The 144,179-nt window shown below is 42.9% G+C and overlaps 1 protein-coding gene across 3 annotated transcripts; it reads left to right on the forward strand.

Moving 5' to 3' along the window:
• Positions 1–12,410: 12,410 nt before the first annotated feature.
• Positions 12,411–108,112, forward strand: CLYBL (citramalyl-CoA lyase). 3 transcript variants are annotated; one of them, XM_007671996.3, is made up of 9 exons: positions 12,411–12,439; positions 33,798–33,984; positions 79,736–79,924; positions 83,543–83,644; positions 85,163–85,256; positions 86,646–86,813; positions 91,580–91,704; positions 106,237–106,356; positions 107,611–108,112. In XM_007671996.3, the coding sequence occupies exons 1-8, from the start codon at positions 12,426–12,428 to the stop codon at positions 106,330–106,332; spliced, it is 975 nt and encodes a 324-aa protein (XP_007670186.1). In that variant the 5' UTR covers positions 12,411–12,425; the 3' UTR covers positions 106,333–106,356; positions 107,611–108,112. The 3 variants fall into 3 exon arrangements, with proteins under 3 accessions (XP_007670186.1, XP_007670180.1, XP_007670171.1); XM_007671990.2 differs by lacking the exon at positions 107,611–108,112 and adding an exon at positions 107,033–107,428; XM_007671981.2 differs by lacking the exon at positions 107,611–108,112 and having other exon boundaries at positions 106,237–106,836.
• Positions 108,113–144,179: the final 36,067 nt, after the last annotated feature.

Here is a 144,179-nt window from a genome sequence, read left to right on the forward strand (position 1 = left end):
GTTCTTTCCACCGCAGCACGCGGGTGCCTTCTTTACCTGGGCGAGGCAGGACTTACTTTTTTTTCCCTCCTTGTATGCAGTGCTGTCCCGTTTGGTTCTGTAATTAGTTTAAGAGCACAATCTAAATTGAAAATTGCTTTCTGAGATGTACATGCCCCTGTTTCATGCTGTGAGGAGCTCCCTGTAATTAAACACATTTTAAGAGTTGTTCTCTTCTGTACATGCACTGAACATCATTACCTTTTCCGATAATCAGTACAACTGGGGATTGCTGTTTCAGGTTTTAGGCTCGCTTATTAATTAATGAGGAATAGTTAATTAAAAGCAAACTTTCGGACCCATTTATCGAGAAAATGATATGGGATTTTTTTCCTTCAGAAATTAGAACTCAGCTAAATAACGTTGGACACCTCGGCGCCTCGATTTTGAGAAGGGATGGCAACTTTTAATATTCTATGAAGGAAGCAAATGGTTACAAAATTCCTGGTGATTTCTTTCATCTAGATCTTCTTCCTTCCTCTCCCCTACCCCCAACTGCTGCTCTCAAAATTGTCAATCATGAAAACTTTTTTGTTTCATCTTTTTTAAACATCCCGGCTAGACTCCATTTGCATGTTTTGCCCAGTTGAGTAGATGAGGCACATGGAGCTTGTCAAAGCCATTCCCTGAGCGAAAAGATAAATTAAAAAGGAAAAATACCATTTAGGATGTCTGATCAAATTAGCCTTACTCCACCTAATTTAGGTTTAAGGGGCTCAAAGCGATTGGACTGACCAGGCTGTCAGGTATGCGAAGTATATTAAATGGTCTATCGAAAACTGTTGCAAATTCAGACTCAGATTCGGTCTTCAGGGCTTGTCAATCAAATATTTTCAGTCAATCACAACTTAAATTAATAGGCATATCAAGAGGAATAGACACATGCAGAGATAGGGATACAGAGGTAGGAGCAGAGAGGCACAGAGAGATAGGGATACGGCGGCAGGAGGAGAGACACATGTGGGCAGAGATACAGAGTCGGTAATAGAGAGACATTCACAGAGCTATAGATACAAAGGCGGGAGCAGAGCACCAACCAGAGATAGGAATACAGAGGCAGGCACAGAGACACAGCAGGAGCAGAAAGACACACAGAGATAGAGATACAGAGGCAGGAGCAGAGACACAGAGGCAGAAGCAGAGAGACAGAGATAGCAAAACAGAGACAGGAGCAAAGAGACACACACACAGCTATGAAGACGCTGGGGCAGAGAGACCTACACAGAGAAAATGATAGAGAGAGGCAGGAGCAGAGAGAGATACACAGAGACAGAGATTCAGAGGCAGGAAGAGGCCTTAGAGAAGCCATCACGCAATCACTCTTCCCTACATTTTTGTTATTCTCCCACACACATTCTTTCTCTTTCTCTGTGGGGGCAACTGTTGCTCCTTCTGCTGCACATCAGTGGCCCTCAGACAGCTGAAAGAGTGGGAGTGGTAACCAATCAATCAGTGGTATTTATTGAGCGCTTACTGTGTGCAGGTAACAGGAACAGTACCGTGTACTGGCAACAGGAAGATTCTCTGCCCCTTCTCTGCCTACTTCCCATCAGGAAGAATGAGTGAGAGGGAAGCCCACAAGAAGTCAGTAGCAGTTTCTTAAGTAGCCACAGGACCACATGGCTAGCTTAGCCCTTGGACTCTAGAGGAGCACCACACTGAGGCATAAAGAAGTGTTCTTTTTTCAACTTCTCGTTTGGGTGCCCATGTGACTCTTGGAATAGAAGGGAGAAAGCTGGAGATCCCACCCTGGCAAGAATATCCTGGCAAGGCAAATGGCTTTTTCCCAGTGCCTCAGTCAAGCAATCAGTGGTATTTATTGAGTGCTTACTTTGTGCAGAGCACTGTACTAAGCACTTGGGAGAGTACAGTACGAGTTGGTAAACCCAATTCCTGTCCACAAGGTGCTTACAGCCCCTCCTGTTGGGAGGCCAAAAATCAATCTTTGCTTGGGTCAGAGAGAAGGGCAAACAGACAGAAATGTCTTTAGGGTCTAGATGGCCCCTAAGAACTGCCAGAAGTCAATTCGGTTTGGGCCCAGCCCATAGGTTTAGATTCTCTCTAGTGGGCCATGGAATTGGCTCTGGGTATCACAGCTGCATTGTATTCTCAAGCCACTCTTCAGTCTCTGGTTCAGGTTGAGAATAATCTTTTTGGTTTTTTAATGCTTTTTGCTAAGTGCTACTATGTGCCAGGCACTATACTAAGAGCTGTTGTAGATAGAAGCTAATCAGGTTGGACACGGTGCATGTCCCACATGGACTTACAGTCTTAATCCCCATTTTACAGATGAGGTAACGAGCACAGAGAAGCAAATTGACTTGCCCCAGATCACTCAGCAAGTGTCGGAGCAGCGGTTAGAAATCCAGGTCCTTTGGATTCTCAGGCCCGTGCTCTCTCCATTAGGTCACACTGCTCTATGGTCCATCAGTCCCCATTTCCTTTCCCCACCTTCTCCTGTCCCAAATTGCTTTCGTGCACCCTGACTCGCCTCCAGCAAAACAGATTGAGAATCGATCGGTTTTGTTTATGAAGCACCTATTGGTGCAGGATACTCTCTACCAAGCATTTGGGAGATTGTAATACAGTTAAAACAATAACCGTAATAATTGTGGTGTTAAATACCTACCGGGTGCCAAGCACCCTGCTAAGTGCTGGGGTAGATATAAGATAAACAGGTCAGACACTGTCCCGGGACCTCATGGGGCTCATAGGTCAAGTAGAAGGGAGAATGGGTATTGAGTCCTCATTTTGCAGGTGAGGAAACTGAGGCACAGAGAAGTTAAGTGACATGCCCCGGGTCACATCGCAGGCAGGTGGCGGAGCCAGGATTAGCACCCAGATCCCCGATGTTCTTTCCACTAGGCCACGCTGCGTCTCGAGATCGCTGTCATGACATGATCCCTGGCCTCAAGGATTTTACAAGCTCTCAACTGGAAACTGTCACAACATATTTCAATATCTCAAACGTTTTAGTAAGGCCCATATTGCCCTGAGCATCTCTTAGGCGAAACTTAATGAAACTGGAGACCTTCAGAAGAAGTGAAATAGCTTCTTCCTGGACAGGTGGAAAAGAAACAGTCAAGCTGAAATTTGGGGGATAACGAAACTTGACTTCAACTACACCTGGTACTTTCATTCCCCCCTTTTTGTAAGAAAACCAACACTACCCCTTTTGATTTAATTGTGTCTGCAAACTTGATTAGCCTATGATTAGTCCTTTTGTCCTGGCAGTGGCTCCTGCTGTACTCCCCCTGCTGCCCTAGGAATGGTTTTTCTTATGGAAAATGAGATTTTTTCAAACCCCTGGATCCACAACGCAGGTATATTTGGCAGCCATCCTCAATGGATGGGGCAGCAAAGAAGAGGTTAATTAAAGGTGGCAAAAACAGGGTTTAATACCAACTCCGATGAGGTCTAACTGCACATATTAAACAGAGTTGTGCACACGCATACACACACACACACAAACACCCTCCCCCGCCCCCCCACTACTCTGTAGAGAAATTTATTTGGGGGAATTAAGTTTCCTAATGGCTTTATTTTCACTTAGAGGTACGTGATTATAGCCTCTCTTCAGGCAGCTTCTGGTTCCGAGCCCCTCAGAGTGGTGTCATTTATCGGTCTCCTGGTAGAATTCAGTTTAAGGTACAAGTAGTTATGTAAAAGTCATAGGTTAAATGATTTGGGACTCAAATGTCATTTGACGTGACAGAAATGAACCTTCTGAAGCTCACTCATCCCTTGGGATTTGCTTCCACTTATGGGTTTAGTGTTAAGTAATTTTATTAACTGAGGCAGGAAGGGGAGGGGGTGGCAAGGGACACTTTTTTTGTTAGCATTTTAATCCTAATCACAAAATTTATATTGTGTGTGGCTGCGTGAGCATTTTAAGCTATAAAGACCTGGAAAGCGAATAAAGTAAAAATTAGAACATGTTGTTTTTCTTCCTAGGTGTTATCGAAAACATTGTATGAATCGTCACAAAGATTCATTGTTGTGGCTTGCCGCTAAACAGATGATAAATTTTAAAATTATATTATTACAGTGTGTCAGCATAAAAGCTCCGTGTCCCAAGTGTGTCACCTTTTTATGTTGCTGTTGACAAGGTTCACATTTTATAGCACACCACCAGAAGGTGTTGACATATATTCAGATCACTGATTAAATGTTTTTAAAACGTGCCACTCAGAAAATAACCCTGATATTCTTTGAAATAGTCACTTTAAGAGTACGAACGTGTTTTCCTTCGTCGTTCACGAGGTAGGGATTGCATGTATTGCTTTTTTTAAAAGCTGTGACTGCCATGCTTTTTCAACTAGAGCCCGGCAAAGAAAATGCTCTCAATGGCGCCCTTCTTTCTGTTTTCCTTCAGACGAATAGCAATATGGTGTAAAAATATCCAGCAGGAAGGTGCTAAATGGCTACTTGTAAACACCCCTTGTTAGCCACTAAAACTATGATGTAGGAAAACTGATGTCCTGACCCTTGTGTTTTGTTATTGTTTGGCATTTTGATTTCATGCTCCAGTCCCTATGACCCGTATTCTGTTCCCAAGGATAATTAAGGACACGACTTTAACAGCAGCTGCTGGGGGCCAAAGTCTCGTCTTCGTAACTAAATAATTAAAGGAAGTGGCCAGGCAAGCCTTAACTTTATATATAAGATGTTCTGGACTTTGTTTCTCAGGTTGCAGGAGAGTAGCAGATGTAGACTTTTTTAAAGAATAGAAAACCTTTCTATTTCTGGACTCAGACATTTGGGAGCAGAAAGATCTATTCTGCCTCTCAGAACCCAGCAGGAAAGAGCTTTTAACAAATATTTTAAATTGATTGTGTGCCACTAGCATTTCTGGTGGAGGAAGTTGCTGAGTGCCCATAAACATTTTGTTACATTTCTTTTTTGACAGTAATTTTAAAATAATCTTTCTAAGGTAAGTGTCGTGGCATTTATTCAGGAAAGTTGAAGACATAAGGCATTGTCTTCTCCTGTCCTCCCCAGAATGATTTTCCAAACCTACTAGTTTTATCACCTCTCAAGGGCAGAGATTTGGCAGTGTAGAGAGCATGTAGTTTTGGGAGCCCCGAGAGTCCCATATTGGATGGGGACCGTGTCCAACCTGACTATTTGGTATCTACCCCAGTGTTTAGAGCAGTGCTTTCCCCAAAACCCTCTCCCTTCTGCATCGCCCTTACTCTTGCATTTGTTCCCTTTAAGCATTTGAAATCCACTCCACCCTCAGCCCTACAGCACTTATGTACCTAACCTTAGTATATTTTAATATCTGTCTCTCTCTCTGGACTGTAAGTTCCTTGTGGGCAGGGAATATGTCTACCAACTCTGTTGTACTCTCCCAAGTGCTCCGTACAGTGCTCTGCACACAATAAGGGCTCAATAAATATCATTGATAGATTGATCAGTTGCTTAGGTAGTTTCGCAAGCTGGCTCAGCCCCACACTAAGGAGACTGACGAACTCTGTCTTCACCAAACTGGAGGTGAAGGAGATAAATTCTGTCATTGTATGCCTTGTGTGAATATTGTTTGGTATTGGTTGCAAGAGGTAGAGAAGTACTAATAATACTAATATTGGTATTTGTTAAGTGCTTACTATGTGCAAAGCACTGTTCTAAGCGCTGGGATAGATAAAGGGCAATCAGGTTGTCCCACGTGAGGCTCACAGTCTTAATCCCCATTTTACAGATGAGGTAACTGAGGCACAGAGAAGTGAAGTGACTTGCCCACAGACAGCTGACAAGTGGCAGATCTGGGATTCGAACCCATGACCTCTGACTCCCAAGCCCAGGCTCTTTCCACTGAGCCACACTGAGAGGAGGTATCAAGGTTCTGAGATTATCTGAGGTTTTCCTCTTTGAGAAGACAAGATGAGCAGACACGGAGAAGGAACATGAAATAAAATGATCCATTAGAAAAGGCTTTTGCTTGCATTCATTATGCAAATATATTTTAACAGCTAAACCCAGAGCAGGCAGACTTGGATGCTGTGAGACAGTGGTAAGAAGATTTGAGTTCTTTGGAAAAAAATTTCTACCTTCACTGACTTCAAATTGAATTTAAGAATTGGATTATTTGTTGTTAGCATGCTATCAAGTGCTTTTATCATGAATTACTCTCCCAGGTTCAGTTTGGAGACCCATATTGGACTTCCATTTTTCGACTCGGTAGCATACAGAAATCTAAATTTGTCTTTTCAGAAATAGAAGGATTTTTTTCAAGTGAACTAGGTTTACACTGTTTCCTGGGTTCAAATTAGCACTAAATTAACCTTAAAACCCAAGAGATGCAACATGAAATTTTGGAAAGAGAGAGGGTTCAAGATTCAGGAGACCTAGGCTGTGGCCCCTGCTTTGCCATTGGCCTGCTAAGTGACAACGGGCACATCATTTCACCTCTGTGTCTCGGTTTTCTCATCTGTAAAATGGGGATAATAACACTTTCACTCATACACTCATACATACCTCATACAGATCCCTACAGATATGATATAGGGACTGTGTCTGACCTGATTATTTTGTATCTACACCAAGGTTTAGGACAGTGCTTTCCCCTACTCCCTCTCCCTTCTGCGTCGCCCTCACTCTTGGATTTGCTCCCTTTAAGCGTTTGATATCCACACCACCCTCAGCTCTACAGCACTTACATACCTATCCTTAATTTATGTTAATATCTGATTCCCTCTCTAGACTGTAAGATCTTTCTGGGCAGGGAATATGTGTACCAACTCTATATAAAATCATATAGATTTTATGGTGAAAATCTGAGATGCATGTGAAAGGACTCTATAAATTCAAGGTAAGGGTATCATTTTTTAAGAGCTGGCCCTAAGCTCATTGGGGACTGAGAATGCGTCTTCTAACTCTGTTATATTGATATATTGTGCTCTCCCAAGCACTTAGTACAGGGCTTTGCACACAGTAAGTATTCAATAAATACGATTGTTTGGTTGAATCATTTCCCGTAATGTATACTTTCCTTTATTTACTTTTGCAGAAAATAGCTTACCCATATACTGCAGTAGCATGCATAAAGGAATATGTCAGGAATGCTAAAGTTAAAGAGAGGATATACGTGTTCATAAACTTTAAAAGATTTAGAATTTATGCATGTGAAAATATTTCTGAGTATGCAGTTAAGAAAAAAATCTGGAGAAAGCAGTTTCCTTAAATAATAGAAAAACATTGTTGGAAATTACTTATGTAAATGCTACATATATCAGTGGAGAATAAACTCTTTATACTGTTAATAACATTCAGATCTTTCCATGTCCTTTCTCTACAAGTTTTGTCATTCCTTCTCACATGGATTCAGATGTGTTTTTCATTTATCTGAGGCATTTCTAGAAGGACTGGAGGGAATATGATTTCCTTATTGCATTAGCGATTTTCTTCCTCTCTGGATGAACTGTAAATTGGAAACTGAGGACTGAGTTTCAGTTTGAGTTTCAGACATATCCAGCTTCAGAATATATGCCGTCGCCAACTGGAATCATAATTTTAAGACAGGGAATTGATCAAACTTTTTTGTCTTGCAGATATCTAGTGGTAAGAGAAAAGAAATGTCATTACTAGCTCAGAGCAATGGCCTAACCAGCTAAGTACTGCAGGGTGATGTTGGCCTCCAAGGTGACCATTGCAATGGCTCAGAGTGGGCCATCCAGCCCTATCTTATGCTGCAGTAACACATTATTTCTTCTTGTCAAGGAATGTGTCCCAAAACCTCTTGAACCTGTTGATATCTGGCAACTTCCTGCCATAATAAATTCCATATGCTTCCCGTAGAAGAAGTGTTCCTTCTTTTTAGAATTCTGAACGACACCTGTCAAGCTTCAAGGGGTGGTCCCCACTGGGCTCTGTCCTGGTGCGGGGGAATTTGGTGAACAACAATTGTGTATTCACCGTAATCACACCCTTCATAATTTTGTAAACTTCAGTCATGTCCCATCTCAGCTTGTGGCTCTTCAGACTGAAGAACTCCTGTCTTTTCAGCCCTACCTCATTCAGGATTGTCCATCCCTCTGATCATTAAAGAAAAACATGGCATTGTGCAAGGACATTCTACTATATTAAAATGGTTTATAGAGTGTCTTTTTCTTCTACAGGAATATGGTGTCTGGTGCAAAAAGGGTCAGCTAACAGTAGCCAAATCTTAATGGGCAAGCCTTTTTACAGCCTTTATTTGTTTTCTCCTCCTGTAGAGTCCAAACTCCTTGTGGGCAGGAAATATGTCTACCTACTATGATATTGAACCCTCAAGCACTTAATACAGTGCTCAGTACACTGTAAACACTCAATAAATACGACTGACTGATTGTTTTCACCATAATGAGACCTGACTCATTTGGTCAGATGCCAGTGGGGATTTATACTAGTCTTTTTTGTCACATTTAACACAGAAGGTCTAAGAACGATTGTGGTTTTACAAAATGATCACATCTTCATGAATGAGTTGACCTGGAAGCTGTTAATTCAGTTGTATTGTACTCTCCCAAGCACTTAGGACAGTGCTTTGCGCACAGTAAGCGCTTAGTAAACATGACCGAGTGATTGACTGATTGATTGGTAAGTGTGGCCTAGTGGATAAAGCATGGGCCTGGGAGTCAGAAGTACCTGGATTCTAATCCCAGCTCTGCCACTTGTCTGCTGTGTGACCTTGGGCAAGTCACTTCACTTCTCTGTGCCTCAGTTACCTCAGCTGTAAAATGGGGATTTAGACTTTAAGCCCCATGTAGGAAGTGGTCCGTATCCAACCTGATTAACTTGTACCTACCCCAGCATTTAGTACAGTGCTTGGCACATAGTAAATACTTAACAAATGTCATTAAAAAAAAGACACCAGGAGCACAGCCACCTTATTTTTGAGACCTGAGAGTGGGCTTCTGATGTCTTATTTTTATTCCTATGAATCTTCCTTATTGCTCTGCAGTCCCCTGGCGGGTCAGCTGAAGCCATGAAACCCAAGACTTCCCCCCACCTCGCAGGTATCGTCTCAGCCCCTGCCCTGCAATCCCTCTGTCAGTTTATGCACCCAAACAGGCTGCTTGTTGGACTCTCAGAGATTCATTGGCGTGCTTACTTGTTTTGGGTCACTTTAACTTTGGCAGAGAAAACTAATAGTCTCAGAAGCACCGTAACTAATTGTCTTCAGCTTTTCAGACCATTATAGTTTCTGGGTTTATTATTCTTTTTGAAGATTTTTGTACAATTAAGACAGCTGATAAACTTCAGATCCACCCTCAAGTTTGGCACAAGTAAATAGTGCATTACCAGTCAGGAGAACTAACTTGGGGTGGAGCTTTGTGGGGTGGGGAGGTCGAAATAGAATGCGCGACTTCAAGACGTTGGGGTGTCCGGTGGAGTGAATTCTAAAGGGAGGGCTTTCTAGGAATCAGAGCCCCTATCCAACTTTCAGTGGAGGTGAAAGAAGCCCACAACTGGCCTGGAACATGGGCGGGGAGAAAGGAGCCCGGCCTAATCCTGTAGCCCAGCTGAGTTACTAAAATGTCCAGCCAGTACCAGGGTCTGCTGGGTAGAAGGTTTCAGCAGGCCCCAGGGTTTACTGGAGGGAAAGGAGCTCCTGGCTCATCCTTTCTGCCCCTTCTTGCCTGGGATGGGGGAGAGAGGAGCCTCCGGCCCAACCTCAGAGCCTGGCATGAGTGACTGGAACTCCTAGCATGAGCATAATGAAGCTGCCATCTTGGAAGAAGAGAAGCCACCATCTTGGCTCCATTTCCAGACCCCAGCCAGACCCAGCCTCATCTCGCCTTTTGGGTAGCTGGCACCCCTGCCGCAAAAAGGAGCAGGGTTAGCATGTGTTCTCTTCTCTCTTTCCCTTTCCCCTCTTCCCCCAACATGAGGCCACGGGGTACACGTGGAATTTACCTTTCTCTGAGAACAAAACTACTGAAAATTCAGAGTGATGAAATGGGGAGCCCAGGCCTCTTCAGTGATTATTAAAAAGTGTGAGGATAATGGTACATTTAGCTGTCTCGCATTGCTTGATGTATGAAGGTGGATTGATGAGTCGGTTCCCATAACGTTTGCTGGTGGTTTAATACACACCGTCATTACCAAGAGAAAAGACTAAAGAATTGCAGAGGATAGGACACTGAGTTGTTGTTTTTTTCCTCTGCTGTTTTTAAGAAAAGCGTGTCTTTGATGAGATATAGCTGCAGGCTATCCTTTTACATTTTATGTCAGCTACCTTTGTCAGAGACTCATTATTGATGCTGTGCTCTGTTTTAATTCACACTTCTCTGCTAATCAATTACAGCGTTTATCCATTAATCAGGTATTCTGACAGGGTCAATAACTGCATTTGGGGTTTTTGTGAACAGCAGGCCTGGTATCAGGCAAAGGATAAGAGTTTGGAGCTGAGCTGAGAACTGCACTATTTTCCCGGTCTGTGGGAGTTCTGGATGGGCATGAACATGCCTTGGGTGACGGGTCCTATCACTGAAACCTTTAATTGCACCCCCCAGCCCAACTTCAGCCAAGTGGGTCCGTGACTGCGTGAACACCTGTGGGCTGGTGGAAGTACAGCAGTCCGGGCGGAACGTGCGCACATACATTTCGCACCTACGTATGCATCTAAGCACCCACTAGTCCGTACAATTTGTTATACCAGATTCGGCTGTGGTAAACTGTCACAGGAATTAAAAGCTTTTCATTTTAGCAAGTGGTGTAGATAACAGATCAGGCCACATTTAATTGGGCGGTGATAGTTTTGGTAGTTAAGTTACCATGTATAGTGCCGGTAACAGGTTTCAATTATCTTTTTTTATGACAGATGTACCAACATTTAATTGTTTTCCATCAAGTGTGGAAAGAAAGGACACTTCTGTAGATTTTTCGATTCTTCTACATGTCACTTAGCTGTCTGCACCATTGTTTGAGCTCCTTTCTCTCATCCTTTTTGCAGCAATGAGTTGTGTCATTCCCTCATGATCAGCACTTTTGTTGTCTTTGTTTTTTGCTGTACCTCAGAAGTCCATCTTTTCTTTCATCTCCTTCCCATTCATGCATGAGGGAACAGTTGTGCCCTGTTGTGGGGATGTTCCGCTGGATTTCAAACAGTAGGGTTTCTTTTTATTCTCTTCTAAGTAGTACAATGGGGCTGAATGTCTGTTGCAGAATGCACACACTAATATGCCAGGTTATTTGGTTTCTAAGAAGTCAATAAAAATGCTACATTTAGGCTCAGGACTTGGCTTGCTTTTTTGCTGTTTGCATTTCAGTCATCGGTTATAAATCTGTTTGTTTGTTTCCTTTTGTAAAATATAATCCTCCATATTAAATCCAAGCGTGGAATCAACAAACATTAGGGAAAAATGTTACTGGCGGTGGCGTATTTTCACACTAGCAGATTTGGCAGTCTGCGCCATCGCTGATAAGAGGCTGAAATCTGCCGCCAGAGCTAATTAATGGGGCTATAACTGGGAGAAAGGGGGGGAAAGAGAAAGATGTGATCCTGAGTTGGTTTTGGCAAAACTTAACAGTTTGGGGAGGCTGGCACATCTCTGCGTTTAGAACTGTGCTTCTCAGATCTCTTTAAACCAATTCGATGTGCATGAATCTTTGGGTTTTGTTTGTTGGGAGGGGACGTTGGCGGGGGAGGGTGTGCTTGATTATTAATACAGATCCAAGAGCCATTTCAGCAGTGAAAGGCTAAAGATGTAAAAAGCTTGAGGTATCTTGAGACACTCGATCCTCATGTTCGGGGACAATCTTCAAAATCCTTCCTAATGAGGCTATAAAAGAAAAAAAATCGAACAAGTGGTACTTGTGTACTTCACTCGTGTGTGTCATCAAGGTCACTGGCCACTGAGTTATCCTATTTAAAAAGGGATTGGGTCGTTCAATCAAGCATTGCATTAAGTGAGAGACTTTGATTAATTCCTTCTCTTTGCCATTGTGCCACAGATAATTTCAGTAAATTTGTGATACTTTCTTCTTGGGCATTGCGGAGGCTTAAACTTCTTGATGCGTCATGCTGAGTATTAGCATTTATCGGCCCCGTTTGGCTCTGGTAAAGAGGAGAGCGTGCTGCAGACGGCCCTCTAATCTCTGACAAGCAAGGCCGCTCTTTAAACATTACCGTTATCTCAGGGCTCTTCCTAGGAAAGAGGCCCTTACAGGTCTGTGGAAGGTGGCAGAGGAAGGGGAGATCCAGCTGTAAGTAAGAGCACGATTCATCCCAGTTTACCCTTTTGAAAAGTGCGGGACCTGCCTCTTATTTAGCAGCGCACAGCTTGAATAACTTTTGTGGATGGAGTCCGGGGGTGGGGAAGCAAAGACGAGGAAGCGAAAAGTGGAAAGATAGCAGTGCCTTAGCTAGTGCTGCCGAGGGAGAGGGGAAGATTTGCACTGCGATGGTTAGGATCAGGTAGGAATGCGAATTGTGACTGTTGCTCTTCCTGTTCTTTTCCTCACCGTGTTCCTGCTTTCTTGTTTGTTTAGTGGCCAACCCAAGGAAATAAACAGCTGGGGGTGTTTTAATGCAGTGCCTTACAAAATGTATGCACTGAAGAGAATATGGGAAAAAACTCTTGGGTTTGCGTGCATTTAGGATCAAGAAAAATCTGTTTAAAGTATTTGGGAAAGTTTCCCTTGTGTCCATCCCGCACTTGTCCTACTCTTCCTGTTCATTTTAAAATGTGGATGATATTTACTTTATGGTCAGACTAAGGCCTATCGAGTGTACCCATGTTTAGGTGCCCTTTGAAACAGGGATTTTTTTTTTTTCTGATCGAGTGGAACGACTCCCAGGGAGGCACTAGGGCCATAGTGTAAATCTTCCTTAGTTTTGGGTTTACCTACTTGATACCTCATAACGGGTCTTAGGGTGGCCCCGGTACATAGTGTTAATCCGGGACTGCACATGCGCAGGAAATCCCGGGTTAAAAGCCCTAAGGAAGATTTCTTTGGGGCAAACTGAGAACCACTGTTTTTCCACATGAAACCTTTCATTTTTCAATTGAAACCAATACCTCTGAGTTGATTTTCAGCAGATCGAAACCTGGTATCACTGTGTCGGAGCCAAAAGAGTCCTTAAAAGTGGCTCGTGGCTCCTCGTTTGTTTCCTGTTAAAATGTAATAGCCAAACATGGCTTCTTTCTCTTTTCATGTCCTTAGGATGGGGAATATTAGATGTAGGCTTTATTTCTGATCTTCTGACAGTGAAATTTCGGGGCTTTGAGGAAAGAATACTCCTGACACAGAAATAACTCCCCAGAATTCTTTGATCAGTACTACTATCATCATAACAGGTCTCTTCTTGAACTTCTTAATTTCTCTTTTGAACTTCTAGGGAAAATTTACATCATTTCACTATGTAAATTCCCAGAAGCCTCATTCTGGTCATTTCACTAATCATGTCTTTGCTCAGAAAGACTACATTTTACCAGAATATGTTAAATGTCAACAGTGCTGTAAATTACTGGAGGGAAAAAATTGTTTCACATTATATTATATGTCATGTAGTTTTTAAATGTCCTTTAGATTTTCCCTTTGTAGTTCCAATGAGGTTTGGAATTCCTTATTTGTGGAGAAAAGTCCTATTGTGTTTATGAAGGATCTAATAGTTCTAGCATTTAGTAGGCACTTAGATGCTCATGTTTCAGCACCGTATTATTTTTGGTTTGTATTGACTTGGTCACATCGTCCCACAGAGTGTGTGTGTCTGTGTTTGTGTGTGTATATTTGTAGGTGTGTGTGTCTGTGTTTGTCGTGCGTTGTGCATCTTTGAAACTTGAGGCTTTGGAAAATATTACTAAGTCTTACCAACTCTCTTAATACTTTTTCTCCTAGCTAACTGGTTTCTTATTTAGCTTGAGGTGTCACGTGATTGTTTCTCACTGTTTTCCCTGGGATTTTTTTTTTCTTCAAAGTTCTTTCTGAGGTAAATTTTGTTGGAAAATGGGTGAATGCTTGGCCTCTTTATCCAGAAAGAGCTCTCTCCCCACTATTTGCTCACTATCATATAAAAGATGAAGTTGCTTTTGGAGTGGCCTACCTTTCAGCGGGAGATCGTTGTCTCTGGTGAAAGAAGCTGCATTTTGGTTCCGATCTTGGTCTCTATAGAGGGTAATTCTTTAGTTATGATCTCTTACCTCCACCAGTAAGCAGACGGACTTCCAGCCTGTGGATTCTCGTGCACCTTATCTTCTTGTGAAGTGGACTGAGTAGGAGTGCTTTCGTTAGGAACACAGCCATGTTTCCCAATTCAAAAATTACTCTTGTGACAGGCTCCATGTTTAGGAGGTAGATACTGACCCAACTTATTACAATGAAAATGACAAATAAAAATTAAGGCCATGAGCAATATATATTTACAGTATATATGCTTAGGGTTAGCCACCAGGTGGATTTTTAAGGAATACTGGTTAATAAAATTGAATTTGAAAGTATTTTTTTTGTTCTGCGTAGAAATTCCTTTCCTTTCAAAGTCTAACAGTCTTCTGAGTATAAGGACATTAATAATAATTTTTTGTTGTTTTTCTTAGAAACAGTTTTTCTTTCAAGGTCTGAGTCTTCTGCATATGAGGTCATTGATGGTGATATCTTTTTTATTTTTCTTAAAAACATTTTTTCTTTCAAGGCCTGAGTCTTCTGAGTATAAGGACATTAATAATATAGGTCTAATTATACTGTTTTTGATGGGTATTCCCCTGTGCCCATTCAATATAAATTGGGTCCTTCTTAATACTTAATTTAAACACAGCGGGTATTTGAGACCTACATGAATGACAGTTGTCCCCCTCCCTTCTGAAATTCTGAAACCGGATCTTTCTTCACATAATTGAGTACTGTAGGTCGGCGATGGGAGAGGCAGAAAAGGTTTCCAGTTAGCATCATCTAGCTCCTACTCCTTTAGGTCAGAGGAGAAACCTGCAGTGAAGGGGCACATCTTATATGAAAATGAAAGCCAGAGGCACATGAAAAGAGAACAATTTATGTTGGTCTTTTGGTCCTTAAAATCCAAGTTGCTAGAGGAGAAGCACTGTGCCCTAGATACTGCGTTGAATGGAAAACCTTTACATGTACCGTGCAAACAATGAATGGGGATGTGTGTGATGGCGATGAAGCTGCATGTCATCTTAATCGAAAGGCTCAGTCTGTTCCCAAACCCTTTCTTAGTCAGCTATTTGGATTATTTCTCATTGTCAGCCGTCTACTCGGATATCAAACGATGGTATTTATTGAAAGCTTACTATGTGCAGAGCACTGTACTAAGTGCTTATGAATCATTCTTAAGGAAAAGACACAGGGTAGGGTGGTATTTACCACCAGAAATCAAGCCTTATTTTTTTTAAGGTATTTGTTAAGCACTTACTATGTGCCAGGCACTGTATTAAGTGCTGGGGTGGATACAGGCTAATCAGGTTGGACACAGTCCCCTTTCCACATAAGGCTTAATCCCCATTTTTACAGATGAGGTAACTGAGGCACAGGGAAGTTAAATGACTTACCCAAAGTCACACTGCAGACACGTGGCAGATCTGGGATTAGAACCCAGGACCTTTTGACTCCCAAGCCCATGCCCTATCCATTCAGACTCCCATCTTACCCATAGGAATCTGCTGTCTGGCATCGAGTGTTCTGTCCCAAATTGCTTCAAAATGTTGGAAGGACCAGGTCTCTTGTCAGGAGGACTTGAGAAACATATTTAAACTTTATCACAAGGGAAAAGTTCCATTACCTCTTGTAAACAGATACGAAAAGTGCAAAAGATCCATTTGGGAAATTTATAATTTCCCCCAGTCTTCTACCATAGTAATGCAGAATTAAGGCAAATATCAGGATTTGATTTTTGTTCAGAAACACCTAAATAAAAAATGCAGCTACATGGAACAGGTCCGCCTCTGCTTTGCTTATAAATATATGTATATAGCACATCTGGTATATGCCATATATGTGGATAAACAAGCACACACATCATCGTCGGTGGTATTTATTGAACACTTACTATGTGCAGGGTATTGTACCAAGTTCTTGGTAGAGTGCAACAGACTCGATAGACGTGTTCCCTACTCACAATGAGTTTACAGTCTAGAGGGACTACACGTGTGTGCACACACGTGCGCGCATACACACACACGCGCAAACACATGCACATTCATGGATACATCTAAAACCCAAGCTCTCCAATTACATAATGGCCTGAGACCAATCTAGAACTAGATAAACTTGCCTGCAGCACTTTGTAGAAATAAAGCCAAATGAATCTGCCAACTTTGCATCACTTGACAAGCAACCTAAAGCGGGCTCGAGAGAAGTGATTGCTAGAAGCAAACGGTTGTTGGGGAAGGAGAGGTGAGTGGGCCTACACGTAATCACGGCAGCTTGTCCTAGTGGATAGAGCACAGGCCTGGGAGTCAGAAGGACCTGGGTTCTAATCCCGCTCTACCACTTGTCTGCTCTGTGACCTTGGGCGAGTCACTTCACCTCTCAGGTCCTCAGTTCCCTCACCTGGAAAATGGGGGTTAAGACTGTGAGCCCTATGTGGGACAGGGACTCTTTCCAACCTGGTTAACTTGTATCTATCCAGTGCTTAGAACAGTGCCTGGCCTATAGTAAGCACTTCACAATACCACAGTTATTATTATTCAAGGCGAAACCTCAGGAGCTCGGAAAACACGTTCTCTCGGAGGTGCAGCCTCGATCTGACTGAATTGCCTTGAGCATGTTCCATTCAGGTATCCATCTCAGGGGTTCGGCCTTTCAACTTTGAGGAGTGACACTTGTAAAACTGATGTCACAGTGGTCTGCCAGGGAACTAACAACCTGCCAGAGCATGGGGCATGGAGCCGCATTAAGTTACCCTTAATAGGGACAGGATCTAGCACCGTGCTGGAAAGCTGCAATAGTAGAGATTGGGAGAATTGGAGAGAGCAGCCTGAAGTATCGCCTCCTTCCTCATTAGGGGATTAGGCCAGCAGCACGAAGGACCTTTATTTCCAACTCTCTACTGCCACCTCTACTAGGCCAAATAGGGAAGGAAAAACCAGTTGCGCGACTTGAGCCTCTGGGCGTCGGGAGGAGAGAAGCAGGGAGGATGACGGGAAAGCCTTTGGAGCAGGAATCGGCATGGGGCCCGGGCACCCTGCTGGGTGCTAAAAGTCCAGTGAGCAGCAAAGCAAACCAAGAGGGTTCCCTTAAGGAAATTATTGCCACACTCAACAGTAAAGCAGGCTGCAGGCTGCAGACTTGAGTAGTCTCAGTAGGGAGGTGCATTGAAACTATGACTGAAAAGCTTCACGGCACTCTGGATGGAGGAATTTTCAGAGCAGAGAAACTCTGATTTCAAGTTGAATCTGCAGCCCAAGAACAACGTATAACCTTCTAAGAGATTCCCCCAAATAGCTCATGGGGTGGGGGTTGGTTGGAATCTGCAGAGAAGATAAGCACGGAGCGTGCTTTCTCCGATATTTCTCTAAAAATCGGAGTGGAGACTTTAAGATCTGCTACTGCTGGGGCGGGTTTGTCATGCGATGTGAATGCAGTTTGTTAAATAGGCATGGCACTCGGCAGTTATTGCAAACAAAGACATGAGATCTTAAGGAACAAGTAACGTGAATCGGTGTAGACAAAACGGGACAAACCCAGAGCAGGCAGAGATTACACTGGCAGCAGTGCTTTGTTGAATGTATTGAATTGGAAGGAAAAGAGAGATTTAATTCCTCTGCTTTTAAAATAAACACAGGAGAGGATCTTCTTCATAATGAGCTGGAACTACAGCGTGCCATGTTCAGAAATGAGCATTGCCTCAAGGCGATGAAAACAATTCTCTGCAATATTTCATTTCAGGGACAAAAAAAAATGCGACTCCCTAGTCTATGATAAATATTGCGAAAAGCTCCATGCTGGCTTTATAGTGTGCATCACCACTCAGGGTGCCAATGGAAAGCACAGAGGCAGAGGGGTGGGAGAATGTTTTCAACACAGTCGTTGCCGCACATGGTTTAATGAAAGGAGAAGGGGAAAGAGTACTGAAGGCAACAAAACCAGGTGGCATAAGAGATTTTTATAAATGCAAAGAAGATTTTTTTTTTTCCCCAGGAAATAAAATTTGGTTGCTAATGGTTTTGCCATCTAGATAAGTAGTGTACTCAATTAACAACGTGCTCCATAGTAAAACACTGTTTTACAAATACTGCTTGTTGTTTCAGTATCTCAGTAACTGGGGCACATAGTCCTCAGTGAGAACTGTCATTTCATTGCTTCTCAGCTGGAAGTCTAATCTGATGACATAATTTGAAACCAGAAAGGCTGGATGGATAGGTACAAAAGTCTGAGAAATATAGGGGCCTTAAAATAATTTTCAAGTGCTCCTATCCCCAAGTTTTCCTTTGTTTTTCATTTAGAGAAATAGTTCCCTATTTCTGGACAGAATATGGTTTCCTTAAAGGCCTTTTATTTTTATTTTTCTATTATGTCATGAGCAACACTTCCTGGATGTCTTAACCTGAGTCAACAAAATGACGAAGGTACCAATTTCCTGATCTGTTCGTTTTGCTCCCTTTTCATGTCTTTTACATTTTCTGAATGTGGAAACCTGATACTGAGACTGGGAACACCTGGAAGCAAATTCATATTTCTGAAATAAATATTCAAATTCTTTTGCAACTGAACCATGAAAACTCACAGATTTGGGGAAAACAATAGCTTTGCATTCGTTATGTCCCGCAGCCTTAAGGAGTAAATTTTGCACCTATGCAGTGTGAGGAATTTCAGAGTTAGGGGTTTTAGTTCTTATAAGCAGAAGTACTTTCAGTCAGCCACATTGCAAAGAACTCTGTCCTTTGACACTACATTATTTTCACTTTGAAAATTATTTACAAATGCTAATTCCATGCCAAGACTGTACTAAGCAAGGCGGGCAAATAAAATCCCATTTTATGGCCTAGGGATCCATACAGAGATCACAAAGTGAAGGCTGAGAAAGGAGTCAGAAGAAGAGAGAAGATATCCAAGTCAAAATGGGAATTTGGGGGATTGTATTTCCCATTTATAACCTCAGCTTACTGCCTACTCTTCCTTATCCTCCCATCCTCTCCCTCTCTTTCTCTCTCTCTATTTCTCAAAATCAGTATAATTTTTCTTAAAATTTACTTCAATTTTGAAAAAGTTTTCATTCCAGTTTTCTGAGCCCAATGGCCTGAGCTACTCTTTAAGTTCCTCCCTGGAGTCTGTAAGCTCCTTGTGGTCAGGGAATATGTCTACAAGTGGTGTTGCATTGTACTTACCCAAGTGCTGAGTAAGTTGCTCTGCCCATAGTTAAGTGCTCAGGAAGTACCACTGATTGATTGATAGCAAGTCAGAGCTAGTCGATTGGGGCTTTAGTGTAGAGGATGCCTCCAAAATAGTTTATTTTCAGTAAAATGAGAGAATAGAACTGATGAATCTCAAGGGACCTGAAACACAGGCTTGGGAGAAAAGAAAATGGAAGGAAAAATTCCAAGTGGAAATCTCAGTTCATCGTCTGAGAGCAGCAAAGATGCCGACACCAGCCACAGTGAAAAGAAAAATGACAGAGAATAACAGTTCCGAGACTATGACAAAATGTTGTTTCCATTCAAGCAGGTGTAACGTAAGGGGAATGTTGCTAAACTCAATCTGTAAAACCCGGTTGTCAAGTTCACATTTGAAGATTGATCCATTCTGTTGTGCTATCAAAAATACTGCTTCCGGTCTCTCCTTTCCGTTTTATTCTCATTTTCCTCATTTCTTTCCATTTCATTCTTGCTAGCTTAGGTGCTACCAGTGAGCAGTGTAAGAGTGCTTAAGTACTTCCTGATGGCATTGTTAATGATCCAGGAACACTATTTCATTCTATCTCTGGATCAGTGGGCCCCTGACCCCAACATGAAAAGTGGGCTCATGTGGAACAAGATAGTTTCTTCTCTTAGTAAGAGGAACAGCTGATATTTCTTTGGGCATTTTGCAAAATGACTGTTTACATTTCTTTGAAAACAGTCCAACTTGAGCAGCTCGCATCAGCGTGATCTGTTTGCCTGGCAGACTTGGGAGCTTAATGCACACCAACCAAGGAGCCTTACCTAGAATCTTGCTTGCAGGAAAACCAGGGCAAATTTCAAATGTAAGCCTCTCTTTCTTTTTGTATTTAGTGGACTTACTTTTTCCCTCCTTTGTTATGACTGGGAATGGAACAGTCCCTTGCCAAAAGCTTCTAAAGGCCAAAAGAAAATGAAAAATGAACATATTTTCAACCTTTTACTTTTACTTTGTGCAACAGCAAGCTGAGTAAGGCAAAGAGGACAAAATCTCTTCATTTTCCATCAGAGTAAGCGGGAAAAGTATGCTCCTTAATCTTTTCAAAGAAAAATAACCATCCTCTGGTTGTAGATTTCTGATTCTCTGCCTCTATCCCCCACCCCTCCACCACACACACACACATTTTTAAAAAATCAAAAATGGCCTGAGCTTTTGTGAAACAGGAACTTCTCTCCTTCTAATCTTGACCTCACAAAGAACAGGTAGTCCTTAAAAGAAGAAAGACAACGGGATAACTGTATTTCAGATGGCGAGGAAAGGGAATCATTCTAGGTTTAATAACTTGAACATAGAACATTAGCATATAAACCTAAAAAGAAATATTTTTTTCGAAATGGGTGTTGCACTCTGAGACCATTTGTGAAGAATAAAACTTAGCATTAGATTCAACAAATTTCAATTTCTTACAGAATGGTAGACAGAATTTTAATGACTGTATATTGTAGTATATATCACTGACATAAACTTCCATGTGAGCAGGGATCATGTCTACCAACTCTACTGTATTGTACTCTCCCAAGCGCTTAGTATAGTATTCTTGAATATAGTAAGCTCTCAACAAATATCAGTGATTGATTCCATGTAATGCACCAGAAGAAGTACTTGTTTATGATGTTTATGTTGCTTTAAACACTGAAATGTTGAGTATAATGTAACGCTGAACTATTATACTGCTAATACACTGGTGATTTCCCTAAATTCAGTGTAATGAATATTGCAATAATTGAGAATGAAGAAAAGGAAGGCATTTTATTGTTAATCAAGGGCTTTATTGTCTCCAGGACATCTTAAATAAATGTCATTCTGTACTTAAGGAGCAGTGTTCAGCAAATTAGATGGTCAAATTCCTTTAACTAAAACATTATGGATAATCCCCTGATTAAAATGTCTCATTTATCTTAATATTTAGGCCTTGTTGATTCTTATTACCACTCTTCACTGTAATGAAAAAGTTAAGGGCCATTTTAAAAGAATCAACAGTCTGCAGGAGAGTAATGTATTTTTTTTCTGAGATAGCTCTTATTTGAATCGGTCAGAGATTCCTGGATGAATCTTCTCCATTCAGCTAGGAAAATAAATTAATTTTCAGTCTAGAGGGAATGGGTCATGGCAATAATAATACAACAGACCTTGATTAGGAAGAAGTGCATAAGAGAAGATATGTATGCAGAGCACTCTTCCACTAGACTGTAAGTTCGTTAGGGACTGGGAATATGTCTAATTCTGCTTTATTATCCTCTCCCAAGCATTAAGTACAATGCTCTGCACCTAGTAAGCATTAAATAAATACTATCTGTTGATTTATTCCCAGCACTCAGGAGATAATACTTGATTAGGATGCAAGGATCCTGCTCTTGAGGAGCATTTAGTTTAATTGGGGGGAAAATCTAATAGGGGGAACATAGAGAAATAAGGCTTTGAGATACTCAACTAATGCCATCTACGAAAACTAGAATTTATGTCACTGATAAAATTTGTGAATCCTAGATAACTTTAATACTAAAGCTGAAAAGAAATGATTGAATGTGAAAACCAGTTTATGTTGGATGTTGGTTGTTTATTAGAAACTCCTGTGTATACGTTAGGAATTTTGGGCCAATCAGCATCTGGCAACAGGAGTTAAGAGGATTGCTGGCTGGAGAGCTGGAGAAATAACAATAATAATAATAATAGTAATTGTGGTATTTGGCAAGCACTTACTATGTGCCAAGCACTAGGACAGATACAATTAGAGGAGATTGGACAGAGTCCCTATCCACAAAGGGTAATCTGCAGTCTAAGAGGGAGGGAGAACGTGTATCGAATCCCCATTTTACTGATGTTTAAATAGAGACGCAGAGAAGTAAAGTGACTTGCCCAAAATCGCACAGCAGGTAGGTGGCAGAACCCAGGTCACCCGATGAAACCAAGAGAGCTGGAGAAGATGGAGGGAAAAGGAAGAGAGGTGGGGAAAAGGCAAGCCCTCCCATGGCTTTTCACTGTTAATAATCAGTGGTGCTTATTGAGAGCTTACTTTGTGCAGAACACTCTACTAAGCTATAGGGAGGGCACAGTAGATTTAATGGAACGGATCCCCGCTGTGTCTCTTTGCCTCACCTCTCTTGCCTCTTCAGTCCCCAGATCTCTCTCTCTCCAGCTATGTCACCTGCCATAACAGCTCCCACTCTGCACCACTGCTATCTCCTGTCATTTCATTAGGCTTTTGAAAAGAGTGTGAACATTGGGCATGTGGAAATCCTGGTCCCCATCAAGCCTCCATTCTATTACTTATGCTTAACTAGGAAATATTTCTGTTTGGGACCAGTAAATAGTAACATGTTCATCTTGCTGACAAAATCAATGACTCTCCTTGTTTTATTTCTAGTTTTCATTCTCATCCCTTGGGAAAGACATCGTAGGGTATACCTTCAAAACACCCAAGATAATCAATCAATAAAGAAAGAAACTGTAGATTAGAGAAGTGAGTATTATTATTCTTACTTTTCACATGAAGATGCAGTTGAAGGGAAGACAGCAATTCTAGGGCTGTTTCTCTACGTTAGACCTTGTAATATTCAGTATTGAGCCACGACGATCTGAGGATTCCAAGCAAGACAAGCATTAAATGTACCTGCTTTCTTGAGATCACAGTGACCATTGTGGAAAAGTAAAGGATTTTCTCCTTTATGAAAAACCCTGAAGCAGAAAAGTACCTTTGCCTCATTTGGAAGTCGCTGCGATACAGGGATATTTAAATGCCCTCAAGTAATCTAAATTAGCTTGGGGAAGGGCGCTGCCAAGACATAGTAAGTAGAGAAGCAATGTGGCCTAGTGGAAAAAGCATAGGCCTGGAAGTCAGAGGACCTGGGTTCTAATCGCTGATCTGCCACTTGTCTGCTCTGTGACCTTAGGTAATTCACTTAACTTTTCTGTGGCTCAGTGTCCTCATCTGTGAGATGGGGATAAAGTACCTGTTCTCCCTCTCTCCCTAGACTGTGTCCCTTGTAGGTCAGGGACTGTGTCTGATCTGCTTATCCTGTATCCACCCCAGTCGGCGCATGGTAAATACTCAATAAATACCATCATTATTAAATCACTTTGACGGGTCAGAAAATAAAAAGTCTTCCAAAAGACCAACGTTTTGAAAACAAAATCAATCTATCAATCAATTGTATTTATCGAGCGCTTGCTGTGTGCAGAGCACTGTACTAAACCCTTGGGAGAGTATAATGTAAAAGAGTTGGTAGACTCATTCCCTGCCCAAAGATGAAATTTCAAGCTTATTTTAAATTCTGCAGGTCAGCAATATTTTTGTGTATGCTCAGTGTCACGGACCCTCTATATTTCACTGCCTCGCACCCTTAGGCATTAGGGTTTTGAACACCATTGTTAGGGAAATCATGTCTGACCTATTTGCTGTGCCTGGAGCTCGTCTATAACGTTTTTTGCCTCCCTTCCCTGATAGAAAGAGTGTACTGATTATGCATGAGTTTCTTTGCATTGGGAAGGGCCATTAGCGACAGTTTGCCAACACCATGACTTGACTTCTACCGGGGAGGCAGTTTATAGATTTTACATCTCTCTAACTGAGATTTCTGATTCCTAGACAGGTCGCCTGGAGGCTCTTCCTGGAGGCTTTGGCTGCTTAGGACACAGATTGTAATCACAGTAATTAGCACTGAATTTTCAAGTTCTGCTCTCGATCTTGACCTCGTAGCATTTAGCCAGCGTGTACACAGCTGGATCAATGGCAGGAATTGAAAGGCTCGGTTTCCTGGCTGTTTGCTATAACCTGTTATGGACACCTGCTCTGAAGAAGCCGAGCGGTGTGGTAAGCAGAGAGAGGGAAGGGGAAAGGAATACATCGTGCGAACGATGCTGATGAGAACCGTGCCAACGAGAACTTGAAGAGAGAAGGAAACAGAAGGCAAATTGTAATGGAAAGTTTATGTTTCTATTTCTCTCTCTTTTTTTTTTTTGGAGCCAAAAGCTTTGATCAGGCTTGCATTGAACACCCTTTCTGAAATTTTCACATGCCCTTTTAAAGGTTTATATCGGTTCTCTGGGGGAGATCCTCCTGTGTATCTTAATCTGATAGCTGCCAGACTAGAGTTTTACCAACTCCAAGCAGGAACTTACTGTGACGAGTACTAATAATTTGGTATTTAAAGGCGTCCCTTCGAGTGGTTTATCCTAAATGAGGCAACCCGCAAAACGTAGTACCAAAAGACAGGTGCAGGTTTTTGAAATGAATTGCCTGGGAAGTTTGCTTTAATAGTTGATGAAACACAGAGTCAAAATTGCACCATCAATCGGGCATTAATGGAGTGGCCATTTCCTTCAGATAACAGTTCCTTTAAATTTATCGGTGTGCAAGTTAATAATGTTGGTATTTGTTAAGCGCTTACTATGTGCAGAGCACTGTTCTAAGCGCTGGGGTAGACACAGGGGAATCAGGTTGTCCCACGTGGGGCTCACAGTCTTAATCCCCATTTTACAAATGAGGGAACTGAGGCACAGAGAAGTGAAGTGACTTGCCCACAGTCACACAGCTGACAAGTGGCAGAGCTGGGATTCGAACTCATGAGCCCTGACTCCAAAGCCCGTGCTCTTTCCACTGCGCCACGCTGCTTCTCGAGTTCCACGGTGGACTTTCAACTAAATTGTTTTATCAGTCAATCATATTTCTTGGATATTTACTGTGTGCAGAGCACTTGGGAAAATACAAGAGTTGATGGACTTGTTCCCTGCCCACAAGGTACTTACAGGCTAGAGGAGGAGAAAGACATTACTACAAATAAATTTATAGATATGTACATAAGTGCTGTGGAGTTGGAGGGGAAATGAATAGCAAATGCCCAAAGCGCACAGATCCAATTGCATAGATGACACAGAAGAGAGGAGGGGTAGGGGAAATGAAATGTGGAGATTAATGATGCAGTAATGCTAAGGCAATAGCTGGGTATTTGTTGAACAAAATAGTTATGCCCAATAATGTCCAAAAGAGTGCTTTCTGGTATAAGGTAGCTTATGTTTTAGGTGGGGTTTTTTGTCACTCTCACCCACCAGAATTGAAGCAAGTCACCAACCCTTCATTCACCCACTGAAGGGATTGCCTTTGGGTGTATTTGAATAATGATCAAAAGCTAAGAGTTTCCTTCAACAGTAGAAGAATGCTTCTTTCCCATTTAATTGACTTGTACTTCTACAAAATACTCTCGACTTTACGAAGCCAGTGCGTATACGAAGGGGCATTTGTTTAAACCTAGACTCTTGTGATTTAGAGTTAAGTATTCCCCTCTATTATCATGCTAATTTATGACATTTCCTACAACTTGGACATTTTAATGCATGTATAGATGAGTGATAATTCAAATGTATAATTATAAGAAAAATAATCTGTGTTTGTGTTGCATAATTTTAATATAAATGGATCTTAATTTTCTCAGTGTTACAGCCTCACGGCTTTAAAAAGTTCTTGTGGTACGGATATTTTTGCACACCGCAAAACTCTCATCTTATTCTTGTTGCTTCCCTCTTAAATTCAGAGATGGTTTGATTTGCAGCTGACTCAACCCTAAAAATCGGCCAAAGTGGTGCTTTGAAATATTTGTATTCACTCATACAATAGATTATTTTGATAACCTTATGCGTAAAACTTTTACATCTGTAAAAGTTATGCTGTCAGAGTGTAAGTTTCCTGTGGGCAGGGAATGTGTCATCACTTGCTTGTTTGTACACCTCAAGCATTTAATACAGTGCATTGGACCCGGTGCTACTAGTACAAGTATTACTCACTACTACTGTTCCTACTTAGCCCAGTTTTCTAGGAGCATTAGTGCCCTTGCTATTTTTTATTTCGTTCGGTTTCCTTACACGTCGGGCAAGCTAATAATTGTGGTATTTGTTAAGTGCTTACTATGGGCCAGGCACTGTATTAAGTGCTGGGGAAGATAATAATAATCGGGTGGGATATAGTCCCTTTTCCACATAGGACTCCCAGTCTCAATCCCCATTTTACAGATGAGGAAACCGAGGCCCAGAGAAGTTAAGTGACTTGCCCAAGATCACACAGCAGACAAGTGGCAGGGCTGAGATTACAACCCAAGTCCTTCTGACTCCCCGGCCTATGCCCTATCCACTGATGCCTGGCTCAGCCCACAATGGGGTAACTTTATCACCTGCCTATTTTCCAAAAAACTCTTACTTTGGAATAAGTTTGGCCACTTGGCTGGTTATTTTGTTTAAGCGAAAGAAACCCTGTTGTAATTTAATCAGCAATCCGTCGTATTCATTGAGTCCTTACCGTGTGCAGCGAACTGTACTGAGCGCTTGGGAGAGTACAATAAAACAGAGTTGGATATATGTTGTTATTTCAGCTTTTAGTCACATGTCTGTCAAATATTTGTGTTTTTACTAAAATGAAGGATTTAGCCGAGAATGAAATTGACAGAATTTAGCTCCCTTCATTCAGTCCTGTTTATTGAGCGCTTACTGCGTGCAGAGCACCAACCATCTTTTATAAAAGACTTTTGCGGGGGCAGTAGGGATGGGCAGCTTCTTTTTAACATGCGTCATTATTTTCAAAAGCCACACAAGAAACCCAAGTGACCTAGGACTTGTTGGGTAAATTGGAGATTTTCTTTTTTAGTTATTAACATTAGCCTTTACAGATTGTTGTTAATTAAATGGAAGACTTTTTGAAAGTTTGGAATACATTTCTAAAGTAAATGTCACATATTTGGCTTTTTACTATCAATTACCATGGCATCAGACATGCCATAAATTTACTCCGCATTTTCGTGTGAGTTCAGATTTTTGTCTTTTGCACTTCTTGCAGTGCTTACATACCATTTTGCACTAAAGGGGCAATCCCGTTATTTGCACCCACTTTTTCTTATTTTTAAGAGTTTTCCCTTTTTCCTCTTTAAGACTTAAATTGTTTGTTTTCCTCTTCTTCTTTCCTCCCACCTCAATACGGTTAGGAGTTGTGGTGTTTTGTCACTTCAGACTTTAGCTGTTCCTCCTCTTTTCTTTTGCTTTACAATACCACAGAGAGAGGGGTTTTTTTTTTTGCATATTCCTCCCCTTCCTCTGTGAGATATTGTTGCTGACCAAATTTAAAACACTACAGTATTTAGGATCCCTGTGGTGCCATTTTAAGTATTTGAACCTGCAAAGTGCCCCAAGCAATAACTACCTGAATTGCTTTTAATTACACAATATAGCTGCATCATTTTACTTCAGATTCTTTTTGATTGATGCTGTAAAGCAATTGTAACCATGGATGATGGGATTAAGTGCCTCTTGAAGTGACTTTAGCTTCTTGTGGGAACAAAGGGAAAGAAGAGAACACTTATTCTCTCTTTGAGTGAGCAGCCTTTTTTTCACTTGCTATATAAAGAAATACAATTAACAAACATTATCCCCAGAGGTAAATTGAAATGTACATGCAGACAAGAACTGCTCTTGACTGCAATTAGACATATATGATCTGAGGTATTTTGGCCATTCATTAGAGCTAATTGTTAGAGAAACAAGACTACAGAACAAATGATTAAAATGTTAGTACCATAACTGGGATTATTAGCATGTGTGATAAAATGCTTGCTCTGCAGCTGTAACCAATAAAACTCTTCGGAAAGTAGCTCTGATTAGACAAACACTTAGTTTGACTCAGTTGTGAGCTATTAGTGTTTGCACAAGGCCTGCGGGTGTTTATTAAAACAACTTATATCTTAATTAGTGGTGATGATGATGCAAATGTTGACATTCTGTAATTTAATATCCTTCTCGTTTGGTCGGGCCTTTGGGTTGATTTTTCATGTCGACTCAGGCCAGATAAATCATGACAAATAGAACGCTTCTGGGTGAATATTTGGGTACTGTTTCTCTACTATGGCTTCCTTAGAAGGTTGAAGAGTGTGGAGCAAGTGTCAGAATCAATCAATCAATCGTATTTATTGAGTGCTTACCGTGTGCAGAGCACTGTACTGTGTACCTGGGTAAATAGTGTTGGTAGACAGGTTCCCTGCCCACAAGGAGCTTACAGTCTAGAGGGCTGTAAGTTAATTTCATTTTGTTGACCTCTGGTTTTCGATCGCCTTTCCCATCTTGACCAGTATTAAAAGAGAGATCCACTTTGACCTCACTTCAGCAGGACCAGAAAATTGTGTTAAGTTCACAGATCTTGCCCATTTTATTTTCCTAGCAGTGATACTAAATAAACTCTCCTGAGAGTTCTGGCTCGGAAAGACTTGGGTTAGACTGGAGTCAGTTCTGCACTTGGCCCCAGTGGCTCAAGGGATCTTAGCCTGCCACCTACCTACGCTTCTGCATTTCCTAAAATAAGTAATAATGAACTACGGAAAGGAAGGGAAGGCTGGGTATGCTTGGAAGGGGGTCGAGGTGTGGTTTCATGTTTTTATACTCAGAATTCGTGCAATTTCAATAAAATCATGTAATAATGATAATTATGATGTTTGTTAAGAGCTTACTATATGCCAGACACTGTACTAAACACTGGGGTGGATACAAGCAAATTGAGTTGGGCACACATTCATTCATTCAATCGTGTTTGTTGAGTGCTTACTCTGTGCAGAGCATTGTACTAAGCACTTGGAAAGAAACATTCATTCATTCATTCAGTCGTCTGAGTGCTTACTCTGTGCAGAGCACTGTACTAAGTGCTTGGAAAGTACAATTCACATTGGGCTCACAGTCTCAATCCCCATTTTACAGATGAGGTAACTGAGGCACAGAGAAGTGAAGTGACTTGTCCACCGCCACACAGCAGACAAGTGGCAAAACCAGGATTAGAACCCAGTACCTTCTGACTCCCAGGGCCATGCTCTATCCACTATGCCATGCTGCTTCTATAATAGTTGTGGTATTTAAGCGCTTACTATGCGCCAGGTATTGTATTAAGCGCTGGGGTGGATGCAAGCAAATCGGGTTGGACACAGTCCCTGTCCCTTGTGGGGCTCATAATCTCAATCCCCATTTTATAGGAGAGGTAACTGAGGCACAGAAAAGTGAAGTGACTTGTCACAATTGAAGTGACTTGCCAAGGCCACAAAGCAGACAAGTGGTGGAGCCGTGACTAGAACCCATGGCCTGCTGACTCCCAGCCCCGATCCACTATACTACGTATCCTTTGGGATGTGACATGTTGCTTCAACAGAATGTTAAGTAATATTTGCCAAGGAGATGAAAGCAAGAGGGGAAGGAGGATGGGGGATAAAAATAGAGAAGAAACAGTTCTCACTTCTGTGCTTTGTGTGTCATTAATTCAGTTTAGTACCTATTTAGTGAAGAAAGCAAACCCTTGGCTGCTTTACATTAGATGATAAATTTACCAAACTCCTCTAATTGAAACAAAACAATCCCTTAAATCAAAAATAGCCTGCTGTTTGGATTAAAAAGGTTTTATTGAGAACTAGTGCCTACAGTGTACTAAAACACACTTAAAAAAAACTATTCTTTTAGGAAAATATCACCCTGATTACATCCATATGTTTCACTTTAATTTTCATCACTTAGCTCTGAATAATTAAGAAAGAGGAAAAAACAATCTTAGTCGTATTGTAGGTCCCACACAATCAAAGCCACATACGCACACACGTGGTTCGTGATCACAGCTTGTGTTCACAGCTTTCGTGTGTGTGGTGAGGGCCTGGCAATTAAACTCAGACTGTGTTTTTTTAAAAAAATTATTCAGCGCTAAAGAGATCAATATTAAAACAAAAAAGTGAATTGGAATAATGAAGAGGACAGTTGTTAACCAATTAGCAGAATTTCAAACTATGTAACATTTTGGCCTAAACTGCTTGACTTTGTCACTTTACAGGAATTTGTAAGTGAATCCGGGAAAGAAGGGTGTTACATTAACACACATCACTGTTATCCCTTTCTGCCTCTTTCAAAGCAACAACAACATGTTGTCACCCTAGGAGAAATACTTAATAAAAGTTGCAAGACCACTTTTTAGATGGAATAATATTCACCCCTTATTTATTTTAATGCTTTGGGAGTTTTTATGGCCATACCCTTCCGTACCATAGCTGATATTTTTAAATCCTAATTGATACAGTTTGCACCTTTAGAATCAAAAATAATTTTAGAGAATTCAGGTCCCATCTGTGAGGATTGGGCTATCTTCTTGCAGAATTTTGGAAAACTCAAAGAGGTTGATTATTCTAGCTCAGAATTGCTCAGCCTATGCTCCAATTATGAACAATATGATCCACAATGAGCCCGAGGTAGAACTTTGTGCATTCGGAGAGAAGCGGTGTGGCCCAGTTGAATGACCACGGGCCTCGGAGTCAGTAGACCAGGGTTCTACTTCTGGCTCCACCGTGTATCTTTTGTGTGCCTTGAGCAAGTCACTTCACTTCTCTGTGCCTCAGTTACCTCATCTGTAAAATGGTATTAAGACTGTGAGCCCTATGGAGGACAGGGACTGTGTCCAACCAGATTAGCTTGTATCCACCCCAGTGTTTAGTACAGTGCCTGGCACATAGTAAGTGCTCAACAAATGCCATAATTATTATTATTATTATCTACCCTAGAATTTAGTACAGTGCCTGGAGCATAGTAAATTCCAAATACCATTAAAAACATGCAAAGGCTAATGGGATCACTAAAGGAACAGCTCCCCAACAGTTTCCAATGCTGTACACACTAAGGTGTTCGTTTATCTGTTGTTTGAATCACCAACAGTCACGCTAATTTAAAGTCAGGTGTTACCGTCCTGCTGATGACCTATGGAAATGAGAGTTTGCTGTCTGCATCCCAATTGATCACTCTTGATTTCTAAATCTGACTTGAAAGCCTCAGTCAATGGTTTCCTCCAGATATCACTGTTACCTGTTACAGGCTGAGGATAGGCATCCACTAATGTAAACAATGCCTGAAGAGGCAAAAGAAACTCAGTTTATCTTGTCATTTTTAAATTAATTATGGGTTTGCCCAAAGCCTTATGTAGTGGCTTGACAGGTGATCCATCTCTATGTCCTCTCCTCTGGGATTACACTTTAATTCTCATCTAACAAATCTCTGTAAGTAGATGATGTGCAATGACAGTCATCTCCTGTGCTTTAAACACCTTCTCGGCAACACTTCAGTTCACCTACTTTGCTTCTTCCATGTGCTTTAGAAAAGCCATCGGAGAAACAGAATAGAAGAAAGTAACATTATCAACTCCTATTTGTTTAGTGACAATCGATACCTATTCTCCCGCCTACTTAGACTGTGAGCCCCATGTGGGACAGGGGACTCTGTCCGACCTGATTAGTTTGTATTTACTCCAGTGCTTAGAACAGTGCTTGACACAGAAGAGGCGCTTAACAAATACCATAAAAAAGTGGCATGGGTTCCCATGTTGACCTCCACATCTCACCAGAAAAACCTCTCTTTCCACCTATTCCCCCCTTCCACTTTTGTTCTCCTCCTCATCCTTCTTTACTCCAGCTCTTCCTCCTCTCTTCTCTCTCTACCACACGCAGACCCAGAAATCAGAACTCAGCACAGCACAGTCTACCCAGATTACCATATGCACTCACCTAATCGCCACACATTTTTGCATAATTTTTGAAACCTTAAAACAGTGCAGGTGCAAATATACAGGGAATTAAGTCTAACAATATAGGGAGATAAAGAAAAAAGAGAAGAAAGAAAGGAAGAGGGAAGGAAGAAAGGAAAAGAAAGGAAAGAAGGCATTTGAGACTATACTTCTTATGCCTCCTGCACTCTTCCAAGTGCTGCATACAATCAGGACTCAATGAACCGTAGTAACCCCCATCTCCCTTCTCCTTTTCCGCCTCCAGAGTTCACTCACCTCTGTTAGCCTGGCTCCTTCTCTTCCTTCCCGAGAGTTTATATGTTTCTGTGAGCCCGTATCCACTGGTGTTCTAATCCTACTTATCTTCTTACCCCTGTGCACTACTATCATGGTTGTTGAGAGTAATGGTTTATTTCTTTCTCAATGATCAGAAAGGCAGTTAATCTGCCAACTATGTTGGACTGTACTGTCCCAAGCGCTTACCACAGGGCTCTGCACAAAGTAAGCACTCAATAAATACCACTGAGGAGGGGGAAGAAAATATGCAAGTGAATGTGGCATATTGTCTTTCCCACTTCAAACCCAAATAGGGAGCTTTACAGAAGAAAGAGAATCATTTCCTTTCCCAAGGTACTGCCTAAGATCCATTTACTAGTCGTCCCCCCCCCCCCCCCCCCCCCCCGGAACTATTACTAGAAGTGCATCTGCAATTCTAAATTCATAATGCCCGTTTTTGCTTTGTGAAAAAAATTTGGCCCCATTTCAACATCAGAACTACTCCACTTCAGACAGCAGTAGTGTCCCCTTTCTTTTCCTAAGGCTGAACTCATCTCACGTGACTCTAGAGGCAGTGTGCATTTGTTGGCCTTTTTGTCCACTTCATTAAGTTGAAATACATGGGGGAATATTTGTTAAATCTTCCTTTTAATTTTGAAGTGAAATGGTCACGGGGAAGAGCATTCATGTCTTGATAAGCTGTTTTTCCCTGTGTATCCTCCAGAGTCTGGGAGAGTCTCTGATCATCATCTTAGCAGTTTGCAGAGGCCCTCTTGCCTACACTTTTTTTTATGGTATTTGGTAAGCACTTACCAGGTGCCAGGCATTGTACTAAGTGCTGGGTAGTTACAAGCTAACAGTCCATGTCCCCAGGTGAGGCTCCCCATTTTTACAGATGAGGGAACTGAGGCACAGAGAAGTGAAGTGATTGCCCAGGTTCACTCAGCAGATGTGGTGAAGCCGAGATTAGAATCCAGGTCCTCTGACCCCCAGGCCTCTGCTCTTTTCACCAGGGCCACCTTGCTTCTCTAAGAATATCCGGTCACAACCCCGTTGAAGATGCTCTGAGGTGGAGGGGAATAACAAAAGTTCACTTGTCCCCAAAGTCATCCAAGCAGTGCTGGCAGCAGTGCAATAAAGATCCAGTTCAGAACTAAGATAATAATAATAATAATAATGGTAAGCGCTTACTAAGTGCCAAGCACTGTACAAGGTAATCAGGTTGTCCCACATGGGGCTCACAGTCTTAATCCCCATTTTACAGATGAGGTAACTGAGGCCTAGAGAAGTGAAGTGACTTGCCCAAGGTCACACAGCTGGCAAATGGCAGAGCTGGAATTAGAACCCACGACCTCTGACTCCCAAGCCAGTGCTGGTTCCACGAAGCCACATTGCTTCTTTACTTGGACAACAGTATTCCGATGAGTGGCCAAGTGGCTTTCTTCATTTTATTGTTTTTATTCTCGGATTTCCTTTGCCATTAGACTCTGCCCCATAAAAACAAGATGATCTCTCCTCAGCTGGCATTCTCTCTCTTATTTAGAGAAAGGTTTTCTTTTTTGGTTTGTTTTTTGCCACAAAGTAAAGCTTTTGTTCTCATCAAGCCTATCCCCATTCATGTCTTTTACAGGAAAGTCTCTTTGGCAACTGAAGTTTGCAGAACTGGAATTTGTTCCAAGGCTCCCCACAAGTATATTCCCAGGAGAGCTGTGCTGTACGTACCCGGAAATGATGAAAAGAAAATAAAGAAAATTCCATCGCTGAATGTAGATTGTGCAGTACTGGACTGTGAGGATGGTGTGGCGGTGAACAAAAAGGTAAAACCTGCAACGTCTTCTTTGGAGAAGGGAGGAATGGTGACATCTAAGGACCTTCCAATTAGTTGTCCTGGAAGGAACAGTATTCATCTGGGGGCAAGGAGGGATGAGAGGGAAAGGGAGGAGAGCCTTACTATTCGCTGCTGACTTCTGAGGTTGTTTTTCCCATCCAGACGAGATAAGGGGCTGTGTCTTTTTTTGGAAAGTGGGATGATTTCTCTGAGTTTGCTTGTTTGTTTGTGTAGGTGCCGGTGTGTACTTGTTTATATTCAGGTGCATTTCCCCATGATGTAAATTGTGTTTTAAAAGCAAGTCGAGCCCTTCAGGAACCGTACAGGAACTCTTTCAAGTCCGAAAGTTTCTGTTAGAAAATTACCACTTTAGGATCCGTAATTCTGATTTGACAATTTTCATAGCCTCCTCTCCCGTCTCCACATTTCATAGAAAAACATGGGCGCAATCACAAAGATAGAAAACATTCAGCTTCTGTAAAGATGTTTCTACTGTTGGATATTCAGAAATTGAGATTATTCTGTATCGTAGTTGTCTGTCTTAGACCCCATGAGGTTTCCATTGTGCAGAAGACACCAAATTTTCTCCATTTTACTTCTGGTACAGTATAGTTTTTAAAGTTGTTTTTCAAAGTTGTAAATCATCACTAATTGATTTCATCTTATCTGCCACAAAACTGGAGATCCTTGCTGTTTCAGCAGACCTGGTTTAATTTTTAAGCTGCAGTTGTGGGGAATCCCTCTGCTTGGGCCCAAATCTCTCCCTGTTTTGACAAAATTGATTTCTCTTCCAGTATTTGAAATTTATTAGAAAAATGCTCCTCTTTCTGCCCCATGGTTCACTTCAACCAGGTTCTCCTACAGCCTTGGAGTCTATAATGCTGATAATGTTTTAAGCATGTCTTTTTCTTCTCATTTTGGATTTAGAAAGGAAAATGAATCCACCCTTCTGGTTATTTTCTAACTTGTAGACACATCACCAATTTTGCTAATTCTTCCTTAGGTTTAGGGATGAGGGAACTAAGGAAGATGAAAGTGTGATGGGGTAATAGCAGTAATGTTTTTTGAGCACCCACTTGATGAAGTGCACTGTACAAGGTGCTTGGGAAGTGTGGAATAAAAAAGTGACTCGTTCCTTGCCTACAAGGAACTTGCATTATACATATAAACACATTTACAGGAGCAATTAAAATAAATAATTTATTGTACAGTTGAATAGACCTATATAAGCTTGTCATGGGCAGAGAATGGGTCTTTATTGTTGTATTGTACTCTCCCAAGCGCTTAGTACAGTGATCTGCATGCAGTAAGGGCTCAATCTATATGACTGAATGAAAAAAGTGCTACAGATGGGTATAAATAAGCTCAAAAGTGCTGGAGTTGGTTGGGTTTATATGGAACAATATGCCGGGAAATTAATCAGGGAAGGCTTGTTGGTGCAGGTGGTATTTTAAGAGGGCTTCAAATGTCAGGAGAGTTGTGGTCTGTCTGATTTGGAAAGAGAGGAAGTTCCAAGCAGAGGAATGAGGTATAGAAGTCAGGAGTTAAAAAGTGAGGAATGTACTTCTGATTTGGGGGTATAGACTGACCGGTTGCCAGCAGCTTGCTACCCTACATTGATTCCACACCAAGCAGAGGAACACCAGGCCAGCCAAGTCTGTTGACGGGGAGGTCAGGAGCGATAGAAACGGCAGCAGCTCTGCTTCCCACAAGTCTCTAAGGACTTAAAATCTGCAGTTCTACTTTTGATTTTCCAAGAATAATCTGTGAATTAAAAAGCCAGTTTGGTCAGGATTAACCAGTAGGTATGGCTGAGGAAAACCAACTAAGAATCTTAGCTACTGTCTTCTTTATTACCACCATTTTCTTCTGAGACACGTCACTCCTTGAAATATTTTTCAAGACCTTTGCTTGGTCTTGAATGACGATTCAGCTTTTCAGTGGATTAAAAGTTTTAAACGTCATCCAGAGTTGGTTGCAGGGTGGGGAGGAGTAAATGGAGATGCTAAGTTTGGCTTATCACTCGTGAGAGGATCATCATTCTTCTCACTCCAACATGCACACCTCACTTCACACTGAGATTGGACACTGTGAGGTGTTAATCAATCAGTCATATTTGTTGACTACTTTCTGTGTGCAGAGCACTGTAATAAGCACTCGCGAGAGTACAATATAACAGATTTGGTAGGCACGTTCCCTGCCCACAAGGAGCTCACAATCTAGTCAGGGAGACAGATATTAAAATAAATTCTGGTTATATACATAAGGGCTGTGGTGCTGAGGGTGGGGTAAATAAAGAGGCCAAATCCAAGTGCAAGGTAGAGGGTGTAGGGAAATGGGCTTAATCAGGAAAGGCCAAATGATTGTCATTTGGATATGAAGGAGGAGGAAGTTTCAAGCCAGATGCAAGATTTGGACTCTTTTCCCCGTCCTTTTCCATGATGAGTCAGGAGGAAAGTTGATCCTGCTGAGGCTGCTGGGAAATGTGACCTCCATTCAGGGTGGCAGGAGGACCAAGGGTCAGCAAGATTTTCATCCACTGTGGTACTTATTTATTTCCGGTTCATATTGGATATGTCCTTGCTGTTCTGCCACATGAAATAGGCACTGATGGGAGGCTCATTTGAATTTGGACCATTGCCCTGCCACTTGAAGTCCTTCTTTGGATTGAAGCAGGAATTGTCGGGCCCATGGGAAGCTGTATGGCCTTATAGAAAAAGCACAGGACTGGGAGTCTTGGCTCTGCCACTTGCCTGCTTAGTGACCTTGGGCAAGTCACTTACCTCCTCTGTGCCTCAGTTCTCTCATCTGTTAAATGGGGATCAAACACCGTACTCTCTCCCTCTTTGACAGTAAGTCCTATGTGGGATGGGGCTAGTGTCCGATCTGATTATCCAGTTTTTGGCACAATGCTTGGCACATAGTGAGCACTTAGAAGATGACACAGTTATGACTGTGGAGAGCCTAGCACAAGACAGATAAGAAGAGTTGAAACGAAGAGCAGAAATGATAGCTGTCTACCTATCTACAACCACCATCACTGACACTCTGCCTCTGGGGCCTTCCCTCCATGGTGCGTGCAGAGAAACCCTGGCGAAGACTCCAAAGAGTGGTCCCAGTCAATCAATCAATCCATGGTATTAGTTGGGCACTTGTGTAGAGCACTGTACTAAGCGCTTGGAAGAGTACAACATGATAGAGATGGTAGGGGTGTTCCCTGCCTACAGGAGCGTACGGCCAGGGAAATGGCATCAGGAGGGAATCTTGTTGGCTGCCATTTCTCTGCTCTTACTGGTTTATGTCTGCACTGAGTTGAGAACAGTGTTTCTGTGAATGTTTGAGAGAGACAGAGACAGAGTGTGTATATGTGTAATTGGGACTCTAGACTGTAAGCTCACTGTGGACAGGGAACATGTCTACTAACTCTGTTTTACGCTCCCAAATGCTTAGTACAGTGCTCTGCACACAGTAAGTATCCATCAAATATTGTGGATATATTTGTGTGTGTACGTGGGTGTGTACTCATTAAATGCCAATGATTGATTGTGTCTGTGTCTCTGTGTGCTTGTGTGCCTGCACATTTGCCAAGAGAGAGCTGGAATGTCAAGTGTTTGTTTAACCGCTTGTGTCGTTTGCACATGCTGCATACAGTAAGCACTTAATAAATACCACCGATGATGATGAAAGGGGTGGCTTTATCTCTTCACCACCTGTAGGCACACATTTATGCTACCCCTTAGGGGTTTTTTTAAATTTTTACAATTTAAACAACTGTAAGACTGTTATTCTTCCATAAAAAGTGTTCACTCTCGGTGGTACAAACCCTCTGCCGGCAGCAGCCCCACCCTGAGCTTAACAGTGATCTAAGAGCAGAACAGGTCTCTCGGTTGGTGCTCCGGTAGGCCAGCTCCCGGGGAATGTTCTCCTTCTCCGGCTGTCCACAAATTCCTTCCCTCACCTTTCTGCCTCTCCCTCTCACCCCCAACCTTGGAACAGTCCTGGACCATTCTGCAGATTTGTTGAAGGGGTTGGCATCCTGCTAGCCAAAGATTGTTTTTTTCAGTCATTATTACCATCTGCTCCTAGAGTTTTTCCAGCTTTTCTACTGGAAAAATTCCCATAGAATTTCACAGGATGCGAATGCAGCCCATTATTTTGGTGTTCAGTGGCCAGAACTTAACTACGTTTCCCTGTGATTGATTATACATTTGCATTATGTTTTCCATATTAAAAAAAGTTATATTGTGTAATAGAGGCCATTCGTGAGCTAGCCCACTTCCTAGCAGCTGTTACTTAACTTTCTGAAGTTCAAACAAGAGGAAATCAGTCGGGATCAGACGCTCAGGCCGGGCCACACACTTTATGAGGGGAGACCCCTTCAGGGTGGGCACGGGGGGATTTCACAAGAAGTCGGTCTGGGCCTCAAGTTGGCTTCACAGAGAACGTTGCATGTAGTTTCTGGAGGCAGGTGATGGTCTTATTCCCACCTTCCTGCCTTGTGATCAACTGCGTGGCGAGGTAGTGGGAGAGGTTGGGAGAGGTTGGGAGAGGTTGGCAGAGGAAAGTGTAGTGGCCTCCACCTCCTCTCTTCAGGGAAGAGGAATCCAGGTAGGAAGCTTCCACTTCTGAGAACACTGAGCTAAGCTTTTGGGAAGCAGCTTGACCTAGTGGACAGGGCTTAGTCCTGGGAGTCCGAGGACCTGCCTTCAAATCCTGGTTCTCACACTTTCCCCTGCTATGTGACCTTGGGCAAATCAGTTTGCTGCTCCGTGCCTCAGTTTCTGCATCTGTAAAATGGAGATTTAATACTTTTTCTCCATCCCCTTAGACTGTGAGCCCCATGTGGGACAGGGACAGTGTCCAATCTATCTGATTATCTTTATATCTATCCCAGCGCTAATTACAGGGCTTGGCAAATATTAAGAGCTTAACAAAGCAAGGTGGGCAAGACCAGAGCTTGTACCAGAGTGGTAGCTGCTTGAGTGGAGAGGAAAGGGTGAATCTGGGATATGTTGGGCTGGAAAACCCGACGGGATTTGGCAGTAGATCGAATGTGAGAGTTGAATGGAGAGTCAAGAATGACACTGAGGTTTCGGCTTCCATGATGGAGAGGAAGGCAGCATTGATGACTGAAGTGGAAGAGTTATGGGAGGAGTCGGTTTAGGTGGAAAGATGAAGAGTTATGCGAATTATGTTTTAGATATTACAGTGGCTGGCATGTAGTATCATAGAGAAGCTATGAGTGGCTTAGTGGATAGACCACGGGGCTGGGAGTCAGAGGACCTGGGCTCTAATCCCGACTCTGCCACATATCTTTTGTGTGACCTTGGGCAAGTTACTTTACTTCTCTGAGCCTCAAGTTACCTCATCTGTAAAATGGGGGTTAAGACTTTAAGACCATGTGGGACAGGGACTATGTCCAACCTGATTAACTTGTATCTACCCCAACACTTAAAACAGTGCTTGGCACAGTAAGCGCTTAACAAGTACAATTTAAAAAAAGTGCCGAACAAGTACCATAACCATCATCATATGTTGAGTTCGAGGTGCTGGCAGGACATCCAAGTGGAGATGTAGCCGAAGCAAGAGGAGATGTAGGATTTCGGATCAGGTAAGAGGTCGGGGCTAGAGAGAGAGATTTAGTCATCACCCGCAGAAAGGTAGCAGAAGCTATGTGAGCAGATGAGTTCTCCGAGACAGGGAGTATAAAGCGAGAATCCACCTATCAGTTGTATTTATTAAGCACTTACTGTGTGCAGAGCACTGTACTGAGTGCTTGTGAAGAGAAGAGGACCCAGTACAGAGCCTTGGGAGACACCCTTGTTAAGATATATATATATATAATAATGTGTATATATATGTACACATATCTGTAATTCATTTTTAATAATGTCTGTCTCCCTTTCTGGACTTTAACTTTGTTGTGGGCAGGAATCATGTCTGCCAACTCTGTTATTTCACACTCTCCCAAATGCTTAGTACAGTGCTCTACACACAGTAAATGCACAATAATACCATCGATCGATTGATTGAGGTTGTGACACGTAGGAGAAGCCACCAAACAAAACTAAGAAGGAGTGGTCAGAGATGTATGAGGAGAATCAGAATAGAACTGTGTCAACAAAATGGAGTCCTGTGAGCATTTCAAGAAGGAGGGAGGGAGTGACCCACGGTGTCCAGTCCGGCGTAGAGATGGAGGAGGCTCAGGACGTGGGACAGCCCCTTGGGCTGGGCAAGGTCACTGATGACCTTGGGAGAGAGCAATCTCAGGGGCCTGATGCAGTAGTCAAGGCCAGTACATGTCACACACTTGGACTACTGTGGTGTCCATTTGGATGGACAGCAAAGGACAGATTTGGGAACCGAAGCGATTTGGCAACAGTCTGACTGTGGTGTTTCAAAGAGAGGGAGAAAGTCAAAGATTAGCACATCTAGTCAGCCAGGGGTGCTTTGCTGTGTCCAAAGCAGCGTACTAAGTGTTTGGGCGAATGCAAATCAACAGAATTGGGGAGGCACTCCCTACCTACATGGAGCTTACATTCATTCATTCATTCAGTGGTATTTATTGAGCACTTATGTGTGCAGAGCACTGTACTAAGCGCTTGGAATGTACAATTCAGCAACAGATAGAGACACTCCCTGCCCAACAATGGGCTCACAGTCTAAAAGGGTTACAGACTAAGTCCTAGAGATAAGGGATCATCCAGATGGAGCCACTGATGATGTACCCAATTCTCAGTTTCTAACCCAAACTGGACAGCCCAAGCTGGAGCTAGTGAGTCCAAGGCAGCCCAGGATCCTGCCTAATTAACCTACTTAACTGTAGAGTTAGTCTGAAATGCCTCAGAAAATGGAGGATGCTTTCTAATAGATAGGTACACACATGCTCTCTGTCTCTCTCGCAAACACACACATTTGGCTAAATTTAACATTCTGTGGTGCTGTCACTTTTGTTGAAACAAATTAGTGGACTAGCGAGGTGTGTTCCGCCCCTAGGGAGGAAGTTAACCAATGCTCAAAGAATGATTAAATGTATATACAGGAGCCTGGGGAGCTGACTCCTCTTCAATAGGTGTGTGAAATTGGGATGGGAAGGCTCCTCTCCCCAGTGTCTTGCCTTTATTAAAAGACTTAGTCGCTTGGGAGATTTCTTCAATAGGAATTAGGGTGTCTCTGAGTCTTTTTGGTGCAGTGTGGGAAGCTGAACTGTCATTGGGTTCTCTGCAAGGTCTTTTTGATCCTGAAAGGTTCTGATACATATCTTTTTTTAAAAGTAGCAAAGTGTTTTCACTCCTTTATTAATCCTCCGTGGCCTCATACAACCTTTCCCTTCAGAAAGGTAATGGTGAAAAATAGAAGTTTTTTTTTGTTCACATTGTTTTATTCTTCAAACCAGCCGACTTCTACATGCAAGGATTCAAATATTTCTATTAAGGTCATAATAGTCAGCAATTTTCCATTTAATGAGCTCAACAAAGTCTCTTTACTAAAAGACACAGGCTTTAAATTGCCATTTTCTTTTCTGGCCCTGCCTAAGTATCCAATTAAGTGTGTCTTAAGTGTGATATGATACAGTATAAACCACTACTGTCAGAACTGAGCCTAAAAACTAAAATAGATCATTAAGCCTCTGCTCAAAGTAAAATAAAACAAGAAAGCAGATTTACAGGAAAAAGACCTAGTTAAAAATGAACACAGCCATGCAAACTGTAGCACTTTCCATTCAAGTCCTTGAAGATTTAGCTTGGGGAGATAGCCTTATTTTACTTACCTCCTCCAAATATAAATGCTAATAAAAGTGTTTCCTCAGTATTACAGATCACCTCCAAGTGACATAAATAGCTTTCCGCATGCTTTGGCTTAGCCCTATAATTCTAAAACAAAATACAGAGAAAACATAAGCAACGTAAGTGAAGAACAAAGTAACGGAATCTCTCAGGATTACATTTCCTTAAAACAAACCTCATTTTCTTTTTATCAGGTGGCAGTAATAAAATGAGTAATAGCTTCTTGTAAGTCATCTTTTAGCTTGTCAAAAATAATTTAGAAGTAATTGCACACGCATAAATGCTGATTAATCATTAGAACCAAGAGCCTCCACATTGGCTGAGGTGAGCTATCGCCCCGAAAAAATTGGAACTACAGGGTCTCAGCCCTGGCTTCCCCTCCAGAGCCTCAGATGAGGTGGATAATGGTAGTTAGCATCCCTCAGGGCTGCCATATCTCTGGCCCAGGCATAGCCGGCCCAGACCAGGCTTGTGAGCCCTATGTGATACATGTACTGTATCCAACCCGATTCGCTTTTATATACACCAGCGTTTGGTACAGTGTCTGGCACAAAGTCAGCGCTTAATAAATACTACAAAAAGAAAATAAAGTTGAAGAGTGTTTTAGTCCCTATAATTTCCCCCCAACAGGCGGCAAGAGGTCATCTCGCTTAGTTCTGGGGCTGTGACTGATCACCTGAACTGAACATAGCCCATCTGCTCCATTTTGCCATATCTGTTTTTCCAGGGGTGGAGAGTGGGGACTTGTAACCAAACCTAGTTTCCTTGAGTTAACTTTCTTTTTTTTTTTTTCCAATTTTTTTTCTCCTCTTTTTCTGAAGTAATCTTTTGGGGCAGGTGGTCTGCAGTGATTGGTACAGAGTAACTGCTTAACGACTACCACAGTAGTTATCATTATTAGTACTACATTGGTCTCATCTGACCATACTAAAGGAGCACAGTGCTCTGCATATAATAAGAGCTCAATAAATACAACTGAATGAATGAGTCTCCTCTCCCCATAGCACTTAACGCTACATATTTTTATACTCGGTTCATTTCCCTTCCTGGAATTTATTGTAGTGTTTCCCTCCCCTGCTAGAATTTATTGGAGCACATGCCTACTGGTACTCTTGTACTCCCCCATATGCTTAGTACAGTGCTCTGCACAGAGTAAGTACTCTGACCTCACATCCCCAGGTGGCCCTATTAAATGGACAGTAAGGCAGATAGTGGCATATAGTGAGTGGATGGTGTTCAGCCTAGCCCCTAGATGGTAGCAAAAACTCCTGGGCTAGGAAAGCCCTGTTATATTATCACTGCACTTAACTACTGCGCCAGAGAGCTAACAGATTGAGAATAAAAGTTTCACACTGAATGAAAGGTAACTGGTCGGTCTCCTTTCCAAACCCCTACAATCTATAATAAAGCTGAAGATTAGTGATTGGGTTAAAATGTCCCCAAGAGTGATTTACATGCATCCTCTGATGAGATTTTATACAGCCTGAAAAACATTTATGAAAATAAGAAGAAGAAAAAGAAGAAGAAGAAGACTTATTGTGCTTAAAAGGAATAAAATACTTTCAGGTGTTAAAGATATTTGTTCATTACTTTATTACATTTTATTATGCATCTGTCAGCGAGGGAGTCCTACCTATTAAGTATCTCCCTGGACTGTCACTTTTGGAAGCTCTGACTTATACAGATAATACTTGGGGGGGAGTCAATATGTTTTCTGTAAAGAGAAGTCTGCCTCACTGATATGCTGGAGTTCTTTGAATGGATAATAATAATAATTATTATGGTATTTGTTAAGCACTTATTATATGCCAGGCAGTGTACTAAGCGCTAGGGTGGATACAAGAAAATCAGTTGGACACAGTCCCTGTCCAGCATGGGGCTCACAGTCTTAATCCCCATTTTACAAAAGAGGTAACTGAGGCAAGACTTGTCCAAGGCCACACAGCAGACAAGTGGTGGAGGTGGGATTAGAGCCCATTACCTTCTTATTCCCAGGCCTGTACTTTATCCACTGTGCGATGGATAGACAGGTTTGACGGACTTCCCCTTAAAAGTTTTTAGAATATGGCATTCTCAAGGGATTGGAGGGAATGTCCTATCGTGGACCGATAAATGGATCATTCTTCCTTTGTCAAAGCAATAGTACAATAAAAACAGTAGGACACTGTGACTAAGCAAGCAGATTTTCAGGCTCCTCATGGTTCAGAGTCCAGCAGTTACAGGCCCAACTACAGCCTTCTCAAAATCGGGGACTGTGTCTATTATATTGTTATATTGTACTCTCCCAAGTGCTTAATACAGTGCTCTGAATACTGTAAGTGCTCAGTAAATACGATCGATTGATTGAAAATCATAAAAGTTGAGAAGGCCTCGGGCTGCTGCAGTTTCCTCACCTTCTCAGGCTGGAGCTGCAACTGATCGGCAGTCCCGATAGGTTGGCAGCGTAGTACCATGTTTTGCACTCAGTAGATACTTAATAATACCAATGATTGATCAACTGATTGACTGATTTATTTAATGGCAGGAAACAGGTGTAACAGGTATAAACAAACAGGGCCTCCTAGTGATAGAAACTAGGTCATGTTTTATTTATCATTTTCTTAAATCATCTGAAACAAGGAGTGAACAGTGAAAGCTCCAATTTTGCAGATGATTCAAGTTCTTCCAGGCGGTTAAATGCTGTGTTGATGGAGATAAACTGCCGGAAGATATCAGGAAGCTGAGAAAGAGAATAGAACATTGGCAGATGAGCTTCAGTGGGAGCCAATGTAAAGTAATGAAAGGAAAAATAATCCAAATGCCAACCACATGATGATAGACTCTGAGCTATCAGCTATGACTTAAGAAAGAGATCTTGGAATTACTGTTGACTACTTTTTAAAATTGTTATTTCGGTGTGTAACAGCAGCCAAAAGAGCCAGTAAAATTCTGGGCATCGCCAGGCAGTGCAGAAAAGGACAATTGAAATGATCAGAGGGCTGGAACAGTTTCTGAACAAGATTAGTATTTTTCAGTCTGGAAAGATGGAGACTGAGAGAGCATGTGATCGCAAAGCTCTCCCATGTTCTATTTTCTATGGTATCATGGAGGAAGTGGACAAGACAAACTGTTGTTCACCAATTCCCACAACATCAGGATGAGAGGCCACACTTTGAAGTCTGAAGTTGGTAGGTTGAAGACATGCATAAGGAAATACTTCCTCACACAATGAAAGGTGAACACCAGGAAGTTGTGCAGGCTGGAGACATTAGTAATCTAAAAAAAGGATTTGGATGAATTCATGAAGAACTCATGTTTATTATTCCAGTTGGCTTAATTTTCTAATTTTAGTTTTATCATTTTAACTTTTGCTCTCATTCTTTTACCAATAATCCTCTAGACTGTGAGCTTGTTATGGGCAGGTAACGTGCATGTTTGTTGTATTGTACTCTCCCAGGCGTTTAGTTCAGTGCTTTGCATGCAGTAAGCAATCAATACATATGATTTTATGCAGTTGTTCTAAGTGCATGCAGTCTATATGAGGTTCCAAGTACTCAGTAATAATAATAAATTCTTATTCCAGAGCACAGGCTTGGGCATCAGAAGGACCTGGGTTCTAATCCCAAATCTGCCCCTTGTCTGCTATGTGACCATGGGCAAGTCGCTTAACTTCTCTCTGCCTCAGTTACCTCATCTGTAAAATGGGGATTAAAACTGTGAACCCCATGTGGGACATGGACCATGTCCAACCTGATTAGCTTAAACCTACCCCAGTGCTTAGTACAGTGCCTGGCACAAAGTAAGCACTTAATAATAATAATAATGTTGGTATTTGTTAAGCACTTACTATGTGCAGAGCACTGTTCTAAGCACTGGGGAAGATACAGAGTTATCAGGTTGTCCCACGTGAGGCTCACAGTTAATCCCCATTTTACAGATGAGGTAACTGAGGCAGAGAGAAGTGAAGTGACTTGCCCACAGTCACACAGCTGACAAGTGGCAGAGCCGGTAGTCGAACCCATGACCTCTGACTCCCAAGCCTGGGCTCTTTCCACTGAGCCACACTGCTTCTCTAAGCAAATACCTTTGAAAATCCAATACTACTAATAATAGTAAGGTTAGTCTGGGGTGTAATAATAATAATAACGATAAAACCTGGTATTTGTAAGTGCTTATTATGTGTCAAGCCCTGTACTAAGCACTGGAGGAGATACAACATAATCAGGTCACACATGGGGCTCATGGTCTAAGTAGGAGGGAGAACAGATTTTAACCCCCATTTTGCAGATGAAAGAACTGAGGCAGGGAGAGGTTAAGTGACTTGTCTGGGTCATACAGCAGATAAATGTGGAGCCAGCATTAGAACTCAAGTCCTCTGACTCCCAGGCCTGGGCTCTTTCCACTAGGCCATGCTGCTTCAGCTGTCATCAGAGACTCCTCAGAAGACTGAGCAAAAGAGTTAGAGGACTTCAATTGCCTGTAGTTGAACTGTGCTCTTTAATTTTAACTTCAGTTTTGACCAGGGGCCTTTTTCATTCAATTCAATCATATTTATTGAGCGCTTACTGTGTGCAGAGTGTACTGTGTGCTACCCTTTCTCCACCTCAGCTACCCGGCCCACAATACCCACTGCCACGCTATGAAAGAGCGAAGGCCCAAGCTGTCAATTCCAAGGGATGCAAGCAGCGATAGAAATGTGCAAACCTATGTCATCTTAGGTACCCTGACATTTCCATATCAGCCGTGAAGCATCTTCTCTTGGCTGCAGCTGTCAATTGTGTGGAATCATAAACCAATCGGAACCCAGATCCGGGGAGACATCCAACCAGGTCTGATTCCAATCGTGAAGACTAGTTGCCAGAATCCCTTTCACATCTCAAAGGCACTACGACCCTTTGTGAACCTGCATCTGGCTAACCAACTAAGCAGCGTGCAATGTGAGAATTCTCCCCTACGGCCCCAGGCGGGGAAATAGACCCTTAGGTAGCTTTTAACCCAGTCTGTGAAGACTCACCCTTCACTTTCTCTCCACACTCCTCATATAATTTTCTCCCTTTGAAAATGAATTTTCCTAGGTCTCTGTCCACCATTTTAGTTCTCTAGTTTCAGTGACGGTCCCCGCCTGCTTGCAAGATGGGGTTCCCTGGCTTGTGTATGAGAGGAAGAATCCCAATCGATAATTTCACAGGCTAAAGATTTAGTTGGAATATAGCTCTACATTTGGGGTCCCCGTTGAGGTGATCCATTTCTGTATCAAAGTTGAATGAACAGTCTGTCAGCGTTCAGAGCCCCCTTGCTCTCTCTGCTGTCTGCCATACATCACTACTGGGATATTCTTTCACCTTCACACAAACCCAACTCTGTCCCCTGTAATTAGAACGGCAGTAATTTACATTAAGCCTCTCGAGAGGCTATCAAGCAAAGACCAACTGGAGTAGATGGATATAGGTGAGATGTTTACTCTGCCAGGGTCTTGCTTTGGCACTGGCCACATAACTGGTGGACCTTCATTGTGGAATTGAAACAGTATGGTTGTCCTAGTGGATATGAACAGGCCTGGTAATCAGTAGGATCTGGTTTCTAATCCCTGCTCCACTACTTGTCTGCTCTGTGACCTTGGACAAGTCACTTCACTTCTCTGTACCTCAGTTCTCTCATCTGTGAAATGGAGATTAAGACTATGAGTCCCACATGGGACATGGACAGGGTCCAGCCAGATTAGGTTGTATCTTCCCCAGTGCTTAGTACAGTGCCTGGCACATAGCAAGCATTTAACAAATCCTAGAGTGAGTTGTGGAACCCTGGAATGTGCCTGTGCACTTCCAAACATCTATACATCACTACAATAATAAGTGAGTTTTTATCCTCCTGGAATCCAGTACCCTAATACTGCCAGTGGTTCATTTGTCTATTATTACTATACAGGGAAATCATAGTCTGACTGTCGTGCCATTGATTGATAACCAAAGTGGCCAGCCAAGTGATGGAGCCCTATTTACAGTGTGCCCCCTCGGTGAAAGGGTAAACAGAACCCCGCTGCTTTCTTTGTTTGATTGCATTTGGCATCTTGAAAGAGGCTGACTACCCCAAATTTCATGTTTCACCTTCCAAATGCCCAGATAGTTCTAAAAATATATGCCACCAAATTCAGCTATACATCGCTCTCACTGGTGGTCCCCTGAATAAAATCAATCAATCATATTTGTTGAGCGCTTCCTCATTGCAGAGAATTGTACTAAACACTTGGGAGAGTACAATACAATGGAGTTGATAGACACATTCCCTGCCCACAACGAGCTTACAGTCTGAGGGGGAGACAGTCATTAATATGAATAAATAAATTACAGATACGTAAGTTCTGAGGAAAGTTCTGAGGAAATGGGCTGAGGAAAGGGCGAATAAAGTAAGCAAATCAGGGTGACGCAGAGAGAGTGGGAAAAGAGGAAATGAGAGCTTAGTCAGGGCAGGCCTCTTGGAGGAGTTGTGAGGAAAAGAAATACACCCGTGTTTTATTTCACACTCCATCACCTCATTTTCAGAAGGTCCTTTGGTAATGTTCTTTATCCATTATTCCGAGGGGAGCAGGGCAGGAATGGATTTTTGGAGAGTATCAGGGAGAATGAAAAAAATTGAGTTTGCTCTCATTTTTCTACCTTTTCCTAATCTTCCATATATTAATTCCCTCTCTCCTCGTCACTCTTGTTCCCTCCCTACACTCCTGTACCCATAAAAATGCCCATTCATCCCTTGGGCAAATAGAATAGGTAAATTCTAAAAGGTTTTTGGACTTAGTATATCACAAATAGTTTCACATATAGCACAACGGAGTATTAAAATCACATATGTTTCAAGGGCTCAGATTCTGTGGTGGCTGTTAGTAGTAATAGTAGTAGTAATTATTATTATTATTGTATTTGTTAAATGCTTACTTTGTGTCAAACACTGTTCTAAGCATGGGGTAGAATCAGGTCCCTGTCCCACCAGGGGCTCACAGTCTAAGTAAGAGGGAGTAGGATTTAATCCCCATTTTATAGTTGAGGAAACTGAAGTACAGGGAAGTGAAGTGACTTCACCGAAGTCAAACAGCAGATAAGTGGCAGAGGCGGGATTAGAACCCAGCTCCTCTGATTCCCAGGCCCATGCTATTTCCACTAGGCCATGCTGCTTCTACCTAATGCTGGCTCTACCTAATTGTATCAGACTAGATGGTAGAAAATAAACTACTTTAATAAACTGGATCGGTAATAAACCAATTTGCATGGAAGGTCCCTGCTGTAATTATTTTAACTTAAATTTGCATGATGTAAAAGGAAGAATTAATACATGTAAACACGGATTAACCTGCTTAAATAAACTTTCCACATAATCCTTACAGTATGTAAACAACATTTGTTCTGCTTTAGAGATATGGTCTGATTGGACTCCTGAGAGCCCATTTATCCAATGAACATTTTCTTTTTATAACTTCAAAGGGAATTTTATATATTTATAGAAGTAGCCGGGTGTTAAGTGTAGCTAGACAGAAATTGTACCTCAGCTATTTAGTTAGTGCCAATAGGGATTAAATTAGGTTTTATAGCTGCTAGTAGAAGTCTGTTTGGAGCTAACAAGTGGGATTTTAAAATCCTGGAAAGCGTAATCCTATTATAAAACTGGCAGCCGAATTAACATTATCTAGGAAGTGAGTCTTCATGGATTAGCATTTTTGCCATTAACAAAGAAAATCAAATGCTACAGGGATATTAGACTAATTTCCAGAACTAGGAAAAGGGGATTTTGAGATAGGACCAAATCGGTGGCAGAAAATAGTGGAGCATAGAAGCACCTAAGAAAAAAGGCGGGAAAGCATATGGAGATTAATCATCCATCTGCAATACAAGTCATATGCATTGATTTTGACAGTTTGGGGTGATTTTTAATGTAAATGGAAGCCTCATGAACTCCTTTGGTCATTGATCATTTCATTTTCCTAGTTCCTAATAGTATTATCAGCGAGCAGAATGAACAGTGGGGCAGAAATTTTGCATGCTAATGAGGAATGTAATGATAGGGAAAAAGTTATGCTATTTCTTGAAATAGGTTACTCCAGCATATCAGAATTAGAATATAGTAGGAAGCGTTGGTATTAATAAAGATATTTTGCTTTGATTGTATGCAGGCCTTGGCCTAATTTTTTTATAGAGAAATAAGTGAAGAATCGGAGTTCTGTAGGAACCACACAAACAAACCACCCCTCCCACCCACATGCACATGCATACCCCAACACCAAAATATGGCTAGTCTTTTATTTCTAATTAAATCCAAAAATTAGTTAGCTGATGAGGATTATTGTTAAAGCTGGGTCAAATTTGCTAGTGTTCATTTATTGTGGTATCACGGTAGCAAATAATTGTATGGCAGTCAATCACTTTGTGAATCACTGTGTTAGATAATTGTATGGGCATCAATCAAAGATGTATCATTCGGGTAAATAATCACATGGTCATCAATTCCATACGTTACGTGGTAGATCATTGCATTGATAGCAATCATGGATGTATCACTGTGGAAGATAATCCCATGATAGCAGTCATATAGGTATTGAAGTAGATAAATCAGGTGCATATTCATCGCAGGTAGTGATATGGGTGATTACTTAGCTATAAATTACAATGCTATCAAGCCCATCAATACATGAGTATTTGGGTGACAGTTTACAGGGGAAGCAGTTACATATGTTTCTCCGTGTTTGAGAAGCCCTTGCACCTGGTTTTATGCACATCTACATGTCATTTACATGCATGTTGGTTACTATAAAAATCATAATAGTAGGCTCTAAATTTAAGCCAAATCCATCAATCAATCAATCCATCAGTGGTCTTTGTTGAGGACTTACTATGTGCCAAGCACTGTACTAAGCGCTTGGAATGGTACACTACAACAGAGTTGGTAGACATGTTCCCTGCCCTCAGTGAGTTTATAGTCTAGAGAGAAGCTCTGTATCATTTCTTGACCGCTTTTTTTTAACATATATGGAGCATCTAGCTTGCTGTGGGCAGGGAATGCGCCTAGCAGCTCTATTGTATTGTACTCTCCCAAGTGCTTAATACAGTGCTTGCAGATGGTAAGTACTCAGCAAATTCCATTGATTGGTTGATTGTCCAAAATACAATAACTAATTCTAATCAAAAACTGAGAAGCAGCATGGCATAGCGGGTAGAGCACGAGCCCGGGAATCAGAAGGTCATGCCTTCTAATCCTGGCTCCACTACTTGTCTGCTGTTTGACCTGGGGCAATTCACTTCCCTTCTCTGCAATTCACTTCATTTCTCTGTGCCTCAGTTGCCTCATCTGTGAAATGGAGATTGAGAAAATGGAGATTGAGACTGTGTCCACCCCGATTTGCTTGTACCCACCCCATTGCTTAGTACAGTGCCTGGCACATTCAGTGATTGATAGATGTAAATATGCTTATATGTATTTATGGTTGGGTGGGTGTCAGGTGTAACTGTGAGTTTTCCTGTATATCTCTATACGTGTTCCTTGTGTGTGTGAATGTGTTCATGTGTGCATTGAGTTTCCATGTATACATTTAGAGTTGAGCCTTACCTTCCTAACCCTCTGCTTGTCTGTCTCTCTAAGCAAGAAAGTGCTCAGTTCTGCCTCCTATTGCTTCCGAGTTCCCTGATCTCTACTCAGAGGAAAAAATTCACTGTTGACAGATACTTGATAACCACAAGGTGAAGCGAAAAATTCCCATTTTAGATCTAAAACTGCATTCCTGTGGCCGGGAAAAAAAAAAAAGAAAGGGAGCTGTAGCTGAGTAGTCACGTCTTGCTAAGGGCATCCTTATCTCTCTCAAGAAGGTCCTCAAATGGGCTGCAAACAGAGCCGCAAAACGTTCTTCCCCCCTCAACGCTCATTTTCTCCTAACGCTGCCTCTAGTTTGTAAAACCCAGGGGCGCTAATAAGGCAGTTGATCCAGGGTACTGGGTCTGGAAGGACCTGATTTTTGTACCATCAATTCTCAACTCTCCAGGAAGATAACTGTGACTATTGCATTGATGAATTATATTCCCGCTCTATTCGTACTTGTGAACAATGTAGGAGAGCTTATCGATCTCACATTGATCTTTTCAGTCACATCCGGAAAAGGATAGAAAATGAGGTGTGTATGTGTGTATGTGTGTGTGTGTGTATGCCTGTGTGTAAAATTAATCCATTATTCACCTGAGGAAATGGGCTCATCCAAAATCTCGCCAAGTTAGGGCCAGTGCATCCAACAAGTCTTTGCGAGTGGTTTGTCTCAGTCAGTCTGGGTTGATAGGCAACAGGCTGAGGAAACCTTCCAATCTCGCTGTGGCAAAAGCAGAAACAATATTAACATTTAGAGGCATCCTCCTATGTAAACACTGAATGGTGGATCCCATCTTCAGACTGGTCCATTTGGGATCTTTGAGGGGTACTGCCAATGAAGAAATTAACTCGTTCAGTCCCAAATGTCTTTTAGACAAAACTAAACACAGCTGCCTAATACAGTGCCTACATCCACCATGAGTACACTTGAGGAAAGTCCCCGATGTGCCAAGACTGTGACATAGCATTCTGCTGGAAATCTATCTGGCTCAGTTTCATGCATACCTAGCAGATTTAGCAGATTGTGAAAATGAATGTTTTCCACGCGCATGACTGATTTTTTTTCCTTGCATCTGTTCACTCATCTAAATCTTAGTTACATGCTGCTAGAAGAATGAAAGGCTATAATTTCTTCTTTTTGAATGGGGAGCATTTGATGCACTACAATTTCTGCTTTAAAATCCTGCACTGAAATCACAAACCACTTGTCTTACCATTGTCTCAGAAAAATTGAAGCGTCGGGGTCTTATTTTCCCCTTGCTTTGCACGTGCCGTAAGCACTGATATCAATCGGGATTCTGGGTTGGACAACATGCCCCTCTGAACGTAAATATTCGATGGCCGGAAACCATGAATATTTAAGTCTATCATTTTCTCATGACGTTAATAATCTCTCGCTGGTTTGTCACAGTCTTCCATTGTAGTTGATGGCATTTTTTCCGTTTTCCAAGTGTCAACGGTCAAGTGTCAGAAGAATGATACCTGGCACTTATGTAGCACTTTGCATTTGCAGAGTGCCCTCGCAGCCATTAGCTAGTTAAACTCCGCACTATTCCTGATTGGTAGGTTAGGGTTATGACCTCGAGTTAACATTTGTATAAACTGAAGCCAAATGAGATTAAGTGACTTGCCCCAGGACCCGCAGCAACTCAAAGATGGGTCTGTGAGCTCAACCTTCTTGACTCGGGGGCTCTTGTTCTGACCCTAAAGTGAAGTTGCTTCCTCCAAGGGAATAATTAGAGGGTGGAGAGAGGGAGTGAACATGTCCACATCAGAATGCCTTATGCATCCTCCTGCTAGTTCCAAAATCTGCTAAGTATCCCAGAATCTGCTCCTGCTGTCACCGGCATGAAGCGGCCAACATGGCCACAGATCGCCTACCTACATTTCCACAGTTTACAATCCAAGTGGCAGCCAGCAGCAGTCACCTCTCGTCCTGATTTTGATTTTAGTTAAAGGAAAAAAGTGTTGTTTTTCATCCCTGGTGAAAACTCACCCACTCTTGAAAACTAAACCAACATAGATCAAAGGGCAATAAATTCAGAGTACTTTGGAACCATGCACATTCCAGATTTGTTTTCTGGATATGGACAATGGACCCTTTTAAAATCCAGAAAGTGCTAGATCCCAAACCTACCTGACAAAATGGGATAAATAAGACAAAGCCTTACTAAAACCACATTGTCCTTTAGGAAGCCTTTCTTTTTTTTAATTTTATTTGTTAAGCGGTTACTGTATATCAGGCACCATTCATTCAATAGTATTTATTGAGCACTTACTATGTGCACAGGACTATACTAAGCACTCTGAATGTACAATTTGGCAACATAGAGACAATCCCTGCCCAATAACGGGCTCACAGTCTAAACGGGGGAGACAGACAGCAAAGCAAAACACAACAAAACAAAACAACATCCTCAAGGTAAATATAATCATAGAGATATACACGTCATTAACAAAATAATGTATCCCGCCAGATTATCTTGTATCTTCCTCTTTGCTTGACATAGCACTTAACAAGTGCCATTAAAAATAATAATCATAATCATTATAGTTCTAGGTGCTTCCTGTGTGCCAAGCACTGTGCTAAGCACCAGGATAAGTATAGGATAATCAGATCAGATGCAGTACCTGTCCCTCACAGGGCTCAGCGTCTAATGGGGAGGGATAACAGGAGAAGCAGCGTGGCTCAGTGGAAAGAACATGGGTTTTGGAGTCAGGGCTCATGAGTTCGAATCCCAGCTCTGCCACTTGTCGGCTGTGTGACTGTGGGCAAGTCACTTAACTTCTCTGTGCCTCAGTTCCCTCATCTGTAAATTGGGGATTAAGACTGTGAGCCCCACTTGGGACAACCTGATTCCTCTATGTCTACCCCAGTGCTTAGAACAGTGCTTGGCACATAGTAAGTGCTTAACAAATACCAACATTATTATTATTATTATTATTATTATTATTAACAGGAACTTAGTCCCCATTTTACAGTGAGGAAACTGAGACATAAGGAAGTTAAGTGACTTGCTCCAGGTCATACAGTAGGAAAGTAGTGGAACTGGGATTAGAAGCCAGGTCTCCTGACTCCCATTCCTGTGCTCTCTTCATGTATTTATTGAACTCCTATTGCACACGAGGCACTTTATTAAGGGTTTTGGCAAGTATGGTAAACGTGAAAGATACTGTCCCTTCCTTCAAGGAGCTTGCAAGAAGCCAGGGGCTAGCTGATTTAGAACCTTTGAAGTGAGGAGATGAGGGAGAGGTGGAGATTCTGAGACAAATTTTGCTGGGATCAGGTCAAAACTGGCTCCGGAGCAGTACCAAGAAACACTACTTCCTCACACTACCTGCTGTGGTGTTTGACCGAGGGAGTTGAGGAATTGAAGGTCTCTTTCTGTCAGCCCTTTACGCATCTCCAAATGGATCCGAGTGGCTCTGAGTAATCAAGGAGCCATTCAAAGTCAAGCGTCGGGCTAGGCCCGGCTCCGGCCCCAGTTCTGGCCCTGGCCCCGGCCCCTGGAGATTTTCCACTATCCTGGTGGGCCTGGCCATTCGGGCTCAACCATTCATCATGCTGGCATTCTCTTTACTCCTATGAGATTTCCTTTTTCAGACCAGGGGGCCTGGGCATATTTTTTCAGGATTCTGAGTGTCATCTATACAAAGAGCAACAGAAAAGAAGCTTAGGGCAGAACTTCAAGAGTGGCATTTGCTGAGAGAGCCCCGGGTAGGATGCCATGCTTTGCACTATGGTAGTCTGTGCTTCCTGTTAGTGCAGAAATAATAAGATGCAGACTTCCGGGCCTGTATTCATCGAAAAGAAAAGAAAATAATTTGTGCAGTTGATCTCTGATGTTTTCTTTTTCTAACTGTCAAGTGACTCAGATTGTGAAATTTCACAGATTTGGGTTTTCTTTCAGATAATATTGGTCCCTTGCCTAGCTGTGTGTTGGGGCACAGAAGTGTTTAGGTTTGATTCCCTTTAGGACACAACCAATTAGGCCAGTTATTTTCTTTTTCCGGATTAAAAATGTTAATACCGAAGTTGGAAAGATTTTTTTTAGCATAGATTACTTATGTAGAACACTTCTTACTGCCCAAATCCCAAAATCCAGTTAAGACTCCACCCATCCCCTTGTTCCCATACTTTTTTACTTTTCCCCAACTCCTCCTTTCCTTCCTTCTCCATTTCTTTCTCTTCATCTCTCTCTGCATGAGCTTTCTCACAAAATTGGTTTCCCTTCTAGCTGTTTTGCTCATGCACTCTGTCCAAAAAATATTTTCTGCCCCTCTAATTTTATCAAGATATGTTTGACTGAGAACGTTAAGACTAAGGAGAGGTATTTAAACCAAAAATTTTCTTGCCATTGATTGCGAGGATTGATCAACTGAGGAAAAGCTTAAATTTCATTCCTGATGATTATACATTAGCTTACTTGCTTTGTGATTTTTTGTGTCCTCTCAGTCCCTCCAGTCCAGAATTATCTGCACTTGACTGTCACACAACCAAAGCTGGCTCTTAAGGAAATTAGTTCTTAGTGATAGCTTCATGAGGAAGTACTGAGGAAGTATCATGGCCTAGTGGATAGAGCACAGGCCTGGGAGAGAGAATTCACCCTCTCTCTCTCTCTCGGGCCCTTAAGCTGGGCCAGAGTGAGCTGGGGGCCCGCTAGCCCAGTTCTTTACCTGCCAGTGGGCATCCTTGAAAATTACCCACTTCTCCATTCCACTAGTCTTTGCTGTCTTCTCTCAGCCCCACCCCCTCCCAGCCATTGCTCAGAGCACAGCCCTGGGAGTCAGGAGGTCATGAGTTCTAATCCGGGCTCTGCCACTCGTCTACTGTGTGGCTTTGAGCAAGTCACTTCACTTCTCTGGGCCTCAGTCACCTCTTCAGTACAATGGGGATTAAGACTGTGAGCCCCAAGTGGGACAGGGACTGTCCAACCCAATTTACACATATCTACCTCAGTGTTTAGTACAGTGCCTGGCACATAGTAAGCATTTAACAAAAGCCACAATTATTATTATTATTCCCTTGGGCCCTTGAGCCTGGCTTCCAGCATTTTGAACAGTTTATTATCTTTATTATTATCATTATCATTATTATTATTAAAAGCTACAAAGAGAATCCAATCACATTCCCTGCAACTGTCTGGTTCAAAGAGAACATGGATCCAATAACTGCCTGTTTTTAATGTCGCTCTAAATTTCCCCAGGAATCAAACTCAAAATGATCTCCACATGGCCAAACAGGATGCCCCCATCTCCCATTATGTGTCTGTACATGTCCTATGGGCAGGGATCAAGTCTGTTCTCTGTGTTGTACTTTCCAGAGCACTCAGTACAGTGTTTGGCACACAGAGATGACTCAATTCATTCTACTACAGTTTAACTACAGTTCCATCCCTAAACTGCTCAGCTCCTTAAGGACTCAACCAACACAACAAGCACGCACACTAGTTTTTAAAATCTTCATCATCGTCAGAATTTATTGAGCGCTTACTTTGTCTAGAATGCTGTACTAAACTTCTGGAAGAGTACAGTACAACAGAGTTGGAAGACCCGTCCCTGCCCACAGTGAGCTCAGAGTCTAGATGGGGAGACGGACATTAATATAAATAAAGCCAGGAAGAAATGCAGCTACATAACTTGAGTTGAGCCTAGACTTATTTTGTAGGAGTTGCTTCTAATCTCCAAGCGCTTAGTACAGTGTCCTACACCCAGTAAGCACTTCCTCTAGACTGTGAGCTAGTTGTGGGCAGGGAATGTGTCTACCAACTCTGTTTATCGTACTCTCCCAAGTGTTTAGTACAGTGGTTGGCACACAGTAAGTGCTCAGTAAATACAGTTGATTGATTAATTGATCTCTAAAGACGATCGATTGATTCTAATGATAAAACAGGATGACTGGGCAGTCTGGAGGGGTAGTTTTAAAAATTCACCCCACCAGGTCCAGCAAAGTCAGAGCCAAGAGATGTCAGCTTGTGAGCACATCTTAGTTGGTTGATCTTTCTCAGCAGAGGACAGGGCTGAACAACTGTGCTTGATAGGGCCTTGCATGTCACAGGGACAGATGTCCTGCTACAACAAACCTGCACAGATTCCTTGTTGATCAGAATTTATGTTCATTTTATGATTCTTAAGCCCTCCAAAAGGGGAGTTCATTTCTAGTAGCAAAGCAGTCGGATATGTTCTGAAGCCAATAAAAAGGGGAAAGTCCTGTTTTATAAAGAGCAACAGCATTTCTATATTATAAAATCAAGACGTTCTCAGTGAGGAGCACGATCGCAGCGTTGTTAGTCTTGATTATTGCTGTCTGCATCACAGATGGAAAACAGAAAAAGAAGAGCTACAGAAAAAAAAAAGGAAGAAGAAGAAGAAAAGCCTGGATGAAATTTAGATGAGAAAGGAACAAGGGAATATGACTGTAAGTCATATGTGTGGATTCTGAAGCTTTTTTCTTTGGTGTTTTCTGTTACTTGTGCTCCTGCATAGTATATTTCCACATGAGTGTTACAAGCCGGTTGAATACAGCAGAGGTGCCAGGCACCATCATGATGTCCAAAAATTGGCTTTGTGCATATGCTAAATTAGAGATTGGCTGGCAGAAGCAGTTCACAAATCCTGTGTTGGCAGTGTTCTCCTCATGAAGAAAGAGGAGGAATTCAGGGGCAGCACGCCCAAGAGCCTTGCTCCACAGCAAGGAAGGAGGCAGTGTGCTGCATCCAAAAAATCTAAGCCAGATCCAAAACCTGCTTGAGGGAAGAACCAAATCTCCACCAGAGCCTAAGTTCAACTCAGGCCATGCAATGCTAAGGTCCAGGCTCTCTTCTGATTTTTTTTGGTTTTTGGTTTTTTTAAAGAGGAAAAAAGCTATTTTCCCCTCTGGGATCCTGAGTTGTTCCTATTTTCAGAGATGTACAGCACCTCTTGGGAAACCAAGTGTAATTCCGTTCAGCTGAAGAAATGGGTTCCCTGCAGATGGACATTTTTCCCTATGCGAGAAATAAGAAAATGCTAATATTGGTCTGATAAAAGAAGAATTAGCAAAGCGGAGAAACGTTAGACAGCAGGAGCAAATCTATCCATGCCAAAATAATATACCATCTGGGTCCTTTCCCTTCTTTCTCTCTCTCTCTCCCCACCTTTCTTCTTCTCCCTCTCTCTCCCTCTCTTCCCTCTCTCTCTTTTCCTCTCTCTCTCCCTCCCCCTCTCTCTTCAGCTAGAACTCTCTTCTCTTGCTTTATCAGTAGCTAATTGATAGGTTTAATGCCCCAAGAGGTATAAACACTATTCCTATTAAAAATGAGTTTTATTGAAAGCAGCAGCGTGCTATATTCCAGCTTCACAATAAGCACTCAATAAGTAGGATTGGTTGAGTGATTGATTGATTGATTCTTCTTCAAGCAATGTGGGGCAGTGTGGTTTAGTATAAAGAGCAGTGGATGATAGGAGCATCATGGGGCAGGCCCATCCCCAGGCTGCAGAATAGCAGCCTAGGTTATGGTTAGGATCAGGGTTAGAGTTAGGGTTAGAGTTCCTGATAAATGCAGCAACCCACATTCTCACAATTGCCTGGCACATTCACTTGGATATGTGGGTGCTCTCGTAGCAGCGAAAGTTATGATCCCAGAGCATGGGGCGGTTAGGAGACATAGTCCTGCCTTTCCCTAGAGTCAATCAATCATATATATTGAGTGCTTACTATGTGCAGAGCACTGTACTAAGGAGGCTGGACCCTAGGAAGTCCTCTCTAGGTAGAGCCCAGCTGGAACCCAGTTGAGACTGTGCCCTGCAATTTTTACTCCCCAGAAGGGATAGTTGCCAATCTCACGGGGCGACGGGGGTGATCTCTCCTCACGGTTTTCAGCCGTGGAGTTGTAGCCATTGAGAAGAGCTAAAATCATCATAAATCAGGTTTTCCTGACCCAGTAGTAATTCAAAGCCTGCCTGCCATTTCCTAAACCCATCCCACTTTCTCCCTGACCTAAATCCCCAATCCCTTTCAACTCCCACACCCCAAATATAGAGTTGAGACCTTCCTCTAACTCACTGCAAGGCCTTGGGTAAGTTATCTTACCTTTCCTTGATACATTTCCCTTCTCCCAAAATATCCATTCCAATGGAGTTCTTGCCACTTATTACCCTAATAAGGATGTAGCCAATATGAACGAGCTACTGAGCTAGATTCTCCTAAACTTCTATATAGGAAAATATTATTCTGATCCAATGAGAGTGGAAGTGTAGGTGTTGGCTATAGATTGATTGTAGGAAGAACAGATGGATTGAGAAGCAGTGTGGCTTAATGGAGAGAGTATGGGGCAGGGAGTCAGAAGGACTTACGTTCTAATCCCAGGCCTGCTAATTGCTTGCTGTGTGACTGTAGGCAAGTCACTTAACTTATCTGTGCCTCAGTTTCCTCAACTGTAAAATGGGGATACCTGTTCTCCCTCCTACTTAAACTGTGAGCCCCATGTGGGACAGGGAATGTGTCTGACCTATTCAACTTGTACCTATCCCAGCGCCCAGAACGGTGTTTGATATGTATTAAGTGCTTAACAAATGGCATAAAAAAAGGACAGTGAGAACTTAAAATTGATTCCCAAGTTGGACTTGATGAGGTTAGTGATATTGTGGTTTCTCCACATTAACTGGAAGTTGCACCAGGAGGAGAATTTGGAGGCAAGGATATCAAGTAGCCCCATTCACAAAGCTCTCTCCATCCAGTGTCCCTGTGAGTGGATGTGAGTTTGTGTGTTGTGGGTGGATGGTGAAGACCATTATGCTTACCTAACACTAGTATGATTATCATTATTGTGATGTTTGCTATCATTACTGTTTGAGTTGTTTTCTCTTCCAAATTTAAGTATTGGAAAGGAGAATATAATTTCTTTCCCAAATAACAGGAATCAGGGTGGCCTAGTGGATAAAGCATGGGCCTGGGAGTCAGAGGACCTGAATTCTAATCCCTGCTCCATCGCTCATCTGCTGGATGACTTTGGACATGTCACTTCACTTCTCTGTGCCTCCGTTACTTCTTCTGTAAAATGGGGATTAAAATAGTGAGCCTCATGTGGGGTATGGACTGTGTCTAACCTGATTAACTTTTAGCTACCTCAGTGCTTCATACAGTGCCTAGCACATAGTAAGTGCTAAACGAATGCCATAAAGAAACCAAGATAGAGCAGTGAAAGAATATTGACGTCTCCAGCACGTTCACTTCGCCTAACACCAACCTACTCATTGTTCCTTGATCTCATCTATCTCGCTGTCAACCCCTTGCCCGAATGCTGCCTTTGGCCTGGAGCCCCTTCTTCTTTATAGCCAGCGGATGATCACTCTCCCCGACTTCAAAGCTTTATTAAAATCACATTTCCCCTAAGCAACCTTCCCCGTATAAGCCCTCTAGACTGTGAGCTCACTGTGGGTGGGAATGTCACTGTTTGTTGTTGTATTGTACTTTCCCAAGCGCTTAGTACACAGTGCTCTATACACAGTAAGTGCTTAATAAATACGGTTGAGTGAATGAATGACTGATTGAAAAGGGGATCAGTTTTACTAGTCCACCTAAACTCTCCCCCCACTCCCACTCCCCACACACAGAGTCCTCTGGACTGTGAGCTGGTTCTGGGCAGTAATATGTCTGTTGTTATATTGTACTCTCCCAAGCACTTAATACAGTGCTTTGTACAAAGTAAATGTTCAGTAAATATGATTGAATGAATGAATGAGTCTCCCTTCAGGATTTATGGATGAGCCTCAGTCCCGAGGACTCAAGATGGAGCATCTGCAAAAAGGAATTGATTAAAGTGCTAACGGCCTGACGCTCATCACAATCTCTCATTTCTGCCAGTCATGTTCCCACTGGGGCATGGAGTGCAAAGAGCTACACTCATATAAAAAAAAAAATCTGCCCATCCAATGAACTATTTTCTCAACAGCATTAATTGATCAAAAGAAAATTAGGCAAACTGAACTGCCGAATTTTTTTTCCCAATTCCTCCCATTTGCCCCACTTTTCCAGTAACACAGAAGATCCCGCCTTCTGGGGCGAAGACAAACTCATTCCCGAATCTGTGACAATAATGCGTTCCCATGACCATGTAACCCGCTGAGCAGCTAACTGTATTACTCCCTCATTCTGTCAAAAACTGAGCTCCTCGTCTTGCCTCCTGTAATCGACTCCTCCTCCTCCTCCCAACTCTCCTAACATTGGCAATAACCTGGATGTCATCTTTGATTCCTCTCTTCCACCTCCCATATTCAGTTTTTCTCAATCCCACCAGTTCTTATGTGGCAGTACTTCCCAAATCTGCCCTTTCCTAGACTGTAAACTTGTGGGCAGGGAGCATGTCTGCTAATTTTGTTACATCGTGCCTTCCCAAGCTCTTAGTACAATGCTCTGTGCATATTGAGTGCTCAGTAAATATCACTGATTGATTTCCTCTCCACTATAATAGCCACACCCTCACGAAGGCCTCCTCAACACCTGGCTGAATTATTACAACAGCTTCCATACTAACCTGCTCTACCTTCCTAAATTACCATTCAGAGTGCATCATTCCTCTCCACAAAAGCCTCCCAAGGCTACCCATTTCTCCCTGCAGTAATAAAAATGCCAATCGTTGCATTTAAGTGTCTCCACCAGCTTCTCCCTTTCATCCATCAGCTGTCTTGTCCACTCACTGCACTTTTCACTACTTCTAAGCTATTTCTGATGGTACCTCGCTCTCCCCACTCCCAACAACCACCCATTGCTGAAGCCATTCCCCTTGTATGGAACACCCTTGCCCCTCAAATCCACCAAACCACGTAACTCCCTCTCTTAAGGGCCCCCCCTAAAAAAACCTCCTTTTCTAAGAAACATTAACTGCTAATCTCCACCTTCCTGGTTATATCATTCCATCAGATACCTTTAGCACTCATGCACCTATCCGTCTACTCATTTGCCTATTTTGCTTTCTGTAATGTGTATCTCTGCTTTTATTCTTTAGCAGTTGGGGTCTGCTTGTCTTCTCCTATTGGACTGTAAGCTTCTTGAGAGCAGGGAGGAACGATGACTTTTTCTTTTATTGTGTGCTCCCAAGTGTCTAGTATAGTGCTCCTCCAGTCAGTAGACACTGCAGAGACTCTTGACTCCAAACTCCTTGTGGACAGGGATAGTGTCTACCAATTCATTCATTCACTCAATTGTATTTATTAAGTCCTTACTGTATGCAGAGCGCTGTACTAAGCGCTTGGGAGAGTACAGTATAACAATCAACAGACACATTCCCTGACCACAGTGAGTTTACGGTGTCTTCTGTCATCTCTCCCCGATCTCAACCCTCTTCCTCAGCCCCACCCACCTGTCCACCCAGTGATGGAAGTAAAAGGGAGCAGGCCGGAACCCGGTTACGGTATGAGGAAAAGTCCCAGAATCGCTGTACTGAAAGCTGTTTGGGGGCTGCAGCCCTTTCGGCAATCAGGAAGCAGAATCCATGTGTTGGAAAGGAAGTGAAGCCTCTTGCCCCACTCCCAGTCCCTGCTGCCTCTTGGTTACCAACAGACAGAGCCAGAAATTAGGAGATAGAGGAAGGGCTGGGATTTGGAAATGAATTAAGTGCAGCAGACCCAGGGAGGAAACATCATTCATTCATTCGTTCATTCAATTGTATTTATTGAGCACTTACTTTGTGCAGAGCACTGTACTAAGTGCTTGGAATGTAAATTTGGCAACAGATAGAGACTTTCCCTACCCAATAACAGGCTCACAGTCTAAATGGGGGAGACAGACAGCAAAGCAAAACAGAACAGAACAAGTAGTCTGGTGTAGATATCATCGAGATAAAAAGAATAATAGATATGTGCACATCATTAACAAAATAAATAGAGTAATAAATAATATATAGAAATATGTGCAGTGCTGTGGGGAGGGGAAGGGGGAAGAGCAGAGGGCGGGAGAAGGGGGAATGGGGAGGGGAGGAAGAGCAGAGGGAAAGGCAGAGAGCAGAGGGAAGAAGGGGAAGCCGGTCAGTGGCAATGCGGCTAAGTGTGTGTGGCCATATTGCCCACCCTGGCTCTTCAGCTGCCCCTTCCCCAACCCCATTCATTGCTCTTCCCCCTCAACCCATGACCTCACACCCTCGTGCCACCACCACTGCTGCGTCTGGGGCGCTTGAAGCCAGGGTAGAGGGGTTTTCCTCACTTATGGACTCTGATGTAGAAAGCGTGGCTTAGTGGAAAGAGCACGGACTTGGGAGTCAGAGGATGTGGATTCTACTCCCGGCTCCGTCACCTGTCTGCTGTGTGACCTTGAACAAGCCGCTTAACTTCTCTGGGCCTCAGTTACCTCATCTGTAAATGTGGATTAAGACTGTGTGCCCCATGTGGGACAACTTGATTACCTTGTTTCTAGAGAAGCAGCGTGGCTCAGTGGCAAGAGCCCGGGCTTGGGAGTCAGATGTCATGGGTTCGAATTCCCACTCTGCAGCTTGCCAGCTGACTGTGGGCAAGTCACTTCACTTCTCTGGGCCTCGGTTCCCTCATCTGTAAAATGGGGATGAAGACTGTGAGCCACATGTGGGACAACTTGATCACCTTGTATCCCCCCAGCACTTAGAAGAGTGCTTTGCACATAGTAAGTGCTTAACAAATACCACCATTATTAGAGAAGCAGCGTGGCTCAGTGGAAAGAGCCTGGACTTGGGAGTCAGAGGTCATGGGTTCGAATCCCGGCTCTGCCACTTGTCAGCTGTGTGACTCTGGGCAAGTCACTTCGCTTCTCTGTGCCTCAGTTACCTCATCTGTAAAATGGGGATTAAGACTGTAAGCCTCACGTGGGACAACCTGATGACCCTGTATCTCCCCCAGTGCTTAGAACAGTGCTCTGCACATAGTAAGCGCTTAACAAATACCAACATTATTATTGTTTCTACCCCAGCACTTAGAACAGTGCTTGGCACATAGTAAGTACTTAACAAATACCATTATTATTATTATTATTATTAACTCCAACTTCCTGGATGGTAGTAATTGTTCCCAAGCCAAATTACATAGAAACAGTTTGCTCATACTTCCACAAACATATTAAATGCAGGATGGCAAATCAAGCTTCCAAATACTCCAAATTTAAAGTAAATTAAAAAAAAATTCACCCCCACACTTAGACCATAACAGCAGCAGATGGACAGAGGAAGAAACGGTACATAGTCACATTTTGTACCATTAATATAGACCCTTTCATTCTGCAATACACAATTTACCATCTGCAGCCCCTTGTCCTTTCATTTCTGCTGAGGCACTGATTCAAGATTCAGGATTTTTTTTTTTGCAAGTTAGAGCAAAAATATTCAGCACATGCCTGAGAAGCACGTTTTATTTTACAGAGATAATAATAAGTTTCATTCTGACCTTTCTGGAGCAGTGAAGAGCCTAAAGGTTATTCAGGCAATAGTGGGAAATTTCTGAATCTTTCACTATCATATTGCCATCCTATCATATTGCCATCACTGTGTCAGATCATACCCCAGTAAGATCCTGCTTCCCACGATGGTTTCTTCCTGAATATTCAGTCACGAAAATAGCAGTTTAATCATAGATTAAGTAAAAGGTAAAAAATCACATCCCCATGATGCATAATCCAAACTTAAAATCAGAACTCATTCACTCTCCTGGTGTCAACTCCCATCTTTGCATGGGTGAACCTAAAACACTCTTCTACTCCAACCCTCTCTCCTTTTCACCAGTCCCATTTGGCATATTACCTGAGGGTCTCGTCATTTGACTGTCTCACTCATATCAATTACAGTACACATAGAATTCCCCTCTTCTTCCTAACCCCAACATCTCTCCCCTCTCTCCCCTCCCTGTACCCTCCTTTCACTCTCCAATCTCTCTGTTTCTCCATCTCTGCCTCCATGGTTCTTTTTATGTCTCTCTCTGGCTTTGGCTCTCTCTGCCTTTCTCTCTGCATTTTTGACCCCACTTTTTACCCAAAATAGGGTCACCTTTCTCTCCCAACCTCTCTAATCCAGTCAGCGTGAATCACTCCAGCGTTTCCAGGTCAAACTAGTGAAACTGTCTTTGAGCAGAATCCCAGAACCTTTTTGTCTTATAACCTGAAAGAGCTGACATGAGGAGAGTGGCATCTGATACCCCTTTGGTCTCCATTAGAACCCCTGTCTTTTGCTGTGAGAGTTCATTTGGCTTCTCTTTGATCAAGGCCCAGTCTTTAGTGTAACCTTCTTTCTCTCCATCATTATCTCCCCTTGCAGTCTGGCATCTGTCTCATAAGCCCATAACCTTGGAGTTATCCTCAATTTATCGCTCTCTTTAAACCCACGTATTCAGTCTGTCACCACATCCTGTCACTTCAACCTTCACAACAACATCGCTAAAATCCACCCTTACCTCTCCCATCCAGACTATCACGTTAATCCACGCGCTTATCCTATCCCGCCTTTATTACCGTATCAGCCTCCTTGCTGACCTTCCTGCCTTCTCTCTCTTCCCACTAGTCTGTACTTCACTCTGCTGCCCAGATCATTTTTCTACCAAAACGTTCAGCCCATGTTTCCCCACTCCGCAAGAACCTCCAGTGGTTGCCCAGCCGCCTCCACATCAAATAGAAACTCCTCACCATTGGCTTTAAAACACTCAATCATCTTGCCCCCTCCTACCCCACCTCACTGCTCTGCTCCTATGACCCAACCCACACGCTTCACTCCTCTAATGCTAACCTACTCACTGTTCCTCGATCTCATATATCTCACTTCCTACCTCATGTCCTGCTCTGTCCTGGCACGCCCTCCCTCTTCATATCTAAGAGACGATCACTCTCCCCACCTTCCGAGTTTTTTTATGACATGCGTTCAACACTTAATATGTGCTAGGCACTGTACTAAGCACTGGGGTGGATAAAAGTTAATCGAGTTGGATACAGTCCCTGTCCCACATGCGACTCTCACTCTTAATCCCCTTTTTACAGAGGAGGTAACTGAGACACGGAGATGTGAGTGACTTGCCCAGGGTCACACAGCAGACAAGTGGGGGAGCCAGAATTAGAACCCAGTTCATTCTGACTCCCAGGCCCATGCCCTATCCACTAGGCCACACTGTTTCTCAGTGGAAAGCCCTCATGTGGTTTTGCATGGCATCCTGCCTCACCAAGCTACCCACCAAAGAACTGTAGCATGCCTAACACATCCTGAAGTGAAGGAGGCCACTCAAGAACGAACTTTGGGATTCTAAATCGTAAAACTTTGGGATTCTAAATCCTAATGACTTTACTGGCATAAATAGCCATCAGCAGCTCTCAGCACAGTGTCAGTCAACCCTTACATCCTCCCAACTACCACCTCAGGACTACTTATGCAGTAACAACCACCCACTAACACTTTAGTAACTAGTGATTTACAGATTCTGTTATACAAGTACTTTTCCAGGTATCCATCACTAGTCTCTTCCTCCTATCTACAAATGATTTTGTGTCTGTCTTCCCCCATTAGACTGTGAGATCCTTAAGGGCAAGGATCATGTCCTGTATTGTAATAATAATAATATCTTTATTAAGTGCCTACAAGATGCTAAAAGTTAGAACAAAAACAAGATTCTGAGAGCAGACACTGTTCCTGTCCCACACAGGGTTCATGAACTATCTTATCCCCGTTTTACCGATGAGGAATCTGAGGCCCAGAGAGATTAAGTGATATATCCAAGTTCACACAGTAGGCTGGTGGTGGAGCTGAGACTCAAACCTGTGTCTCTTGACTCTCTGTCCTGCATCCTTTCCTCTAGGACTCGCTATACTCTCCAAAGTGCTTAGGGTAGTGCTCTGCACACAGCAGGCACCCAATAAATATTATTGGTCCATTGATTGTTACTGCTGACCAGATTTGTTTGCTAATTTCATGTGTCTGAAAGCCTCTCGGGGGGCAGATTTACAGGCTCCTTAGCCCTGTGAAACCATTTTTTGTAATTCTTCCCTAGTGTTATGTAGGCTGCAAAATTGGTGTTTTTTTCTCTTCGTGTATTTTATTGCCCAAACATAATTACTGGAGCTAATTCTGTGCTGACTGCAGAATGTTGGGGGTTTTTTTGTTTGTTTGTTTTAATATTTATAAACCATCGACAGTGGCCTGGGCCCAATTTGAACACACACTCCCACACCACGGTCCTTCTCTTCTAAGATCTTACATTCCATGTTCTCATGACATGACATGAAGCTAAATAAAAGCACCAGTGGCCAGGGACCATTTCTTCAGGTTAGTTTTAGATAGGGACTCCACAATAACACAGTCCATAGAGCCCGGTTCCCTGTGTCACTAGAAATGGGAAATCCCCCTGTTTCTGGCTCACTTAGCACTAGGGGTTCCCAGAGGAATCCCAGAGCCCCTGGGTTCTACAGCAGGAAGTATTCTAACAGGCTTGCCCTCATCTTGATTTTTCATTTCCTTTTCCCTTCTTGTGGTTATTTTGCTTGTTGGGGGTGTTGGGGATGTGTAGTTTTGATTTTGCCCTGTTTATGTTTTTCATTTTATTGAGATAGCTTTGAAGTGATTCCCACATGGAAGAGCGATGGCTAGACAGAGGCTTGAGGGATGCAAGGGTCTTCATGCCATAAATTGGAAGGAATGATAAGATTTGGGAAAGCTGTTCCAGAAAGTAGGAGTTGAGATGTGTGGCTTCCTATCGCATCTCCAGGTGGTAGGAATCAGTGCCATATTTTGGTTCTGGGGCAGGTGTCAGGAGGAGAGGCCCTGTGGGATAGACCCCAGGTTTCTGCCACACAAACCTTCCCCTTGCAAAACAAGCTGGAATGACATCCACTTTCAGCCAGGAACAAAGACATCCCGAAAAAAAATACAGGCTCGAATGGACTTTATTTGCTCCATCAGAACAAATCATTTCCTTCAGTGGTCTCATTCAGGTTATAAGCTCCTCTAGTGCCATATAATTTTTCTAAAATATCATTCTTCACATGCCTCCCCTCTCCGCATCAAGCAGAAACTCCTAACCATGGCTTTTTAGGCACTCAATCAGCTCTCTCCCAAATTTACCCATACTCTTTTCCCAATACAACCCAGTCCACACACCTTTAGCTCTTCTAATGCCAACCTATTCACTGTGCCTCACTCTTATGCCTCTCACCATGGACCCCTTGCCTATGCCCTCTCTCTCACCTGGAACTTCCTCATCCTTCAAAACTGGCAGACCACTGCTCTCCCCATATTCAAAATCTTGCTAAAATCAGAATTCCTCCAAGACTTCCCTGACTAATTGTTCATCTCCCCATCCTATTTCCCACCCTCTAATACATCCCCTATGCTCTTGAGCCTTCACTCCCCAAGCATTTAAGTTCTAATAATAATAATGATGGTATTTATTAAGAGCTTACTATGTGCCAAGCACTGTTCTAAGCACTGGAGTAGATACACGGTAATCAGGTTGTCCCACGTGGGGCTCACAGTCTTAATCCCCGTTTTACAGATGAGATAATTGAGGCACAGCGAAGTTAAGCGTAGTAAAGCCTGGAGTAGAACCCCGGACTTCTGACTCCGAGACCAATGAGTTTCCACTAGACCACTCTACTTCTCATTTTCACTTCATTATCCAAATCATTGTCTTGTCCATTCATCTTCCCGGCTGATTTCTACCATGTATTTTGCTTTCCTCCCTCACTCTGGGGTTAGTGGCATGTAGAAGTAATTGAAGAGAAGTTAGAAGGATGGAAATGATCTCAGGTCAATCAATCAAATTTTTCGAGTGCTTACAGTGTGCCGGGCACTTTACCAAGCACGTGGGAGAGTACAGTATAACAGAGTCGGTAAATTCATTGCCTGTCCACAGTGAGCTTTGCAGCGACTGAGGCAAGACTCCTTTAAAATCATGTTAATTCATGATGAACCCCTTAAAAGAGAACTGAATTTTTCTCCTGTTTCCAATTGTCTTTTGGAGAGCTGCTAGATTGTTAAATCAAAACACCCTGAGGAGTGAATGATTGGTAATTTTAAAATGAGAATTTTTTTGACAAAAATTGAAACGTCCACAGATGAAACTCACTGATGATATCAAGTGGGTCTTGTTCTATGTCTTTACATTTAAAAACTCATTCACCTGTGAGAATAATCTGTGGGACTACATGGCTCAGTTCAGTGTGTGCCAGAAAATTACTTTCTTTCTCTTTATATTGGTTTGATTTATAATTGAATCTTGATGCATGATTCCATCATCCTGTAATTCATTCATTCTCTCCAGGAAGACTAACGCGGCTAAAGAAATCTTGTTTGTGATAGTAATCGTCGATACAGCAGAAAGCATCCTCCAGAAAGAGAAAAAAAAAACCTCAAGAACTACATCTTGCAATCAGCTTAAATTAGTGAAGTTGATTTGTTTTCACTGAAAGCCTGTTTGTATCTCCTTCCTAGATGTTTATACTTCTGTCAGTAAACTTTTATAACCTCATACTTTTGTAGACAAGATTTGTGTCAGCACCTTACTGAAAGTGTTGCTAAAGCTTTTGGCTCACATATGGTGGGACAGCATTGATGATAGGAGTGCTGGGCTGGAAGGGTAATATTTGCTCAGGAAAGATAGGCAGGAAAAAAGGAAGGTGGTGTGTTTGGTGCCCTAGTGGAGAGCATGGCTTAGAGGGAAAACCACGGGCCTGGGAGCCAGAGGACCTGGGATCTAATCTCAATTCAACTCTGTACCTATTGTGTGATCTTGAGCAAGTCACTCAACTTCTTTGTGCCTCAATTACCTCATCTGTAGAGTGGCAATTCAGTATATGTTTCCCCTTTCAACTTAGATTGTGAGTCCTGTGTAGGACAGGGACTGTGTCTGACCTTTTCTTATATCTTCCCCAGCACTTAGAACAGTGCTCAGTGCTTAGAACAGTGCTTGGCACATAGTCAGTACTTAATGAATACCATTATTATTATTATCATCATTAATATTGTTATTATTATTATTATTATCCAGAAAACAGAGCTAAACAGAAAATGTGTGTCTTATTTATATCGATGCCTGTTTACCTGTTTTCATGTCTGTCTTCCCCCTTCTAGACTGTAAGCCCTGTGTGGGCAGGGATTGTCTCTATTGCTGAATTGTACTTTTCAAGCGCTTAATGCAGTGTTCTGCACACAGTAAATGCTCAATTAATATGATTGAATGAATGAATGAAAAGAAGGATGGTATCATTGGAATAGACTCTTCTCGACCTCCAAACTAGAGTAAGTTGGTGAGACTTTCTTGGAGTAAGGCAGCATTAGAAGTAGCATAGACACTGGCCTTGGAGTCAGAGGAACTTGAGTTCTAGTCCCAGCTCCTCCACTATTCTGCTCTGGGACCTTGGGCAAGTCACTTCACTTCTCTGTGCCTCAGTCACTTCATCTGTAAAACGGAGATTAAGACTGTGAGCCCCATATGGGACAGGGACTGTTTCCAACATGATTAACTTTTATCTACCCAGTCTAAATACAGTGTCTGGCACTTAGTAAGCACTTAACAAATACCATAAAATTAAAAAAAGGCACCAAAGCATCCTCTGGACCTAATCGGTGCCGAGGGGAACTTTAATGGCCAGTGAATATGCTGGGAAATCAATTTAGCATGCCAGACATCATAAAACCAGTGGGTCCTGAGGACAGTTCCTGGCTTAGGAATCCACCAGTGCAGATGCCCCTCTTGACTTGATTCTAGGGCCAATCGATGGCCCTTTTGTCCCATCCATTTCCAGGCAGCAGAGCCCACGGCCCACGTGCTACCCTGGAACCTGGTTGAAATCCTTTCCTGCCCTGCCTCAGCCTGTCTGAAGGAGCCTAATCAAATGTGGACCACTTGGCCCAAACCTCATTACCTGAGCCAGTTCTGGTCTAAAGGTATTTGAATGTGTGGCTTCCCAGGGTATCTTGCACCAGTGTACAATTACTCAAAATATCAATCAGTCAATCAGTTGGTGTCATCTGTTGAGCACTTACTGTTTGTGCAGAGCACTAATAAACACTTGAGAGAGTACAGTACAATACAACTGGTAGTTATGATCCCTGACGGAGCTTACATATCAAGGTTTTTCCACTTTTTTAAAAAATTCCCCAATCCATTCCCAGTTCCCATCATTCCATCCCAAACAAAGAGCTTTGCTTGACAGTCATTCTTTTGCCTCACTGTAGGAACTGGAGCTGAGGGCCACTCACCATGGAGATGGTAGCTCAAGCCGTGGGAGAGGATGAACCCCCGAGAGAATGAGTGTATAGCAAAAAGGGGAGAGGACCCAGAACCGAGCAAAGTGAGGGGTTGAGAGGTGGAATTTCCCTGAAAAGATTCTTCTCCCTCTGTCCTGGGAGGTTCTGATAGTCATGAAGGAACTGGAGTCGGGAGTTAGGTTGGAACTGGGACCAACATGGGGTGCCCCCCAAGCTACTTTTTTCTTTTAATATTGTATTTGTTAAATGCTTACTAATGCCAGGTAGATAGATAATCGGTTTCGGCACAGTCCCTAACCCACACAGGGCTCACAGTCTTAATCCCTATTTTACAGATGAAGTAATTGAGGCCCAGATGAATTAAATGACTTGTCCAAGGTCCCACAGCAGGCAAATGGCAGAGCTAGAATTAGAACCCAGGTCCTTTGACTCCCAGACCCGTAATATTTCTAATAGACCATGCTGCATTCTCATTAGCACTCCAGCTAACAGCTAAAACTGCCCACCTCCCCAAAGGATCCCCAAAGTAGGAGCCATTCCAGTCGAAAAGAGATTCTTTCCCGTACCCCTTCTCTCCTCAGATTCCTACAGAGGCAGCTATGTCTCTTCCAGCATCAATCCCAGGATTTCCTGTGACCTACCAAAGAGGCCCTGACCCAGCAGCCCATCTGCAATGCCAAAGTTTGGGCTGTTTCAGTTATTTGCATGAAAGTATTGATTGCTAGTGGATGATTAGCCCTTAGTGTATGTACTACTATTATTAATAATGATGATAATTAATATTATTAATGATTGATAACAATAATTGTGTTATATGAGGTTTACTGTGAGTCAAGCCCTGAACTAAGTGCTAGTATAGATACAGTAGAAGCATATCAGAAACGGTCTCTATGTCACATGGGGTTCAGAGACAAGGGGTAGGGAGACCACGCAGCTTCTCCCCATTTTTATAAAAGAAAAAATTAAAGCACAGAGAAGTAAAATAACTTGCCTAAGGTCACACAGCGGGCAGATGAGGGAGCTGGAATTAGAACTCAGGTCTTCCGACTTCCAGGCCCATGCTTTTCCTACTAGGCCATTTCTCACACCTTCTTTTGTCTCTCCCAAGTCCCAGAACCACCTTTACTGTTGATTGCATAGCAGGAATATATAGGCCTTGTGGTCTGGCCTTAAATTAGAGTTCCTAAAGGATACAAGTCAAGTACACTCAAACCCTCCTCAATGCAGTATTCACCCTCAGGCCTTAAAAGCTATGGCAGGTTCCCCCTGCCTCACGCAAGACTGTGAGCTCCATGGGGAACAGAGACTGTGTCCAACCTGATGATCTTGTACCTATCTCAGTGCTTAGCATAGTGTTTGGCACATTATTATTATTATTATCATTAGGTCAGGAGAAAAGGGTAATTCATTCATTCAATAGAATTTATTGAGCGCTTACTATGTGCAAAGCACCGTACTAAGCACTTGGAATGTACAATATGGCAACAGATAGATACAATCCCTGCCCATTGATGGGATTACAGTCTAATCGGGGGAGACAGACGGACAAAAACAAGACAACTTAATCACAATAAATAGAATCAAGGGGATGTACACCTCTTTAACAAAATAAATAGGGTAATAAAAATATATACAAATGAGCACAGTGCTGAGGGGAGGGGAAGGGATCCCAGGTATACTCCTACAATTATAGGACATGCCAAGAAGCCCCCAAGAGGCTCTACAGAAGAGTGGAGGAGTAGAAGTTCTTACCATTTAGGGGGAGGGAAGGGAGATTGAAGGGGGTTTCCTAAAGTTCCCTCTCCCTTCCTAAATAATGAGAAAGCTCTCACAGGTTCAGGGACGTGAAGGGTTCCCACCGTGTGAGAAGATCCAAGATAGTGTAGGGAATTACAAGATGGTGGCAGTGCCATTTTGGATTATCTCATCAGGGCATGGTATGTTTCCAGTTTGGCAGGCACCCAAACATGTCCAAGGGAAGCAAAAATGATGTATTTGGAAAATGAATATTGTATGAATAACAACTGTCCTCTACCCCATTCCTATACCTTTATAGTAATCAGGTATGCCATTTCACCTAAACATCAACGTTTTTATATACTTCCCACCCAAGGAGGGGAAGAAGCTCTGTTTTAGAAAATGCCTCTTAGCTTGAGTATTTAACAGGATCCTGAACCCAAGTTCTCATAGATGAAAACTATGTTCTGTCCTCATTGTTCATTGAAATCTGAGGTTCTGCCTCTTGCAGCCTAGTTGCCCTTGAAAAAATCCTCCAATTCCTGATCTCCTACCACAGCCCAGCCCACACAGTTCACTCTTCTAATACCTATGTACTCACTGTACTTGGATCTCATCTTTCTTTCTGCTGACTCCCTTGCCCCACCTTCCCTCTGGCCTGGAATTCTGACAGACCACTACTCTCCCCCACCTTCAAAGCCCTTCTAAAGTCATATCTCCTCCTCGAGGCCTTCCCTGACTGAGCCCTCTCATCGCCTATTCTCTCTCCCTTCTGTGTCACCTTTGCACTTGAGTCTGTACGTCCATAGCACTTTGCTTCTTACCTCACCCCGATGGCACTTATGTACATATCCGTCTGTAATTTATTTTAATGTCTGTCTCTCTGTAAGTTCCTTATGGGCAGCAACCATGTACTCGCCCAAGCGATTAGTACAGTGCTGTGCACGAGGTAAATGTTCAGTAAATGCCATAAATCGATGGATCAGTCAATCATCAGATTTGCAAAAGATATTCAAGTCGTGGAAGAAGCCCTCAGTGAGGACATGGGTTTGTTATTCCCATTTTATCTGTAACACACAGAGAAGACAGAGAGAACAGTAGAAAAGAGTGGTGAAAAAATAGATGTGTAGACCCTTGAAGTAAGAAAAGGTGCTAAGATTTGGGGATCTCAAAGGAAGGCATTGATAGGAGTAAGGTAAAGGAGCAAACGGTCTGGATGATTGGAATAGGAAATTCCAGGGAAATCCCGGATTAGTCCATAAGCTCTGCAGGCTGCTCCACTGTCAGAGTGAAACAGAGGCAAAAGGCTGTTAAAGATGAGCTTCTCCCCTCCCATTGAGACTTTCTGAGGGGTTTTGTTTGTTTTTTTTTCTGGGATTTCTGTATAGTATTCAAAACTAAAAAACCTTTCATTGGCAAATAGCAACCCAAATCATCAATGGTATTTATTGAGCACTTACTATGTGCAGAACAAATGATTTTTCCAATGAAATAGGTAAATTATCTTCAAAGTGTTTGTATTAGTGTTTTCTTTTAAAAAAACTATTTTGGTTTTGTTTTTTTACATTTGGATCCCTACAAGAGTAATTATCTACCCATATTTTTTTTACCCCAAAACCTCACGTGACATAAAAGATCAACTCAGAACAATAGCAACTTTCCAAACTAGTAAATATTTTGCCTTAATTTCTGGTGCTACAAAGGAAAAATTTATCTGATTTCGTGTTTCACCACAAACCTCAGTTCTAAATTTTCACACCATGTAGTGTGAAAAGATGACTTAGGTTGTCTGTCCCCAAATCTATTTTTTCAAAGAGTTATTCATTTTATGTAAAAGTACAGTATATAGTCATGTATTTATTTTCTAAAATGGACAAATAGTTTTGAGTGTGTGTTGGCAAAGTAATAAAAAGTTCAACAGTGTCACCTTGAATGCAAATCTCAGTTTAGTAGTTATAGTCAATTATAATTGCTTACTGAGGCAACCCTGTCACTAAACACAACTCTAATGCTGACCGTACCGCCTACTGTAATTTATTTTTTTGCAAAGTTATCATATAACTACACTGGTGATAATCTTTTCTGCCTTCAGTGCTTTTCCACTTTTCATCATAATATCAGATGCGGAAGAGTAATTAAAAAGCAGGACTTAATTTCTAAAGGGTACTATTTTAGTCCCTGAATCTTCTTTTGTTTTTGTTTTCTATGATGACCTTTACAATATCTTTCAAGCACATTTCATAATTATTATAGTTTATAATTATAATATTATCATTCAAATCTCCTTCTTTATTTTTGACCATTGTAAATGGCTGTGCTCCATAATTCCTCAGTACCGCAAATGATAAGATCCCTGGAGAGAAAAAAGAGAAAGAAGGTGATAGACACATTCTAAAAAGACATGATCATTTATTTGTAAAATTTGGCAATTTTAACCACTGTGGGTGACAAAAGATGTATGAGTAAGGAAAAGGACAGAGTATAGTACTAACTTCCAGAGTTTAGAAAACTTATTGCTGTTTTTATTTTAATAGTCCAAATCCCAATTAGTCCATAGATTTTTATTTTTGATTCATTATTATTCTTTTCTCCTCCTCTTGGTAATTTACACAGAAGTTGCTCTGCATTGCCTTACAACCTGAGGGGAGGGGAAAGAAGGCGAACATGCTCATTCGGCTGTTATGAAAGCGCGATCAAGCTATTATTTAAGGCCTTTATTGAGGTGTGTTTATACTTTGTAGTTTTATAAATAAGCCCAAGGGCTCCTTCTTAGTTGTCACATTCCTCCTTGAATCTTGTATTCTGTCTGTCTCATCCTATCCGACGGGAGAATTGATGCCGCTCTAATCCCTGGAAGTTTGGAACTAATGAACTAACTGCTGAGCTGCCGCCATGGAGCGTGGTCCCAAACTATACTGTACTTCACACTCGATTTATTCTCCAGATGGCGAGACTGAGCCACCCTGCCGGGAGGGACCACCTCTTCCACTGGAGTGTAAAAGTGGACGGATGTTGTTTTCTTTGCAGATTTGATCATTCAGAGCTAGAAACTCGCAAGGATGATTAGTTATTAGCTTTAATGGGTGCCAATTGAACCAACTGCATGCAGATTTTCTTCTTTAATTTCAGTGTCTGCGGGTCTTAGGGACTGTTGCTTGATCTGCCCGGCTACGTCACTGAAGTCCTTCTCTTTCTGGAGTGACAGGAATCCGTGGCCCCTGAAATCAGAGTTCGCCTTGTTCTCTCACTCAGCCAGAGCCAGATATTACTGAGGATTTGGAACTTGGACGTGTTTACTGGCCTCGCTTCCTCCCTAGAGAGAACAGAGCGAAGAGGATGAGTAAAACTTGTAACTTGGATGCACATCCCTCTTCCACTGGGTGCTCTGGGTTCACCTCTCGCTTGCTTGATCAGTTCCATTTCTCATTACCTCATCACTGAAGACCGTTTCCCCACTCTCTTAAGAGATGGAAGGTGTCGATTCTAGCGAGGAGCCTCTAGTTCCACCATTCCATCTCTGCCAACCCAGAGACCTCATCAAACCTCTTGAGCGTAGCGTTCTACATCGAGTGCGGCACCTGTGGGCCAGGAACATGTCTACCAACTCTGTTATATTGTACTCTCCCAAGTGCTTAGTACAGTGCTCTGCACACAGTAAGCGCTCAATACATACAATTGATTGATTGCGACCCTGGCCTGGTAAAAACGATTCAAGCCCTTATTTTCCCTGTTTTAAAAACCGAGACAGGTGATACTCAGAAAACGTAGGCCTGGCTTTCTCCAGGGATGAGCCTCACGATCGGCTTCCTCCTTTTTCCTTCGCGACCTGTGCCGCTTCCGATTGGGCGCAGGGTGATCCTGTCTGGAGGAGGCTGGCTGCAGGGCCCTGGCTGGAGAGAGCTACACTGCTCCACAGCTGGTCATGCCCCTAACTGTCAGCATTGTAGTCTGGAGACCAGAGGGACCAATGGATCTCACTGAGAGAGACAGGGGCCAACAGAATCCATGTGTTTGGGGATGGGTTTTTTTCATCGTCGAGTGAAAGGAGGCTTCCCTGGCTGAGGCAGCTAGAACTAAAACTTAATTGTTCTCAGAATCTGAATCTCTCCTCAACCCAACAGATGGCCTGGGTGTGTTTGCAAGCACAGTAACATATTTCACCATTAAAATACCAAAAGGAAAAATCCCAACATGCTTGCCGGTTGCTGTAAATTCAGTGAAGTGGTTGGATATTTTGGGATACATACCAGAGGGACACACACTTAGTTTATGTAAATTGCGGCAAGCAACAGCCTGTTAATATGGATGTTGTATGGAAATACACCTAAAAAGACATAATCTGTTTTTGTGGCGAGGCGAGGGATGGGATGAGAATGGACGAGATTGTTTTCAGCGTGGGCCAGAAAGTTCTAAGAATCTGCTGTGTGTGCAGGGGGCTCGTTGTTGCAATCTGAAAGCTACTAATCGGATTAGATCATTTTTCTTTAATGTGCCCCAATTTGGAATTGTGTACTACATTTGCAGCCAATTTTGCAAGGTCTTAATTTTACTAAGCAAACCACAATGTGCGTAAACCGTGGCAATCCGACAGCAGTTGAGATCATAAATCGGCCTGGAGCTTGAGCTTTGAACTAATAGTGTGCTTCAAATCCAAGTGGAATCTTCGGGCCAACTTAGAAGTCAGCTTCTGTTCCCCATCCCACAATGACAATTTAGCAGGTTGGCATTGGCTTCAAATTCCATCCCACTTAGAGCGGTTTGCTGTTTTGGAAAGAAGTGGAGGTATTTACAGCTTGCTGCACCAGCCCAGCTGGAATCACCAACTAGTGCCTGTTTGGGGCTCCTGTATTCTTAACAGCTACGGTCTTCTCTTTGCAGTGCTGCTGCTTGATCTACATTTTATTGAGTTGACCTTTGAACTGGCACTTTTTATCATATACCATATAGGATTGACCATGTGAAAGAAAGAGAACAGGATTCAACTGAGGGCCAGGTGTCGGAGCTTTGGGGGCAAAGGGAAGAAGCCGTCCGTAGCCCCGGGCTGTTTGATTTAAAGTTCCATTCACTTTCTGCTTCCCTTATTCCTTCCCTTTAGCTGGTGAGAGCCATCCCTTGCCTGTCTAAACTTTGCCTAATTACTGGCAGCCTCCCTCGGTAGTGCAAATCAGAACACCTCCAACTGGTCTTAGAGTCCCTATTCTGAACCGAGCTGATGACTGTAGGCTACTGTTTCCTCACACAGTTTAACTCAGACCACATTTGGAGGGAACCCTCACTCCCACTCACAATCTGAAACTTGTATCCATCTGGTTTAAATCTACTGTTGTATGTTGCCCCACTGATGCTTATTAGCCTGGGTATCAGGTTTGATAACTCTTTTCTCCTTGGTTTGTCTCTTTCCCAGCTAGGTATTTTTGTTGAAATGACTGTATATCGTTGTTTTCCTTTTTTTTCTTTTTCATCTTAACCCAAACAAAAACACATTCAATCAGGCAGAAGCTTTAAAGTTTTATTAGTATCATAAAACGCTTCCCAAATGAAGCTAGTTTGTGTAAGTGTTCATTCTGACAATGAGAATTTGAGAAGGGCTGTCAGCAAGTGGCGGGAATTTGGTTTTGAAACTGAAATGGGCAAGCATTTGTGAAAACCCCAAGTGTTGGCTTTTTACTCTCCCATGCAGGCAATAAAAAGTGTTTCATTTTAGAAAATTCTTCTGGAGTCAACTTATCTTCTACAGAAGATTATTCAAACATGTTAACTATTTTGTGGAATTTGTGACCCTAGGGAGGAAAATACATTTTACCCATTTTTTTCTTGGGGTTTCTTTTGAATATGGGTCAGGTTCAATATTGCTTTCCTGTGATTGAGTTGGGTGTAGTGTATGGTGTCCACAGAATAGATTGGCAGCTAATCTCTGTTACATAATATAACTGTTTTTTTCATTTCTTTCAACTGAGCAGCAAGATTCCACTCAGTTGAAAAAAATGGTTAGTAATAAAAGGAGAATATGGGAAAGAAGAAGAAACAAGGTATCCATTCATTCAGTCGTATTTTTCGAGTGCTTACTGTGTGCAGAGCACTGTATTAAGCACTTAATCAAATGTCACTGTGCTACTAGCCAGAAAGGAGGTAGCCAGATTCTTAGAGCTAGGCCGCAGATGTTATCTTTTCATCTGGAAGGTAATAAAACTATTTTAAGGTGGGGGGCGGTGAGCGGGAGAGCAGGGAAGGGAGATGTGTTACAGACTCAAGGGTCTTGAAAGGTTGGCTCTCGCCCCCATTTTAGAGTGAAATATTTATCCAGTCAATTGGATGGTTTTTCATAGATACCAAGAGAGTTTTTCAGACTCTGACCCTCTGGTTTTTCATCCACATCATTCCTTAGAAATTTGCTGTCAATGGCAAGGAAGTTTAGAAATTGTTTGTATTTTGTTTCCACTCACAGACCGAAGCCCGCCTGAGGGTGGTGAAAACCCTTGAAGAGTTTGATTTCGGCCCAACTGAAAAGTGTGTGAGAATTAATTCAGTATCCAGTGGCCTTGCTGAGTCAGATCTAGAAGTCCTTCTTCAATCCAGAACCCTGCCTTCTAGCTTGATGTTGCCAAAGGTGGAAAATCCTGATGAAGTCAGATGGGTGAGTGGCCGGTGACCCGTTATCACCCAAGATCCTGGTGGAAATAAGATCCATCAGTCCCTCTCGTTCTGCCACAGACGCCAAAGGGACAGGAACACTGAAGCAGTAGGAGGAACATGGGATACTTTTGTTAAAACACACCGGCTGGGCTTATTCTCAGATTTGGCTATGGCAGATTCAGTTTTCCTCAGGAGAAACACTTGGTCCGGGCTTTCCAACTTCTAATCAGATTTGGGTTTTGGTGGGAATACATCTCAATAGTCCTCACAGTAGCGGCAGATCGGTCCCCCGAAACCAACTTGGCGGAGAATCGGAGCCTTTCTTGCTCTCTGCCAGACCCTAACCCTTCCCTGCCACCTGAAAGACCAGCTACGTAAATGGGTTTTACAAAGATGCATTTGGAGCCGTAGATGGCAAGAGCACGTTAGCCACATATGAAAAAATGAGAATAAAAAGGAAAGGAAAAGGTCACTCCTCAGGGCAACCAGAGGAATAAACAGGAAGCTTTTAACTAGTGTTTTTAATTAGCGCAGATATTATTTCCTGGACCGTTTTCCCATTCTTTCTTTTTAATTGCTGACAGGTGTGTTTGTGTTTCATGACTGACTTTTCAGCCAATAAAAACTTGAAATGGAAAATGGTTGGCATGTCAAATTACTTAAGAAAACTTTGAAATAGGCCTAATTATACTATAATTGTTTTAATTGTTAATAGGGAGTAGATTTTTGTTTAGGGGTCCCATTATTTCTGTAAATCTCTGCTGAAGGATATAACAGTTCATAATACAACCCTGGATTTTCCAAGCCTCAAGTGCAGAGAGCATCTGAAACAAGAGGGGTGATAAAGGTAGTTGTTTGGAAGGTTGTTTTCATGGTCTCGTGGTCTTACTAAGACAGCCTAGATCACATCAAGGCGGCAGCACACGTGATTCCAGCGAGGCAAATGGAGTAGAACTCCAACCCTCCCTTTCAGTGCACCTCAAAATTTCAGCTTCTCGGTGAAGATCCCCCCAAAAGATGAGTGAATCAATTGGAGTTTGCTGCTGCCCCAAGCATTTTGTAGTTTGGGAACATTTGTGAGGGCCAATCCCCACAACCCAACACGTTCTGGGTGGAGAAAAAAAATCCCAGGACACATTCCCTCCTGATTTTCCCGGCCAATTTCCGGGCACAGGAGGTTTGAAGACAACTCCCAAACCCCAGCCCCAGCTCTCATCTTATTGCTCCTTCTTCCCCAGGACCGAACCCTTTCCTTCGTAGATTGCACTGATATGTAGAACGATGAGGTTGGCTGCTTTTTTAATGAGATTCCTAGTCTAACAGAAGTCTTTTTACTGTTTATTTTCTCTCCTCGTTTTTATTTATGTGAACCATAAAACCCAGAGGCTGATGCACAGCTAAAGATGGGCTTACTTGTTTTCTTTTGTGTGAGAATCTCTTGCTTCCCTTTTGTCCCTACTATGGGTACTTGTTTGACTGGCATGGCTTATTGGACTATAACAAGCGTAACTCTCCCTCTTTTGTTGTGGGACAATTCTCCCACAAATCCTGAACAGTGTGCATTCTTCCCAACACACTATTGGGTGTGCACTGGAATTGAAAGAATTGCTGAGGCCTGCTACTTCATCTCCTCCCCAATCTCTTTGTGATTTTTTTCCCCCTTCTTTCCCTCCTCCCCACCCTCTTCCCCGGCCACCTGACTGAAATGAACACTTTACCAGGCCGGAAACATTTAATCGTCTCCTTTAGAAAAAATTAATTGAAACTTCTCCACTAGTTACCTTTTGTGTTAGTACTTAGGGCATTTTTTTTTTTAAGAAAGGGGGTGGAGGAGGAGGAGGAGGATGGGCAACAATATTTAATTAAAAATGCCCCTTTGGGCTTCAAGACAAAAGGTAGTGCTGATATTTTGTCATTGAACAGAGACTATATTGTGAATTGTCTGTTCTTTTTAAAGTGTGAGTGTGGCGATTAAAAGTCTCGCCTCAGATCGGAGGCAATTAACATTTCTGATTTTTCAAAAACGAGGGGGAAAAATATGCCAGCACATTCTTAACACTGACGCCACAGTGAACGAACGTTTGCTAGCTGACTTGCGGGGCTGGCCATCTGATTGACATGGTACTGCCTGTTTACAGGGAACTTTTCTTGGGCCTTCTAGGCTCACCCGCTTGAAGAATTGGTGTTTTTTGGTTTATGCTGGGCATTTTAGTCGAATTTTCCCATCTGGGAATGCCAGCGGAGGTAGTGTGTGGGGATGAGGAAGAGCAGGAGGGTGATGCCTTGAGAGGTTGCCGGAAAAGGAAGGAGGATGGGGTCTAGGAATAATTCTTCATTACTGAAAGCTGTGATTTATTTTAGCTTAATTGTAAAGTTACTGCAAATTGCTCAAAAGCTTTTTAAAGATTGCAGTGATTAGATTTTTTTCTTTTAGTGGGGGCCGGGAGAGAAGGGGGAGAAGCTAAAAGGGGAAATAACACCTCTAATCCAGCTTCTGGTAAATAGGCTGCCAGCTTTTAAAATGAGTTTCCTTTCTATTAGTCAGAATATTATGCTAAGCCTTAAGCATTAGTTTTTTATGTTGCCATAGCAGCCTTATTCCTGCAGGGTTGTGACCTGTGATGATTACAGTACAAAGCTTATAGGGTCTTGAAACCCCCTTTGAAGATGAAAAGTCTTTGATGGTTTATATTTATGCAAATCTCTTAGATATGATTTACCCAACTGAGACTGAATGGAGAGATGATTAAAATTCCCTTTTCCTTTGATATCCATTAATGGTTGAATATTCCTTAAATTTAAAATGGACATATATGTTATTTTTGTCTCTATTTATGAAAAATATCTTTATCGTACCTGTGATTTTTTTTAATCTCTCCACAAGTGATTAGATCTAGATAGACATAATAGATTTACAATTTAGGGTCTTTTTTTTTTCTTTTGAAAAGGGGGGAGAAAAATCTGTGCAAGAGCTTTTGTATGTTTCCAGATGATAGATTTTGGAATTTGGGCTACCCCACTGTCAGCTCAGAGCTAGCTGTGAACTGGTCTCATGGAAAAAATTGGAAAGCTTTGGTCTTCAAAGAATTAAACTTCCTTTTTAAGGCCTTCCTAGGTAAGCTAAAAATTATGAAGAAAAGCCTCCTGAACAAAGGCAAATGGTGCTGTAATGAATAATATGGATGCCATTTAGAAGACTCTGCTGAATAGGGACAGTGATGTCAGTGTTGGGTATGAAACAAAAAAACAATGGCAGGTAGAGCTATACTGCATTGTTTTAAGGGTCTTCTGATTTGCATTTAGCTAAGTGAGGGTGAGAGGTGTTAAGCAAATATTTTTGCAAGAGAGCCTTTAAGCTTCATGATGTGCTGCCGGAATTCCAAATTGTAGGCCTCAGAAGTTACATTTGGGTTTTTATTATTGTTGTTTTTTTTTCTTTTTGGGCCAGGGGTGGGGGGGGCAGGGGGCAGGTGGCAGTCATATGGAGGAAATGTTTTCATTTCATTTTCTTTCAGGAAAGGGTCTGACAGTCAAATGAAAGATTTCTGTGGTTGTTGCCTGATGACAAGGAAAAGTTTATAGATTAATTTTTCTCTAACCATCACTGTTCCCATTTTAGTTCACAGACAAATTTGTACACCACTTAAAAGGCCGAGTACTTGTAGAACCAATGAATTTAATCCCTTTTGTGGAAACTGCAATGGGTTTGCTCAATTTCAAGGTAAGGCAATCCTAGTTATGGTTTCGGAGACAGTGTTTTATAAATCACCTTGCAGAGGAGTTTATTCCAGTGATAATTTTTTGAAATTTTTATTTTCTGTTTACAATTTACATTATTTGAATCATTATAATTGGTTTTTAATTATCCTGCTTGTAAATCATCTTTCACATCTCATATTTCAACATCTCTTTGCCCAAAAAAATTTTCACTAAGCTAGGTTAGTCGTCTGGTGTTTACATAGGAGAGTGTACGTGTAGTTTACAAGTATGTATGCTAATTTGTCAAGTGAGGACAGGAAATATTTTTCAGCATATATATTTTGAAGTGGTCTCTACACCAAAAGTTATCAGAAACGTAGAGAATTGCCCTTTTTAATTCTCTGCCTTTCCTAGTCATAAGCAGCCATTTCATTATTTTTTCTCTTAACCAACAAATAATTTTGGAATTGTCCTAAATGTGCACACAATTTAACCAGTTCATGTCACCTAATCGGAATTTCTAGCCCAGGTTTTTGAAGGACTGAAGAGAAAGAAATCAGTAATGACAAAGGGGCATGGGGAGGAAATGAGGGCACATGTTGCAGTCGCATCAGAAAAGGCTTTAAAAAAAAGTTTCAGGCTATTGGAAAATGGGTGTAATGGATGTTGTGCCGATGTTTCAGGAACTGCCGAGATGCCTTGTGAGAGGGTGTTTCAATAGTCAAACCCTAAATTCTTGTAACACACCTTGATATCTTTGAAGAGAATCAGAGGGCTGCCAAAAAAATGGAATCATACCTAGTATCAGTCTTCAATGGGAGATTTCATTTTCAAGCTGTTTTGTAGACTTTTGAACCTATAAATTTTTCAGTAACCCAGCCAATAACTCCTGAATCTCCTGAAGTATTTCAGTTGTACAGAATAATTCTTCCCCCCCTCCACATCTCACAGGAGCGTTGAAGAGGAGTGGTTGTGACCATATTTGTTTCTATAAATATGGTCTCATATACATGAATAACATAAACTATCAATCTTTACATTAAAACAATTGTAAAAGCATATTGCTCAAGAACAATAATAATTTTTACATGACTTGTTGCATTTTGACTTTTAGTTCTTGAGTAATAAGTACATTTTTTTAGGTTACTCAAGTAAGAAAATATGCATCCTGGCCTGTTTATTTCACTCTCTCTCTGGTTCGGGTGAGGTTACATTGATCTTTCATATGCATAAAAAAGGGGCATTATTTTAGGAAAAATTTGAATTAACTCCTAGGGCACAAAAGAAAGGTTTTTCATAAATTTACCCTGCAATTTTGAAAATCAAATATTGAATGTTAAAGAAAATACTTAATACACACATTAACTATTTTGTATAGCGATCTTAATAATATTGACTATATTTCACTTGAGAGAATCTTGATTGTTTCAGCCAAAAGATAAACTTTAATAAGGAAATGTTATCAAGGTCTATTATATGGTTTTCAACCGTGCCTGCATTTCAGCACTTCAGAACATGACTTTGCTGTTCTCTTTTTCAGGCAGTTTGTGAAGAAACCTTGGAGAAAGGATCCCAAGTCGGTCTTCATTTAGATGCCGTAGTGTTTGGAGGCGAAGATTTTCGGGCCAGTATAGGTTACACATAGTCAACTCTGTATTTAATTTAAATGTTTCTAAAGGGACTTTTCCTATGAAAAACCTTCACAGTCACTGATTTTCCTGTCCCAATAATAGAGTTAAAAGAACTGCAGTCATCCTTACCGCTTGAGCCCTTTTTATCTGCACCTCTCACCTGCCATCTTTCTCCCTGACTTTTTGCCCTGGTCCCCTGGGAGCTTTAGGGCCGTTATTTCGGGGCTGCTAAAGCACTGGAATTTCTCCGTTCATAGAGAAAACAATTATATTTTTTAACAGCCAGTTAAATTACCAAGATAGATTTAGTTCACACAAATTGTTGATGCAAACAAATTGTCAGTTCATCTGCACAGTCTCTTAGAGACAGGAACATTAAAATTTTGGTTTTCCCATTTGTTTGGGAATGTTATATATGCTAAGAATGTTGATTATTTAAGCATCTATCAAATTCAGACATATTTGAGGATTTTAAACTCCTGTAATTTTTCTTTTATAAATGTATTTCTTGCTGTGTCTGAGGTAATGTATGAGAACGATTATTGCGTGAGAACAAGCAATCTTGAAGTTGTCCTAAAAAAATTTTTAAAGAATTGTCCTTTCCTACACATTTTACTTCTACAGGGTAGTTTGGATCTGTATACAAACCTATGTGGCCATTTATGATATATTTATGAAGTGAACCATTTTCAGAGTCAGTTAAAATGGCAAGTAGTGAGAAGGGTTCATCTAGACAGTTTTACAGGGACCCTCTGAACAGTAACAGTAGGAAAGAAGCAAACAGAAAGTGGTTTTGAATACATTGTTCATAATAGAATATTGTTTAGTGGACATCCCGATGCCACCTAGGAAAAAGTCGAGGTGCCTCTCTAAAAAAGAAAGGCACATTCAAAATTTTCCATCTAAGAGCTAAAGCTTAAACGTTTGGTGTAGAACATCAGTTGTGACAGGAATTGCTACCAAAGAATGTGTAATTCTGCTCTCTGTGAGTTTTTAACCATTTCCTTGAAAGGTAGCATGGCTACCTGCATAATGCTTTGCACAGGGCCTGCTTTTCTGGACCTCTCTAAAGTAAAAAATATATATATAATCTGTGATCTGTGACCTTGTTTACCTTAATTTTATCACCTGAGACCATTTTAACCTCGGTGGCAATAATAGCCGTTAACAATTCTGCCATACAAACTATAGAGGGGTTTATACAGACGTGAAACTGAACTGATTCTTCCTTTCAAATCCCTCTAATGATTTAATTCTTTCAGCATCCCCTTTGTCGTTTTCTAAAATGATTCTTTCACTGGATTGCAAACAGATCCCTAGAGAAACTTTATTTTTTTTTTAGGAATTTTTTCCAAATTTCAATATTTTCATTGATCCAATAACCCTTTTCAGGTGCTACCAGCAGTAAAGAGACTCTGGATATCCTGTATGCCCGGCAAAAGATCATCGTCACAGCCAAAGCCTTTGGCCTGCAGGCTATAGATCTTGTCTATATCGACTTCCAAGATAAAGATGGACTTCGCAGGCAGTCAAGGGAGGGAGCCTCCATGGGTTTCACTGGTACGATATCCTGTCCCATTAATGCCTCTAACAGGCTGTGATGAGTTAGATTTAGCTGAAGCTCCAGAAAATGCAAAATTATCCATTCAATCCTAAATGGACTTTGAACATTCCCCTTTGTGATCTTGCAGATGCATGGAAAGGCCACCATGCTGGTTCAGTGGCCACCACCTATACAGTGTAGAAATGATGATCCTGGGGCTGGGGACAGTCTTGTAAAGCAATCCTTACCTATTACATTCTCCCTCCCTGCAACCCCAAACCTCATTTTCCCTCCTAAAATTTGGTTGGCGTTTTGGTTGGGATCTTCCTCTGCTTTTGCTTTAAGTGGAATTCCTTGGCCGGGGGCGGGCAGCGGGTGGCCTGGGAGGAGAAATTTCCTAGAAATATTATCCGGTGAAATAGCTGCTGTTTTGTGTTATGTTTTTCCCCTCTTTTCACTCCTTTTTCTCATTCCCCCACCTCCCAGCAAGTAAGTGTCTATGCACCTGGCGACACCTATGGGTCCTGGCAAAGCAGCAAACCCAGTAGAATTCTTATAATACAGTACTGTTTTGCTGGCTGATAGCCAGCAGTTGGTAGATCAGATTGCTTGGACACCTCTATTAGCCAGAGAGCTGCCCAAGATGGAGCTTTTGCAATTGAAGTCTATTGTGTGACATCCACACAATGGGACTCTATTTTTAAAGTGCCCCCATCTTTTCTTCCTTTATTTATGTTTGTTGTTGAAGATATTCTTGAAATATAGGCTTTAGATAAAATGTATTCTTTTATTTTTTTTAAAGGGGAGATAGTTTAAAAAGAAGTTTTTCTTCTAGCCATTTTTCATTATAGTTACTAAGAATCCGAGAAAATGCATTTCAGCGGGCAACTGGTTTAACCTGAATTGAAATTTAGAGTCAAGAATTTTAGCATATATAAGCCCAAACATCTTGCATCAACCAAATTTTAAGTCACAGGTGGTCATTTGAATGTGACTTCATACAGTCCTTGTCCAGTGGTCTGAGCCATTGAAGACTGAGGCCAGACCAACTCTCTTGCATTGCAGAAGCAGCTTGGCGTAGTGGATAGAACATGGGCCTGGGAGTCAGAAGGTCATGGGTTTTAATCCCGGCTCCTCCATCTGCCTGCTGGGTGACTTTGGGCAAGTCACTTTTCTTCTCTGTGCCTCAGTTATGTCATCTGTAAAATGGGGATTGAAACCATGAGCCCCACATGGAACAGGGACTATGTCCAACTCGATTTGCTTGTACCTGCCCCAGAGTTTAGACAGTGCCTGGCACATAGTAAGTACTTAACAAATACCATCATCATTGTTGTCATTATTATTACTTTCCTGAGTACTTAGTACAGTGATCTGCACACAGTAATGCTCAATAAATTCCAGTGATAGAGGAAGTAATGCCCATCAAAGGGAACGCATTTGCCCTTCCACAATTATGGTGTCACTTTGGCCCTTTAGAGCTTCTTCTTTTCAACTGCGATTTCGCACACGGTCAAAGCTGCCAGTGAAGAGAATGGCACTCTCCACTGCCCCACCAGCCCCTCAGACCATAGAGGTGGGTGAGGGGGTTCTCAGAAGCCCAGGGATTGCTTTAAAGAGGACAGTTACACCATCAGAAGAGAAAACTGGAACCAGAAGTCCACATAGGCCTCTATCCCAGAGTGAAATGCAGCCTTCATTCAGAGGGGAGAGAGTATGTTACCCCCACGGATCTACAGTTTGGAGTGAGAACCCGTTAATTCTTAACTCCACCCCAGAGGGCATGTCATTTGTCTTTCTGACCAGGTTTAAAGCACCGTAGGGGGTACAGAGCTCATTAGCATAAACTACGCTCCACCTCCTTTTGGTACTTTACTGCCCAGATCTTGTAAAGATGCAGCCCTGGTGCCCAGAGAGCAGTGATGGGACCCTTCAGGTGGGCTATCCTGAACCTTGTCTGGCTCTGAAGTCTAGGCTTCCTCAGGCTTGTCTTCCCCCATGACAGCGGAGTGCTGATCCGTGGCCTGTAATGTTAATCTGATCATAAGTTCTAGCTAATTTTATTTGTTGTGTGTTTTTGATAATTACTTTGTAATGAGCTCTCTTTTACAACACTCAAGGCATGTTTATCCTATCATTTAGCAGTTAATCACCACACAGTTGTCTAGCACAAAGATATGAAATACACTTCTACATCAGGATACTTAGTTTATAGTTTTAAAGTCTCCATTGGAAAATGAAACAATGTCCATAACCCTAAATGTGGTTATTCAATCTACCGTAGGGATCTCTGCACATTTTTCAGCTGCTATTTTTAAACAACTCTTTTGTTTCTTAAAAAAACAAAAACCATACACATAGCTTGCAGTTAACAGCAGCATTTTTTTTTTCACCAAGTGGACTTTAAAACAAGGCATTCTCTGTATAAGTGATGAGTGACTTCAGGAATAAGCATATCCACAAAACAAAAAGTAAATCTTGGAATAAATCTTTAACAGCTGACATTCATTACAGTTTCTTCAATACTGCATGCTGAGTAGATAGATAAAAAATATGAAACACTATGGGTTTCCCCCTTTTTTGCAGCCTTTTGTAGAAGGCAAAAATGACACCATCATACAGTTACCTAAAAGACTTGACAGGTATTGATTTAAAGCACGATATATCGAGTGCTACTGTAAAAAGGATTTCATGGTCATAAATTTTAATGTCTTCCAATTTTGCACCCTCTCAGTAACTCGTCAATAACAGTTCAGTATAAGATATTTGCTTCATTCCTGCATGGCATTAAAGTCTATTATCCAGTTATAGGGATATGTAAGATGTGGCATTAGGCAATTCAAGGATGATAAAATGAATGTTAGTTATTTTCTACTATCTATTCTCTAATTGCACAATGGATAGATTTTTGTAGATGTCTCTAACAGATCACTTTTTGAATTAATTCCCTTGACCAAAATCCAGGTATCTTTGAGAGCTATTTATTTTCCTCTTCACCTTCAGAGTGCTTTATGCTATTCCTATATAGCATAAAGCTATCAGTTTAAATCAATCTAGGCTTTATTTTTCTTTTTATCTAAATTTAAAATTCAGTATTAACAGGACTCGAAAGTGAAATTACTGACTGTTTATTAGTGATAATAGTGTTAAGGTTGAATTTTTCTCAACAAAATTTCAGCCCTTGCCTTTGAAAGAATCTGCCATTTATCATCACAAGTGTTATTTCTTGCTATAAATTGTTCATCAAAAAATTTAATTTCTTTAAAAACTCTTTATTAATACCTGGTTATAATGTCCAAATGTATTTTTGTATTTACTCTGATAGTGTAATAGGACCTACCTTAGCAGAGAAAAATAAAACATGCTATTGAATATATAACCTTAAGATAAACAAGTTATTGGTTTTCTCCATTTAACTTTCCCAAATTAAATTTTAAAATAAACCATATTTTATCATTATTTTATTATGACGCTTAAAATTGTTATGCTGACTCTTTGAAAAACAGCCTTTTTAAAATGAGCTAGTAAAAATATAAATACCAGATGAAGTCGATACAACCCCCAAACTAACGAACTAACGTAATACATGTTTTAGAATTATTCCTCTTTTTTGTATTTAGAAAGTTGAAAGTAGTTGTAAACAAAATGCCACGTGACTAAAGAGCTTTCAAATCTGAATGGAAGCGGAATGCCAAAATAACCAAAACATGCTCATCTTTGCAAATTACTATTGGTAATTTTATGTGACAAACAAGTAATGAAATGTGATCACATAATTATTATATCATTGCATTATATAGTAATACACTCCTTATTGGAATCCATGTTTTCCCAGTTGTTAAATAGTTTAAATTGAATACATTGTTTCCAAGGCATTCAGTAACTCTTACATTGTCTATGTAAACCTGTATTTTAAGATACCTATCTTTTTTCGTCAAATAGGAGAGGTTTTTCATTGTTTTTTCTTTTGTTCAAAAAGGTTTGTTTCTGTTGCTACTTGAAAAAAAATTCAGATCTTTCATTCTACAGAAAACAAATAACTCAGTGTGAGTTTTATTATGAAATAATTCTAGGCTATTTAAAATTACCAGTATTTTCCCGACAGTTGCATAGTCTATTGTAATGATAACACATACTTCTGAAGTATTTTAATTGTTAATTGTTGAACAAGTCAACAATTCAGAGTTCTAAATCTATGAAATGCTGACTTAAAATGAGTTCAACTTAAGTGTTACAATTAAGTGCGTTAATATTGTTGAACATTCCACTTCTTTAGTCTTTATTAAAGTAAAAAGAATAAGCTGCTAAAGCAAATTCTAAAAATTAAGAAGTGATCCAGAACATAAGGAAAATTCTACCCATAAAATTGTTTTTTTCCCACACAATTTAGATATTTAAGCTCATATTTTGTCACCGTGATTTCCTAAATTTCCCTTTTTTTTTTTTAGAACTAGGCATTACATTTAGGTTCCAACTTGAGAATTCATTGCCAGGAGTGGTCTTGTCAATACACCTGTAACTAAAAATGGAAGATTATGAACAATGAGCCAGTGGGCAACATGACTAGGGTTGTATTTTTAAAGAACCACAAATTCAATTACATCCATTGTTACACTTCTCCTTGCATAGGGTTCTGGAGAAAGATGAAAGGCTGCCTGCTTGCTGCTTTGCTTTTAAGGAAAAAGAAAGTAGTTATTTACTGTAGAGTCTCAAATTGTTGAAAAATTTTGTTTGAACATCAATTTGTTCTTTCATATTTCTGGTTTTATTAATCATCTTGTAGGTAAGCAGGTGATTCATCCTAACCAAATTACTGTGGTCCAGGAAGAGTTCTCTCCAACCACTGAAAAAATTAAGTGGGCACAAGAACTGATTTCGGCTTTTAACGAACACCAGCAATTAGGAAAGGTAAATGCTTTATTAATGCCTAATGTAAAATAGTATTTAGAATGGTATTTGATTTCATTTGTTGTCTGTGGTTTAAAGTGCCTCGGGTAGATAAATGGTTCCCTTAGAATATTATTTGTCGACACAGATATTTCTGATGCTGTACAGTGCTTCTCTGTGGCACATTCTAAGAGAGAATTTAACTAGTTTGCTCTTTCTCTTTTTTTTCCCTTTATACCTTGTATTAAAAAAAGTTACCAGCATTAGAGAGATCCTAAAAGGCTATTAGCTTTGCCATTTAGATATTGTATCAGCATTGTCATATAAAAATAATTTGAGACCCAGGGAAAAGCAAGGTGTAATAAAAAAAAGCAGCTTAAAGAGATGATTCTTGTGGGAAGAATAAATACATTTTAAAAGTTTCTGTAATTAAAAAATCACAAAAACCTCTTCGGGGTTCGTCATTAAAAAGTGGGAGATTTTATGTGTATTTGTACCAATTTTTGGACTTGAGATTTGGATAGAGTGGAGAGCAAATTAACACTGGAATATGGTTGTTCCTAATTTAGTGCATCATTGAGTCTCACGTTTCCTGCTCTGTGGGTTTCTGCTATGTAAATATTGCAGTGGTGATGCACAATCTGTCTCCACTTTGTGCCAGTAATACTTAAATTAGGTGTCGCCTGAAGGAAGATTTTATGCTAGTTGCAGCATTGTCAGTTAATTATCTTAAAGGTTATTTGCTATAATCCGGTTTGCCTCTTTTTAAGAGGGAAGGGGAAAAGTTGACTCTTTATATCCGTTCATACTATTTAACGAGCAGACTGGGCTTCTTATTTAATTTAGGAGAGCTGGACAATTGAGGATCTGAAATAGCCAGTCAGAAGGCATTAAAAATATGAAGGTGCGATGTTTTGAATTCTTTAAAAAAAAAAACTTCTGTCATGGTCCTGTGGCTCACAGGTGACAGCTTCGGATTTGCAGTTATCTCTGGCAGGAGTTTCTGAAATCGGTATGTGTGTTAGATGGGTCACCACCTGGTCCTATTTCCTACTAGCTCTTCTGTTATCCGTACACACATTTGTAATGCCAGAAGGTGAACCACCTTAAAAATTGAAAAGCCTAGCTTCAATCTTGTTCTAACTCTGTCCAAGATGTAAAATAATTAGTTATTAGCTTGGTCTCTCTGGAAAGTATTTTGATGTTGACATCGTGTTCTATTTATTCATCTCATCCTTTCATTCAGTTCACAAATAGTCTCCAGTTCAGACGTTCAAATGATTTAATCATCATCTCTCCACGTCTCACATGCCTACCTGGAAACATATTGCAAAATGTGTTTCTGTACCCACCGAACGTACTTCTTGTCAGTAGGGGTTATACCCATGGTGATAAATACTTTCTGGAGAAAAAGTAAACTGGAAGGGAATGTTGATATTCAAACGACAGACCTAACAGAATTCCTGTTATCGCATATATAAACGTAACCAAATTAGCTATCCCTGTGAATTTAGAGCTGGACATCACCAAAGGAGACCAGCATCTGAGTAGTCGATGAGTGGAAGAAGTAGTAGGCAAATAATGTTTGCACTAGGAATTTCTCCAGGATCCATAGCTTTCAATTACAGTAGTACATAAATGGGAAGCTGTGAAACATTTATAAAATAGCAAATGCCCTTGCTTTCATAATAAATAAGTGAGTTGGCTTTTCTTATCCTAGATTCATTGAAATTAATGTCCTCCCGCACTTCCCAACCCTTTTCCTCACCATCCCACACCTCACCCTCAAAAATGATTCGGTCACCTTTTCCCTGCCCCATCAGACTAGTTTTTTTTTCTTCCCCTGCATCATAGTCTCTGCTTTGTCCAGTTCTGTTCTGAATAGCTCAACTAATGGGGTTTCCAGGGAAGGTAGGGAGCTATTTTACCCAGTTTGTGTGTTTCCTTCATTTGGACTACAAATTAGTCTGTCACAAAAATTAGGCTGGTAGGTAGGTAGTTGGCTCCATCTTGAGAGACGTCTTAGTGGGTTGGAAATATTATGGATCGAATTCATAAAGATTTGATATAAGTAGATTGCGAGCAATGCTTCCAACCAACACCTAATTTGCCATATTTCAAACAAGATTTGCTAAGGAAAGCAAACACAAGTTGATATACTTGTTTTGTCCAAAATCCAGGTGACGGGTGAAGGGAAACTGATTTATGTCCTAGTGAGCCTCTCTGAAATTTCAAAAGAGTCTTTTTCCCCCTGCCAATGAAATTGTGTTCAGGTGTTGCTTTGAAGTGGTAATGTCTCTTCTCTCTTAGCTCTCTAGTGAAATATATTCTCCTCTTAAACTTAAAGTACTTCTGAATTTATATTGTTGATGTATTGTCTTGTGTGTTCTTTCTGATGTTATTAATCCCAACTGAGAGCTGTCTTATGCTCGCTTCAAAATCCTGAGAATTTGAGTGGTTATATTTTGAGCTGATAAATTGTGAAATTGCAGCCTGTGGAAATACAGGCTTTTGTTTGGGGTTTTTTTGGAAGTTCCAGATGAATAAAGTTTGATGTCCTCTGCTTAGTCCTTCCTGAAAAACACTTGGCATTGAAAAATAATAATCGGCTAATATCATCGACCATCATTTGGCAAGTAGTTGTGAAAGGCATTTCCAAAAAAACAGAATCCAGGCTCCTGCAAGCTATTTGCAGACTCCAGCACCTTAACACAATGGGGTCCATTAACGAAAGCCCTTAATTGACGTTAGGAAATTTTACGTTACCTCATGTCTTAGTATTTATTAGAAAAGCTGATAAATTTCTGCTTCCAGAGGTCCTGATGTATGTTTCCTTCACAAGTGAATATATTATTTGATATCAGGTCATCATTTAATTTTGCAGTAGTAATACTCCACAGAACAAGAAATTCTTCAAGAAAATTCTATTTGAAGGATATCCATTCAATTATTTTTTCCCAGTATTTGATTATTCAGGAAAAATGCTATAAACACGGGACATAAAAATAACTTAATTCCATATTATCTTTGTTAAAATCACAAAGTGTTTCCTAATAATTTTGTTCCTTCTTCTTTCTCTTCCATGGTCACTGTTTCTGTACTGTAAAAGATTTTCCTTTATCTTTTTCCATAACTAAATTGGACAATTCAGGGAAAATGTGCCTTATGGGAGATAGAAAATTAAAGTTTACATAAGCTATTTATAGCCTTATAGGAAAATTACATAATATATGTTATTTATAGCCTTTATGAAAAGGTAGTCACATTTTCAATGATTGAATTAAACTTTTGTACTTTGTGTTTTTTGCTGAATGAAATAGCAGTTTCAATATGCTCTTTTTCCAATAAGTGAATATGGTAAAAGATTAAATGGAAAAATTGGGAGTTTATGGGCAAAAATTCAAGTAAAGATTAATGAATGGATATAATTATTTCACATTAAGATGTTTATCTGTAACATAAACCCGGATCCAGAGAAAGTTACCCTGAAAGGGGAGAGAGGTTGAATATTCTTTCTTGCATATCCTGTTTCATTAAAAGCAAATCACAGAACAAAAATATTGACAAAAGTACCTGTCAGAGGCACAGTTCTGAAAGGTAAATCTGAATGCTCATAAATACATGAAAACCATTTTTAGTGCTTCAGCACCTGTCAGGAGGTGAAATCCAATCACAGAATTAAGTTGTTTACCAGCAATAATTTGTCCATTTTCGTAGAATTTAATTCTTTCTAAAACAATGCAAGTAGTTTAAAAAACTGTAACGATTCAAGGTTAGACAGAAATTTTTCCCAGCTATTTCTTTTGTTCATTATTCTGTGCATTTCTCCATGCATTTTTTTTACTAGGACCTTTTTAAGGTTATCATCTTCTAACTCTTTTAATGTCTGCTTTTAAAATTCTTTTCCAAATACCAATTTGTCATACTTAGACTTGGTGTCAGAGAGGAAAGGAAAATATTGATCTTAGGGAAGTCCAAAAATCTGTCATCATAAAAAAAAAATTATTCAGAATCAGTTCAGTGCCCAACTTAACATAGCATATGTATGCCACAGACTTCATCATCACTAAAAGTTCCTGAATTTCCCTCATTTGAATTTAATATGATCAGTAATCTTATGCAATTCAGAAAAGTCTACATAAATGAGCAAAATATTTATAAGGAGATAATGTTAAACAGATATCCATAAACGGAGTATATGTGGGAAGGTCATGGGCTTTGAATCATGCTAGTAGCCTCCTCAAAAGGGACATTTAAAAAAAAATAGATTCCTGCCATCAATATTGAAAATTTGCCCACATTTTGAAAGGCTCACACCTTTTATTTATTTTTTTATTTCAAACTCAGTGCTTAACAAAAGAATGAGTGTTTTGTCCAGATGGCCTTCTAGAAGTCTCCCTGAGAGAACTCAAAAAGAATTCCATGCGGCCAAAAATATTGTTTCAATTAAACTGTGCCAGGATACCTACTGTCTATCTTTCTTTCCGATCTAAAATTTGGTTGAAATTAGGGAGTCATTGTCTTTGTCGGCTGAAAATATAGTTCACCATTACCATCACTAGTGCCCCCCTACACCTTAACATCAACACCTCCTAAAACTCAGTCTCCTTCAACTGTGCATACTGACACAGAAACCTGGGGAAAAGGAAAGATGGAAGGAGATAACTTGTCTTTTCAGATTTTTAATAGCTACAGTACCTCTCTTTTATCCTATCCCAGTTGGTATTTTAAAAAACAAAAAGGCCAACCTAGAATTTCCCAGGTGAGATTTCTTGGAAATGAATATGCAAACATATTTGACACCAGTGCTCCTAAAACAAATTTTTTTTTAAGTGAAATAAAGGAAAAGATGTAAGTATGTTTATTCAGACAAGCAAAATTCCGTTGCTCCTAGTATTCTACTTCATCTTCTTTCCTGTTGACAGATGGTGAGATTGATATAAGGGTATGAAAATGGACCTTGGCTATTGTGAATGTTAAACATTCAGAGAAGTGTGGAGTTCATAATTTTGAAGTGTGGCAAAAATCCAAAGTACCCTTTGTAAAATCCTCCAACCTTAAATCAAAATCCATTCATAAGGATTAATTCAATCTGCATGTTTATGGTATACAGACTTCCATCATTTTTTATCTATTTTGAATATACCCCCGTTTTCATTTTGTTGATCATTTTTAAAAAACAGCTGGTTGTGCATAAATCAGAGATTGGTTTGAAGCTTTCCACACATGATATTTAAGTAGTTCTGAATCCTCCACTACGTGAATCTTCTTGATTGTTCAAGATTTACCTCATAGAAGACTTTGAAGGTCCAAGTTGTATCTGCCTTGGCACTTTCTGAGAAAAACAGAACTTTACTCTGGTGCCCAAATTTGATGGCCCCCACTGTTGAACCTTGGGAAGTTGTCACCTCACAGTAGCGCTTCATGCTATCTACTTTAAAAGTTGCATTTACTCAGTGCATATTTCCCTCCAAACTAGTGCCATGAGCACTCATTCAGCTTTGTCACTATTAAGTACAACTGACCGAGTTAATCAATCAAGCAATAGTTATTTATTGAGCACTTGCTCTGTGCAGAGAACTGTGTCTGGGAGAATACATGAGTCAGTAGACAGAATCCCTGCCCTCAAGGAGTTTACAGTCTAGCAGAGAAGATGAACCCTAAAATGGATTACAGACAGGGGAAGCAACAGAGTTTAAAGAGATATACTTAAGTGCCACGGGGGATTCAGTTGTACATAAAATCCTCTCTTCACTTTCTCATCAGTCTTATTTTCCATGCTACCTATCATTTGTGTTTTTCTCTTTCAGTCCCACCTCCTTAGTCACTAGTGACCATATGTGTCATCCCAGATTACATCTACACAATCTAGGGTCACTTGTTTTTCCCCCAAAACCTTCACATGGTTGATTTCAAATGAGTTTATCAACACAAACCCCAGATTCTTTCGGTACTGCCAAGCTAAGATACCTAGACATCCTTTTGCTCATGAAAATTACAGATTTGCTTTTGCTGAAAGGACTTTAGTTCACTAATTTCAACTCAGTATTCAGTGTATCAAGTCTGGTGCCCATTTTAAGACAATGCACTGAAGAAAGAGGGTGAGATTTCCAGTTTGAGTTGTTCTGTGAGCTTGATTTCTATCCTCTCCACTACATCTTACATTGTTAAATGATGGAATCCCTCATTAAGAATGATAGAACCTTGGACCCGAGATGTCAGAAATGAGAACTTGCCCATTGAGCGCTCAATAAATATGATTGAATGAGTGATTCCTGTGCTAGTGGTTTGCACAGCACCATTCTCTCTCTCTCATCTCTGCCAGCCATGTTCCCACTGCGGTATGGAGTACAGCAAGCCAATAGGTGGGTATCAGGGTAGCCCTTACAAAATGCGGGCTTGGTCTTTGCCTAACTTAGCCAGGCAGTACAGGGACTAATAATAATAACTGTGGTTTATGTTAAGCACTTACTATATGCCAAGCACTGTACTAAACACTGGGGTAGATTCAAGATAATCAGGTCCCACCTGGGGCTCACAGTCTAAATGGGAAGGAGAACAGGTATTGAATCTCCATTTTGCAAATAAGGGAACTAAGGCACAGAGAGGTTAAATGACTTGCCCAAGGTCACCCAGTAGATGAGTGGCAGAGTAAGTTACTTAACTTCTCTATGCCTCAATTCCCTCGTCTGCAAAATGGGGATTCAATACAAAATGGGGGGGTAGAACCCAGGTGTCCCGATTCTTGGAGCATTCGTTTTCCACTGGACCAACAGTAAAGCATATTAGTCAAGAACAACATGAAATCAGTATTGAGTTTAAAATTAACACTAATTGATGCCGTTATTGATACTTTGCCTCTTGAAGTTTCTCTGTATTTGATTTTTGAGGGGACAAGTACATGTGATCAATAGCAGCATTATGTTGTGGGTATCATTATTCACAGTATTTATTCAGCACTTTCTTTGTGTAGAACATTCTATCAGGCACGTGAAAACATTGGGAAGTAGGAGACATCGTGACTGCCCTCCAGAAGCTTACTATTTAAAGGGGAAGGCAAGCAGGTATAAATTAACAAATTTGCAGTAGCTAAAAGAGTGATGTAATCGATATAAATTACGAACATACTAGATAGTAAATCAATAGCAAACAGGTAGTTGAGGAGATGGTCTCATTAGGAAGAAGGGGGAATTAATCAGGAAGTGCCTCATGGAGGAGGTGACTTTTGAGAAAGCCTTTGTAGGAAAGGATGAAGATGCATGTTATTTAAATCATTCAAAGGCCCCTGAAAGATCCTCTGTATTGTAAGCATGGGTCCCAATTAAAGTCTCCCAATACCTTTTCAAACTAAAAAGGAATCTTTAAGCCCCATAGTGAGTTTTCACATGGTTTCTTTATGATGCTTAGCCTACTAGAATCCTTGAGCAGGTGAGCATATTGAAGGAAGTTGAGCTGCAAGTGGGGAAGAAGCCCACCTGTCTTCCACATGAATCCTTTCAAGTTTCTCCTGATTTTTGCCACAAGGCCATTGAAAGACTCTGCCATCTGACTCTGTCCAGTATCTCTTCCATTTCGAATTATTGGGAAAACACAGGACAGTTGCTTGTAGCAGATGGATTTATATACCTGGCACTCTCTCAGGGCTGATATTGACCTGGCAATGAGGCCTTGAGCTCGAGAGTACAACTGTGACCTCCATTTTCAACCCCTCCCTGCCCAGGGATTGGCCACCCCCATGTGTTCCTCTTTTTTATTTCTCCCCAAGTCCTTGCCACTCAGTGATTCAGAGCCGAGAAATGGACTGCTGCTCCTACCCTCGGGAGCTTAGGAAGGTGTCCAACCAAAAGAAAATTCCTCTCTCTCCCCACCCCCCTTAGCTTTCTCAGGGGTTCTGTGCCCAAGTCCTTGACCTGGTCATCTTTGTGTTCCACGTGGACACTTGGCCAACATAAAGAGAACAAATCTCCCACTTTTCTAGGCAGAAGCCAGACATTACACAGACTAAAAGCGAAATGAAATTCCTAATTTTGAGTTCCATGGGGGGGACCAGTACAAACCAGTACCAGTGGTTCCCCTTCTTTGTAGGATTTGGAATTGTACTTCTGTCCTCATAAAACCGAGGAATTGTGCTCTTGAAAAATACTGTGCAACATGAAACCATATTATATGAGTCCTTGTATCAGGAAATTGCAGGTTGAGTTCCCGGTGTTTAGTTTTTTATTCAAAGAACAACTCTTTGACATGCATTTAAGAACTGTTCATACTAAAAATAAATGCTTTTGTATATATGTGTGCCCCCGTGGGTTTCTATTCCTCTGCATCTGTTTTTCTCCTTTCCTCTGCCTCTTTGGGTGTCAAAGGAGGTGTGTCTCTGTGTGTGTGTTGTGTGTGTGTGTGTGTGTCCATCCTTGGGTGACTCTAGGTGTATATAACCATGGGTATGTGTTTACACTTTTCATGCATGTATGGGGGGTAGTGTGCTGAGTTTAGCCTTCTTTCCTTGTAGTCTCTGCTTTTTCTTTGATATTTATTAAGTGCTTATTATGTGTCAAGCATTGTTCTTAGCACTGGGTTAGATACCAGTTAATCAGACAAGGCAAAGTCCCTGTCCTGGGGCTCACAGTCTAAGAGGGAGGACAGGTATTGAATCCCCAATTTGCAGTTAAGGAAACTGTAGCACAGAGAAGTTAAGTGCCTTGCCCAAGGTCTCAAGGAAGGCAGGTGCTGCAGCTGGGATTAGAACCCAGGTCTTCTGACTCCGAGGCATGATCTTTATCCACTAGGGCTCGCTGCTTTCAGCTTGTCCTTCTAGACTATAAGCTCCTTGTGGGCAGAGATAGTAGCTATGACTGCATTGTACTTTGCACACAGTAAGCGTTCAATACATAATAACGGTATGTGTTAAGCGCTTACTATGTGCAAAGCACTGTTCTAAGCCCTGAGGGGGGATACAAGGTGATCAGGTTGTCCCACGTGGGGCTCACAGTCTTTAACCCCATTTGACAGATGAGGGAACTGAGGCACAGAGAAGTTAACTGACGCCCAAAGTCACACAGCTGACAAGAACTGAGCCGGGATTAGAACCCATGACCTCTGACTCCCAAGCCCGGGCTCTTGCGACTGAGCCACTCTGCTTCTCTAAATACAATTGAATGAATTGTACTGCACTCTCTCAAGCATTTAGCTCTGCACATAATAAGCACTCAATAAATACCATTGATCAATGGTCTGTCTCTTGAAGTCTGAACAGATTGGGAAAAGCCTTCAGCAGGAACAATTACCAATAATTCAAGCCTTCCTTTTCCCTTCTTTATAGCAAAGCTTCCTATTTGAGGTCATATCCTACCTTCCTCTGGAAGGATTTATGGGCAGGAAGAGATCTCCCTTTGTAAGGGAATCCTCACACTCTTCAAGAAATGATGGAGAGGGACTAAATTTCAACGAGTTTGAAAATTTTGCTTTATCCCAGGTTCTACATGTGGTTTAAGCATAGGGCAGTTAGTAACATGTCGGTTCTCATTAATTAAATGTTGTTCCACAAGCCCAGTAAACATTCTGGGGGGTTTGCTTGAATTTTTAGGGTTCTTAACTGGGTTTTCTGCAAAACTCATTAGAATGCAAAGAGAAATGTACTTCCACAGCCCAGATTTTCCAGGCAAGTAGTCTCACAGCCGTGGAATGAAATCAATTGTGAATCATAGTAATTGATTAATCACTGCTTGGTGACAGAGATATAGAACACTTGGCAAATTAAGAAACTTTCTGAAATTAAGGTCAATTTTATTTTTAACTACTCTAAGAACAAATATTTAAATACTGGGAGCTTGGGAGCCTGTACTGCCGGGAGAGTTTTGGGCTTTCCAAAGAAGCACCTTGGAAACAGAAAGGAGTCATTCCCTGAGCCATCTTGGGGATTGTGTGATAGGGGCTGAGGGTCGGGGTATCTTCTAGATCCTCTTTCTCCTTGCCCCAGGCCACAATACCCCTTCATTCCCCCTCACCCTGGTCCAGGGGATGTCCAGCAAGCAGTCCTTCCCCACGCTGGCCAGGCAGAGATGGCAGCCTTCCCAGTTGGGCCCTGCTAATTCTAACTCTACGGGGATGTGACAGATCTCAGGCTGAGGGAGGAAAAAGCAGCCATAGATTTAGCCATGACAGGTTGCTCTTCCAAGAGCTGTCTGGCCTGACAAGACTCCTGCTGCTTTTGGTGCCTTGAAGTAGAGAGGCTAGTAATCCGTCAATTGATGGTATTTATTAATTTTTTTTGTGGTATTCATTAAGCACTTACTATGTGTCAAACACTGCTCTAGGCGCTGGGGTGGGTATAAATTAATTAGGTCGGACACAGTCCCTGACCATATGGGACTCATAGATGAGAAATTCTGATCTCCCTGCAGTTCTCCTTCCCCTTTAATCTGTGAGCCCCAGTGGACAGGAACTGTATCTGACCTGATTATCTTGAATCTACCCCAGCGCCTCATACAATGCTTGGCACATAGTAAGCACTTAACAAATATTACTGTTATTATTATTGTGTCCGTCTACCAGTTTCAAAGCAGTCATCACTATACTACAGCTTTACTGAGCTGGACAAGCATATAGCATGCAGGATGGTAGGACCCCAACAGCTGTCAAATAGAGACTTCAACCAGTCAATTGTATTTACTAGGCGCTTACTGTGTGCAGAGCACTGTTAGTCAATCTTATTTTTTGAGCACTTACTGTGTTTAGAACACTGTACTAAGCACTTGGGAAAATACAGTATAACAATATAACAGACATATTCCCTGCTCACAATGGGAGAGTACAAAACAACAGATATGGTGGACATGTTCCCTGCCCACAACGAACTCACAGTCTAGAGGGGGAAACAGACATTAATTAAGCCAAAATGGGATGACCCAAGGCAGGAGGAAAGGAGGAAACGCATCAAGTGCAGTCTCTAGCCATGTAACCTGACAACCAATGTTGGGCAAGAAGTGCCACAGTCCGAGTAACCCAGTGTTTTTTGAGTAAAGACTTTGGGAGAGTCATGAAACTGAGATAAAGCCAAGGACGTTACCAGGCACCACGAGGGGCAAACATACCAGCACCGAGCGGCCAGTTGGAGTGTGTGCTTGGCACCAGAGGGGTGATGGTCACCAGTCAGCCATACCAGCACAAATAGTGTTAATTTGAACACCAGTGACACCATCTTTGAAAATGAAGAGGAGACAGAGAGAAGGCAGAGGGAGACGCACAACCTGACCCAGCCTACTATGACTCTGGAAGGAAGCTCTCTCTCCAAAAGCCATAAGAATATTTACTTTTATCCCCTAGCACATTGAGACACTATTACTCTCAGTCTTCTACTGTAAGCAGCTAAGAATGTGTTACTGTTTAAAAGCATTAGGCAGAATTCAATGTGATTCACCCAAACTGCTCAGAATAATCACTAAAAATTAGTGATTTTTTGTCAGGAAAAGCACTCAAACTTCTCTCACCTAGACACAAAGCTAAGGAGGGAGACTGTTAGTGTGAATTACCTCTAAGACTGGCACAATTCATTAAGAGAGTTGGAAATTTTCACACAAAGGGTAAACAGTCTCTTGATACATTCTGTAGCACATAAAAAAAGTCCGTAAAAGGAGAGAGGTCTCATGAATTCTTGCTTACAAATTTTAGAGAGATATTTTAGCCATTTGTTTATATTACAGATCCAAGGGCAAAAGAACTTTCGTAAACCCTGTAGACTCTAGGCTAGAGAAACCAGGAAAGAAATTATCAGCATGCCCAATTTTAAATGTCTTTCTCTGTCCAGGACCCTGTAAGAGCTAGGAAAAAGAGAAATTATAGAGCATAGAAGCAGAAGTACATGTGTGTCTCCAGATTTGAGCTCGATGATGCAAATCAAGCAGAACTAAGCCCCAGAATGAGCAGTGGAATTATTTCCCTATCTTGAAAAACTCCAAATAGTATCCCGTTTCGTTGTGCACATGGAACTCAAACTAACGATGCAGATTCAGGAAACATGACATATGCCCGGAACTGTCATCTCGATTCCATGTGCAGCGCTTGGATTTCCTGGACATCAGGGTTCATCTGGCTTCTCCGGCTATTATTTAGGCCATAGTAGGACAGATGTGCTATTTTCAGGGCAATAATCCACTTGGTAGTTGAATAACCAGGAGGCCTTTGGGCTTCATCATTTAGTCCAATAAGAAAGCTAGTCTTCGCCCTGTAAAACAGCATGGGCTCTGTTCCTCTGTTTTTCATATACACCAGGCTCCTGAATATCCTCCAGGCTTCCAGCAAGATAGATAAGTGCTTAGAGGAAAGCAGCATGGCCTAGTGGAAAGAGCATAGGGCCCGGGAGTCAAAGGACCCGAGTTTTTAATCCTATTTCCATAATTTATGTGCTGTGTGACCTTCTGCAAGTGATTTCACTTCTCTGTGCCTCCATTTCCTCAATCTGTAAAATGAGGATTAAGACTGTGAGCCCCATGGAGGATAGGGACTGCATCCAACCTGATTAGCTTGTATCTACCCCAGCTCTTAGAACAGTGTTTGACACATAGCGCTTAACAAATACCATAATAATAATTATTATGATTATTATGTGCTTAATAAATACCATAAAAAGAGGATAGACAGCAGAATGAAGCCATCTGGAAAGCAAAAAGTGTTTGTAAGCCATACTTCAGCCTTCCAAAAAGTGAGTGTGTATGGTCTGACAAAAAGTCCTACAAAGGGAAACAGTAGGAACTTCAGGAAAAATTGAAAAATGGTACAGAAACATCTTTGGGATCCTGATCACTCTTTTCAAGTGCTGGATCTGGAAAATGTTGGGGTGACTGGTCAAAATATGTACTGGGAGAAGTTAAGACACATCAATCAATCATATTTATTGAGTGCTTTCTGTGTGCTGAGCACCGTACTAAGCACTGTACTAAGAAAGTACAATATAACAGAGTTGGTAGACATGTTCTCTGCCCACAATGAGCTTGCACTCTATTTAACAAGTTTCCAACAGTTCTATCCAACAGTTTCTTAGCAAATAAATCCCTAGGTGACCTCTAAAAATTCATCTCCTTCCAACCCGACCCCTTCCTTTCCTTGTTCAGTCAGGTGCCTCTTCTGTGAATGTGTTTTCTACCTGGCATCCAATGCCATCATAGTCCAATAGCTACGTCATTATTTTTGGAAAGCAATCTGAGGTTTCCCTGCCTTGCTTCTTGGAGTCTGGATTTTCAGCAATGAGACAGAGCAGCATGGCTTAGTGGAAAGAGCATGGGTTTATGAGTCAGAGGATATGAGTTCTGATCCTGGCTCCACCACTTGCTTGCTGTGTGACCTTGAGCAAGCCACTTAACTTCTCTGTGCTTCAGTTACCTCATCTGAAAAATGGGGATTAAGACTGTGAGCCCCACGTGGGACAATCTGATTACCTTGTATCTACCCCAGCACTTAGAACAGTGCTTGGCACATAATAAGAGCTTAAAAAAATCGTAATTATTATTTATCATTATTATTATTATTAGAGCTGCCTCTGAAATGTCATTGGGTGTTTTGTTTGGACTAATGAGTTTAAGCAGCGTGGCCTAGTGGAAAAAGCAAGGGCCTGGGAGTCAGAGGATCTGGGTTGTAATCCCAACCCTGCCAAATGCTTGTTGTGTGACCTTGGGCAAGTCACTTCAGTTCAGTTCTCCTGCTCTCTCTGTCCTACTTAGAGTGTGAGACCCATGCCGAACAGGGACTGTGTCCAACCTAACTTGTGTCTGTCCCAGCACTTAGAACAGTGTTTGACCCATAGTAAGTGGTTAACAAATACCATCAAAAAATGCTGCCGTGGAACAAGGCAGAAAATAATGATTAGTTCATAGCTGAATTTCAGCCCACATGAACTAATTTCCAACAGTTTCAGTTAATTGAACTATACCTATCAACAAGTCAAATGAAGTTCCACCATCATAAATTCCAGTTTCTTGTCATTCCTCTTGATTTCCGTGATATATAGCAGCATCTTTTTCTATTTTCCATAAACTTCCTATCTCATTGTAGATCAATAATTGTGCTATTTATAGCCTGAAAGAAGCTATGTTCGATAGGCTAATATAGCACAGTGGAACTTTCTTTAGAAAAACTCACAAACAATGAAACAATTTCATGGGTAATTGTTTACCATGTTTACCAGTAAAGATGTTCCAAAACATGCACAGGCAAGAAAGTATGTAATGGGACATGTTACAATGAAATTTTTGCCTCGGGACCCTAAATCAAACTGATCTTTTAGTTCGGTTCTTTTTCCTATCAAGAGTTAAATGTTCACATCCCCCAAACAGTATGCTGGTGAAGAAGGAGAATTTCTTACAAACGCTAAACTTCTCTTTTCTCCTCTGAGAGGAGGGGAATCCAGCCAGCCTTCATTATTTATGTTAGCTCTTTCGACAGTCCCTGTAAGAAAAATCAGTGGGATTCATGTGGGATCCAATGTTCTTGTTTTTAAAATGTGTGTAAAGAGAAAGCCTATAATTTCCCAACCTTCTTTCAAGAAGTTTGTGTTCTGTTTTCCAGGGAGCCTTTACTTTCCGCGGAAGTATGATAGACATGCCGTTACTGAAGCAGGCACAGAACATTGTTTCACTTGCCACAGCCATCAAGAAGAAATGATCTCTTAAATGAAGCTCTCACCAGGTGGGCCAGATGTACAGTGGATTTCATCAGGAGGGATTGGAAATGCCGAGGGAAATGATTGAATATGCCAGAATTGAACCTGATTCTCCTTTAATTCACATGGGTCATCATTTTTGTTATCGTACCTTCCAGTTGTCCCAGCTATTGGGATCTAAAAGATGGCTCCTTTCCCTAGCCCTCCAGCTGGCCAATTCCCAGGTATTTCCTAGATGCTCTCACCCATGGGGCTTCTGACTTCCCTGGTGGATGGAGCATTAGGGAATATTTGAATTACGAAGCGTCATTGCCAGAATTGAACCTCATTGCCGAAATCGCCCCTACCTTTCCTCTGATTGGAATTGTTGGGCCTTATTGTCGATTTGCCTGAGGGAGGTGGTAAAGATGTCTTGGGCTAGGGCTTTGCCTGTCATATGTGTTCCAAGAGAGTTGTATCCACTTCCATAATAATGAAATAAAATAATCAAGGAGACTTGAAAAATCTGACCAGCTGCATTTTTGCCTCCAAAGAGCTCATCTGAAAATGTGGACTAAAAATTGGGTTCCTCTGTCTTTGGGGACCAACAGGGGCCAGTAATTTTAAAATCAACTGGGAAATGCAAGCTTTTGTTGATGTGCTCTCTCTCTCTCTCTCTCTTTTTTTCTCTCTCTCTCATTATGTCCTTGTTTAACTGCTCAGCCCCTGTCCCCTGTAAACGTAGAGCGGGGCTAGGACTCCTTCAGCCATAAACTTGTAGAGTTTTAGAAGACACAATGCAGCAGAACTTGTGCATATGGTCTCAAGTCAGATTTGCATCACATTAGATATACTGCTACAGGTCATCTGGACTATGTGGTTAACGGGCTTAGTAAAGCTGTTTTGAAGAGGTTAACCCGGCTTGTAGTAAGGGTAAATAAACATAACAACCAGCCATTGTTCTCTATTCAGCATGTACTCTTATGTTGAAGGCTAAAGGGTATTGAAACTGCAGAGGATCAGCTTGTGGTTGCCAGAGGACTCCAATGAAGTTTGAAACACCAACAATCAGAGATTTTGTTTCTGTTCCTCATTAAATCATGAGCTTTTGTGTTCAGACTCTGAACGACTGTTCTTTAAGAAATTAACAGAATGGGAAGTTTTAAACTCTGCACCAACCTTTTCATGACCTACACAGCAGCAATGCTGCTACACTCAGACAAAACACCGCAGGGAAGGCTGTTCTGTTTATTTAAATTTGTAAATAGAAAACATTTGTTTTTTCGTTCATTTTTCACCAGCTCCTTCGCTTTCTTTCCTACATGGAAATAAGCACCTCTCCCCAGCTTCTCCCCCTAGGACGGCTCTTTCCCCAGATCACCCTCAAGAATGCTCCTGGTTCAAACGAGATTCGCCTTGAAGCTGCAGAATAGGCAGGAGGAGAAACACCCGTCAAGAGACCTGAAGTCCCTTGCTCCCAGGCCGTACCTACCCTGACCCATGGAATCGACGGATTGGTTTTTTTCTTGATTCATTATCTGGCGAGTTCCTTCAAGACACCTGAAGGCCAAGCAGCCCAGAGAGGCTAAGCACTGATAGGGTGGGGCCATGACCCAAGGAGGATCGGATGCTGGAATTTGCCCTCTAAGGAGCCTCCTACACCCCTCGAAAATCTGCCTGATTGACAGCTGCAGCCTGGGGATGCGAGCAGCCAGAACTGCTTTAATGACTGGGTCAAAGAGACTGGGATCCAGTCCATCAGATCCATTCATTCATTCAATCGTATTTATTGAGCACTTACTTCGTGCAAATCACCCTTCTAAGCTCTTGGGATAGTACAATATAACAATAAACACAGTCCTTGCCCACAACGAGCTTACAGTCTAGAGATGAGCCAGACTCAGACACACACACAAACACGCATGTACACACACACCCTCTCTTCCCACACATTCAAACCCACAGAAGCACCCACTCACACTCACACGCTCACCCACACTCACATCTAGAGTCATAACTACCCAACAGCTTCTGCTCTAGGCATCGTCTAGGCAGAAGTATGAACTCTGATTGAAAGAAAGAGAAAAACGTTGGGCGGGGCCTGGATTTCCCCACAGGAAGTAGCCCCCCACTGCCCAGGGTCTTGGTACTAAGGCCTGGGAGAGTACAGTAGTTAGTAGACACATCTCCTAACCTGCAGTCACAAGGTTTCACCTGAGTCCTCCCGTCCATTCTCCTTCCTTCCCCCTACTCCATCCCACCTGTTCCACTGAGGGGAATGAATCTTCACCAGACCGGCACCAAAAACCCTAACCAGAACTGCTGAGGAGAGCAAAGCAGCTCCTGCTCCCTCCACTGCTGTTTCCAATGATACCGACTTCCCAGTGTGCTTCCTTCTGGGATTTCAGGATCGCTTCCTTCAGACACTCACCCCCTGCAGAGGTGTGAACTCCCAGAAATCCCCAGCAGCAGGAGCAGTGGCAGGAGTTTCCCTTCCTACCCCCTCTGGCTGTGGTTCCTTTCCGCTGGGCTCCTGGGGACTGTCACCTCAACAGGGAGCCCAGCAAGAAGTGGCCCAGTAGGAGTCCGGAGTTGCTGCTGTCACCATGCCGGCTGTACCGCCTACAATAGTGGGAAGGGTCCTTGAGGGGTTCTTCTATCGAGTTTCCGAACTCTACCTTAACGGCCCCCTGAGGGTCGAGTGAGGGACCCCGTGAGTTAAGCCTCTGCCCCGTCTGACCACCGGCAGGACCCATCCAAGCCTGTAAGCTCATCCCCTTGACCGTAAACTCATTGTGGGCAGGGAATATGTCTGTCTGTTGTTATATTGACACTCCCAAGTGCTTAGTACAGTTCTCTGCACACAGGAATCGCTCAATAAATACGATTGGCTGACTCTCCAGGGGGAGGCCACGGCTTTCCAAGGTCTCCGCCTCAGCGCCTCTGCCTTCCAGATCACAGGGTTGGCTTTGATCGCTTGCCCATGGAGTCAGGGTCCAAGATCCTACACTGGCTGGAAATCAGGAGTACAATTAGCCCAGCAAGGGCAGCATCTGAGGGGCTTCAGCACCATAAAGAGAGCTGTCCTCAGTGTCCTCAGTAGAGGAGCAGTGTGGCTCAGTGGAAAGAGCCCCGGCTTTGGAGTCAGAGGTCATGAGTTCGAATCCCAGCTCGCCACTTGTCAGCTGTGTGACTGTGGGCAAGTCACTTAACTTCTCTGTGCCTCAGGTACCTCATCTGTAAAATGGGGATTAAGAGTGTGAGCCCCACGTGGGACATCCTGATTCCCCTGTGTCTACCCCAGCGCTTAGAACAGTGCTCGGCACATAGTAAGCGCTTAACAAATACCAACATTATTATTATTATTTCCCCTCCCCTCAGGAATGGAGACTGGTCATGGGGAGGGAGGAGGTCTTCTGAGTTTGGCTTTGTGCTAACCCAACCTTGATCTCTGGAGTACAGGTCCCCTGAAACTCAAGAGCCACCCCCAGACAGCACAGAGCTCAGCTGAGGGTTTCCAAACCCTCTTAGCTGCTCAGGATCAAACACGAGACATCAACTTGTCACATACCCGGCGTCCCTGCCCCACCCAGGGCCATGAGCATCCTAGGATCTGCTCATATGGTGGGGGAGAACTACCTCGATTCCATGCTCAGCTTTCTTTAGACGATGATTCTTCGGGATTTTGAATCCCCTTAAGTCCAAATGGAGGTCTTGCCCACTCTCCTTCGGTGATCTCAGATGGGGAGCGGATACTTGGCTACTGCCAGACGATCAAAAGGGACAGGGTTTCCCATCTTGCACTGGGCCCAGAATGTCAATTAGACAATGCCAGGAAGCCATTTTCTCCTGCCCGGAAGCTAGTCCGCTCCATCCCGCCACTGTCTCCGGGCCTCCAGACGGTCAGGGCAGCTGAGGCCGGGGAGGGGGGTGTTGATAAATGCCAGGATATAGAGGCCCTCCCTCGCATGAAGCAAATCGCTCATATGTGGAAACAGCACAGTGGCCCAGCTCCTCACCACTCATAATGTATTACAAGTAGAGGACCTTAAGGCTAATCTGATTAATTAAAGACTATACCTGTTTATTTTTGTGTAGCTCATCATAACCCTCTTTTGCATATCACCCCCCCGTTATTAATTCTTGGGTGACTAAATTATGGGTAACACTATTAAAACATTATCGGAACTAATGAGAAACAATTACTTAGAAAATGAGCTGGGGCAGGATTGAGTCGCGAACATTGGCGGCGATCGCCATAGATTAGTTTAATAAATCATCAGGTGCAGGGCAAGGCAGACTGTATGTATTCGGAGCCCTGTCACAGGAAAATGAAAATGAGATTTTTTTTGCATAATTTTTTCATTAATCTCAATAGGACCCGTGTGGTGTAGATTGCTTTATTCCCTTAATACCTCGCCCGCGGGGCGGGGAGATTCCGAATAATATCTTCATTGTTTTACTGAGGTCTTAATGACAATCTGCAGCAACCCCATCTGATCGTGGCGCGGATTATATCAATACCATCATGTATTATTGAACGGCGTGGGGAGCGGGCTCGGACCTGGCATGCTGAGGCGCTGGAAGGACAGAGAACAGGGCTTCAAAGCTGCCCCGGTGCCCAGGTGTCCGTCCAGCCTGCCCTCCTTCAGGGCTTATCACGGACATAGCAGAAAAGGGATTTTTCCTGCTGAAGGAAAAGGATGAAGCCACCCTCATGTGGGTTGAGTGCCCGTGAGTCTAGAAGCCTCTTCTTGGACCCCAAGAGCTTCCTGTTGACCTGGTTTGCTCAGGAAGGCAGGGTGGTCAAGTGGAAAGGGCATGGGTCTGGGAGGCAGGACTTCTGTTGTAGTTTTGGCTCTACCCCTGGACTACTGTGTGACTTTGGGCAAATCGGTTGGCTTCTGGGGCACTTCTGATAATCCTTCTGTATTGAACTCTCCCAAGCACTTGGTCCAAGCTCTGCACATAGTAAATACCATTTGTTGATTAATTGATTCTCTGTACCGCAATCTCATCTATCTTACCATTGACCTCTCACCCACGTTCTGCCTCTGGCCAGGAACATCTTCCCTCTTCATATCTGAAAGACAATTGCCCTCTTTTTTGAAGGTACATCTCCTCCAGGAGGCCTTCCCTGACTAAGCCCTCATTTCCTCTTTTCCCACTCCCTTCTGCAATGGCCTGATACGCTCCCTTTATTCACCCCTCCCTCGGCCCCATGGCACTTCTGTACCTATCTGTAATATATTTATATTAATATCTGTGTCCCCCTCTAGACTGTGAACTCACTGTGGACAATATGTCTACCAACTCTGTTGTACTCTCCCAAGCACTTAATACAGTGCCCGATACACAGAAGGTGCTCAATAAATACAATTGATTCATGGTTTGATTGTACGTCCATTGCCTTGTCTGTAAGCCGTGAGCCCCATGTGGGACAGAGGCTGTATCCAATATTGTAGCCTTCTGCCTATCCTAGCAACAACATGGAGAAGCAGTGTGGGCTTCTGGATAGAGCACAGGCCTGGGAGTGAGAAGGACCTGGGTTCTAATCCCGGTCTGCCACTTGTCTGCTGTGTGACCTTGGGCAAGTCACTTAACTTTGTTGTGCCTCAGCTACCTCATCTGTAATATGTGGATTAAGACTGTGAGCCCCATGTGGAACACGGACTTTGTCCAACCTGATTAACTAATATCTACCCTAGTGCTTAATACAGTGCCTGGCATCTAGTAAGGACTTAACAAATACCGTTTTAAAAAAACAAGAAACAGCCCAGTTACCAGATGGGCTGTCACCTGTCTGGTTGCATAGTGTAAATAAAAATAAATGGTGGTATTTGTTAAGCGCTTACTATGTGCAAAGCACTGTTCTAAGTGCTGGGGGATACAAGGTAATCAGGTTGTCCCACGTGGGGCTCACAGTCTTAATCCCCATTTTACAGATGAGGTAACTGAGGCACAGAGAAGTGAAGTGACTTGCCCACAGTCACACAGCTGACAAGTGGCAGAGCCGGGATTCGAACCCATGACCTCTAACTCCCAAGCCCGGGCTCTTTCCACTGAGCCACGCTGCTTGGGCCTGGGAGTCAGAAGATCATGGGCTCTAATCCCAGCTCTGCCACTTGTCTGCTATGTGACCTTGGACAAGTCACTTCATTTCTCTGGGCCTCAGTTACTTCATCTGTAAAATGGGAATTGAGATTGTGAGCCCCTTGTGGGAAGAGACTGTGTCTAACTCGATTTGCTTTTATGCACCTCAGCACTTAGTACACTGTCTGGCACAGAGGAAGCACTTAACACATACTGTAGTTATTATGAAGCAGCATGGCCTAGACGCAAAAGCAAAGGCCTGGGAGTCAGATGGTGTGGATTCTAATCACAGCTCCACCACTTGTCTGTGATGTGACCTTGAGTAAGTCACTTAACTTCTCTGTGCCTCAGGTACCTCATCTGTAAAATGGGAATTAAGACCATGAGTCCCACATGGGACAACCTGATTACCTTTTATCTACCCCAGTGTTTGGCACCTAGTAAGTGCTTAACAAATACCATAATTATTATTACTGAAGTAAGGTAACAGGTGCAGTTAGGCTTGGTATTCCTGCTTTCAGTGTCGGGGCTCCTCTTTTCTGCAGTCACCAAGTCCCTGGGCCTGGAAGCCAAGACCATGTTCAGAGGGAGCTGAGAGGGGAAAGCCCTGGCCCTGGAGCAAGGCTGGAGGGTGAAGGGTTCCCCAGCGGGCGCCTCTAGGTTCAGGCCGGCTTCCACAGCAAGTTCCCTAGGACGCCACCTCATTACCCCGTGTGCCTTGCACAAACCACACAACCTGACGTGCATTTCGGTGAGTGACATTCCCAGGTGTTGACCCCAGCCACCGTATGCGGGGTGTTGGCAGAAACAATCCTGAAGATGTTTCAGAGGAAGTCCACTTCTGGAGGCTCGGTTACTTCTTGGAAACTTTGGATGTTCGTGGTCCTCAACTTCTTCCCCTGGGGCTCAGAAGACTATTGATGAGAGACAGTAGCTTAAAAGGTAAATGGCTGGATTTTGTATCTATTAAGGCTCACTGCAGGCACCTAGTGGGAGCACCTAGCAAGGAACAGCTGGTGAGGAGCACCTCCCAAGGAGCATCCAACGAGGAGTATCTGGTGAGGAGTACCCAGTAAGGCACCTAGCAAGGAGCATCCAAGGAGCAGCATCTTGTGAGGAGCATCTAGCGGTGGGCACCAGGCAAGGAGTGTTTAGCAGAGCAAGCACCAAGTAGGGAGTAACACTATAGGGTTTATAACCTCAGCTCTGGGATTTCAGATTCGGGGTGTTAGTCCTCCCGTAACACAACCCTCAGAGGGTTTCAATCTGGGTTTAAAGGAAGCGTTAAAGCCGACTCTCTCTCGTCCAGCGCTTCTGGGGAAGGGGCCAGCACCAGCCTCAACACCAGGACCAGCAGCAGCCCCAGGCACCCATCTTCCTCTGACTCCCATCCACTGTCCATCTCCTCCTATGCTGCAGGCCAAGATTTTGGAGCGGTTTGAGGTGCCCCCCAAAGTTGGCCCAGGAGCGGGGTCCCAATCCTGGGAAGGGGGAGCATCCCCACCCCCTGCCCACTCTTCTCCCCCGCTGCCTGCCCCTTCTGAGCCCAAGGGAAGGAGGAGTCCAAGTGTATGCTAGGGCCCAGCCAGCCCACACAGCTTGGGCCCTGTGGTCTCCTGATGCTGAAGCCCCCCACCCTTCTCCCCTTGGAAATTGGGCTGGTGAAGGGCCAGGGCCACGGGGAACCCTCTGACTGTTCCTGAAAGACGGAGTGGTCTGGGGAGAGCAGAGGAACAGGAAGAGCTAATGTTCCAGAGGTGTCCAAATGTGCTTAAAATGCATACAATGCCACACTCACCCTTACACAGACACACACTGACACACTTTCATATACATACTCTCACTGACACCCCCAAACAGATCCACGTGCACTAACACACTCTCGGGGCACACCTATCCAGGCCCCATCACACCAACAGACTCACATGGATACAACCATCCTCTCATACTTCCAGCAGGACACCCCGACCCACTCCCACTGCAACGCTGTCGGCACCTACACGCTTAGAGTCTCCCCTCCATACAGACGCAACCACACTGACACATGTAATAATCATAATAATAATAGCATTCATCGAGCACTTTCTATTTGCCAAGCAGTGTGCTAAGTGCTGGGGTAGACACAAGGGAATCAGATCAGATGGGGGCTCGCTGGCTGGCCGCAGGTGGTAGGGACTTCTGTCCCAGCATATGTCCAAGCTGGAGTTCACACTTTCCAATCCATGGCCAACATGGAGGATGCCTAGTTTTCTTGGGGAATTAGGAGTTCTGAGCCACATAAAAGCACAGTTTGTCATCCATAGCCATTTCGGCAATCTCTCTATTCTGTATTTCTGGTGAGTCGATGGATTTGGATCCATTCCCGTTTGTTGGTTCACCCTACGGGAAACAGCACTTGCAAGAAGAGGGGCCATGTGGAGATGGATGGGGGTCGGAGGAGAGGGCAGATCGATGTGGTGGGGTAAGAGGGAATCGGGGGAGGCGTACACAGGGATCTACCACCCCGTCCTGCCTGGAAGCCACACGGGTGTGCCAGTGAGAGTTTATGAAGAAGGTCTAGGGTTCTGATCCCGGGTCCGCCACTTGTCTGCTATGTGACCTTGGTAAGTCGGTTCACTTCTCTTTGCCTCAGTTACCTCACTGTAAAAAGGGGAATCAGACTGTGTCCACCCTGATTTGCTTGTATCCACTCCAGTGCTTGGTACAGTGCCTGGCACATAGTAAGTCTTAAGCAATATCACAGTTATTATTATTATCTTGTGATGGTGTGTTTGTGGGGTCACAGAGTGTCAACTTGAGTGCATCCACAAGTGTGGGTTAGTGTGAATCAGTGTGGATATTTTGCTGTAAGTTAAGGATGACCTAGTGGAAATAGCATGGAGTGTCAGGGGTTCTGGATTCAGTTCTACCACTGACCTGCTGAGTGACCTTCATTCCACTTTCCTGGGATCCATTTTCCTGCTCTGTAAAATAAAGGTAAGATAACTGCTCTCCTTCCCTCTTAGACTGTAAGCAGGGACAGGGACCGTGGCTGATCTGATTGCCTTGTGTTTACCCCAGTTGGTACTGGTGCTGGTGCTGCTGTGGCAGTTACTGGGGGACAGGGGTGGCTCGAGTTCTCCCCTGCATGGCCGGTGGACGGAGGGAAGGGGACACAGGTTTGGGGTAGCGAGTCACCACCAAAGCCCTGGGTGCCACCCTCCCTCTGTCCGTGTATCTGGGGGAAAATCTGTCTGACTGCCGTGGGGACAGATCAAAGGCTGCCGTGTCTGAGGGGCCAGGACAGGGCCCAGCCTTTGTGTGCTGTTGCTAGGAGCCCAGGAAACCAAGAGAAACTGTCACGAGCATGTTAATCGGACGCGTTGCAGTGCAACAATAATGTCTCTCTCCCATCCCAGCCCCCAGAATCAGCCCACATGGAGCCGTGACACCTGCGTGGGCCTGGTCAGACCGCTTGGCTCCTTCCCCATCCTTGCTCCCTCAAGCATCCCACCGCGGCTACCCCACTGCCAATCTCACCTCACTGAGATCCACACCCTTCCATCCACACAAACCCCACGGCTTCCAACTGGAACCTCACTCAATCTTCTTCGAGATTCCTTTCTCTTCCCTCTCTCGTGACATTGGCAACGCCCATTTGGAGCGCTTGACCTGATGTTTTTAGTTTCCATTTTTAAGTCTCTCAATTACCTATAAGAGAGATTGGGGCCAAATGCCCCTCACCACCAATACCTGCACATGCAAATAGAAGATGGGGCTCTGTGTTAGGAAAGAATTAAATCCAGAGAAATGTAGTATGGAAAATTCCTGGACACAAACACAGAAATTTGGAGACAGAAAATTTTAAGAAGTTTAGGGCGGGCTCCCGTTCAAAACTGATATTTCGTGATCAATGCAGTCCAGTGTTAAAAACCAAACAAATGCACGGTGACTGAAGGACAATTGAAAAATCAAATCCAGCCTCATGGATCTTTGTTTCGTATTCTAGAGCGGAGACAAGAAAGTGAATTCAAGGTCTCCCAAGCATTTCCCATTTCCTAAGTGGTAATTGAATGGCTGTTGGTTAGACATTACATAGACTCCAAAATCCGGAGATTTTGCCATAATTTAAAAAGATTAAAAGATCATTATTATTATTGTTGTTATCGTTATATTTGTTAAGCACTTACTATCTTTCAAGCACTGTTCTAAGCACTGGGGTAGATACAAGTTAATCAAGTTTGACACAGCCCCTGACCCACATGGGGCTCACATGCCAAGGATAAGGGGGAACAGGTATTTAATCCTATTTTACACTTGAGGAAACAGGCACAGGGAAGTCAAATGACTTGCCCAAGGTCACACAGCAAGCAATTGGCATAGTCAGGATTAGCACCCCGGTCCTCTGACTCCCAGGCCCATGTTCTTTCCATTAGGCCATGCTGCTTCTTAATCAGTCAGTCCACAGCATCCCTCCTTGAGGGCAGATGATGTTTACTAATTCTTTCATACTCACCCAAGTGTTTTAGTCCAATGTGCTGCCCAGAATAAGTGCTCCGTAAATACTATTGATTGATTGATTGATTGACTGATTGATTGATTGATGGCCACCCAATTTGTTGAACTCCCTTCCCTTTCCCTTCTGTGCTTCCTTATTTCCTTTCACTTGGGCCCGGATTCCCCTCTACCTACGCCCATGGAAGCAGCTGAGGGTTTGGCCAACAGCCTGGGTAGCATAGCATCAAGCCCAAACTTCCTCATGTCTGAAAACAGTCTCTTGGGTTCAGTAATGACATCTATTTCATTGTCCCCTTTTCCATGCCTGAGCAACCTGGATCATTGTGTTGTACTCTCCCAATTGTTTAGTACTGTGCTCTGCAGACAGTAAGTACTCAATAAATATGATCGTTTGACTGATTGATTGATCGATCACAGATCCACAGCTCAAAGCCAAATCCGTGCCATATGAAATTGCTTTTCGGAGACACTCAAGTGACCTGCAAAACTGTAGCTGTGGGGGCTGCTTTTTCCACATGAGCTGAGTGGTGTGGGAGGGCAGAGAAATGACTAACTTTATTTCAAAGCACATTGATTATGGGCTGAAACCTAACATCGATCATCTATGATTTTGATACCAAGCAAAATCAACAGAAATTCCAGCTCTCAATATAGCTCAGTCCAGTGCCCGCTCGCTTCTCCCTCCCTTCCTTCTTCAGAGTCAGTGGGAATACTACTGTCTCTTCCCACAGGCGACTGCATTCAAAGAGGGAATTCAAAGAAATTGATCTGAGAGGATTGTTTGAGAGCATTCCAGGTAGAGTCCAGCTCAAGGCTCCCCAGACCCAGAGCGAAAAAGGAAGGGAGTCACTCTGGAGATGAAACCCCCTCAAAGGAGGGCCCCCAGTAACAAAGCGACTTTCCCAAGTCTTCCTTCCTCACTCCTCTAAGAGCATGTGCCTCCAAACAGTCCTTCCAAAAGAAGTCCTGGGTCACGCGAGACCCAATCAGGAGACTGGTGTTTGAGTTCTGGCTCCACCACTTGCCTACCATGAAACTTAGACCAAGTCAGCTAACCTCTCTGTGCCTCAGTTTCCTTATCTGTAAAATGGGAATAAAATACTTGTTCTCCCTCCCCATTAGACTCTGAGCCCCCTGTGGGACAGGAACAATGTCTGATCTGATTATCTTGTATCTTCCCAATGCTTAATGCAGTGCTTGACACATAGTAAAAGCCTGTAAAATCCTCAAAGGCAGGAACTGGGTCTACCAACCCTATTGTTTCATATTGTCCCAAATGCTTAGAACAGTGCTCTGCGCACAGTAAGTGCTCAATAAATACCATTGATTGAATAATTGATTAATAAGTACTATCATTAATTAATCAGTCAATCATATTTATTGAGCACTTAATGTGTGCAGAGAACTGTACTAAGCGCTTGGGAGAGTACAATATTATTACCCCCACGCTGACAAATCCGAGGATGGTTTTAGGACTGTTGGCTTCATATTTTCATTTTTTTAGCAGTTCCTTTTCTTTTCTTCCCTTCTTTATAGCACGCTCTTTTCTTGAAAGCCCTGCAGACATTTGATGCAATCCCCACAGAGCCCTGGTTCTGACCTTCGGGCCGCAAGGAGAAACCTTTTCTTTTAAAGTCGAGCAACCCCCATCGGGTAGTTCTCTGGCTTTTTCTTTTTATGAGGAATTTTAACTGCTGGATTTAATTTAATTATTGTATTTTGTACATGTACCAAAAGGCCCTGGGGCATTGGGTGTATTTTAAATAACTCAAATAATTAAGTCTAGAAATGCAAGAGTGCAGCGTTTCCCATTGCAGTGGTAATTCACCAACCTCATACATCTGTCAAACGCCGTGTTTCTGGTCAGACCGATAAAATAAACCTTTAAGAACAGGCAGTAGAGGTGAGTTCCTGTTGCCAAGGGAACGTTAACTTTTATATTTCCTGACTTTTGTGTAACTAAAAGCTTTAACCTTGAGCTGGCTCTACCAAAGATACTATTCATGGGCAAGCTGTCTTGTGTGGGGCAAGGAAGGTGTATATAGGGGTTGGAGATGTGGGAGTGAGTATACGTATGAGTGTCAGCATGTGGGTCTGTTTCCTACAAACTCAACTGAATTAGTAAGAAAAAGGAAAACATTTAGTCCTTCCAATATTCCCTAAGCCTCCCTCACTGGTCTTCCCCCATTTCCCACCTACAGAAGAGAAGTCGTGGCAACTGCGAGTAGCGGGCAGTAGGAAAGATGCCAACCTTGAAGGCTGCTGCTGCTGCCACTTTCCCTCTCGAGGTCCTGATCCACTGGCCACTAATTCCCTTCTCTGACCTGCAGCCCAGTAATTTGCACACAGTAAGCGCTCAGTAAATACGATTGAATGAATCCGGTAGGCAGGCTCGTCCAGAGCAGCGGCCGTGGGCTTCTGACCGACCAAATGGGACCTGTTCAACTGCCCATCAATCACCCCAGAACCCCAAACCCGTGACACCTTGAGGCTCCCCAGGATCAGCAGGAGGCTCCAGGGTCTGGGTCTCAGGAGGGCCAGGCTGTGGTTCAGAAAGCTGGGATCCTCAGGCAGTTTAGGGGGGGATACCTTAGGGCCCTGGAGGTCATGCAAGGGTCCTTTTACTCTCTTTGAGATTTGTACTAATAATAATAATGTTGGTATTTGTTAAGCGCTTACTATGTGCAGAGCACTGTTCTAAGCGCTGGGGTAGACACAGGGGAAGCAGGTTGTCTCACGTGGGGCTCACAGTCTTAATCCCCATTTTACAGATGAGGGAACTGAGGCACAGAGAAGTTAAGTGACTTGCCCACAGTCACACAGCTGACGAGTGGCAGAGCTGGGATTCGAACTCATGAGCCCTGACTCCAAAGCCCGTGCTCTTTCCACTGCGCCACGCTGCTTCTCTGTACTATTTTTCATTATAACAAACACTTAAATTTCTTTCTCAGGCATTCTTTCCTTCTGAGATACAGAAGCTTGGAGTACACAACAGATTACGTGGGAAGCTCAGCTCAAGCCCTCCGCCACTGGAACCAGAGCTGCTCCTCCACTCCCAGCCTATCCCCCCATCAGGGGGCCAGCCACCTCCCAACACAAGCACACCTTTGGCTAGAGCGGACAGTGGGTGAAGCAAGAGTGGAATGGTCATACGCTATAGAACAATCATCAATCAATAGTATTGATTGTGCTCTTTCTCTGTGCAGAGTACAGAACACTGGGGATTTTGCTGGTTCCAGAACAGGCATGGAGAAGGTAGGAGTTGGAACAGGGTCGGAGTTTGTTTAGATGGTTAAAAGTGAGTTATTTTTCTGTCTTCAAATCAATGGCCTCATGTACATTCCCAAACAAAGCCCTCTGCAACTATTAGTAATAATGTTAGTATTTGTTAAGCGCTTACTATGTGCAGAGCACTGTTCTAAGCGCTGGGGTACATACAGGGTAATCAGGTTGTCCAACGTGAGGCTCACAGTTAATCCCCATTTTAGAGATGAGGTAACTGAGGCCCAGAGAAGTGAAGTGACTTGCCCACAGTCACACAGCTGACAGGTGGCAGAGCCGGGAGTCGAACCCATGACCTCTGACTCCGAAGCCCAGGCTCTTTCCACTGAGCCACACTCCTTCCCTATAATTAGTAGTAATTATAGGAACTGAGAATTCTGTTTCACTTGAGGATCTCATACAATAAGACCTTGACTAATGACAAGGTCTCAGACAGACTACCCCACGGGAGGCTGGGGCCAGGCGTCGCCTTTGAGTCCTTTTTTTTTTGAAATGGTGTATGTTCAGCACTTACTATGTGCCAGGCACTAAGAACTGGGGTAGATATAAACTAATCTGGCTGGACACAGTCCATGTACCACATGGGGCTCCCAGTCTTAATCCCCATTTTGCAAATGAGGTACCCGAGGTTCAGAGAAGTTAGGTGAGTTGCCCAAGGTCACACAGCAGGAAAATGGCAGAGCGAGGATTAGAAGTCAGGTCCTTATGATTCCCAAGTCCATGGTCTATCCACTAGGCCACAATGCTTGCCACACATTCATTGCTCCTAGCTGGGCCTTGATGGTGCTTGCCAAGAGGGCTGGCGGGAGAACTTGTAAGCATTTCCATCTTCTTTCCCTCCTCCTTCCCTCCCTCCTGCAGCTTCCATGAGCCCCACTGAGTGACAACAGTAACAGGGGACAAGTCTAGTGTAAGCCTTATATCCAGGTAGTTCATATTTGTGTGATATGGTATTTCCTACCAGGAAGCTGGCGGGAATCACCACCCAGGGGTGAGGGCCATAGTGATTCTGTCTCAGCCTGGCAGTACACACCCTACTCTTCCCCACCCCAGATGATCCTGAGGGGGATGAAACCCAGGCAGGCTAGCTGCAGTCAGGCTCATACTGGGGCCCAGAGACACACATGGTTCAACCATGGTACTGTGGGACCCCATCCCGAGGGATCCATTGGGCTGACCCAGACCTGAACCCAACCCCCTACCCTCCTCACCTGTCTGCTCTCTGCCAGCTAAGCAGCAAGGGGCTGGGGGACAGGGGAGGAGGGGAGTAAATATACATAAACATCTAAACTTCTTTTTTGTTTTGGCTCTGTCCAGGCTGCATCTCCACCCAGTGCTCAGCTGAGAGAAATCCAGAACAAAGAAGACATTTAAATGATTTACCTTCCCTGCTGCTGCTGAACCCTGGAACAGCTTTTAAAGGACCACAGACTGTTCCCCTGTGGCCCATCAGCCCGCTGCAGGCAAGTGGTTTTCAAATGGGACTCAAGGGGATCAGACCCCAAAACCTCAATACCTCTAGAGTTTGGGCCCAGCTGGACTCCCTTCCTAATGCTCTAGGGACTTAGCCAGAACCTTGTCCCTACAGATATGGGCAGAAATACAATTTGCCTCTTAAAAACCTGCCTTGTGTAGGCACAGCCTCTACCCAGTTCTCACCTCTAACACCAAGAGGAAAAACTGGTTGAAAGAGGGCAGCTGAAAAAGATCAACCCGTGAAAAAGGGAGGGTAGTGTCTGGAGGTGTGGTGGATTCGTGCTCACGTTCATGCAACCGGTGCACGTGTATGTGCTCAAGATTGGTGGTGTGTCCTAGTCATGGCTGTGTATGTCTATGGGGATCTATCTACATTTCTGCCTTAAAAGGTCTCAGAGCAATTGAACTGCATGAGCTTTCTCTGCTGCCAGCCCATGCAGAATTAGGTTTTGGTCTTTTCTGCTCCGGAGCCCTGAGCCCCTTTGCTGAAGATGTGGGCCAGTAGTTTCCGTAGAGAGCCCAGAATTTGCCACTGCTCAGGTCAACTGGGCCAACGTTACTTTCCCGGACTTGCCGCTCCGCTCTGCTCTGTTTCCAGCCAAAAGGCTTTTCCGCTATCCAATAATCATGCTGTGGGGCCCAGGAAGTGTCCAGGAAACTGGCATCTGCTGTCAATCAATCAGTCAATCAATGGTATTTATTGAGTGCTTATTGTGTGCAGAGCACTTTACCAAGTAATCGGGAGAGTACAATATAACAGAGTTGGTAGACACGTTCCCCGCCCAAGGATCTTACAGACTAGAGGGCTACCAACTGTGGACTGCCCATTTTCCTAGGATGCCTCATCCCTCTAGACTGTGAGCGGGGGATGTGTCTGTTTATTGTTATATTGTCCTCTCCCAAGTGCTTAGTACAGTGCTTTGCATGCAGTAAGTGCTCAGTAAATATGACTGAATGAACATGTAGGGCTTAGGCAGCAAAATCATTGTATGGACCTGAATAATTTATTCTATGATTGGCTAACACCATTCTGAATTGCTTGGTACAATATATCCAAGGTGACTGAAGTGTTAGGAGCACTTCACTCTTTTCTGGTGGAGGATTTGAGACCCCTCAGGGAGTGGCTCTGTTATTCTTACTTATGTTTATCAAGTCCTTTGCTACAAGCTGGCCTGTAGGGAAGTCCCAAGAGTCAGCCAGCGGGAAGAGGTATCAGCGGGGGTTCGAGTGCCAGAGGAAGAGATGGGTTTGGCGATACCTTTAACTGATCCCCCACCTCCAGTGTTGAGGGGCCCCAGGAGGGCCCTCATTTACTAGAGCATGGAGGGATCAGTACCCCCTCAATTTCTGGCCTCTGTTGTCCATTAGCCTCTGCCCTAGAAGCAGGACAAAGAACACTTCGGCTTTGGGCCCCCAGATGAAAGACTAGACTAGAATTCTCCCTTTGAAAGAGGAAGCAGCCCTGATCCCCCAGGCTAAAGCACAACTCTGATCCCCAGGCTATTGAACCGTCTTAAGCTAGTTTCTTGTGTCTGGTTACTACAGCTTCTGCAATCAATCAATCAACCAATCAATGCTATTTATCGAGCACTTACTCTGTGCAGAGCACTCTTCTAAGTACTTGGGAGAGTATAATACAATGAGGTTGGAGATGGTGAGCACCTACCTTCCTGCTCTCCCTGGGGTTCCAGGAAATTGTCCAGCCTTTAGGGCCAAAGTTCAGAAAGCCAACCCTGGGCAAGAGTAAGGATCTCCTCTCTCCCTCACATTAGCAGATCTAAAATGATATTTTATCTACCGACGCCATAGCCTTGAGGTAAAACATCCCAACATGCCTCTTTTCCAGAGAAAAAGAAGCTTGGGATTTAGCAATACAGCCACCGAGCCTCTGGGGTAAGAGTGTCAATCCACACGGATACTCTGCGCTACTCTACTTAGAGTCTATAACTCCACTGCAGAAAAAATTCCCTCCAGGCAGAAACTTACTTTACAAGGTCTAAGACAGGAAGCAAACCTAGGTGAATAAACCACTGTACTGGTGGTTCTGGAAAAAAAATCGAGGCACTAAAATCTTAAATGTTAAAGTCTTTACTAAGGACTGATTTACATGAAAGGCAGCCTCCCCTGGTAATTGCACCCAATAAATCTCCCTTGTGACTCTGAGATCCGCGTTTTGGCGGTGGTGTCACAATAACATCTTGGGAACTGCCGTGTCTTATAGTCGTATGAGGGACCACCGAGCATTATTTGATGCAAAATGCCTCACCTAAACTGAAACTCCTTCTGCTCAGAAATGATGTCCGGAAGTTCCCTTCGTATGAAGCATTTCTCACCATGCACAACCTGTGAATTACATTTCAAATTAAATTTTCCGATTAAAATCTACACTGTCGGGCCTCCTGCTGGTGACCACCATTTTACTGAAATAGGATACCATTTGTGGAAATGGCAGCGAGGGAAAACCTGATACCTTCAAGAGTAACTCCTGGCTCTGGGCCTGAAGCTTATGGCCACTGACAGCTTCATTCGGGACCCCTGAGCCATTCCACATCATATGGAAGCAAAGCTCAATGTCCGACAGTGCGGTGACAATAATATCATAATTATACTTATTACAATTAATATGAAACATTCCACACCAAATATGAAAGCAAAGCCCTATGTCTGATGGTGATGGTGACAATATCGTAATTATATTTATAGTAGTATAAAACAATATGAGAGTGGGGAGTTGTTTATTTTTGTATATATAAGGTGCTTCCTAGGTGGTCAGGTTTCATTATCTTGTACCACATGGGTCTTACAGTCTAAGATGGGGTTGGGAACCTATGGTTCCCAAGCTAGATCTGGCTCTTCTTGATACCCGATGGGGTTCTCGAGCACTTGTCTTCTGTGTGACCTTGGGCAAGTCACTTCACTTCCCTAGGCCTCAGTTACCTCATCTGTAAAATGGGGACTGAGACTGCGAGCCCCACATGGGATAAAGGACTGTGTCCAACCTGGGTTGCTTGTATTCACCCCAGCACTTAGCCTGGCATATAGTAAGTGCTTAACAAATACCATAATAATAACAAGCGTCCAATCGTTTAGCCGACTTGGCACCATTAGGCTGATTCCATTACCTTCTCCCTCATAGCTTTCTCAGCAGGAAGTGATTTGCCTGAGCCAGCCCTCTGAGCCAGAAAGAGGCTGAGGCAGGGGTCAGACCTTGAGAGGGAAAGATGAGGCTGCCTACTAGAGTGTAAACTACTTGAGGGTAGGGATCCTGTCTGCCAACTCTGTTTAGTTCAGTGCTCTGCACAGAGTAAGCACTAAATAAATACCACTGATTGATTGCTTAGCTGCTCTTGCCCTGTCTCCTCTGTCTCCCCACCCTCCAGAGCCTATCCAAGCAGCAACAGCAGCACCTAGGCAGCCTAGCCAGGCAGGAAAGTGAGATGCTCAATCCCCTAGACAGATGCAGGGCATAAAGGTGTTGGTAGCGGTGACCCGACAGGCTGCCCACTCCCCACCGTGAGCACTGGAGGAAAAGAATCACCACCTTCAAATAAGCCAGGTCTAGAGTGGCAGCAACACAGAAGGAGGAAGTGGGGTCGGGGGGAGAAGAGGAGATGGAGGAAAGGTGGAGGAGAAGGGAGAAAGACATAACAACCATAGGTGCAGAAATCTGCCACTTTAGCATCTATATTTTCCCGCTCCCACTCCAAGTGAGAAAGGAATGAATTTGCTCTTTCTTTCTCTTTCTCTACTCACCCCCCACCCTTTCCTTCTTTCTGCCTCCATCCCTTTCTCTTTCTCTTATTCTTTGTTTCTGTCGCTCACTCTCTGACCTTCTCTTACTTGCTTTCTCTCTTTACCTCTCTCTTTCCTATTCCCATCTTCTTTTTCTCTCCCCCACTCTTCTGTTTAAATTGTATGATTAGCTCTATGCACATCATCTTTTCAGAGGTTTCCTGTAATGTGGTTTTTCTGCATAAGAAGGCAGCAGGCCCATGATCTCAGATATAGGGAAAGCAGGTATCTTATTTGAGATTCATTAGCCCAGTGGAGACAGGTTTACAATCTGACACTAATAGCCCTGATTTCATCCATGCTACTGGTGTTGGGTTTCAGCAAGAGACAGATACCAGCAAGAAATTTTTAAAAGTAAAATTTCCAATGTTTTTAAACTTAATTGTGCTTCAAATTCACATGTACTGACACTGCATTTTCCTCTACTATTTTGATGTGGGAGGAAGAGGATAAGAAGGGGAGAAATGGTAAAGTTGGAAGAGAAAAGGAGGAAGAGGCAAAGAGAATGGCTGTGTCTGCACAGGATGAGGCCCACAATTACCAGCCTCAGATTACTGTGCCAGTCTCCACAGTGAACCAACTCCCTGCCTCCAGTCTCTCCCCACTCCAGTCCATACTTCATTCATTCAATCGTATTTATTGAGCGTTTACCATGTGCAGAGCACTGTACTAAGTGCTTGGAAAGTACAATTTGGCAACAGATAGAGACAAGCCCTGCCCAACAACGGGCTCACTTCACTCTGGCGCCCAGGCCCCTATTAGACTGAAGAGCAGCATGGTCTAGTGAAAAAGCACAGGGCCCAAAGTCTCATGTTGGCTCTTTCTGTTGCCTGCTGGGTGATCTCGGGCAAGTCACTTAACTCTTCTCTGCCTCAGTTTCCTTTTCTGTAAAATGGGGAGTCAATTCCTGCTTTCCTTCCTGCTTAGACTATGAGCCGCTTGTGGGGCAGGGACTGTGCCCAACCTGATGATCTTGTATCCCAGTGCTTGACACAGTGAATGCGTATCGGCTCCATAAGAATAATAATAACTGTATTGTACTTTCTATAATGCTTAGTAGGTGCTATCTAAAGGTCCCAGAAATCATCCTGAAAGTTCTGGGATGTCTGGACTTCCCAAACTAAAGTGTTTCTGGGAGCAGTAGTCCTTAAACTGCAGTAGCCATTCCTGGAGCTCCTAGAAAACCTTGGGGCAGCGCAACTTCGTAGTGGTAGTGGATAGAGCACAAGCCTGGAAGTCAGAAGGTCATGGGTTCTAGTTCCTCCTCCACCACTTACCTGCTGTGTGACCTCGGGCAAGTCACTTAACTTCTCTTTGCCTCAGTTACCTCATCTATAAAATGGGCATTGAGACTGTGAGCCCCATGTGGGACAGGACCGTGTCCAACCTGATTAGTTTCTATCTACCCCGGTGTTTAGAACAGTGCTTGACACATAGTAAGCACTTAACAAATATCATAATTATTATTATTATTACTGCCATCTTGAAAAGGCCACAGAGAAGGAGCTTTGTCCCCCTGAAAAGACAAGATTGAGGAGGGCTGCCGCCCAACCAATCCAGTAAATGATAGGCTGCTAGAGGCAGGGGCATGGCCTGTAATGTTTAGGTTGGCTTCAAAGAAGTGTGTGTGTGTGTTTGTTGGGGGATGGGGGGGAGAAGGGGAGTTGTGGGGGGGAGAAGAGTGAGACGGAGAAGAGCTAGGATGGTGCAGTCAAAAAAAAAAGTTTCCAAGGCCCTCCCCCTGTAATGAAAGATCTGATTCTGAACTCTCAAAACTCATATATTCATTCAATAGTATTTATTGAGCGCTTACTATGTGCAGAGCACCGTACTAAGCGCTTGGAATGGACAAATCGGCAACGGATAGAGACAGTCCCTTCCCATTGACGGGTTTACAGTCTAATCGATTGTTAAGCGCTTACTATGTGCAGAGCACTGTTCTAAGTGCTCGGGTAGATACAGGGTCATCAGGTTGTCCCACGTGAGGCTCACAGTCTTAATCCCCATTTTACAGATGAGGGAACTGAGGCACAGAGAAGTTGTGACTTGCCCACAGTCACACAGCTGACAAGTGGCAGAGTCGGGACTCAAACCCATGACCTCTGAGTTCCAAGCCCGTACTCTTTCCACTGAGCAACGCTGCCTCTCTATTTATCTCTATATTATCTTTATATCATATCTATATTATCTCTATATTAGGGTTATGGTTAGGGTGATCCACTGACCATGAGGATGAACAGCCTTTGGACAGAGATGTGTTCAGGAACAGCCAGCCGAAGGACGGTAGGATTATGAGAGACTTGAGAAGAGAACCCAAGCAGCATCTCCGTTCGGCATCTGGCTGCCACGATAAGGGGGGTAAATATCCACCCAGACGGGTGGAAGTGAGGGGCTCAGCTGGTTCTCTAGTCAATAAGTGCAAGCTTCTAGATTGTGTTTTCTTTTTCCTACTTTCTCTGGCCTTTCCCATCTTCTCCTCCTATTTTTATCCAGGCCTTTTCCTAGGTCTTGGATTTTCCGCCTCCCACCTCCCCCACCCTTCCTAACGGCTTCTAGTCTAAACTTTGGCTCGCAGCCACTAGAGGGCAGCAGTATGTCACCGAGTGGAGCAGAGCTGACCTCCCAATCAGAGGTATTTATTGAGCGCCTACTGTGTGCAGAGCACTGTACTAAGCGCTCAATAGTACTTAGGAGAGGGCAGAATCGGATCCATGACTAAGCCACGAGAGTCCAATCCATTCTTGCTTGAGGTAGACTGAGACAGGGGAATGGAACTTGGTGAATAATCCATTCTATTGCTTCTTTTTATCATAATAATAGTAATGATGGTGGTATTTCTTCAGCGCTTTCTGTGTTCCAGGCACTGTACTAAGCGCCGGGGTTGGATACAAGCAAATCAAGTTGGGCACAATCCCTCTGGGGGTTCAAAGTCTCAACCCCCATTTTACAGGTGAAGTAACTGAGGCCCAGAGAAGCAAAGTGACTTGTCCAACGTCACACAGCAGACAAGTGGCGGAGTGAGGATTTGAACGCATGACCTTCTGACTCCCAGACCCATCCTCTGTGCATTACGCCATGCTGTTCCCTAATTAATATAGCAGGACTCGGACCGCTGTTCAGCACTTACGATGTGCGGGACACTGTACTGAGCACTTGAGAAGGTATAAGGATCCTGATTCAGACTTGATTCCTTGACCGCAGGGGGCTCGCGGTATGATCGGTTGGGGGTGGAAGGGAAGGCACTTCAGGAAAGAAATAATAGAGGCAAATTCCGTAGAGGACAAATTTCATCACAAGGAACAACCAGGAGGGAAAATCCTCAGGCTCCTCCTCACTCCTAGGTCCAGTCACAAACTCCCCACATTCCTAAGGTTGTTAAGGAAGCCAGTCCCACTCCTGCAAGAAGGGATTTTTTCCCAGTGATGGCAGGTGGGCAGGCGTGGAGGTCAGGGGGAGGCATATTATCTCACCAAAGCGACACATTCCAGTAAATTCTTCCCCCGGGCAGTATTATCAGACACCGAACCTTCAAAGAGCAAGGATTGCAGGACGGGAGACAAACAGGCCAAAGTCATGACGTTCCAAGAAAAGGCTGGCCTTCCATCTTTAAGCTCATAAATGTGTGCCTTTTCCCTTGGGTGTGAGTCCACCTCAGAAGTGAGATTTTCCTTTTATTTCTTGGCTGCGGTTGGGTCGTATCATCGCCATGCGACCTTGCTGTAGTCTTTCCGATGAGGCCTCAAAGGGGCTTCGGTAAATGAGTGGGGCCTCCCGATACGGGCTACTGATCCCGGAATTGTGAGGGGTCACAGCTGAGCAAGGAGCCGGGAGCCTTTCTAAAGATGAGATGGTAAAACCCTGCAGAAGCCGGAGACTCACATTCCTCCAATCCGACTTCCTTGGTGGCTTAATTAGAGACCTGCACACTCACAACTGGGCCAACCCGGCCGGTGGCATTCACAGCAATGTGGCAGCTTGGATTGGGTCATTAGTGTGTCTGCGCAGGTCTGGGTTGGATACAGATATTGGGTCCGTGGGAGCAGGTAAAGAGTAGGCAGAGATTTACCATTAGAGTGTAAGCTCTTTGTGAGCAAGGAAAGAGCCTTGTGATGCTGCTTGTTAGCAATAATTGAGAAGCAACATGGCCCAGTGGAAAAAGCACGGGCTTAGGAGTCAAAGGTCATGGGTTCTAATCCCATCTCCGCCACCTGTCAGCTGTGTGACTTTGGGCAAGTCATTACCTTCTCGGTGCCTCAGTTACCTCATCTGTAAAATGGGGTTTAAGACTGTGAGCCTCATGTGGGACAACCTGATTACCCTGTATCTCCCCCAGTGCTTAGAACAATGCTCGGCACATAGTAAGCACTTAACAAATACCAACATTATTATTATTATAACTGTGGTATCTATTAATAATAGCTATGACATTTTTAAGGGCTTACCGTGTGATAGGCACTGGGGGTAGGTACAAGGTTATGAGACCGGGCACACTTCCTCGTCCACTCGGGTCTCGCTCGAGACCCAGAGAGGCTGGGTCTTGTCCAAAGTCACCCAATAGTCCAGTAACAGTGACGGTACTCGAACCCCAAGCCTAACTCCTGATTCCCAGCCCCATGCCCTTACCATTCATTCAATCGTATTTATTGAGCACTTACTGTGTTCAGGGCACTGTATTAAGCACTTGGACTGTACAATTTGGCAACAGATAGAGACAATCCCTGCCCAACAACCGGCTCACAGTCTAAAAGGGGGAGACAGACAGCAAAACAAAACAAAACTTATCAGTAGGCCACACTGCCTCCTAATGCATCAGAAATCTTCATGAAATAAAACTGGTCTTGGTCTACTCATTTAGCAAAAGGGATCATTTTACTCTAGAGTACCCTGAATTCAGCTTGATTCTCTTTCTTTCCCTTTGGAAAAATCCTCATATACATAGCCTGTTCTTTTCCAAATCAAGTGCCAGATTCTTTCTCTCTCCTTTGTTTGGGAGGCGGGCATGGTGCATTTCCCGCCTGGGAAAAAAAGAAAGTCTTCTCCCTCTAGACGGTCACTACATCTGAGATAACACGTGTGACTAGATAACATGACCAAGGGTTGCGGGAATACTCTTCCCACAACATGAGTCTGTTCTGGTACAATACGATCCACAAGTTGGCGCAAACAGATCGGATTTAGGAAGCAACTGTGGGCCTGCAGTAGCATCAGTCAGAGCAATCATCGATTAATCAGCATGGGTGGGGAATGTGTCAGTTTCTTTTTGTATCGTACTCTCCCAAGTGCTTAGTACAGTGCTCTGCACACAGTAAGCACTCAATAAATATGACTGAATGAATGAATGAATGGTACTTACTGAGCAGCTTACTATATCCAGAGCATTGAATTAAGCACTTGGTAGAGTACAACAGAATTAGCAGGCACGTTCCCCACCCATAACGAGCTTGAACTTTAGAGGGAGAGACAGACAATATGGATAAATAATTTTATTCATATATGAATAAATATGAATATAATTTAAAGATATGTTCAAAAGTGCTGTGGGGTTGAGGGAGGGTTGAGGAGAGACAGACATTAATATGGATAAATAATTTTATTCATAAATAAATATGAATATAATTTAAAGATATGTACAAAAGTGCTGTGGAGTTGAGGGTGGGTTGACTATCAAATGTCCAAAAGTCACAGATCCGAGTGTATAGACACAGAAGGGAGAATGAGCCAGAAAACAGAGGGTTTAATTGGGGAAGACCTCTTGGAGGAGACGTGACCTTAATACTGCTTTAAAGGTGGAGACAGGGATGGTGGTCTGGAATATATAGAGAGGGAGGGAGTTCCAGGCTAGGGAGAAGATGTGGGAAAGGGGTCAGCAGTGAGATAGATGAGGTCAGGGCACAGTGAGTAAGCTGGCACTAAAGGATAGGAGGGTGCAGGCTGGACTTTAGTAGAAGATCTGTGGAGTGATGTAGGAGGGGTGAGCTGATTGAGAGCTTTAAAGATGCTTTGCTTCCCAGCCTCCAACTTGGCCTTCTTGGACTGCAAGTACAGTCATTGGGTTTAACCAACATGACAGTATTTAATAATGAATGGAAGGGGAGTCAAATATCAGACCAGTGATAGGAGCTCTTTAAATCTCCCCGCCACCATCCCCAGTTGAGCTGAAGACCTACCCAGGGCCACCAAACCCCCTGGCTGAGAGCCAAACCCCCTGAACTGAGACATATCACCCCAGAAGCCCCTATAGGGCCCCAACTCCCCCATCACCCAGTCCTCCGCCCTTTCCTTCCCCAGCATTTCCAGGGGATTTAATCCCCATTTTGTATATGGTGTAGCCGAGGCACAGAGTAGTTAAAAGACTTGCCCAAATTCATGCAGCAGGCAAGTGGTGGAGCCGGGATTAGAACCCAGGTCCTCTGACTCCCAGGACCATGCTCTTTCCACTAGGCCACTTTCAACAAATTGTTCTCTTTCCACTAAGCCACTTCCAGCAAGTTCTCAGACTAGGAGCTAGGGGAAACGAAATCAGGCTTCAGCCTCCCCCTTCATGCTAAACGATACAAACCTCTTCTGTGTCATCTCTGCAGTTGGATCCGTACCCCACCCTCAGCCCTACAGTACTTATGAACATATACGTAATTTATTTATTTAGTTTTATGTTTTTCTCCCCCTCTAAGCTTGACGAGTAAGCTCGTCAAGGGCAGGAAACGTGACTACCAACCCTATTGTATTATACTCTCCCAAGTACTTAGTACAGTGCTCGGTACAAAGTAAGCACCAATTGTGAGCTCATGGCCCTGTCCTGACTCTGGCTGGAGTGCCTAAATGGGGGGTTGGGTGGGGGAGTTGGAAAGTGAGAATCCTTCTGCTTCTCCTGTTCCCCTGAGCCAAAGGGAGACTCAAGCTCAATAGCACTCACTGCGCCTATTACCCTTCTCATTCCCAGGGCTCGGCCTATTGTAGTGATTTCACTCTTTAACAACTGCATAATCTGTCTAATAGGAAAGCCATTAGTATTATCATTAATTTGTTGGTGGAAGCATAAAGGCCCAAGTCAGAAGATTCTGATTCTCAATCCTATCATCCCCTCCCTCTTCGCCGACCTAACATCCTTCTCCTTCCTTCTCCACATCCCCGCTCTCCACCCTCACCCCAAGATGAAGACATCCTCTGGGCTGATGTGCTAGTTCCGGAAAGGAGATTTTCCCAAAATCTCAAATGATCAGTTAATCAATGGTATTTATTGAGCGCTTACTATGTGCAGAGTGCTGTACTAAGCTCCTGGGAGAGTAGAGTGTAACAGAATTAGCGGACACACTCCGATGAGCTGGGAATATAATAATCATGGTATTTGTTAAGCGCTTACTATGTGCAGAGCACTGTTCTAAGCGCTGCAGTAGATTCAGGGTAATCAGATTGTCCCATGTGGGGCTCACATTTTTTTTAATCCCCATTTTACAGATGAGGTAACTGAGGCACAGAGAAGTTAAGTGACTTGCCCAAGGTCACACGGCAGACAAGTGGTGAATATAAAATAGCACCGGTTTAAATATCTATTTATGGGGTTATATTGAACTCGGGTCATTGAGGCCGGAAATTGTGGCTTCGGGTTCCTGGAGCAGAGGGAATGTCTGCCAGATCTGTCAAGATCAACAAGCTCCAGGGACCCCCACTGTACTCAGCCACCCCATGCTCAAACCACAGCCCCATAAAGAAGGCTTTTCACCAAAGGCTTCTGCCATTAATTCCTAGCCAGCAGATTAGTTATTTTTTAAATAGTTCCAGTTTGGGTTAAAAACAGTCTCCTACCTCAGCGCTCCTTGCAAGTCCCATCTGGTGTGCAAGAGTGAGCAGTAAAGAGAGCTGACACATCTCTCCCATAACGGAAAGAGAGCAGCAGGACGGAGAGTCGGGAGATCTAGGTTCGAGTCTCAGTTCCTCTGGCCCACTACGGAGCAGAGCAAGAGCAAATGATTTACCTGGGTGTCAGTTTTCTTACCTATAAAATGGGGATAAGATAGACTGTGAGCCTGAGCTCACTGTGATACTGTGCCTGATTTATAGCCCGGTATCTACCACCCCAGCTATTAGCATATAGTCAGCATTTACTACATACCACAATAATTACGTTTTGGTGAATCCTTTTAGATAGTAACTGCACCGATATTCTCTTTATTCCGTTCTACCCCCCACCACGGCACCACAGGACCGAAAAGTAATTGCCCTAACACCTGGAAAACATCACTGGCCAACTTTAGGATTGTCCTTAAAGAAGCTAAACTGTCCTTTCCAATAATCGTGTGAAGAGTCCCTGACACTGGTCCGTGACATCCTGCCTTCTTGTGCAGAAACTAAGAATAGTTTAGGGCAGAACTGGAGTGGTACCTCAAATGGCAAATGGCAAATGATTTCATCAAGGGTTACCTGGGTCTGGAAAAAAGCACTGCAAAGGTTTAAGATTTTAAACTACATAGCACTGGTCTAAAATTAAATTCCAAGCCACTAAACAGTTAGTCTATAAATGGATCTCAACTTACGTTCTTGATTACTTTAATGGCCATTCCACTGCCTGGCCCGGTCGGAGGCAACTTTTATATACTATGTGTGAGCAAAGCTGCAAGAGGGAGGTAAAGCAGGGAGGGAGGCAGAAGCCGGGGAGAGGGGGAAATGGGAAGAGAAGGGAGCGAGGAGGTGGGGAAGTGGGACATTACAGGGTGAGGACGTAGGTAGGTGGGAGATAATAATAATAAGCACTTACTATGTTAAGCACTTACTATGTGCCAGCACTATTCTAAGCACTGATGAGGCGTGGGGAGGTGGGGGAGATGAGGATGGGGATGAGGCACACTGAGGGCTGGGGAGATGGAGAAGTGCGGCACTATGGGGATGGAAGGTGGGGAAGAAATAGGCAACACCGTAATAATAATAATTATTATTATTATGGTATTTGCTAAGTGCATACATATGCCAGGCACTGTACTAAGCACTGGGTGGAGACAAGCAAATTGGGTTGAAAGCAGTCCTTGTCCCGCAGAGGGCTCCCCGTCTTATTCCCCATTTTACAGATGAGATAACTGAGGCACAGAGAAGTGAAGTGACTTACCTAAGGTCACACAATAGACAGGTGGCAGAGTGGGAATTATTTATTCATTCATTCATTCATTCAGTTGTATTTATTGAGCGCTTACTGTGTGCCAAGCACTGTACTAAGTGCTTGGAATGTACAATTTGGCAACAGAGACAATCCCTGCCCAACAATGGGCTCACAGTCTAAGAGGGGGAAACAGACAGCAAAACAAAATAATTAGAACCCCTGATCTCCTAATTAGACCCATCCTCTATCTACTGTGCCATGCTGCTTCCCTAACCAGGCATTTGAGCACCCACAGCCCCTCTTTCATTATTTTTTATTAATCGACCAATGGTATTTATTGAATGTTTACTGTGGGCAGAGCACTGTGCTAAGCCCTGGGAGAATACAACAGAATTGGTATCTACCAATACATTCTCTGCCCACAAGGAGTCTACAATCAAGAGTGGGACACAGATGTTAAAACAGAATGCAGATATTATTACGGTCCAGAGAACTGAAAATGATTTTTTTGTCCTCATATTCCCCCCCATGCCATGTGCCCACAACAAACAATCCTAGCCACAGCCCTGGTGATAGTCAGCACTTCTCACCACCCTCAACCCACCTGTCCTCCGCACTCTTCTCCTCTAAACGGAGAGGAGAATGGCCAGAGAAGAGTGGTAGAGGGTCTCAGTTTGGAGGCTTAGCTGGAGGCTACAGTGTCAGACAGGATGGTGCCATCTGCCACTCCCCTGAGTTCTCATCGACCCAACTGCTGGCAACCCTTTGGTTTAGGATAATTTAAGTAATCCCCTCTCAGAGTCATACCTGAAGAGTTAACAGTACTCTACCAGTCACGACTACAGGAGGGAAAGTCAAGCAGAGGCATACCCATTCCATTCCTAGATTGGTCAGTGGCTAGCAAGTGAAAGGCAATCAAGTCAAAACTCCCCTGTGCTGCGCAGCAGCGGCAGGGGAGAGAGTCATGGGTGGAGACTCAAATTTACTGCATGGAAGGAGGCAGTGGTAAACCACTTCCATGTTTTTAGCAAGAAAACTCTATGGATACACAACCAGAATGACTACAGATGGAGGCGAGGTGTTCTGGGAGAGATGTGTCCATGGCGTCGTTATAGGTCGGAGATGACTCAACAGCATAAGACATAACTGTAAGTAACAATAATAATAATAATAGTATTTGTTAAGTGCTTAGTATGTGAGAAGCACTGTTCTAAGAGCTGGAATATCTATTCCAGATCCCACGAGGGGCTCACAGTCTAAGTAGGAAGGAGCACGGGTATTGAATTCCCCTTTTGCAGATCAGGTAACTGAGGAACAGAGAATTGAAGGGACTTGCCCAGGGTCCCACAGCAGACAAGTGGCAGAGCTGGGATTAGAATCCATGACCTTATGACTCCCCGGCCCATGTTCTATCCACTACGCCATGCTACATACGTACACACACTGTCACCCTGATGCTCCCACCTTGAGCAGAGCATGTACTGTGAGTTCTGTGGCTGCAAATCCACTTACCGACTCACATAAGACAGTTCCTTATAGAGGACTCCATGGGAAAGCGCACAAGTGTTTGACAGACAGAAGCAACTGAACCGTTTGAGGAGGGAAGAGAGAAGAGGGAAACCAGACCACCAACAAACCCAAATTGGCCATCTGCTCTGTCTGTGGCAGCGAAACCTTGGGAAAACATGGTGGGAGGTGGCTTGAGTCGCCTGGATCATCAATCAGTTCATTTACAGAAGCCCAAGTGGCAACAGCAGGATGTTTTTGCTTAGGGCAGGAGTGAGGATGGAAAGATGAGGTGTAAGTTAGGATAAAGCTTTTCTACGGCCAAGCTGGATATGGGTGAAAGAGGCACTTCAAACCCAAAGAGGAAATGGATATTTGAACAAAGCCATTGCCAGCCCCATTTCCTCCATAGTCAACTAGCAACTCAGAACCCAAGCAGATCCACTCCAAGACCTTATTTCTACTTATGTCACTGGTGACCATAATACAAAACAAAAATCTTTGGCTTGGGAGTTTAGCTAACACCCGGTATTTTGGAGACATTTATCAGACCCTCCAAGTCACAGCCCTAAAGTATAAAACACGAGCGGTGATCATTCGTATCTTCAGGAACAGGAACAGTAGGGTCTAAAAAAAAAAGAATCTCTTCCAGAAGGGAAAAAGTGTCATAACCTTTTTCTGATGAGCTCCTGACTTTTTTTCAGCAGTCCAGGATCATGTCTACAAACTTTATTTTATCAAGTTCTCCCTAGCACTTAATACAATGCTCTGCACACAGTAAGTGCTCAATAAATGGAGACACAATGTGGTATAATGGAAAGAGCATGGGCCTGGCAGTCAGAGGACCTGGGTTCTAATCCCACCTCATCCACCAGCTGACCAGGTGACCTTGAGCAAATCAGTTAATTTCTCTGGGCCTCAGTCTCTTCATCTGTAAAATGGGGGCTCAGTATCTGTTCTCCTGCCTCCTTAGCCTGTGAACCCATGTGGAACAGGGACCATATCTGATCCAGTGATTTTGTATAGTCTTTAGCATAGAATGAGCATTTACAATTATTAGTATTATTATTGTTATAGTTACCATAGTCACTCCCCACTGAAAGGATGGGAGCTTCGGAGTGGTGGCTCTGAATGTAGCGTAGACGATGAAACTCTGTGAGAGAGTAGGGCAAATACTCAGAGCTCTGTGGAATCCTCTTTGATCAAGAGTATAAAAACAAGGACCCCAAACATCTCTGGGCAAAAGATCCTGATGCTCATAGTCATTATTATGACCAACAGCATTTACCGAGAACCTGCTGGGTGCTGAGAACTATTCTGATCCCTCTTATGGGGTGCAAAGCCCTGGGCACGTGCAAACAAGCAATTCAAACAGAAGGTGCAACCCAACTTCTGCCCCTAATAGGGTAGACAGCAAACAGTGATTATATTTATACGATGTGCAGAACAAGGGAGAAAACATCTGGAAACATCAGTTAACTAGGAGAGTAAATCAATCAATTAATCAATCATTAATTAATCAATTACTGCTTACTATGTGAAGAGCACTGTACTAAGCGCTTGGGAGAGTACGATACAACAGAACTGATAGACACATGCCCGGACTACAATGAGATTACAGTCTAGAGATATTCAATACCAGTTGTCCCTCCTACTTAGACTGTGAGTCTCATATGGGACTGAATTGCCTCATATGATATGAGGAACAAGGGAGAAAGAAACTGGAAACATCAGTTAACAATAAGAATAAATCAATCAATTAATCAATCAATCATATTTATTGAGGACTTACTGTGTGCAGAGCACTGTACTCACTTGGGAGAGTAGAATCAAGCGCTTAGTACAGTGCTCTGCACATAGTAAGTGCTCAATAAATACTATTGAATATAGCAATATAATAATAATAAATAATAATGATGTCATTTGTTGAGCGCTTACTATGTGCAAAGCACTGTTCTAAGTGCTGGGGGGGATACAAGGTAATCAGGTTGTCTCACATGGGGCTCACAGTCTTAATCCCCATTTTACAGATGAGGTAACTGAGCCACAGAGAAGCTAAGTGACTCACCCAAAGTCACATAACTGACAAGCGACGAAGCCAGGATTAGAACTCATGACCTATGACTCCCAAGCCCGTGCTTTTTCCACTGAGCCACGCTGCTTCAATATAGCAGACACATTCCATGTCCACGACAAACTTACAGTCTAAAGTATGACTAAATAGATGAACAAATTCATTTAATTGTATTTATTGAGCACTTACTGTCTGCAGAGCACTGTACTAAGCATGAGGGAGAATACAGTACAATATAACAGACCTATAACAAGACCTATAACAAGCTTGCAATCTAGTGTGGAGAAGACAGACACTAATATAAGTAAATAAATTTCTGATAGGTACATAAGTGCTGTAGTGCTGGGAGGGGGGGATAAAGAAAGGAAGCAAGTCAGGGTGACAGAGGGGAGTGGGAGAAGAGGAAAGGGGAGCTTATCCAGGGGAAGACTTCTTGGAGATGTGCCTTCACTAAAGCTTTGAAGTTGGAAAGAGTAATTGTCTGCTGGATTCAAATCTCAGTGAACCCTTTACTCTAACTTTCAGTGATGTAGAGGTGGATTATTCAGGCTGCCTGCATCTCCTCCTTCTCCGACCAGGATACGAAAACTGATGTCCCGGCTCTGCCCCATGTCAGCTGTGTGACTGTGGGCAAGTCACTTCACTTCTCTGGGCCTCAGTTACCTCATCTGTAAAATGGAGATTAACTGTGAGCCTCAGATGGGACAATCTGATTACCCTGTATCTACCCCAGTGCTTAGAACAGTGCTCTGCTCATAGTAAGCACTTAACAAATACCAACATTATTATTAACATTATTATGTACAAAGAATACAAAGAAATGTTATGGTAGGTGTTGGGAGAACCTGCTCATAAAGGACGCCCCTGCAGTCGTCCCCGGCAATGTCATCCTGATGCTTCTCATCTCTATGTTTCATGACCAAGACTTTCTCCTCTCCATCTGAGAAAGGCACCAGTAGGACCGTTGGGCCTGACCACACCTTAAGGAATTGGATGGCTTTTCCAGTTGACACACTGAGAACCTGAACCCAGCTAGGGATGATTAGTAACTTCTGAGGCTGAACAGAGGCTGTGAGGATGGCCACCCTTCCTGGAACCCCAGATGGGGGTGGAGACAGGAAGATAAGCCATGCATGTTTGACTTGGAAACTTTCAGAATCATGGCTGAATAATTAGGAGCCAAACCAAGGAGCCAAGTTCAAAATCAGGGCCAAAACCTTTGACCCCTGGAGCATAGCAACTTTTTAACCTATTTGATTTGTGTCATGGTGCAAGCCAATGATCTCTTAGTCTATAGTCATTTAGTGATTTTCCCAGGAGACAAAAGAGTCAGGGCGAGAGATAAACAAGTAGCATGGCCTAGTGGAAAGAGGAAGGGCCTGGGAGTCAGAGGACATGAGTTCTAATCCAGACTCTGCCAAATATCTGCTGTGTGACCTTAAGCAAGTCACTTAACTTCTTAACTTCTCTGTGCCTCAGTTCCCTCATTGGCAAAATGGGGATTCGTCAACATCAGTGGTATTTATGGATGGCTTACTGGGTGCAGAGCACTGTAGTCAGTGCTTGGGCAATATGTAACAGAGTTGATAGATATATTCCCTGCCCACAACAAGCTTAGGGTCTAGAGAGATTCAATACTTGTTCTCCCTCCAATTTAGACTGTTAGCCCCATGTGGGCCCCGATTACCTCGTACCTACCCCAGAGCTTAGTTTAGTGTTTAGTACATAGTAAGCACTTAACAAATACCACAATTATTATAATTAGTGGGGTATAAATAAGGGAAATCAGAGCGTCCTTCTAAAAAATGGACATTACATTCTTGAGGGACCTCCTTTTATGGAAAAGTAGATGACTGGAAGATAACGCTGTAACTGACATTTTGATAGAAGTTTCTACAGTATCATTATGACTACCATTATTAGAGAGCTTTACACTTTTGCCATTCATTGTTAGTTCAAAGTTACAAAACCACCCAAAAACATTAAATATTGTACAGTAAAATCCAGGAAGGCTGAGGAAGAGGCTGGGAAGAGTTGCAGACCCTACGATCATGCGCACAACCGCTTCTTCGTGCAGTGCATCAACTAATGCCAATTTGGAGATCCTGTTACTCCAGAGCAGACTCATGCCGAGACAAGAACAGGCCCTGCTTCTTCCATTGTGTTAGAGCAGAACTGGGTATTCCAGGCTTAGGCTCAGTAAACACAATTGATTGATTGATTGATTGATTGATTGATAGTCTCCTTGAGTGATGTAATAGGAGGAGGAGGGGGAGGAGGAGTAATAATATTTATTAAGTACCTAAGTGCTGGAAAAAAAAATAGACTGGTGAGAATTGGACCCAGTTCACAGGCTCATCATCTAAGAATAAGAGAGGGAGGGTTGAGGGGTGACAGACATATAAAGAAAGATAGAAACATGCATAACTATAAAAGAAAAATACAAAGATAAATACAAAATATAAAAATACCAAGAGCAGAAGGGCACTGTGCCTAAAGGAATTAGTTGAGTTCTAGGTTCCTCGTGGTTCAGAATACAACAGTCGTAACCACAGTAACTGCCATAGCTTTAGCAGCTGCCACAGTCTGCCCAACAGTTTATGTTTTGTGAAGCAGTGTGGCCTTGTGAAAAGAGCATGGGCCTAGAAGTCAGAAGACGTGGGTTCTAATCCTGGCCCCGCCACTCGTCTGCTGTGCGACCTTGGACAAGTCACTTAATTTCTCTGTGCCTCAGTGTCTTACTCTGTAAAATGGGGATTCAATGCATATTCTCTCTCCCCCTTAGGCTGCAAGTCCCATGTGTGACAGGGACTGTGTCCCATCTGATTATCTTGTATCTACCCCAACACTTAGTACAGTATTTGACTCATAGTAAATGCTTAACAAATGTTATTATTATTATTATTATTATTTGTGGGGGCCACATGGTATGGATCCCAAGGAGTTTCCAGATGGTGCAGGGTGGGGACGGTCAGGAGTCGGGGGTTGCCAGCAGTGTAGCTCCGCAGGTTCTGTGGGGAGGGGGCTGAGGTTACATATGAGAAGCAGCATGGCATAGTGGATAGAGCCCGGGCCTGGGAGTCAGGAGGTCATGGGTTCTAATTCCGGCTCAGCCAATTGTCTGCTGTGTAATCTTGGGCAAGTCACTTTACTTCTCTGGGCCTCAGTTACCTCATCTGCAAAGTGGGGATCGAGACTGTGAGTCCCACGTGGGACAGGGATTGTTTCCAATCTGATTTGCTTGTATCCACCCCAGAACTTAGTACAGTGCCTGGCATATAGTAAGCGTTTAACAAATTCCATTACAATAATAATAATAATAATGTGCCTCTGGATGACAGCCCCTGGGTGCCCTATCATCCACTTGATTACCCTAAGTCACGGGACCGGAAACTAGGTCATCTTAAGCAGAATGGGGGCCAGGACCAGAGGAGAAGGGAAGGAGTAAAGGAGAGAAGGGGAGACAACCCAAGGGAGAGATGGGGAGAAGGATGCAGGTCAGCACATACACACACACGCACCCCACTTTCTCAACCACTATTTCCTCTGCTCTCCCACCCACCTGCCTCAGTGGATCCGGGCTTGGGATGGGTCAGTTTACCCAAGGCCAGCGCGGTCTCTCGTTCCCAGCTTGCGTCAGCGGCAGCCTGGTCCCAGAGGAACTGATCTGTCTTTGGCTGTGTCTTTTCCAGGTCAGATGGCTTTCTTGGCCAGGTCACCAATCAACCACTGGGCCCCCAGAAACTTCCCTGTCTTCCCCCACCCCCAGGTTCTTCCTCCTGTACATGGTATGTACTGCCTCCTCCTGCTGTGACCCCCCTCCTTTTGGCTGATGGGACCCTATAGACCTAAGCACTAGGCAGGACAGACACAAAAATTTTGAAAGCTTATCTCCTAAATCAGAACTTCCGGTCAGCTTACAGCAAAGTACCCTGAAGCCGGATCACTGCAGCAGGTAAGAGTAAGAAGCTAAAGAAGATAAACCATTCATTCCTTGGACTTAGTACAGTAGTCTGCACACAGTAGGTGCTCAAAAAATAGGATTAACTAACTGTTTCAACTAGATATCAGAAGGCTGTTTCCTGTTTTCCCCTTGCTGGCTAATGAATATATTTATATTTTGAAATCTCCTAGGCCAGAAATATACTTTCAATAACGTCATACTCCTCTCCTCTCCTCACCTCTGAGTATGTTGGTTGCTTCCTAAAGCAAGACCCTGGCAGGGAAAAACATCCAAAACTGCTCTTGTAGGTTAAATTTCAGTTATTTTTCTCTCTCTGTCTTGTAGTTACCAACATGTACAGGATAATATCCTGTCAAAGATATGTGAACTTTCATGTCCAATATTTCACTCCCATTCTGTTCCTGAGGGAAAAAAATGCTTAAATTTGGTTTGGTTTTTGTGATTGTTTTTGAATCTCTAAGGGGCAGAGTATATCTTATGGAGGCAGAGGGCCTTGTTCAGACCTCACAGTAGAATAATCTAATGCAATAGCATGAGTTCCTACAGAACGGACACAAGGATGCAAACATGAAAAAATCAGACACAGACAATAGGAAGTTGCTTCTTATGATAAGGTGTGCATACTTCCAATATTAGGGAGAGATTATTCCATTTATAAACACTTTTCAAAGGCTTCCACTCAGTAAGGATCTAATTTTTCTATAGAGTTGTGTGTCAAGTAATAGTTGGCTTGAGATATGCAGCATGAACCCATAAACTTACCAACCAATCAATCAACAGAACTTGTGTGACTATTCTGACAAGCTAGAGAAGCAGCGTGGCTCAGTGGAAAGAGCCCGGGCTTTGGAGTCAGAGGTCATGAGTTCAAATCCCAGCTCTGCCACTTGCCAGCTGTGTGACTGTGGGCAAGTCGCTTCACTTCTCTGTGCCTCAGTTACCTCATCTGTAAAATGGGGATGAAGTCTGTGAGCCCCACGTGGGACAACCTGATTCCCCTGTGTCTACCCCAGCGCTTAGAACAGTGCTCTGCACATAGTAAGCGCTTAACAAGTACCATCATTATTATTATTATTACAAGCTTTGGTATCTGACTTTCTATGATACATCATCATCATCATCATCATCGGTATTTGTAGAGTGCTTAATGTGTGCCGACCACTGTACTAGGCATTTGGGAGAGTACAATACGGCAGAGTTGGTAGACACGTTCCCTGACTACAAGGAGCTTACAGTCTAGAGGGGGAGACAGACATTAATATAAAGAAATAATTTATAATAGATTTTCTATATATACATGAAATATTCTCTAGCTGATTCAAAAACCTGTTTCATCAACCTATCCTTGCTTGGAGGTGCCTATCTTCCTTTGACTGCCTTTCGACAATACCGAGATGTTAAAAGCAGAAATGAGTGCGGCTCATGTCCAAATCTTATTTTCCCGAGTTAAGAGTCCACCAGATATAGCATCTTAAAGCACCTTTCAGTGACCGAGTGAGCTTTAGAAGCGGGACAGAAAACCATAACCAGGAAAAACAACCATTACACTTCTAAGGAAGAGACAATGGCTTCGAAATAAAAGCCCAGACAGCCGAAACAGCATGGCAAGAGAGTCCATCTTTTAGAGAAATTCCCCCAGCAGGAAGGATCCTCTGGAATTTAGGAGAGTTCTTACTCGCTTTCATGCCACTGCCCTGGAGGGAAAGGAGAAGCCAGGGAAGCAGGAAGGACATTCAATAAGTTGATGGAGCTTTGGGGGTTTTCACACAGTTCGGATGCCCATATTGTGTGAGCCGATAAATTGAAATCATCTGTCAGCCTGTCTGTTCACATATCTATGCTATTCATAGAAAACGTACCTCTTTTCTCATATCCAACACCATATGCCTCTTCCCTCACCTAATTAGGTGCAGTATGTGGCTTCTGAGGGCCTGCAAAACTGCAACAACCCTGCAGCAACGTGGGAGGCTAGATGGCTTAAATGGCCAATCCAGCACCTTCCCACTATGATGCTGAAGGAGCTGTCACCAGAAGAATGGAGTTAAAGGAATTCATTTTGGATCATAAATTAGCCTCCGGTCATATTCAGGTTCTCTAGCAG

Source organism: Ornithorhynchus anatinus, chromosome 10 (assembly GCF_004115215.2).
Source record: "Ornithorhynchus anatinus isolate Pmale09 chromosome 10, mOrnAna1.pri.v4, whole genome shotgun sequence".
Taxonomy (NCBI): Eukaryota; Metazoa; Chordata; class Mammalia; order Monotremata; family Ornithorhynchidae; genus Ornithorhynchus; species Ornithorhynchus anatinus.

What these genes read in the sequence shown, in the direction of transcription:
- CLYBL (XM_007671996.3), top strand. An exon ending in ATCCTGATGAAGTCAGATGG is followed by an intron (nt 79,925 to 83,542) that starts GTGAGTGGCCGG and finishes TTCCCATTTTAG; the next exon opens with TTCACAGACAAATTTGTACA. An exon ending in AGATTTTCGGGCCAGTATAG is followed by an intron (nt 85,257 to 86,645) that starts GTTACACATAGT and finishes AACCCTTTTCAG; the next exon opens with GTGCTACCAGCAGTAAAGAG.